We start from the raw sequence: 144,179 nt of genomic DNA, 5'->3' as shown, positions 1-144,179 counted from the left end.
TGAAAAAGCTAGTACTAAAATCCCCTGCCTTCGTGGATTTTAAAGTGGAGAAGAAAATTAATGAGTAAACAAACAAAACCTGGAGATGACAAGTAGTTTGTAGGGGATAAAGCTAGGGTAACACTGTCCAATAGAACATTTTGTAGCAATTGAAATATTCTGCTTGCCATCAAATATGGCAGTCCCATGTGGGTATTGGGCATTTGAAATTAGGCTGGTGCTACTGAAGAATTAGATTTTTAGTTTTATTTAATTTTAACTAATTTAATTTTAACTAGACATGCATGACTATTGGCTTTTGTACTGGGCATCCCAGAGTTTAGACAGTTCCTCGGAGTGTGGGCGGTATTTTAGATATACTGGCCATTGAAGATCTCTTTGAGGAGATGGCATTTCAACAGCAATTATGAATGAAGTAAAAGAGTTATACCTATAGAGATCTATTAGGGGTGGCATGAGACACAATCCTGGAAGGGAGAACAGCATATTCCAGAGGAAGAAACAGGTTGTTATGTTTTAGGAAATGAGTCAACACACCTGGAATGTAGAAAGCAAGAGGAAAATGTTTCTGAAATGTGCTAATCCCATTCTGGCCTCAATGTTGCCAAAGCTCTTACCTTTGCAAAATTGTTCTTATCCAGGCTCTTCACTTGCTTGGCTTCTATGCATCATTCTTGGCTCAGTCCCAACCCAAACAGACATTCCACCAGCCCATCTCTGCATTGGCTTAATAATACTTATCACTATCTGAAATTACCTTGTCTTTTACTTTCTCACGTGTTTATTACTTTTCTCCCCAAGTAAATTGTGAGCTTTCTGAGGGGCCTTATCTATCTTGTTCAGTATCATCCGTTAGTTTCCAGGATGGTTTCAGAAATACATTAGGTATTGAAACAATATTTGTTAACTACTGAATAAAATTTACCACTTATCCTTTATATCATAGGGGAGGACTTCCCTGATACCCTGGACGAAAAAGAATTTCAATATGTTTCTAAATTAATATATATATATATATCCTTACACTATTATGACCTTATTTATATATACAATCTCTGATAGCATGTACCACAATTATAATTTTTAACAGCTTTATTGAGATATAATTGATATATAAAGAACTGCACGTATTTAATGTGTATCATTTGATGAGTTTGTATATGTGCAAACGCCCAATCAAGGTAAAAGGTAATAACCTCCCAGAGTTTCCTTGTGTGTCCCATTGTTGGTGTTGGTGGTGGTGGGTTTTTTCTTTTAGTTTTTTGCTGTTGTTGTTTTGTAAGGACACTTAACATGAGATTTACCATCTTAAATTTTGAGTGCACAGTACCATGTGGTTAACTATAGGCACTGTCATGTAGAACAGATCTCTAGAACTTATTTATCTAGCGTAACTGAAACTTTGTACCCATTGAATAACAACTCCTGTTTCCCCCACCTCCCAGCTCCTGGCAACCACTATTCTATTCCCTGCTTCTATATTTGACTATTTTAAATATTTCACATAAGTGAAACCAGGCAGTATTTGTCCTCTGTAACTGGCTTATTTCACTTAGCGTAATGTCCTCCAGGTTCACCCATGTTGCACAAATGACAGTATTTCCTTCTTTTTCAAGACTGAATGATATGCTACTGTGTGCCTATGCCACATTTTCTTTACTCGTTCTTCTATGATGCACTCTAGGGTTGGTTCCACACCTTGGCTATTGTGAATAGTACTGCAGTGAACATGGGAACACAGATATCTCTTTGAAATCCCCATTTCAATTCTTTTTGATATACACCCAGAAGGCGGATTGCTGGATCATATGGTAGGTCAATTTTTAGTGTTTTGAGGAACCTCCATACTGTTCACCATAGTGGCAGCACTGCTTTGCATTTCCACAAACAGTGCACAAGGGTTCCAGTTATGTTGACTTGGGAGAAATGCTGTAGTCCTTTCAGCCTCACTCTCCTCATTTGTGGAATGGGGATAATGAACATAACTGTCTCATGGAGTTTTTGTGAGGATTAAATAAGTTAAAGTATGTAAATCATTTGGCATGGTGCCTAGTACACATTAAATCCTGAAAAATATTTCTTATTACTGTGGTAGCAGTGCATAGCATGATAAATGGCTTATTAAAGTTAAGTCAAGTTGAATCAATTAGTAATGTTCAGTAAAGTACCTATTCCTGGTGCTTTATTATCTATTCCAGGAAAATGTGAAAGAAATAGAATACAGCTTTCAATTTCATGATGCTAATAAAGCAGTGAATGGAAAAGGTCACCTGTGAAGTTACTCATTGAGTGTCTGCCAGGCTTCTATGCTGAAACAAAGATTCCTACTCTGGTAGAGTTTACATTCCAGCTTGGGGAGATTATCAATAATCAATAGTTTGAATAAAGAAGTTATTTGTGGAGCATGAGGGAATTAGCTTTTTGAAAGAGTAGGTTGGATGAGTGCAGTTTGAAATAGAGAAGTCAGGTAGGCCTCCATGGGAAGATGGTATTTGGAAAAACCTTGAAAGTAGTGAAGTAGTTAGTCAAGCAATCATAGAATTGGAGGTTCATTGTGTAGATCAACAAATCTGCTTATTATGAACGCTGGAATAAGTAGAGCTCAAAGGAGAAGGGGGATAAGACATTTCAGGGGGCGGGGAGGGGAGTGATAGAGTCCTTGGTTCATCTACAGATTCATTAAACAACTACATATTGATTATTGAGTGCCAGATAATCGAGAAGTCTTTAAGGAGAAAGAAGTATCCAGAACGAAAGTTGATAATGTGGCTCATGGGTCACTGTGCCTTCTTCCCCTTTCTACAACTACAAAGAAAATTATTAATAGATTATATCAAGCATACAAACAGCCTCAGAATCCCCCTCAACGTATTACTCCAGGAAAGCTAACTCTGCATATCATAATTGACTCATGAGATGACGTCTATTTTCAAGCTCATGATACGTGCTATGATACTGCAAGACTTCGTTCACGTTTAGGGAAAATCTGCTGTCAAGCATATTGTGACTTTCTGGCCCACCTTAGGTATTTTTTCTTATTTCCTTAATATTTATTCCTGTTGGATTTCCCAAATTATCTCCCATCATCCACTCTCCACAGCTATTTTAGACAAGGAGGCATTTTTGTTCACTGCAAATTAGAACCTTGTGCATAAAGGTAGTGAGTAATGGCCTGCATGATGTGATGAAGAATACCCATATCAAATGATCTGTACCATGGATTTTTTTATTATAACCAACAATTCCACAATTATAATTCTGTTTATTTGTGTTGATACATTTTAACACAGTCCGGTGCCTGTGTGGTTTCGTATTGTGATTTGACCTCGTGATATTATATTTTTTCTCCATATGCTCCAAACCTAGAAGTTCTGTCTGGTTCCTAAAGCAATGATGTTTAGAATACTGGTACCTTACGAGCTGATTTTTTCCTTGTCCACAATGACTTCCTTCATCCCCATTCTATCTAGTTAAAAGGCAAGAAGCTCAACTCCTGTACTGCCTAAGTGGCATGTTAAATTACAAGTGTTCCCACGCTCTGTAAATAATTGTTTAGGACAGTAAATGCAGTCCTGTATTATTGATTCAGGAGCTTGGGCTTTTTAAGTATGATATGAAAAATCAGAAGTGAATCAGAGCCAATTGCTTTGGAAAGGAAAAAAAAAAGAGTGAGTTGCTTCATCATTAGAGAACATTTTGAAGGAATTGAAAAGGCTTTTTTTCAGGCGGAGATAAGGTATTTGGTTCAAGAGAGAAAAAAATGTTTACCACCAAAAAGCAAATGTCATTAAATGAACTTCAAATTTGTTGGGGGGAACTGTGTCTCTATTGGAGCTGTCATCCTGCTTCCTGCAAATTGAACAATGGTGCTCTCACTCTGAAAGCAGTTGCTTATGGCTTATATTTCCAGTGTCCCACATAGCATCTTTATGTCGTAATAAAGTCTTTGTGGGGTTTGGGCCATGGTAGGGAGCAGGGCATTGAAAGAATTTTGGAAAAGGCTGCACAATCTCACTTGAATCAAGCTTATATGATGATGTCACTGGAGACCTAATCGTATCTATGTGGTGGTCGTGGTGCTCCTGTGTTCAGGGTATGCAAAGCTATAAATATGAATTAATCTAAAATAATGCACACACAAATACATATGCAGGTTGAGAGAAAGGGAGGGTGGGAGAGGGAAGGATTCTATAGGTAGAACACAAAAGAGAGGAGGAGCGGTTTCATTTAAGAGAAATCTGAAAAACAGAGGAAGTCTACGTTTGGCAAAGCAGAACAATCAGTTTTAAGAAGACTAACTTGAATGGATATCAAGATGTGAGTGTGTATGCATACGTGAGGATGTGGTTTTCCAGATAGGCTTCAACCCATCACTGGTATTTAGGAGGGTGTTTGGTTTATGTCACAAGCTCTGGAGGAAAGGCCTCCAGTTCAGTGGAGAGCTCACTGTACTGGGAATTAGAAGACCTTGGACCAGCTCTGTTTCTACCTCCATCAGGTTGTACTATCTTGGGCCATGGTCTTCTTCACTGTGAGCCTAAGTTTAACCTTTAGTAAACGGAGAGCTTATGGTTTTCACTATTCTCTATAGTTCTAATATTAGGTCCTAATTCAAAAACACGCACACACATACACATTTTTATATAAGCAAGCACTTAGGGAGAACTTCATATTTCTGGCAAAAGTCCATTCTAGCATTTTCTCATGTAATTCTCACAACAACCCTTTGGAGGAGGTCCTATTATCATTCTCATTCTACAGGCTAGGAATCAGGCTTGGGCAGGCCATGTTACCTTGCTCATTGTTAATCTGTTACCAGGGAGTGGACAGGAATTTTAAACCCAGGCTCCTAACATAGGAGCAGTCCTTTCAACCACTACATATTTCTGCCCATGCAGCATTATGCTGCCATGAAGATGACTATTTTTATATGGCCCAAGAATATTTTCTGCAGTACGTTGAGGTATATAATTTGAGGTAGACTGGGCTTATGTAGCTGAGGTGAAACAGATAACACACATATTCAGTACTGCTGGTTTGAATCTCTTAATTAATGGGAAGGGTCAGGAAGCAATGCCATTCTGTGGTGGTGAGAATTAGGGGAAGGAAGGTCTTAATGATCAGAGAAGATTGATTTTCAATCATCAAGCCACATCAAAAACAACTGACTCCATCCAGATATACTGCTAATGCCTCTAAACAAGTGTTTTAAAAGGAAATTCCTCCACAAGGTTAATGATGCTTTGCATATATGAACACAATAAGTTTTTTGGGGTTTTTTTGCAATTACATTGGCAACACAAGAAAAGTCTGAATAAAGACTCAGAGGAAGAGATGTGTGTTTTGAAGACAGTGTCTTCCACTATTGCTAATGAATTCTTAATGCTCAAACATTTTCATGTCACTTACATCCTGTCACTATCACCATCACTCCTATCACCCTCATCTTCATGGCTGGCTGTTTCCATAGTCTGTGTCGCATACTGGTTCTGATTTAGAACTGCCGTTAGCCTAAATTCAACAAACAGCTATAAAGTACCAATTAAGTGCAGCTTTTTATGAAACATTAAAAGATAAGAAAATGTTAATTTCCGTAGAGGTGTTGTATTGATTGCAGGTATTTTTGTGGTGATGGAAACCCAATTCTTACTGGCTTAAGCACAAAAGGGGAATAATTGGCTCATGTACTTAGGGGGATCCTTGAGTATAGTTGCCTTTAGGCCCTGCTGAATCTAGAAGTCCAAAAACTGTGGTCTTGGCTCTTTCTCTTTTTTTCTATCACTCGTCTCTGGGTCCCTCTGTGGGTATTGGCTTTACTGAGCTTTGTTCTCTGGCAATATCTCCCCATGTTGTGGGAAAGACACCACCAGAAGCCTGTACCAGTCCAGTTCATGATTCAAAAGAGAGACTTTCCTCCAGTGATTCTGCATATGTCAACTAACCCTTGGGTTAATCTCTTTGCCAGGACTGTGGAGTACTAATTAACTAGTAGAGTCACGTGTTCCTTCTTGTGGCTGGAAGTTGATCCAGCATCTGTGATTGACAGCCTTACTGAGAGTGTGGTATAGGGAAGTTTAGTCCTCCAAATAAAAGTTGGTTGGCCAGACAAACAGCATATGGCCACTACACATATGCAGTTATTTATGAATAATTTACCTATTCCACCAAAATGTTTGAAGCGCCTGGGAATAGCCATGAGGATAAGTAAATTAAGGTGAAGAAATCACCCTAAAACAAAGCACAAAGATAATGAAAGAATGGTCTTATTTGCAGAAAATGAGTGTAAAGACAATAGAACCTGCAAAGATGAAACAAAGCTATTCACGGGTTCAGCTGTTGAGTCAACTGAATGCAGACTATTAACTATTTACAGAGGGATATTATCAAATTCACTTGACTCAATCAAGTAGTAAAAAGTTATACTTTCTCTCTTTAGAGTAAACTAATTCTCTCTCTTACTTTGTCTCTCCCCTTTCTCCCCGTCTCAATTATTTTTTTCAAACGTATGTGAATATTTGCATGGAAATACCTATTATAGGTAAAAACTAGTTTGAGGTCTTGTATAAACCATAAGGAAGCACAGAACTCAATAGTTATGTGTTAGGGTCACAGTTATGATTTCAATATTGTCACAGCTTTGCTGTTCTGATAGCAACCAACCAGTTACTGCAGAACTAATTTCCTCCTAGATGATGAGGAGGGGAGCTGTGGTTTGAGGTGATGAAGATCTGGATGCTTATGAAATCTGAATACCAAGTGAGTGCAAATAGTTCCGGGTTCAGTCAGTCTCATTTAAAAATGAGCTTTAAAAGCCCTATTACTTAAACAAGTTGCCATTGTTAATGCTATTATGTTCTTTTTAGAAATGTTGTTGCTCCTAATTTGAAACAAGTTCTTCCTTTAGGGCTAATTAAGCAGATGAATGACATTTCCGAAGACCACATGGTTAACATGTTCAGTCTACAGCAAAGACAAGGATGCTGGATTTGATGACTTAGAATTTGCATTTCCAGAAATAACGACTCTCTTTATTCTGGGAAGACACTGATTGGGTTAGAAAAGAAAACTACTTCATTAATATTTTTATTTTGTTTTTATCATTTACCCTTTTCCTACCAAAAGAAAAAAATGAAGATGGATTTCTGGAGAGCATTTGTTTGTTACATGACTGGCATCCATTCATTGTTTTCTGCCAAACAGTACTTTGTTTCTCTCTTAAGAAATTTACCTTTCTCTTAGCAATATAGTTTGTGTGAAGTGACCCCATTCTAAGCTTCAGGGATGGGTCTTGATTGGTTTAAGGGTATCCAAGGGTCCCAAAGCCACTGTGATTAAATCAGGGATGGACACATGACCGAACCAGTGCCAATGAGCTAACCAGAAAAGCAGGCTTCCAGGAAAATGAAAGCCGACTTCTTTAGAAGAAACTACAGCAGCACTCCTCTTCCTCCCCAGGCACAGTGCCAGACAGGCATCTTTTCAGCGTGAGCTGAGATTGTACTTGTGAGTGAAGCAGAAGAAGCAGAGCCACTGAATGCAAAGTCACAAAAAAGAAAAAGAAAAAGCCAAAAACACAAACCTGGTTCTGGTCACAGTGACCCTGAATCATTTTGGCCTGAAGAGGGACTACTCCTGAACTGACCAGATGCATGAACCTGTAAACTCCCTTTCTTGATTAGACGGTTTAGATGGACTTAAGCGGTAGAAGAGTGCTAACGTAGTTAAGCCACGAAGGTCTGAAGAAGAAAGTGAAAAGTTACCCATAACCCAGCCACCCAGATATATTCATCAGTTTCAATCTTGATGGGATATTAGGTTGTTCTGGATTTTTCCAGATGGATTAGAGAAAAAGGTAATTATTTCTGTACTCTTGAGATGCAGGAGATACAGGAGAGCTTGTTAAGTATTTCACCAAAGCTAGAAACTACAATGAAAAAGACCAATCTCACCTCATCAAAGTTTAAACCTTTTACAGAGAAAAATAGTAACAAAGTTAAAAGATATGACAAACTGGAAGAAAGATATGCAACAGTATGTTGGATGAAGAATGAATGCTACTAATTTATAAACAACTTCTACAAATTAGCAATCAAAAGTTGAATAACTCAGGGGCTGGCCTAGAGGCATAGTGGTTAGGTTCATGCACTCTGCTTTGGTGGCTTGGGTTCGTGGGTTTGGATCCTGGGCATGGACCTACACAGTGTTCATCAAGTCATGCTGTGGCAGCATCCCACATACGAAATAGAGGAAGACTGGCACAGATGTTAGCTCAGGGCCAATCTTCCTCACTAAAAAAGAAAAAAAAAGTTGAGTAACTCAGTAAAAATTGAGCATTGATAATGAATAGGCAATTCACATAAGAAATGCATATATATATAACCAAACAATCAGCTCTACTTCTGGCTAACGCTGGGATTCAGAGCAATTAACTTTACTTCTCTACTTTGCAGTCTTCTCCTTGGTTAAACAGGCATAATGACACCTACTTTACAGCATTTTTATAAATTCAAAATGAAGAAAGATCAGGTAGAATATTTTATGAATATAAGAAATTAGATTTAGGAAATAACCTCCAACTTTGCTCAAATGGTTGTCTCACCTCTCTCATTTTGCTTATGGAGAAAGAAAAACAGCAAGAAAAAAGCACCCGTGATTCAGAAAGTTCAATTGCAACTTTTGAAGGCTAGTTATTGATCACATAACGCTCCCCCACTTAGGTCAATGGATTCGACGACCAAAACCATTGAACTATAACTACAACAATGTGTTTAATGTGAAAGTTGTTGATACTTGGCCATAAAGCACTCACGGCTAAGACTAGGGAGGAAAATTATTACAATTTTCAAGGGTTTAGTCTAGGTAGTATTTTAACTACTTGGCAAGCATTATCTTATTTAATCTCCACAATGACCCTGTAAGAGTATTATTTGGAAATAATACTAGGAGTATTCCTATTTTTTGGAAAATGAGACTTGCAAAGATTAAATAACTTGCTCAGCTCATAAAGAGCAGAGCCAAAATGTGAGTTCAGGCCAAAGTCACATGCTCACACTGCTCATTCTTTTAACCTTTAGGTTCTAGTCAGATAGCCCTTTTGAATTTTTTAGAAATACTAGAATAATGTGAGGATCATATACTCAACACTTTTCTTTTATTTTCTCTAAGTATGTACCAGTGCCCTAGTCCCAATTCAAGACTGAATGCTGAACAAATATTTTAGTAGCCAGTGAGTGCCCAGTGTAATATTCGAGGTTGAGGAGCTTAAAAAATGAAGTTATGCAGGATTTCTTCCCACAAGAGGACATTATTTCTTTTTCTCTCAGCTCATAGCACATGCTGTTTTATTGTTAGCTACTTATTGAACACATTAATATTTGCATTTGCATTATCAACCTTTCTAAAACTCAGGGCTATGAAATTTAACACTCAGGTTCAAATCTTCACTTCACTACTTGCTAATTGCATAACTTTGTGCAAGTTTCCTCCTCATCAAATTGGGAAAATAAAAGTATTTGATAGCAGTGATATGAAAATTGAGACCCTTTATATAAGAGACTTCTCAGAGCGCCTAGAACGCAATGAGCACTCACCAAATGACCAATTTGATAATAACCGTTATGGCTGATTCCTATATTGAAGTCTGAAAGCACCACATTTGGATGGAAAACCTTTGCCTACTTTGGTTTCATCGAAAGTAACCATGTGTTGAACCAGTGTAGTTCTGTACAGGAAGAGAGAATTTTTAGTTTGAGGACACCAGGACCTTTAAAGAATTTCAGTTTTCATTACATTTCCAAAAAGAAGAGCCATATATTTAGCTGAGACCTTTCATCACCGAACTGGAAATTTTTAGGGATTCTTGCTGGGACTAAAGTGCCCATGGATTTCTTCATCTCAAGGCCAAGTCAGCAGCAGAGAGCACCCGCAATTGGAATACTCCTGGTTGTTGGCGTTTAAAGGATGCCTCATGGTTCATTATATTCCAAATCATACACATTTTTATTTTAATATCGAGTCCTCTGACAACCCAAGTGGTTCCCAGAGGATCCTATCAAGGATAGAATAGCATCACATTGCATCTCTCCCCAAAATGAAAATGCCGTCTGTTATTATATCAACATGACATTGTGTGTATTAGCATATTTCAAATACACGCCAATTTACATAATGCTTAGAAAATCATCTTTCCATGACACATAAAACTTTCCATCCATCCCCCTTATTTATTGCTGTTACTGGAGGCTGACACGCCTCATACAGAGCGAACAAGTTGAATGTGGCTGTTCAGCAACAGGAATCCTTACTGTGGGCTTTAGCTCTGTCTGGACAGAAGCAGCTAGATGCTCTATTCTGCTTGAGAGGACGTTAGGAGACCCTTCATTTATTATAACTGTTTCATTCTGTGTGTTTCCTATTTATTTTCATGATTCTGTAAACCCTATAAATTCTTCTGGGAGGATTTACCAGTATTTAAAAGTTATTTTATATTGTTTTTATTGGTGGTAGATTTTCCTTTAGTCTTTTAAGAACTTTGGCTTAGATATCTGTTTTTTCTGTTCCAGGTTGTTCTCATTCCAGATTGAAGCTGTTTCCAGATACGTCATTGAGACTCCTGGGAAACAAACTCTGAGACAGTGTTAGGATGGTAAAAAATTTGTTGGGGAGAAAGACTTGTGAAAGGAAAGGGGACAAGATAAGTTTGGGAAGGGAGACCTGTCAGACCACAATGCAGATCCGACAAAGTCGCTAGCAGTGCGGTGGAGTTCTTCAGAGCAAAGATTACCCATCAGAAGATTTCTGAGTTGGACAGAAATGACTTGGCCCTTATACTGGGGCCTTGCGCAGTCACACGCTTGGGCCATGCATGGCTGAAAAGCTGAGGCAGACCCAAAGGAACTAACAGCTGGAGGCCATCAGCTAACCAGAGTTCTGGCAGCTAGGCAGCAAGTCCTTTCTTGAAGTGGGACTCAGATCTGAGTGGCACCTTTCAGTTGGTCTCTTGGCTGCTATCCTACTAGTGCAAGGCAATATTTAATTGCTTTTCTTTAAAGCTGGAGGTTTGGAAGACATGCGAAAATATAGGGAAACATATGACTCTTCTTGCTCTAAAATACCCTTATAACTGCAAAATCCTGACTGCTTAATTGCTGCTGTTGGGAAAAAGACTGATTGTCACTGTCAACTTGCAAGTCTTCTGGAGATACCTTATGGCATAAACATAAGGTAATTTTCCTTTTAGTCTTTAACCCTAAAAGCCAAGTGGAGGCAAAAGTGGATATCTCTTACTATTCCAAATGAGATGATCGCCAAACTATTTCCACAGTTCATTGAGAATTCACTGCACAGTAATGCTTGTAACTTGTCAAAGATATTGAAACTACTACCATTGGTCATGAATTTCAGGAAACCAGTTATCCACACGATTAGTTAATCAAGCAGTAGAATTGAATGCAAGGAAAATGTCACAGTTATTCAGAGGATAAATGTGCATGTTTCTATGAATGCTTATAAGTTATGACACTTTCCCACAACCCATCTTTTTCCCTTCTCAATCCCTTGCTTTAGACAAGAAGTTGGTTGAGTGTGTGTTTATTACTCAGTGGATCACACCATAGGCCCAGCATTCTGCACTTTCAGGTGGCATTTTGCATCTGTCAGTTACATTGTCTGCTTATTGATGCTTCCTATAATATTCATTAGGTAAGTTGAGCTGACTCACTGATGGTTCCATTACAAATTAAAATGTTTTATTGCTTAACTATAGGCATAATTAGGGATGTCTAAAATCCTGACTTTGAACTAAGAGTAGTTTTAATCATAAAGCCCTTGTCTCCTGGGCCATCCTCTTCTCTTCTCTTTATCTGAAAGAGCTCTGCTAAGACCCTTGGAAAAACATATACTTCCATAGAAAAGCTCTTTTCCACCCAGGAGACTCATTTCTCATCTGTAAAATGATGGGTTTGGACTAAGGGATCTTTAATGTCTCATTTAGGTCTGTGCTCATGTGTTTCAGAGGAAATGTCTTACCTCCCTGAAGACTAATAAGCAATAATGACAGGACTGCTTCTCCTGGACTCATTCGCACTCACTGAAGCAGGTGGAATATGGTACCAGGCTCTAGGAGGGAAAGAGAGTGCCCTTAAATCCACAGGCCTCAAGAGAGGTTTGACAACGTGACCTATATAAAGGAGCCTGGAAGTACGAGCAGTTACTCCTCACTTAGTGCTTGCAATGTGTCCCTAACCATGACAAGCATTTTACACTTATGACAGCCCTATGAGAATGGTATCACTGGCCCCATTTTATAGATGATGAGAATGAGTCTAACAAAGAATAAGCAACATGGCCATCGTCACTAGACTTTTAGGGGGCTGAGCAAGGTACAGACCTGATTCCACCTGACTACCATTCTTAATCACCACACTCTACTTGTCTGATCTTTTTACTGGTTCATTCATTCCATGCCTACATATCAAGAGTCTGCTCCATACAAAGTTTGATCAAAGAGAGGTTTAATGTTTGCTGGGAGTGGGTCTGTGCTGGAGATGAAGAAGTTCTCTGTGTGCCTTCTGGTTTTGACCATTTGGTATTTGCACTGGGGCTCTTCCCTGATGGTGACACTATGAAGTTTGCCTTCTGATAGCCCTGAAGCCAGGGCCTCATCAAAAGGAGCCCTGGTGCCCCAGGTTGCCAGTATCTTAGTCACAGCTTTTAATTCTCTAATTCGTTTGCTGGAAGGAGGTGTTGGGGATTGCTAGCAGGCATAGTGAGAGTGACAGTTTCTCTTCCTATAACATCCTAAAGACTATGCATGTGCAGTGCAGGGTGAGAGAGGGCTCTTTAAGGGAACACAAAAGGGGGAAAGGTGGTAAGTATGTGGGAAAAAATCATGGATGACATTTTCCCCCAATTTTAAAACATTACTTTGAAGTCATTATTTCAAAAAGCACAGAACTTCCATGTGATTATCTCTATCTTTGAACATATCATACAATAATTTGTTTACTTTTTAATCTTCACCACAAAACTAGCCTCATGTGTGTTGTTTACTTTGAGTCATCAGCACCTAATGTCTTCTGGACAAGATTTCTTTGCATTTATTAAACAAATATTTAATGGGCACTACTATGTGCCGGGCACTGTTTTAGGCACTGGAAATGCAATGGTGAACAAAACAAATTCCTCCCAGCATGAGCTCACAGTTAAGTGAAGAGCCAGAGAGTAAATAGGCAGAGAGCCAGGCAAAGATGTTTGTATAATGCAGTTTCATGCAGTGATAAGGTGTAAACATAGAAATAGAGCCCGCTAAGTGGTTAGATATTCTCTTTAGACAGCATGTCCAGGAAATCCTTTCTAGAAATATAAAAATTACAAAAGAGTCAGCTCTGGAGGTAAGAATATCCATGTAGTAAAAAAAGCAAATAAAGGCTCAGGACAAGGATGAACTTGACCTGTTTGTAGAATATGAAGCTAGTGAAATGGCATAAATGAAAAGAAAATGTTTGATGAGAATTCACAGTGGTGAGGTAAGTAGAACTAAGTTTATAGAGGGCCTTGGATCTATACTAAGAAGTTGGAACAAATCCTTGTTCAACAACTATTTATTGAATATTGACTATGCAAAAGGCACTGTTCTAGGTGCTGGAAGGACAGTTATAAATAAATGAGAAGCATTTTCCAGTCCTTGGGGGACTTATATTAATGGGATGGAGACAAACAATAAGTCATGTAAATTACATATACACACACACATACATATAAAAAATATTAATTAGTGGTAAGTGGTAACAAGAAAAAAATTGAAGCAAGAATGAGTGATATGAAGATCGGGACAGAGTAAAGGAGGCTTTGAAAAATGGAGAGAAATGGAAGGAAGTGAGAAAGCAAGCCTTGTAATTCTTCACTGGGGAAAGATCATTCCAGAGGCAGCAGAAATGAAATTCAGCGATGAGCCAAAAGACCAGTGTTGCTGGCATGGCGAAAACCAGAAGGGAAGTAGTAGGAGATGAGATCACTGAGGAAATGAGAGTCGTATTATATGGAGCCCTGCAGGTCACGGTTTAAGGACTTCGTCTTTTATTCTAAGTAAGATGGAAATCCATCTTCAAGCATAGGCATGCCACAATTTGAATAACATTTCAACAGGTTGCTGGTTTGCAAACAGAATAAAAGAAAGCACGGATGGAAGCAGGCAGAACATTCCAACAGAAATATAATGCAAACCACAAAAGTAAGCCAAGTATACAATTTTTAATTTTCTAGTGTCCAGGCAAAAAGTCAAAAGAGCTACATGAAATTAACATAAGTGATATATTTTATTTAACCCAGTGAGATATTTTACATTATTCTCACATTAAGTCTGAAATCCAGTGTGTATTTTACACTTGCTGCATATCTCACTTTGGACTAGCTACATTGCAAGTGCTCAATAACCGCATGTGGCGAGTGGCTCCTATACAGGTTGTCACACTTAGAAGGCTGTTGCAGTAATTTAGGTGATAGAAGATGGCAGTGCAATGAAGTTGATGAGAAGGGATCAAATTCTGGACATGTTTTAAAGGTAGAGCCTATAGAGTTTGCTGAAAGAATGAATGTATGAATGGATGACAGAAGGAATTAATTGAAATAAAGGAATATCTAAAAAGGAAATTAAATTTTAGGCAATTTAGGATATTTAATAAATTTCAAATCTATCTGAAAGCCATCTTACACTTAAGCTACTGATACTTATTACCATCAGTTGCCCCACCCTAGGTTACAGAAGCCTGTTAAGAGCACATTTCAGATTGTTAAAGTATGTGGACATAGGAGTCAGTGAATGACTTTGCCATAGAAAAGGCAAAGTGTGGAGTGCAGCAGATGACCATGATCTGGTTCTCATGGTGGCTTTCTTCTCTGACTTAGAGAAGAATACCCATAGCACTACACACCTTCTAAGATGTTGGTTTACTGGGCCAGATCAGGTAGCATTGATCCTCCTCTGGGGATTTCCAAATAACCATCTAACATAACTGAGCCCCATCTAATCCCAGGGAGAGTTCCTTTTACTAATTTATCCATCCAAAATGGGTATATGTTTGTAATTCATACAAATGTACAGATTTACTCTCCTTTTCAAATGAAGGCATGATATGTGCTAGGATAACCCAGAATTTGACCTCAATTTTATTTCAGTTGGCCATCCAGTGTTGGAAACCTTTTAATTTGAACAGTCTTAGTTAGAACATGCAATCTCTCTCAAGTGTCCCCCAGTCCCCACCATCTCCTATGGCGTTAGGCCTGGTCATTTGGTATACTGGGAATATTTTCCCAATGCTCCTAGAACAAGCTGTGAGGTTTATCCAGATTGGACTAGTCCAATCCTGGATTGATAACTGTAGCCATTGGGTTAGCCTGGATTATTGGTTCGCTACTGAAGCACAAAATTGTGACAGGGTACTCAAGATCATATTAATTTCCAAGTAATTCGAAGTGAAAAACATGACCTATATGGAAAGACACAATGGATGTCAAAGAGCACAATAAAAAAATTCATATGTATGTGCATGTATGTGTGTGTATATGCACACACACATATATGCAAGGTATCACCATGTATATATTTGCTAATATCTATAATGATAGATTCCATTTATAGAGTGCTATTTTGCTCTTTAAATCCACACAACAACCCTATGAAGTAGGTATGATTATTCTCACTGTAAAAATAAGAAACTAAAGATAAACTAAGCCTCAAGAAGTCAAATAACTTCCCCAATTCCACATATTTGATAACAGAAATAGCTGGGGTTCTGACTCTGAAGCCTTGTTCTTACCCACTGCACTGTAACTACATTGACACAGTAGTTGGTGTTGCCCATAAAACCTATAGGTAGAATGGGTCTCATTTGTACTGTAGAAACTACTTTGAGTTACCAACCAGTGTTCTTCAAACTGCTCTTTAACTTGGCTCTTAAGAATGTGTTAGTATTCTTGCCAAACATTTTGAGAGAGCATTCCTTTTGTTTGATGCCAATGCTACTGATGGGCTGGCTCTTCCTGCAGGATGCACCAGAGAGTCAGTTCCCAATCAAGGACTATCAGTAGATGCTGAACAGGAAGATGGAAAGACTGTAGCTCTCAAAGAAAATTTAGAGAAGCAGAAATGAAAAGGAAAAGATAAAAAACAAAGCAAGTTGAGAGCTAGCTTATCAAAGCAACAGCGAAGCACTGGAAAAAATATCAAACTCCTCTTATCACTCACACAAAACCAGACATTAAGAAGAAAGGAAAAGAGACGTACCAGTTCAAACCAAATCAATGACTGAAAGTCTGAAAAAAATTCATGAAGGGAAAGAAAAGCCAAAGATAAAAAGACACTGTGCTCTGAAAAGACACCAAGGCACGTGAGTCGCTTCTTGATCTGATAGGGCCATACTTTTCTTGTTTTGGCAGCGTCTCCCATTCTATTATGTGCATGAGTTCCTGAACCATAATTAATTTGGTCCCGAGGATGGAATCCAAAGTCCTTGGTAAACTGTGTAGAAGCTAAATGGTGAAAGGGTTTGTGCGGGATCGTGGGACGGGCAAAATAATCACTGGGCATTGCAGGCTTGTTATTTGAAAAATCAGCGCATCTAAGGAAAGAAAAGAACAACAACAAGAAAAGGAATGACGAAAAAAAATAGTGCATTTACTTGAAAACTATAATGTCTGAAATAAGAGAACATAGTACCAGTCAAGAAGTCAGCAATCTCTCTTGCTGTAGAGCGTGCTTTCTCAGTGGGAGTGATAGCTCTCCCGAGGGGCTGAAAATTAGTTTGGGGGAAAATCTTACTCTTTTAATGTACAAAGCACAGGTGTGCTTACAATACATAAGCAAATATACATCGATATATCTGTGATATTAAAATGTCATGAGGAACTAGAAAAAGATGTCTAAAAAGTTTCCTTAGTGAGTAATAATGAAAAAAGTTACAGTTATTCATTTGCAGTGGGAAAAAGAGAAGACACCAAGGATGGGTTGACATGTAGAGAAATTGGATCCTGTACATGGTGTTAAAATTGTTCTCTGTACAAATATAAACAATTTCATCTCTGGGTCAGAGTCCCTATTCTCTGAAGACTTTAATTTATCAACCCCAGCTCTTGTTTCTCTTTTCTTCTCTTAATCCCACAAGGCTTTTATAATCCAAATTATCCAATTTACCTCTTAAAGATATTACCCTTTATTGAATTCATTCAACAAGTACTGTTGAGCAAGGACTGTGTACTGTGTGCTAGGCACTCTTGTCTAGGCAGTGGTGAACAGACAGACAAAAAAATAATCAAATAACTAAGTGAACAAGATGATTACAAAGAGTAATAATTGCTGTTAGGAAATTCTATAGTTGCGATAGAATGACTGGGCATTAGGAGTAGGAGAAGGTTGGCTCATTTAGAGGTAGTGGTCAGGAATCCCACCCCAAACAGGGCACACCTGAATAATTTCTACTTCATAAATAATTCTTTTTCTCCTTAAATAGATTATAATTAGATCTGAGGGAGAAGGAATGGGCTAGGAATCAAATCATGCCCTGCCGTTATTTCATTCTTTGATTCACTCATTTACCCCAAATTTTTAATTTTATTGAAATCCAAATTTTGTACTATTGCTATGCAAGGCAGAAGGCATTTATTCATTCATTCATTCATTCAGACAAGACGTAATTATTGAACACCTGCTCCATGCTCCATCCTAAGTGTTTGTGACGATCAGTGAATCAAAGAAAGCTCATGATGGATGGTGGCCATGGGTGTGGTTTGGATTATATTAAGTTGCAACGTTTCTTAGACATCCAGCTGCAGAGGGTGAATAGGTAGTTGGATTTGCCAGTCTACAATCTGTGAGAGAGATATAGCCAGGAAACCAAAATTTGGGACTCATCAGCAGAGAAATGAGGCATGAAGTCATTAGATTGGTTGGGTTCAACAAGGGAGTGAGCATAAAGAAGTGAAAAGGATCAGTGACCAAACTCTGGGACATTTCAATATTATGAAATTAGGGAGAAGAGAAGCAACCAGCAAATGAATCTATGAAGGAGGGATCAGTAGAATAAATGGAAAACCAAGGAACTGTGATGTTCTGGAATCCAAAGGAAAAAATGAATCAAGGACATTGAATACCCAACTGTGTAAAATGCTACTGCTAGGTCAAGTAAGATGAGGGCTGAGAATAGACTATAAAAGCTAGCAACATAGAGATATCTTGTGACCTTGATATAAGCTGTTTTAATAAAGCCCTACTGGAGTAGTTTTCAGAGAGAATGGGAGACAGCAATCAGAGACAACGAATATACACATGTTTTTAGAAAAGCTTTGCAACAGAGGACAGCAAAGAAGTGGGCTGGAAGCTAGCAAGAGAAACAGGTAAAAAGGAAGGTTACTAAGATTGGAGAAATAATAGGATGTTTGCATACTGTTGAGAATTATGCAGTAGTGAGTGAAAAATTGATGATGTAAGGAGGGTCAGTTTCTGGAGAGTTGTTCTTAATCAGGTTAGAGGAAGTGGGATTTAGTACTCAAATGGAAGGATTAGCATTCGAGGCGGGTGCAGACATTTTGTCTATGGTTATAGTCAGGAAGACAGAGTGCGTGGATTCAGATCCTGGGAGGTGGGGAGACATGGTGAAAGGCGTCTGTGGAAGTTTTCTTACTGCTGTTTCAATTTTTCCAGTGACCTAGTACACAAGATGAAAAGCTCAATTCCCATACCACTTATAAGCTATATGATTTCAAGTAAACAATTCAATGTGTTTGAGTCTCAGTTTCTTCATCTGTGAAATTGGAATAAAAATATTTATCTCTAAGTGCAGTAATAATGATTAAATATGACATTATATTGAAAAAATACTAGCCTGCTACCTGCACCATCAATTGATGTTGGCCAAAATTGACCTCAGTGTGAGCAAAACAGAATTAACTTCTTAAATAGTGTACGTCACTTAGATTTCACTCAAGGGGACTTACTTCACTACAGGGAGGCAGCCAATGGCTAACGATAGCATAAATGAAGATGGGATTGGCTTAAGAAGTACATTTATAAAAGACTTACTATATTTGTCATCTGGCGCTTGACCAAGGAGAACTGACTACAATGTTTTAGCCATAATTCTCTGCACACCTGTTGGTACCCACCAGCCTGGAGTGATAGTGATCCACTGAATATGGGGAGAAAACAAATGTCAATGTTCAGTCTCCTGTCCTAGGCTAAGTGTTCCAGGCATGTGAGATATCACCCTGATTAAAGTGTCAAATGGCTCCTAATCACATTAAAATGAAATGTGACCAGAGCATACCAAGAAATGGGACATCCCTGTCACCTTTTCTCTTTTCCCCATAATAGCAATATATATCTGCTGTATTCCAGATAATGTGAATGTCTATTCATATTGTGGGGACAGTGAGATGACTTTCATTTGACAGATCTTATTATGCTAGAAATCAACTGCTCTAAAATTAACATAGGCTCTTATTAAAAGCAATTATGCAAAACTTCTCTGGTGCCTGGGATTTTCACTAGGCAAATTCCTTCCTCATATCCTTTCTTACTCCCTTTCTTCTTTATGATATTTAAAAAGTGGGATCATACTCCAGGGATGTAGTACATCCATAACCAATGCCAGGAAGGCTAAAATGTTTATCCACTACAGATATTTATCATCACATATCAGATGCCCATGATATTAGAGGAGTCAACATTGACACTATAGCTTGGGCCTGTGGTTCTTTATGAAAAAAACATTTTCCCTTATTTTTGAGCCTATAAAGTCAACACCATGAGAGTATACATTGTTCAGAGGTTCTTTTTCACTCACCCAGAACAATACCTGGTATTATGACATAGTAAGTACCCAATAAATATCTGTTGGATGAATTAATGTTAATTAATAGTTCTCTGGTGAAATTAAGCCTGCCATTGAGTATTTTTAAATTAAAAATCTTGGGAAAATAATAGCCCCGTAGAGCAGAATTTTTTTTCAGAATCCATCTCTAATGAACATCCCAAAATTGAAATAAATGGCCTAGACTCTGTATGACAAATATCTCTTTCTCCCTATTGAAACCATAATTTCGGAAAAGTTTCCCTCATTTTTCAATTGATTGAACTCTGAAGAAAGTAAATGTGAAAAGGATGAAATGTATCCAAGACACACCTAAAACCATGACTATGTTTTAAAGTGTTTGTGACCTGGTCAACTGCTTACATATGAACCTTGAATTTTTTACTCTGGAAAAATAGGTTCATCCCAAGTTGAAACATAGGATAAGTTTGAAATAGTCGAAGTGAAATAAGGAAACCAAATATTATCTAATGACTTCAATTTTGATGCTTCAAATTGCCAGTTCTCAGCTTATGTCAAGCAAGACTCTCAGATCATTGCCAAAAGAATAATCAGATGTATGATTTAGACTAGACGTAATAAAATCAAATGTCTATAGAGAATTGACAGATGAACATTTGTGTGAGTCTGTCAGGGTAGGAAAATAGTTGAGTTGAAAATGTGGTGAATTGGCACATGCCTTATCTAAAAGCGTTCAAATCAATTTGTTTTTAAAAGTATATTATACCATGCACTAAATACATGCACAGTTAAATTCAGCTTCTTAATTATTAATATTATTGTATCATGAAGAATGGGTAAGCCAGAAGTAATCCAAGTAAGACTATATAAGAAGCAGTTATTTGCTCTGGGATGGAGCAAAAGGAGGCCATGCTCTTGTCCACTTAACTGTGTCCTTTAAAAGTCAAAGTCTTCACTTTTAACAATGGAGAGAGTTTAAATAAAAACCTCTTGAGTAGAGAGCTTAATTGTTTTTTTTTTTTCCTATATAGCATGCCATGCCCCAAGAACAGAGTTCCATATCAGGCAGACAGCATGAGTTTTTAACAGATAAGAAGTAAAGATAAGTAAAGTAAAAATAAAAGATAAGTAAGTAGGGGGATAAAAACTTGCTAATAGTAAGGTACTGTTTAACATAAGTAGGTTTGACAAAGCATGAAATTGACATTCAGAAATGGAAGCATACGTAGCAAAGGTTCACATTATAGAGATTTGTTCTCTAAGATTCAACCACTTCTAGAGAAGAAATGGGAAGAAAGCAATGAAATCTTCAATAGCATGACATGGGCAGTAGTATGCAGACCTTACAGAATCACATTGCAGGTTATAAAAATGACATACTCCTCACCTTCCTCCATACACACACACATACACACACATTTCAACACTCCCCTCCTGAGATTTCGGTCTGCTAGGTCTGTAGTGGAATCTCTATTTTGAAAACACTCCCCAGGGAATTCTACTGCAAGTGGTATATAGCCTATTATATAGAAGACTTTGTCGGAAGGCATATAGTCCTTTCAGATGCTCAAAATTCATCTGCAACGAAGGAATTTGGAAGTAAAAGATAAAGAAACATTCAAGGTAGAGGGAAGGATAATTGCAGCAGCAATAATGGTATGTTCAAGGAAGAAAACTCGCTTTTTCACTCAAAGTTTAATAACTAACAGCATTTTAGGAAGAAATACAGTCTGCAAACATCTGGAGAGGGAAGGATTTTGGATTTATGTATTCATTAAACAAACATATATTTAGTGTTTAATCAGATTGACTATTAAAGGATTTAGAATGTCTGCACTACGTGGTGTTTGGAAAAATTACAGTCTCAATGCAAGGATGGGAAATAGGTTTCATCTCAAGTGCTAACACTGTTTAATTGGCAGTGGTTGCCTGGAGTGCTCTGTTGACAGATTGAAAGTAGGCTCCACCTGGGCTTGGAAGTAAAGTGCACAGTAATCAATTAGTGATGTCTGACCTGGAAATGGAGATGAATGTATTTGCACTAATGACATAGGTTCTCTTTTCCTAACATAGTCTTATTGTTGTATTTGAAAAATATATCAAGAAGATTTTTTTAATGTTTCCCTTCTATCTCTCAAGTAGACACATAAATTGCACCAGCACCCAGAACAATTCTAGGCATCCTTGATGCTGAAAAATTCGTGTATGCTTGAATCGATGTCTTCCGTTTAATTCTTAATGGCAATCAAACAAATTCTACAATCTCACATCGCCTTGGAGAGAGCCATAGTTCCTTATTTCTTTCTGTCCTAGCAAATATATAGTTGAGAGTGCTGGTTAAGCAGTAAATATTTTCAAGTTGGAGAAGTTCGAATTGTTAAATGGCTACCTGAACATCATTGAGCAGCATGGTAATTTGGGGAAGGATGGCTGAGGCAGGTGTTCCTGTTAGACACCTGTCTTTTAAAACAATCACAAAGTGATGACTGAGAAATGCCAACTGAATGCAGAGAGAAAGAGAGAGTAAATTTGCGCTGTAGTAAGACAGCTTCTCCTGAGAGTGAGAGATTCAAACTAGACCCAAGATTGAGACCTCAAAACAAAGGAAAAGAACCTTGCTGGCTTGTGGTATTATTTATCTTCTCTCTTGCCTGACAACAAAAGCCTCAGAGCCTAGGATGCCTGAAGTTTTCTCAGATATTTTTGGCCTCTAATTTTCTTTCCAATGCACATTTTAACACTCAGACTTAAGTGTATGTCTGATTTTAAAACACCAATTTTGTTGCTTGGGGAAAGCCAGGGAAATACTATTCCAATGTAAAAAGATATTTCACCCTTGACTAGATTTTAATGCTGTAGTTTTTTAGCTCCAGGGAGGAGATGGTGCCATTCATCTACATGTACCGTCTCATGTGTCTATTGACTTGTTCTTGGCAATATTGTGATAATTACATGTATATGTCTATATACCTGATTAAATTGTGTCTTACTGAATAACATGTTAAATGGGATTTGATAATTCTCCCTAGGCTTTAGAAAGTGGTTTAGCTGGTTAAAACTTGATTGCCTCCCCATCGTACCCCCTCCCATCTTTTTCTCTCATGTTTACATTGTTGTTTCAAGTTAGCAATAAAGTTGAATTACTGAGGAACACCCTGATCGCATTTTCCAAAGGACAGAAAAATAAAACATAATAAGGAAGGGATGATTTCAAGCAGGAAATGCCTAGTGCAGCTCTATTCAGAGCAGCTTCTATGATGGATGGTCTCTGCTAGTCCAGCCCAGGGTGGGCTAGTTCTAGGCTTAATTGAGGATAATGTAAAACTAGACTGCCCAGTATGGCTTTTCTAGCTAAAGAGAGCTTCACTTACAGATGTAGGAATAGAAGACTGTGAGAAGTAAGCCAGGAGAACAATGTTTCTAGAGGGGAACAGGTTTGCAGTGAGATAGTGGCAGTCCATTTCCACCAGATGGTGGCCATGCTCTGAAAGCCCCTCTTGAACTTGAGAGTCAGTGGTTGAAGACAGGATAGGACACTTCATGTCTGTTAGCAAGTAGGTAGTGTCTTTTATTGATCAGGGGCCCAGAGTCCAAAGATAGAATCCAAGGATTACAAAAATTAGAGAATTTATAAAGATATCTCATTGGAAGCAGAGAAATATAAAGAATCAAATTCTGATCTGTAGTAGATGCCAAAGAAATCAAACTGCTATTCTGGATGGTCAAAGAATCTGAAACTTTCAGTGAAAATATGAGTGGACCGGGGCAAACAATGAAGAGCTAGAGGGAAAGATTGTAAGTGGATCAGTGATGTGACATCTGCAAAATTGCCTTGACCAGAGGCCACTAAATACAACAGGGTTTGGTGTTATTTCCAGACTGGTCCTCGGGGTACCCCAGGGACCACCTGTCATCAGAGGAACTGATTTAGAGAGACAGTGAAAGCAACCACCTTTCTGACTCTGAGAGCTCATAAAGGGAAGTTGAAGAGTGATGGAAGGACTAGTAAATTTAGTTAGTAGACCTGAATTATACGACACTGGGAAAGTCAGTTAACCTCTGGGATGTCATCTATGAATTAGAAGTTATAATGCTTGCTCTGTAATCTTCTCATATTGTTTATGAGAAACGAGTTGGAAAACATAAATATATGATAAAATGCTCTTCAAATGTCCAGTATTATCTTTTGCAATATTGTAATTATTGAAACTTATTTTTGGATGCTACATTATTCTTTCTTTTGCTTGGCTGTCTCTTCTAATACTTGAGAAATTCTATGAGCTTTGGATTTGAGCAATAATATGCCTTGTCTTTTGAACATTTGTAAGATAGCCTTTACTCTCCTCTTCTCCTATAAATCCATCAAATGTTTGAAAAAATATTAGGATTAGAACAGTCTGCTAACAATTAGTTCTAATTAATGCATAAATCTAGAATCAGAAAGTAATATATATTTCATATAGAAACAAGAGGGATGGAAACCCCTCTTTTTTGGATTTCAAAACCCATCACAGTCTAGCTAAATGGTCTGGATGCCCACTATTCCCACAGACAACCTCACTGACACCTCCTGGCTCTGCCTGTTCAGGAGGTCAATCCTCAAATTTGACCATGTTTACAGACTTTTTGCCTATTATTTCTCATTTATTTATTTACCTCACATTGTTGCCATGAAGTTCAAATGAGAAATTTATGTGGGCATGCATTGTAAGTCAGAAAATGCTATACAAATGTAAAGAGGAAGTTAAATTTAATGTTAGAAGATACAAGTTTAAGATTCACTCGTGCCACGTGCTAACTGTGTGACTTTAGGGAGGTCTCCTTACCTCTGTAGATCTCTCTTTCTTTTTCGGGAAGATGGAGCTCGTAATTTCTCTCCTGCCAATGACGTAAATGTAAAAGGTGATTTTTTTCATTAGTATTGTATTCATTTTCCTTACCGTTAGGAGATACATGTTTACTGTGAGTGTTGTTTATGTACTTATTGTTCTGATTGCACTCATTCACTCATTCATTTATTTATTCATCGAGAAACATTTCTTATTTAAAAATACTAATATAAGTGAATGAAATGGATTTATTCAAAATCACCCATTAAAATAATTAATATTCTATTATATAAAATGTAATTTTCAGTAAAATAAACTTTATAGTATATTATTCAAAACATATTTAGTTGATAATCTAAAGAAACCTTTCCCATATTTTAATCCTGTCAGACAATTCCATGGGATATGGCACCAGATTACAGCTCTACAAATTTTACCTTTATTTTGAATAGAAACACTCTTATTCAATTTTTTCCAGTGGATATTTCATTCTTAAGGACATTTGCATAAATATTTATGGCATTTTATATTTTACTATGGTACCTACTTCACATATAGTTACTAATATTAGGATTCTACTGTGAATAAATTGCTATTCTTTTTTCAAAAGCATTTGAAGTTTCTTTCATTTTCTCTGTCTTCTTCTAAAATAGTTTTCATCTTACCCATGATTGTTGGCTATAACCTGACTGTGACAGTCAAATATAATATCTTATTAATTAATATTTGATATATCCTTTGTGTGAGGTTCATAGTCTCCTCTGATAGAATTGGTTTATCATTTTTTCTGTCTCTAACACCTACAGCCATTTACGATTTTGTGATATATGCAAATTAGTGGAATGATATATTAGTTTTTGGAAAAAAAAGCTTAATTCATTGTATAATCAGAATTGATTATACAATGTCTTTTGGTTCATATAATCTTAGTAAAAAAATGGTAGATAGACTCATGCCTTTCATTATTCAAAAATAGTTAACACCGAAATGTTTTAGATTAGTTAACATTAAAAATATTTTCATTGAGAGTGACATCAGCATCATGGTGAAGTGAGCCCTTCCCTTACACTCTCCCCACATATACCAACAGAAGACATTCACACAACACAAAATATATCTGAGAGATACACACAGCCATACGTCTGAAAGTGGAGGTGCTGAACCACTCGGAAGAAGTGGAAGGAGGTAAGGGGATCTCCTTTCACTCTCCCAATGGCAGGAACCCAGGGCACAGGACCATGCAGAGCTCTGAGAGGTGGGGGAAAGGGCAGCCTTCCTTGGGAACACCTTTGCACTCCAAGTTTCCTCACAGCCTATGACAAAGCCTCACACAGAGGTGACTAAGCTATTGCAGGAGTATCTTCATCAAGCACTCCAGGAGAGCAGATAGTGAGGGCAGAGAAAAAATGCCCCTGGGATCATGCAGGCAAAAGAAAGTGCCCCTCGCCCCACCCAGCACTCCAGCTGAGCCAGTCCACCAGAAAGCCCATGAATATGATAGAAAAGCAGCAGCTGTGAGAAAGTGAGCTGGGGTCATGGTAGGCTCAAGGCCAAGGCTCTTGACCCTCACCTAGTAGCAGCAACTGGAATCTGCAATCAGATACTATCACTACGTGGAGGCACAAGTCCATGCCATCAAACAGTATGAAAAAATATATTAATACCCCTGACCAGAAGGAAAATGGTAAGCACCCAGAAATCAATCCTGAAGGCACAGAAATTTATAATCTAAATTATAACCTAAATGATGGAGAATAGCTATCCTAAAAAAACTCAATGGTTACAAGAAAATACAGATAGACAGTTCAATGAAATCAGAAACTTCTTCACAAAAGAGATTGAAACTATAAAGAAAAGCCAATCAGAAATGTTGGAAATAAAAAATACAATGGATGAGATAAAGAAAAATCTGGACTTCCTGAATAACAGAACTGATACTATGAAGGAGAGAATCAGCAGTCTGGAGGTCAGAAATATAGAAATACTTCAAATGGAGGAAGAGAGAGACCTATAGACTAGAAAGAAATTAAAAAATTCTCCAAGAAATATCTGACTAAATTAGGAAATGCAACATAAGGGTTACAAGTATTCAAGAGGGAGAAGAGAAGAAGAATGGAGCAGAAAGCTAGCTCAAAGAAATAATAGCTTCGGTTTGGGGTAAGAAGCTGGAAATACAAGTGAAAGAAGCCAATATAACTCCTAATTATATAAATATAAAAAGACCTCCTCCAAGGCATATAATCATAAAGCTGGCAAAAGTCAATGGCAAAGAGACAATATTAAGGGCAGCAAGGCAGAAGAGAATACGTTACAAAGGAACCCCTATCAGGCTTTCAGTGGACTACTCAGCAGAAATCTTAGGTTAGGAGAGTGGAATGAAATATTCAAAATTCTCAAAGACAACAATTTTCAACCAAGAATACTCTACCCAGTGAAAATATCCTTCAGATATCATGGAGAAATAAAACTTTTCCAGAAAAATAAAAGCTAAGGGAGTTCATCACCACAAGTGCCCACCTACAAGAAATGCTTGAGAAGGCCCTCAAACCTGAAAAGAAAAAAGAGGGGTTTACAAAACTTTGAACAAGGAGATAAATAGATAGACAAAATCAGAAAATTGCAGCTCTCTATCAGAACAGGTTAGCGAACACTTAATTATGATATTAAAGAGAAAGGGAAAGAAAATCCAAACAGCAAAAATAAATATAATCTCATCATTTTAACCACAAACTGAAAATACAAGGTGGAATAAGTTGTGACAATGACAACTTAGAAGGGGAAGAAGAATGTCATAGAATCAGCTTAGTCTATGGAAATAAGAGGCTATCAGAAAAATGAAATATCTCATCTATGAGTTTTTTTACAAACCTCATGGTAATCACTAAACAAATAACAGAGACACAAATGATAAATAAGGAGAAGACTAAGAAACCCATCATAGAGAACTATCAAACTGAATTTGTAGTATGAAATACATGAGATGAGAAATAAAGGAAATGCAGAAGAACCAGAAAATGAGTGATAAACAGGCTGCATTAAGCCCTCATATATCAATAGTCACTCTAAATGTAAATGGATTGAATTCTCCAATCAAAAGACACAGAGTGGCTGGATGGATTAAGAAACAAGACCCAACAATATGTTGCCTCCAGGAAACACATCTCAGCTCTAAAAACAAACACTGGCTCAGAGTGAAGGGATGGAAGACAATACTCAAAGCTAATGGTGAATGAAAGAACGATATGCCATGCTCATATCAGACAAAGTAGACTTCAAGACAAAAAAGGTAATGAGAAGGGCTGGCCCAGTGACGTAGTAGTTAAGTTTGTGTGCTCTGCTTTGGGAGCCCAAAGTTCACAGGTTTGGATTCCAGGTGTGGACCTACACAACAGTCATCAAGCCATGGTGTGGTGGCATCCCACATAGAAAAATAGAGGAAGATTGACACAGATGTTAGATCAAGGACAATCTTCCTCAAGCGAAAAGAGGGAGACTGGCAACAGATGTTAGCCCAGGGCAAATCTTACCAAAAAAAAAAAAAGGTAATGAGTGACAAAGAGGGGAAGTATATAATGATAAAAGGGACACTCCACCAAGAAGAAATAATAATTATAAATATAAATGCACCCAACACTGAAGTACATAAAGCAACTATTAACAAACCTAAAAGAAAATATTAACAACAGCACAATAATAGTAGGGGACCTTAACATCCCACTTACATCATGGGTAGATCATCCAGATAAAATGTCAAAAAGGAAATAGTGGATTTAAATGAAAAACTAGACGAGATGGACTTAATAGACATGTATAGAACACTCTATCCAAAAACAACAGAATATGCATTCTTCTCAAGTGCATCTTGAACATTCTTAAGGATAGACCATATGTTGGGAAACAAGGCAAGCCTCAATAAATTGAAGAAGGTTGAAATCATGTCAAGTACCTTTCCGACCATGATGCTGTGAATCTAGAAATCAAGTACAAGAAAAGAGCCAGGAAAGTGACAAACATGTGGAGACTAAATAACATGCTAACAACCAATGGATCAGTGAAGAAATTAAATGAGAAATCAAAAAATATCTGGAGACAAATGAGAATGAAAATACACCATACTAACTCATATGAGATGCAGCAAAACAGTCCTAAGAGGAAAGTTCATAGCAATACAGGTCCATCTTAACAAACAAGAAAAACCTCAAATAAGCAATCTTAAACTACACCTAACAGAGTTATAAAAAGAAAAAACAAAGCCCAGAGTCAGCAGAAGGAGGGAAATAATAAAATTAGAGTAGAAATAAATGAAATTGAAACAAACAAAAAAACAGTAGAAAGGACCAATGAAACAAAGAGCTATTCTTTGAGAACATAATGAAATTGACAAACCCTTAGCCAGACTCACTAATAAAAAAAAAGAGAGAAGTCTCAAATAAATAAAATTAGAAATGAAAGAAGAGAAATTACTACAGATACCACAGAAATACAAAAGATTATAAGAGAATACTATGAAAAACTATATGCCAAAAAATTGGACAACATAGAAGAAATGGATAAATTCCTAGACTTATACAACCTCCCAAAATTGAACCAAGAAAAGATAGAGCATCTGAATAGACCAATCACAAGTAAAGAGATTGAAATAGTCATTGAAAACCTCCCCCAAAACAAAAGTCCAAGAACAGATGGATTTTCTAGAGAATTCTACCAAATATTCAAAGAAGATTTAATACCTATTCTTCTCAAACTATTCAAAAAGATTGAGGAAAATGGAACGATACCTAATACATTGTACAAAGCCAACATCACCCTGATCCCAAAGCCAGACAAGGACAACATAAAGAAGGAAAATTACAGGACAGTATCACTGATGAATATAGATGCAAAAATTGACAACATATTGGCAAACCAAATACAGCAATACTTTAAAATGATGATACACCATAGTCAAGTGAGATTTATACCAGAGACACAGGGATGGTTCAACATCTGCAAATCAATAAATGTTATACACTACATTAACAGAATAAAAACCACATGATCATCCCAACAGATGCAGAGAAAACATCTGACAAGATCCAACATCCATTTATGATAAAAACTCTCAATAAGATGAGTATAGAAGGAAAGTACCTCAATATAATAAACACCATATACGACAAACCCACAGCCAACATCACACTCAATGGTCAAAAACTGAAAGCCATCCCTCTGAGAACAGGAACAAGACAAGGGTGCCCACTCTTGTTACTCTTATTCAACATAGTACTAAAGGTTTTGGCCAGAGCAATTAGGCAAGAAAAAGAAATAAAAAGAGTCCAAACAGGCAATGAAAAAGTTAAACTCTTGCTGTTTGCAAACGATATGATTTTATATAATAGAAAACCCCAAAGAATCTATTGGAAAACAGTTAGAAATAAACAACAACTACAGCAAAGTTGCAGGGTACAAAATCACCTTACAAAAATCAATTGCATTTCTATAGTCTAATAATGAATGAACAGAAAGAGAACTCAAGAATACAATCCCATTTATGATTGCAACGAAAAGAATAAAATATCTGGGAATAAATTTAATGAAGGAGGTAAAAGACATATACCATGAAAACTATAAGACTTTATTGAAAGAAATTGATGATGACATAAAGAAATGGAAAGGTATTCCATGCACACGGATGGGAAGAATGAGTATAGTTAAATTGTTTATACTACCTAAAGCAATCTACAGGTTCAATGCAATCCCAATCAGAATCCCAATGTTATTCTTCATGGAAATAGAATAAAGAATCCTAAAATTCATATGGGGCAACAAAAGACCCCAAATAGCTAAAGCAATCCTGAGAAAAAAGAACAAAGCTGGAGGCATCACAATCCATGACTTCAAAATATAGTATAAAGCTATGGTAATCAAAAGAACATGGTGCTTGTACAAAAACAGGCACACAGATCAATGGAACAGAATTAAAAGCCCAGAAACGAAACCACACATCTATGGACAGCTAATCTTGGACAAATGAGCTAAGAACATACAATAAAGGAGGGTCTCTTCAATAAATGGTGTTGGGGAAACTGGACAGCCACATGCAAAAGAATGAAAGTAGACCATTTTCTTTTGCCATACACAAAAATTAACTCAAAACGGGTCAAAGACTTGAAGATAAGACCTGAAACCATAAAACTCCCAGAAGAAAATATAGGCAATACATTCTTTGACATAAGCCTCAGAAGGATCTTTTTGAATATTATGTCTATTTGGACAAGGAAAACAAGAAAAAATAAACAAGTGGGACTACATCAGACTAAAGAACTTCTGCAAGGCAAAGGAAACTAGGAAGAAAACGAAAAGACAACCCACCAACTGGCAGAAAATATTTGCAAATCATATATCCAACAAGGGCTTATTCTCCAAAATATATAAAGAACTCATATAACTAAACAACAAAAAAAGCAAATAACCCGATCAAAAAATGGGCAGAGGATATGAACAGACATTTTTCCAAAGAAGATATATGAATGGCCAATGGCACATAAAAGATGTTCAACATCACTAATCATCAGGGAAATGCAAATCAAAACTACACTAAGATATCACATTACACTCGTTAGAATAGCTATAATCTCCAAGACAAAAAAGTAGTGAATGTTGGAGAGGATATGGAGAGAAGGGAACCCTCATACACTGCTCGTGGGAAGGCAAACTGGTGCAGTCACTATGGAAAACAGTATGGAGATTTCTCAAAAAAAATTAAAAATAGAAATACAGTATGACCCAGCTATCCTACTACTGGATATTTATCCAAAGAACTTGAAATCAACAACTAAGAGACTTATGCATGCCCATATTCCTTGCAGCATTATTCACTATAGCCAAGAATTGGAAGCAACTGAAGTGCCCATTAACTGATGACTGGATAAAGAAGATGTGGTATATAAATACAATGGAATACTACTCAGCCATAAAAAAGAAACAGTTGTCCCATTTGCAACAATATGGGTGGACCTCGAGGATATTATGTTGAGCAAAATAAGCCAGACAGAGAAAGACAAACACCATACGATTTCACTAATATGTGGAAGATAAACTAATACATGGATAAAGAGAACAGTTTAGTGATTACCAGTGGCGAAGGGGGTTGGGCAGTGGTGAAGCGATACATTTATATGGTGACTGACAAATAATAATGTACAACTGAAATTTCACAATGTTATGAACTATTATGACCTCAATAAAAAAATATTTTCATTAAGCAATATATCCTTTTCCTGTATGTGAATATGATACCATCTCATGTATTCCTGATAGAATATCTCAAGTAGCCGTAATCTGCCTTACTTTCTTACTTGATTACTCATGGATTTATTATTTGAACTCTGAATATTAAGAAAAGCTTCAGCCCCATCTACTAAAGGATAATGTCTGTTGCTCAAATAGGAGACATAAATAGTATGTAGTAATAGACAGTCTACTGGTACTGCCTTCTAAATCTCTAGCCACTACGTGGTGATAAATCATCCAAACCCAGACTAATCTGTTCATCCACATACAACATATGACATAAAGATTTATTTGAAGTAGCTTTGATTTATAGAACGGCAAGCTAACACACACACACACAAGTACAACTGATCCTTCCCTTCTTTACTGCTCTGCAGCTATTTTTTAATGCATTGGGAAAAGAGTGCCTTTCCTCTTCCTTGAGTTTTTATTCAAAAGCTATGCCTAATTAATAACTGAAACAAAGCAAAACAAAGCAAAAAATCTCCTTCATCCTCTTTTTGGTAAAGCTTGAAGTGTTTCATTTTATATAGAAACCCAGAAGAATGATTACCTAAGTTCATGCTACTTTTATTCCTGTGAAAACCCCAACTGGCATAGAGAATTGATAGAGACCTTTAATACTGAAATCAACTAACCCCTAAGTCTTTATTGATGTCAATGGCTGCTAAGTGATATGTGGGATCCTTAAGAAAAACAAGGTATCATCTGTGACATTTAGCTACTGGAGAACTAAGACCAGAACGTGTGAAACAAATTAGAGAGATATTTTTCTTTGATCATCTTCCTGAATCTGAAAAATTTTCACCTTAGTTTTTTGTCCATCTTGATGAGTCATGAAGATACTTAAATATACAAATTTTATGTCTTTATCTCTACTTATGTTATTTATGTATCTATCATCTATTGATGTAGCTATCTATCTACCCATCTATCTATATCTATTTGTCTGTCTATCTATCTATAATGTTGGATGAGCAACCAGGTGGGTTATGGAGGTGACCCTTCCATAATTTCACTCTTAGTTATCCCTTAGATTTTCACATCTCACTCCAGCCATACCAAAATTTGTTCATATTCTGGCGATTCACTGTGATCTCTCAGGACTTTGAACTTTCATATAACATCTTTCTAAAATATACTGTCTTTTCAAAGTTTCCTGGAAAATTCCAACTATTTATTCATTAGGTCTCCAAATTTAAACATCCCCTATTCTAGGAGGCTTTCCCTGACACCATGTCCCCAGACCCCTAGGTTGGTAGACCAATAATGAATCTTAGTCCACAAATAAGATATACTAGAAATATGCATTTCTTCAAATAACTCAGTTTATTTTCTATTTTTAATCCCCAGTCTGAAGTGGAAGTGAAAATTTAATTTGTCAATTTGACCCCTCCACCTTTCTTTGAAGCCTCGACATTATCATCATCATCACCATTGAGCACATCTTTAATCCTAATAACAACCCTGGAGGTAAACATTAGTATTTTCTATATGTTACAGATGAGAAATATACATTACAGAGAGTTAAACAATTTTCCTTTAGTTAGGTTGCAAACAGACACTCTGAATTTAGAGATGCATGTAATCACTCTGTTATACTGCATATTGCCGAGGCACCAAGGTGGCAGGGTAGTGTGCAACTGATATTTAATGTTATCTATCTACACAGATATTCATGGAATAATCCATCATGCCTTCTGGTCCTGATCAATCGTCTTCATAGGACACCAAGGAGATTTCTCTCATTATCATCTAAATGTTCACTTTAGATTCAGCAGTTCTCTCTATTTTCATGATATTCTTGGGCACACAGGAGTATATCTGCTTCAGCATCACAGTGGAGTGAGGAACTCAGTGTGAATATAACCTGTCTAGAACCAATGAAGAGTCATGTCCTCTCTCTTAGATCTAGTTGGGCTCTACCTTGGGAGCAAAGAGCTGCTCCTGGATCCCACACATTCACTTGGGATTTTGTCCTATGAACTAGTTTACAGGGTATCTTTCTCTGGGACTCAGCAATGTCAACCTGTTTATGAATTCCCCTGCACTCTTCTCTTTCTCTACATCTAAAGAATCATTTTCTTGTCTGGCAGAAGGAGGCCTTATTCTTTCTCATCATGCTTTCTTTTGAATCTTTTTTATGGGCTAAGAATCCTTTCTGTTTCCTCAAGGGCTGGATATATGACACTCAAAAGACAGGAGAATGTGCCTTTTCCTCTGCTTTCTGCAGCAGCATCCTATCTTTAAGGGAATCAGAACAGACCCGCCCAGTTGCCTGCATGTGAGGAAGAGCACTGTGGGGAAGCGTACTCTGCCACATGGAAGATATCAACCTCCACTGAGTTGTACTTCTCTTCTATTGGATTCCAAAGCAGCCGCACCTCACGTTTCATGGTTTATTTTAGGTAACACGCTGCTTGTCTTCCTTAATGTATTTCAAGCTCAGTTAAGGCTGACACTGTTGCTTTATTTTCACTACTTGGAATGTGGTAAACTCTTAATACTAATAAATAAATAAATAAACAAGCTAATCAGACCACCATTGAAGACTTTTGCCTAGCTTAATATAATATCATCACACTATTTGAAAAAACAAAGTGCCTATTTTGAATTGGATGCACTAATTCAACTTGTGACAATTGTAGCCTTGGTCTCTGGCTTTGGTCCCTGTCTTTATTTGGATCTGGGATGATTTCTTTTCACCCTAAATGCCATCCAATGGGATGGAGTGAGAAGCCCTATGCACCGTTGTTGTGAAAAATGCAAAAAGTCTTGGCATGAACGCTCTGTTCAAAGTCCTATGTTAACAGACATGCTGAGACTTAATACGGATTTTAACAGTCTAAGATCAAGTTGCTGGAACAAGCCAGCCTCCTTTTGAGTTTCTCTGTCTTGAAAAGCTCATGGCTGGCAAAAAATTTTACAATTTGTTCCTTCTCTTTCCCTTTGAGACATATATGTATCCCCTATGACCCAAGGGTGTCTTTCTCAAAGACCTGAAAGCCATTCTTGTGAAATGTAATCCTCAGGAAGGATGTGTCCTCTGTCTCCCTATCTCTGTGGGAGGATAGAATCCTAACTGCCATAATTGCCAGCAAGCTGACCCACTGGACTAATCCCATAGACACTGACTAATCCTTTGTAATTTTTCACTTGAGTCCCCACTGGCTCCTCCTCCCTACATCTTCATTCTCCCTTTAAAATGCCCAGTCACCTCTGTGCAAATCAAATCAAATCAAATGGAGCTCAGCTCTTTCCCTTGCTGTCAGTAGTTATTGAATAAAATTTGCCTTCACTGCTTTAACTAATGTCTGGCTTTGTTTATCTCTGACAGTTGTCATATCCATACCTATCTGTTATGTAGGTGAGTAGATGGTCTTGATTTTTAAGAGGACTGCAGAGAAGTCAGAAGAAAGGTTCACAGAGTGATAGAAGCTGAGCATCAATTTTAAAGGTTAGTTGGGAAACCCAACATATTGGAAATATTCCTGTAGCTCCTGCCCCATGTGCCTATGTGATGTATGTGCCCCATGAAGCACAGAATATACACAGATAAATAATTTGCTGAGCACATGCTAGAATGACTGCTTTTACTTAAACTCCTGATTTCACAGTACTGCCAATAATAGCTAACATTCATTGGTTATTTATGCTGTATATCCCAGGCACTGTGCTAAAACACTTTACATGCATGATCTGTCTTAATCCTCCTAAAAACCTTACAGTGCAGGTGCTGTTGTCATCCCCACTTTACAAGAAGAAAACTGGAGATCAGGAAAGAAAAGTGATTTTTCCCAAAGTCGTAAAGTTAGTAAGAGACTAAACCAGTAATCAAATCAACTCTTTGACCTCAGACCCCATATACTTACTCACCAAGCCTTGTTGTCTCCACTATATTACTGAGAAATAGAAAAGTACACACATAACAATAAATCAACGTAGTATATGGTGCATATCATAGATGTAGGAGGAAAAGACAGCACCTGCTTAGGGAACTTTTTAATAATTATAATAAGATTAATGAAGGGGGATTAATTAACACTGTTTTTACTAACCTTCTCATAAATCTAGAAAAATTTACCATTTTTCTGGAGAACTTGAACTTTCAGTTTAGGAATACACTTAATTGCTCCTAAATTCTATCAGTTATTGGCTGACATTCGGTATACATAATTTCCCCTCTTTTCTTTCCCTTCACCATTGCTTCCCCTGAATTGTTTTCATAGACTTGAGTAAATCTGCAAGCTGACTCAGCAAAACCCACCACTTCACATGAGAAACAAAGGTAGATAACAAAGTAACCTTGAGTTGATGTAGCCGGCCTCAGATGTGGCTTTGGTTGGCTGGATTCATCACTTTGAGTGAGCCCTGAGCACGGGGAATCATTATCTTTATTCTCTCTTGACATTAACTGAAGAAAAATCCAAGTCAGACACTGTCTCTTAATCAGTCAGTGTCGAGAAGTGTCACACTCACTAAACACTCCTTTGATTGTCAGTCTTATTGCAAAAGCTCGGGGAGACTGAGTCGCTTCTTCACATCTGGCACATTTGAAAAGAGTGATTTTCAAAAGGACTTTTCAAGTCACATGGCCTCCAGACCTGGACAAAGATGTGACAGGCACTATCTCCTTACAGATTCAGTGGCTTTTTCTCTGGAACTAAATCCATTAACTAGTCCATCTTGCTTCAAAAATCATAAAAATGTTCAACTTAGCATTCACTAAAATCAGCATCAGCAAACTGAGTAGGTCTGGAATTTGAGCTGGATTCCCCATATGGGGCATGCATTTGTAAAGACGCTTATAGCCCTGATGAGCCGATAGGGTAAGTACTTGCCAAAGTAAGAATGAAGAGACTGTTTGCTGTAAACTCATTTCTGCGGTAGTTGTCAAAGATGACATCGTGTTACAACTGGAAAGGCCCTTATGAAATTCTCCAGTCAGTAAGGAGGGATGAAAAAGAGCAGAGTGCTTCCATCAGATGCATTCTAACTGCAGGACACAAGGAAAGGTGCTTCACTGTTAGGAGCCTTAGTTCTCCTATCTATGAAATGGCAATGTGTTTTTATTTTATAATATTCTTGCATTAAATTAGATAATATTCAGCACTATACCTGGCATATGGTAAATGCTCAAAAAGTTTTAACAACCTGCTACTGTATCATCATCATCCTTGTCACTATCATCTACTTTAGGGCTCACCAAACTATAACCAGAAGGTCAAGTCTGGTCCTTGACCTGTTTTTGTAAAAAACTTTTATTGGAACACAGTCACATCCAATTGATAACATATTGTCTGTGGCTCTTTTTGCCCTATGATAGCAGAGATGAGTAGCTGTAGTAGAGATCTTTACAGAAAAAGTCTGCTCACCCTGATGAGTGTTTCCAAAACACCTGGGAAATGATGGAAAGGCCAAGAAGAAAATTCTGTTTTCTACCCCTACCCTTGTCATATATTAGAGTTTTACATATAATTTTATTATAGAAAAATTGAGGAAAAGGAAAGTAGAAGGACTAAAGGTAAGCAAACTAGGCTGGTGATGATTTTTTTTTTTTCTAAAAGGGAAAGACTAACCGCTTTGAGCTGGTAGGTAGGGGGTAGGAAGAAAGATATATTAGGCAGGTAGGACTGCCCCAATAAAGATGTATTAGCAAGAAATCATATGGAGTGTGGAGTGTCTGTGGAACTATAAGGAGTTCCCAGTTGATGAATCATAGAGTATGAGTTGGGAGCACGGAGTTGGAAGATGGACTTAGGCAGCTGGATGGCAGCCAAATCCTGCTTCCTACTGGGTGTTATCTTAAGGAAGTCGGACTTTATCTTAGAAGAGATGCAGAATTTTGGAGGGTAGAAGACAAAAGTGATATTCCAAGTTTTTCCTCTGGGTTGGTTCACCATGACAGAGGTAATTAAAAAATAATTTGCAGATAATGAAATGAAGGCAGGGAGAACAGCTGGGAAGTGGTGTTGGTGGTACGTGTAATGTACATTTTTCAAATTGTCACATGTCTGTTGGTCAAGTATTGCCAGGACTAGAAAACTTCGGAAAATTTAGTCTGGCTAGAAAGTCAATATAAATTTTTTCCTGGATTTTGAATTAAATTCTTTTAAATTTATGCAGATCCAAATTAAGACAGCAACCATGTTTTAGGAAGAAAGGATTAGAGGAGAAATAGGACATGCTCCTTTACAGTGGGAAAGGGTGTATCCTCATACGATTCCATGAATGTCAGCCCCATGATGGTAGAAGTAATAACCATTAGCACTCATTTATTGAACGCTAAACTGTGAACCAGTAATTTTATAGATATTAGTTCCTACAATACAATAATCTTTGAGGTAGCCATTGTTACCATTTCTGTTGTACAGGTAAGGACACATGCTTAGAGAGGTGGAGTGATATGCCCAAAGTTACAGGGGCAGTAAATGGCATAGCTCAGATTTGGACACAAATCTCATCTCTCTTCCATAGAATGCATGATTTATGAGTGCAGAATACCTTACTTTCTTCTGTTCTTGGAAGAATGACTGGCATGAGGTAGACACTCAATAAATATTCGCTAAACCATGAATGAAAATTTTAATGAATAGCTTGAAATTCCACTCCCATAACCTTCTATGATGTCGCAATTCCTCAGTACTAGAAAATTTTGGTAGCACACATTAATTGCTTAAAAAGGATCCAAATATCTTTCCTATGCCTATAACTGTATCAGAGGCCATTCAATTCATCTAAAAAAAATTTCTTGAGTGCCTTTTGCCTCTACTGGCACAATATATTCGTACTACATTTTATAGTCTGCCAAGAACTTTACTATGCATCACCTCATTTAATCTTCACCCTTGTAAAGTATTTACTCTATTTTACAGATGAAAAACTGAGTTTCAGAGGAATTACCTGCCCAAAGTTACACAGTCAAAAATTCAGGTCTCCTGAACCCAAGTTCATGCACTTTCCACTGTATCAGAATTGCTTCTTATGTAGATGACAAAAACTTGGAGCTTTAAGGGATGCAAACATTTTTTTTCATTTTTTATTGAAGTGTAATATATATGTATGTGTATGTGTATCTTCTATACATATATGTATATGCATATACATATGCTTTATATATGCATATATAAAGTAGTACACAAACTATAACTGTAGAGATCAATGAATTTTTATACACCCATATAACCAGCGCCTGGATCAAGAAGTAGAATACCATTAGTGCCACGGAATCTCTCTTGTGCTCCATTCAAACCACTAATCTCTCTCTTGAGGGTAAAATATCCTGTCTTCTAGTAGGATAGATTGGCTTTGCCTGTTTTGTACTTTATATAAATGGAAGCAAATAGTATGTATTGTTTTGTATCTGAGTACTTTTGCTCAATATTATCTTTAGAAATATTTAGAAATAGAAACATAGAATATTGTCTTTAGAAAGTTTATTAATATTGTGTGTAGTTTGTTTATTCTCATGGCTTTAGCATATTTTAGTATTTGAATGTAGCGTCATTATTTAAAAACACCTATTCCACTGTTGAATGTCATTTGAGTAGTTTTCAGTTTGAAATTTGAAAATTATTGGATTCCAATAGTGCTGCTATGAAGATGCTTGTACAGCATCTTTTGGTGAGCATACATATGCATTTCTATTGAGTGTGTAATTAGCAATAGAATTTGTGGGTCAAAAGATAAGGTTTTGTCACAGAGATTTATGTGGTTGTTCTTGTTTTTCTATTTGTTGTTTTTCTATATTCTTACTGATTAGTTTGGAGTTGATCATGTATGGTAGAATTGGGAATGATGTAAACGTGTTTGTTTTGAGGAAGGCCGGGGCCGGTTAATTGTTAGAAACTCTAAGCAGTGGTCAGGATGCACTGCTGCTAGTCTGTTGGACCCCAGAACAGTGGCGAATCTGCCTCCTGAGACCATGTACTTCATTTTACTTTGGTCCTCCACACATAGGTCAACCCCAGTTCTTGCACTTGGACTGTTGAAAGGCTGTTGCTCTAGAGGATTACAGCAACTCTTGAGGAATCATGTAATCAGTGATTCAGCATCTTAACATTAATCACTGAGTTTTCTTCTCTTTATATCAGTGAAACATAAAGGGAAGAGACTTCAGAGAAACAGAAGAAATTGTTTGCCCTTCCCCCATTATGGAGCATTATCTCCTCTTCTGTGTGGATAGATATTTTCATAATGGTTTTTCATTTCTATCTTCTCAGTTGTGTTAGATATTAGAATAATTTTATTAAGGGCTGGTGCAATCTTAGCTGAAGACTAGCCTTGGGCCGATATAGATATGCATATAGATGGGGAAATAGAGAATTTCCATTAGTATTTTGTACCTAAACATTTAGATAAGTTAGGATTTTTAAGGTATGCTATGGGTTATCAAGTGTCTGGTCCTAGCTTATTTGGAAATCTAAAATGAGACAAGACACTTGGACAACAGCAAGTTTGCACCTTTGCCCCGTACATTAATGTGGAGAAAGCTGAAATGTCAGAGACTAGGAGAGATTTGTGTAAAATACTGAAGCATTGGCATTTATAAAACTTGGTGACAATTTTCCTAGCTGAGTAAGAGCTGGGCAAAGATCCTATCTCACTCCAGTATTCTGGACATATTGTGTACCCAGTAAAATCACCTAAGATTTATCCAGTCAAATATTATTTGTGATAATGTTTTCAAAAGAGGTAGAAAACAGGTAAGCTATCTTGTCTGATGATGGCAGATGGAGGCAGGGCTGTCTTCTCTCTCTTTATTACATGAGCCTTTGAGGCCATGGCTACAAAATCAGGCTTCTTTCTTTCTTTCTTTATGGTGAGAAAGATTGACCCTGAGCTAAAATCGGTTGCCCATCTTCCTCTCTTTTGTATGGGGAATGCCACCAAAGCATGGCTTAGTAAGTGGTATGTAGGTCTGTGCCTGAGATCCGAACCTGGGTACCCAGGCAATGGAAGCGGAGCCGTGAACTTTATCACTATGCCACCAGGCCAGCCCTAGTGAGGCTTCTTTTAAAAAGAGAAAATGATGGAAAAAAGCCAAATTGCTATCTGATCTCTGCAGTGAGTCAATGTGATTAAAAATGAAGAAAAAAGGATTGTAGTTGATTGGAAGAGTGGGGACATAACAACCAGATCAAGGTATGGTCTTGGATTAGATACTGGTATAGATAACAAGTTATAAAAAATATTTGGGGTCAATAGGGAAAAATAGAATGTGATCTAGATGTCAAAGAGATAAAATTTTACTAAAATGGAAAAGTTGAAATTAATTCATGATAGAGGAGATTGGAAAATAGTATGTACAATATGAACTCACTTTAGTAAAACAAACAAAAAAATACATATACGCGAGCATGCTCACATAGAGAAAATCCAGAAAGATCTGAGCTGAAGATATTAGCAGTGACCTTAGGGTGGTGGAAATGAAAAGTTTTATTATTATTTTTATTGTTCTTAACACTTTTGTTTTGTCTTTATTTTCAACCTTTCTACAGTGTACAAGTTTTGATTGTGTTAATTAAAAGCGTTATGTTAAGTATAAGGAAATACATAAGTAAATATTTAAGGCATTCAGCACCACAAATTACCTGACAGCTGATTAATGCAAATGGCAAATCTAATAACAGTAGTGAGTAAAAATATTAATTAACATTGATTAAGTGTGCCAAGCACTATGATAATTTTTTTGCAAACATTGGTTCTCATTAAATTCTCATCAATTGCTTCTCATTAAAACCCTATGAAGTAGGTACAGTTATTATTTACATTTTGTAGATGAGGAAACTGAAGATCAAAGAGATTTACCAATTTGCCTTGGGACACAGCTAGTAAGTGACAGGAGGTAAAATTTAAGCCCAGATCTGTCTGAATACAAATTATCACTTAATTATCATATACATTGCCTCCTGTCATCCTCTTATTAACATCATCATCTCATTGCCAGTCCCAATGATGGTTTCTCTATTCTACTAGCTATAGAGATTACTCCACGAATTACCAAATAGTGTATGTTACATTAAAAAACTGCTAGGTCCTTGAGGGGCTGGCCCCGTGGCCGAGTGGTTGAGTTCGCGCGCTCCGCTGCAGGCGACCCAGTGTTTCGTCGGTTCGAGTCCTGGGCGCGGACATGGCGCTGCTTGTCGGGCCACGCTGAGGCAGCGTCCCACATGCCACAACTAGAGGAACCCACAACGAAGAACATACAACTATGTACCGGGGGGCTTTGGGGAGAAAAAGGAAAAAATAAAAACCTTTAAAAAAAAACCTGCTAGGTCCTTGAATATAGAAATTTGGAAAGCTGGAACAAAAATTTAATAAGAAGTGGTTGACCCCTGCATTCAAAGAGCTCATAATCCAGTGAGATTGTTATGACTGTAGAGAAAGAATTTGAATGTATTTACTTTTTTTAAAGTCAATTTTAGTGCAGAGAAAAAATAGAAATAAATTGAAAACATTTTTCTATAGTATTTCAATACCTTAATGAGTTAAAGTAAAGCACTTAACATCTTTTTACATAGATGTTTATATAAATACTGATAGATACTTATTGAAGAATGGATATGTAGATAGAAAGTTATTAATGTTTCTAGTAGATAGGAAAAGGTATGAACAGAATCTTAATTAAGTACCTTCATAAATATGCATTAAATATGCTTAAGAAGACTTCAGATATTCCCTTCCGGTTAAAAAGAATTGTTCTGGGAAACACGTTTTGCAGAATCACATATATTTCATGTACGTGCTTAATTTCATTTTAAAGTTCACTGGAATTTATGTTGCAATTAAACTAAATTGAACAATGTAAAAGTATACAGAAAAATCAGCAGATGTAAAAAGCTAAGAAGAAAACAATTCATATTAATTTTTCTTCTTTTTTTGCTCTAAAATGTCACGTTTTTCCAGTAATATAAGGGGAATTTACTAATGTGATTGAAATTTTTGTTGTAAGAACAGTTCAGAACTAACAGGGAAGAAAAGCATTTCAAGAGTGTGGTAGAACGACTCAGGAGATGGCTGCCTTGCCTGGAGGTTTTAGGTAGGCACAGAACATTCTGGAAATCCTTGGACCTATTTTGAAGCACTGACACTTGGGATCCAGGGACGTTTATTGATTTCACAGAGACAGGAAGAAAAAGACAGAAAGGTTTTCACTTATTAAATGCTATTACTACTTTAACCTCTTCCCACGGTCCCTTTAAAGAAAATCCTACTTCTAATTAAAATGAAAAATATGGTTTCAAACATTTTCCGTTAGATTCTTTGGTAGTTGTACTGTGACTTGACTGTGTTATAGTGATTTTCTGGAAGGATAAGGACAATTCCAGCAAAGAAAACAGCTCACTGTCTCTTCAGAATTTTGTGTATTCAACAAAGGAAAGGGAGTTGGAAAAACTTAGATGCCAGAGATTTTCTTGAAACAAACCAAACATTTGTCTTCCTGTTAGCAGAAATATCCTTCCCCACTCGGTCCCTTGCAGACTGAATCAATTCACCAAGGAAGTTTCTACTAACGTTGTGAAAAAATAGTAGGCATTTAAGAGTTACGGTTATCTTAAAGCACATCTGTGCCCTAGGAGTGAGGAGTGGAGATAACCTACTCATTTCTCATATGTAGATAACACTCCAGAAGCTAATCTTGCCCTTAGCTCTCACCCATAAGGAGGAAAATATTAGAATATCTCCACTATATTTGGATTCTACCTTCTAGGCAATGTAAATTTTAAAAAAAATATTTAAGAGCATTCCCTATTTTATATAAAACCATTTTCACAGTAAAGCAAAAGACTTAATCTTGCTCATTTGCTTCGAAAGTTTCTTAGAAATAGTCCTTCTGCAGCCATGATGGTCAGGCAGTCCATGCATATCCTGAACAAATGCAATACTCTGGTTTGTATTACATCACAGATATTTTCTGTGATAAAATGTGAACGGTGAGGAGAATATAAGAGTGCAAACTCAAGAGTCATATTCTCTGGGTTCAGGACCTGGTTCCATCCATTTACGTACTGTGGGATTGTGGGCAAGTTCCTTAATCTCTCCTTCAGTATCCTCACCCATAAAGTTGGGATAAAAATACTATCTTATATTGGGGCTGGCCCCGTGGCCGAGTGGTTAAGTCTGTGCGCTCCGCTGCAGGCGGCCCAGTGTTTCGTTAGTTCCAATCCTGGGCACGGACATGGCACTGCTCATCAAACCACACTGAGGCAGCGTCCCACATGCTACAACTAGAAGGACCCACAACGAAGAATATACAACTATGTACTGGGGGGCTTTGGGGAGAAAAAGGAAAAAATAAAATCTTTAAAAAAAAATACTATCTTATAGGGCTGTTAAGAATTGAATGAGTTTAAAAGTATGTAGAACAGTAAATGGCATATAGTATGTTTGTTTAAAACATTAGATATTATTTCTTGATGATTCATATCCAATGATACATAATATTCTAACAAGTAAATATGCTATCATTGGCTTTTCCATCAATATCCCTATTCAATGGATTTGTTCATAATTGATTTAGTCCAATGTAGTTTATTTTATTAGCCTTGTGGTGTATCAGAATTAACCAGAAAAAAATACACAAATTGCAAAACGTTCATACTTTTTAGACCTTTTCTCAATTATGTATGAAGAGCCTTGGTTATTTCAGAAATAAAGTAATAAAGGTAGCCATCTAGACAATCTATCTGAAACATATTCCTGTTGTCCAGAATCAACAGGTAGTACCTTGATAATAAAATATTACCATGATAGCAATAAATAATCAAGGTAATATTTTCAGCGAGTCACTTTAAGCTTATGGAATGATACAAACTCCAATTACAGAAAATCAAAAGTTTCCCCTGTTGAAAGCAGAGAACTTTCCTAAAATATGACCCTTAAAAAAGCATTGATTAGACATATGCTACAGGATATATGTGGATTAACTTGACCTATTTGGAGCATGGATATCTGAACAGGCACATCACTTTAGTAAATAATTGTGAGAAGTTAATTTACAGACAAAGCTGCAGAATTAGTAATTTGTCTATATTTTAACAATTTATTAGCTTTCCAACCCCATATTTTAGAAAAGTCTTGCTTCTTTTCTCAGAACATGCCAAATAATGTAGACTTTTAAGAAGAAAGTCTCAATAGAGTTTTTGAGCTAAAATACTCTGAGTCACTGAAAAGACATGCTTTGTCTGTAACGCAGTTCTATACGGAGGGAATATGAAGTGGAGGACTAGGCAGTCTGCAATAAGTTTGATAAATGTAGATGTCAAATAATATCAGGTTTTCTTTAACAGGAAGCTTTGTCTGTGAATTATTAAAGCCATTCCCTTCAATATTTGGATCCCTCTGTCTTCACCGACCCAGTCGATATGAATTTCATTAAATGGATTGGCATAGACACAGCTAGGTCCCACCAGCCATATTGGACAGTAATCGGTACCAACAAACACACTGACCTGCACCAGATATTTGAAATGGGTCATGCGCTGGTATGCTAACCTAGAATAAAAGTAGTAAGAGCCAGAGGCATTAGAGAGTGTTCTCCTTTCCCACATATGCTGTTAAAAAGAGAAAGCATGAGGAAATATTTTTAGCAAATCACAGTCATCATAGGCAGCCATGATATTTGGGGGACACATAGAACAAGTCCCTAAATAGAATCTAAGACTTTCATGTGATGATGTTGCCCTCTCCCAGGATGAGATGGTACTAACAGATTGTGTCTATTGTTCTTAAGGTATATATGATAGGCACCTATGCCTCATCCAAAAGATAGACTGTTTTTCTGCCCAATGGAGGAGAAAATATACTATAAGGAAATGCTGAAAGCTTCTTTGATGAGAAATTATACTTTCTTACTCTTTCTGCTTTGTAGACATTCCTATATACAAATTCCTATATATATATAAGAAAAATGAGACCCTCATATACTAAAAAAGATTGAAAGAAAACAGTGAATATATAGAACAAAGGGCCAGCAAATTCTGCCCTGGGGAAGTAAGGCAAAGGGTAAGAACATTCCTCCACTTTCCTTGAACATCAGTCCATACAAGGAGTTTGGTTAGTGCCGGTGCTAAATACCCCTTAAATGGCCATCCCCACTCACCATGTGTAGAGCCCAGAATTGTTCATATGATTTAAAATTCCCTCCTTCAGGCAGACAACTAAGAGTGATTCTGTTATCTTGGTATTGCTTGGTCTGAATTTAATAAGTGCTTGTAACAAAGTATTTTCTACGGGCCAGCCTGGTGGCATAGTGGTTAAGTTTGCACATTCTGCTTCAGTGGCCCTGGGTTCACAAGCTCAGATCCTGGGGGTGGAGCTACACACTACTCATCAAGCCATGCTGTGGTGGCATCCCACATAGAAAATAGAGGAAGATTGACATAGATGTTAGCTCAGGGACAATATTCCTCAAGCAAAAGAGAAAGATTGGCAACAGATGTTAGCTCAGGGCCAATCTTCCTCACCAAAAAAAAAAAAAAAAAGGTATTTTCTAACCTGGAGCATTTGGAAGAATTATAATTAAGTTTTACTTTAGAATGTGAATGGGAAATGCCTATGTAACACAGTAAAACTCTTCATTTACCATCAAAGACATGTGAAATCAATGTCTACACCCACTGCCATAGTTATGTTATATACTTGCTGAGGCCAACCCATACTGAGGAACTTAAACCAAGCTCATCAAAAGGTAAATTAAAAGAAGAAAATAGAACTAGTTGCTAAGAGACTTTTGGGTCATCTGGAGCAGCCACTCGCTCATGTTTAGCTGGAATAAATCCAAATCCTGTTACATACCAAGGAGCTCACACATAAACTTGGAACCCAGACAGATGGAGGAGGAGGTTGCCCTTAATTCCTAAGAAATGGGTACTAACAACTCATAATGATGGGATGCTTACCAATGACCTCTGAAGACTTCTCCAATCACTAATTCTAACTAGCCAGAGTTCTTTGACTACAAGCGACAGAAAAGAAGTCAGCACTACATAAGAAAATTGTTTTTTTGGCGTAAAAACAGGCATGTAGATCAATGGAACAGAAAAGAGATACCAGAAATAAACTCATGCATATATGGTGAATTAATTTACAACAAGGGAATCAAGAATATGCAATGGAGAAAGTATAGTCTCTTCAATAGATGATATTGGGAAAACTGGACAGCCACATGCAAAAGAATGAAATTGGACCATTATCTTACACCCTACAAAAAATTAACTCAAAATGGATTAAAGACTTGAGCGTAAGATCTGTAACTTAAAGCTAAACTCCTAGAATAAAACATAGGTGGTAGGCTCCTTGACATAAGTCTTGATGATGATTTTTTTGAATCTGACACCAAAAGTAAAAGCAACAAAAGGAAAAACAAACATGTGGGGCTATTTCAAATTAAAAAGCTTCTGCACAGCAAAGGAAACCATCAACAAAATAAAATGGCAACCTACTGAATGGGATACAATATTTGCAAATTATATATCTGAGGAGGGGTTAATATCCAAAATATATAAAGCACTCATATAACTCAATAGCAAAATCCCGAATAATTCAATTTAAAAATCCAATTTATTAGGAGGTCTGAATAGACATTTTTCCAAAGAAGACATACAAATGGCCACTGGGTACATGAAAAGATGCTCTACATCATTAATCATCAGGGGGATGCAAATGAAAACCACAAGGAGGTATCACCTCACACCTGTTAGAATGGCTATTATCAAAAAGACAAGAAAGAACAAGTGTCATTGAGGATGTGGAGAAAAGGGAACCGTGTGCACTGTTGGTGGGAATGTAAATTGGTGCAGCCACTATGGAAAACAGTATGGAAGTTCCTCAAAAAATTAAAAATAGAAATACCATATGATCTAGCAATTCTACTTCTGGGTATTTATCTGAAAACAAAAATACTAACTCAAAAAGATATATGCACCCCTATGTTCATTGCAGCACTATTCACAATAGCCAAGATATAGAAACAACATAAGTGCCCATCAATGGATAAATGGATAAAGAAAATGTGGTGTGTATATATATTATTCGTGGAATAATGGAATATTATCCCAATGGAATATTATTCATCCATAAAGAAGAATGAACTCTTGCCATTTGCAATAACATGGATGGTCCTCGAGGACATTACACTAAGTGAAATAAGTCAGAGAAAGACAAATACTCTAAGATTTCACTTACATGTGAAATCTAAAAACAGACAATAAAACAAGTTCACAGATACAGAGAATGGATTTGTGGTTGCCAGAGACAGGGGGTAGAGGGCAGGGAAATGGTTGAAGGGTGTCAAAAGTTTAAAAACAAAACTGCGCCTGTTAAATGAATGAACATATTGGCTGAATGCAATCTGAGTCATCTTTTATAAAAAACAAGAGTACAGACTTGAAACAAAAAGAAAAGTGTTTTTGTTTAAATGAACACAAACTTATTGTAAAGATTTAGTGTACCTTAAGAAGAAACAAAAAATTAAAGAATCACACTCAGAAAGAACAAAAGAAGGGGTAATTATGTCAATTTTGAGGGCATATGCTGTAGGAATTAATGGACTGTTTTGTTGGGGCATCAACGTTGGCATGAATTAGCTGTGATTGTTTTCTGTACTTACATAGCTTCACCTAGGTTTCAAGGTCTTAGGCAATAGAGAATCTAACTAAGCTCTATCTCTAAGCAACTAAGAAAATCCAGCTTAGGTGAGATGCCAATCACTTATCCAAGGTTGGGAGGATATCTTGATTGGTAATCTCATTAAAACTGTAGTTGACAATTTTGAATTGATTCAAAAGGACATTGGGTTGCTGCTACTGGAACAATGCTAATGGATAATGGAAAATAAGGCAACAAATATCCATTATACCAACCATCTACTCAATGTATCCTCAGATTAACCAATGTATCTATAAAGGGATACTAAGATCACCATATATTTTGTATACTCCAATTATCTTGCAAGTATTTTATATATATGAAATATTTAAATGTCCTGATGGTCCAAGGTTATCTACCAGATGCCTCAAACTTGGCAAGATTCAACTCCAAACTCTGTCTCTCATGCCATTCTTATTGAGGCTTGGTTTTGGTCTGTGTTAGTACAGGTCTAGAGTACACCTTCCTCTAAGGTATGGTCCTGAGTCCTAATGTGTGGGCTGTTTGGTGTGTTAGCTAAATAGCTGGGGTATTAACAAGGTCGTTTCACTCTGGTTGGTCCAGAACTGCAATCACTTCCAGCATTCTTTTATTTCCTTTACCTCCATTCTGCCCTTACCCCATAGCAGTTATTCCCGGTAAACCTCGAAAAGTCTGGTCCTGTACATATGCAGCCCAGGTCTCAGCCAAATAATTTCCTGGAAAACCCTCCACCCAAACTTCTAGGTTCTTTCCTCTGTGCAACTCTCTCCTACGTGCCCTGTCCCACAGTTTCTACACATTGCAGAGGCCTGGAACTCTGCTCTCGGCCCTGGCAGCTCAGTGGGTCTGCCATGCTCTGCTTGTGATCCAACTCTCTCTGTGACATTCAGGAAATTGTCCCTGGACAGAAAGCTGGAACAAGACAGAAACTTGCCTTATGAGTTTCTCTTCTCTCAGGGCTTGCCATCATGTGATACTCTGGTCCAATGCCTGAAAACAGGTACCTCAAATATTTTGACCAGTTTTAGATATTTATAGCAAAAGGGCTGGTCCAATACCAGTTATTACATCATGGCCAGAAGTAGAAGTCCATGAAAATAATATTTAATGAAACTGTAAGTTCTGGAACATAAATACACTGTGAACATTTTTGTAAAAATTTAGGAAAGGCTTGTTAAAAACATACTTTTGGAGCCCATACATAGATGAAATTGGATGAAAAGGTAATCAAGGTGGAAAACACAGAGTTTAAGATACTAGTTAGCTTGGATAAGGAAGGCAGGGTTTCAGTCTTCCTGGGGTAAGACTTAAAGGTTGATGTAAATCATTGCCAATATTCTACCTTTTGTGTTGTATAATAGTTTCATAAGTACTTACTATACTATTAAAAAAGAGAGCTTAGAAAAATAAATTTAAAATGGCCTTGTATTGATCAGTGATGAGATTGTGTCGTGAGCAAAACAGTATGATTTCTCCAATTCTCTCCTCGTGAGACCAAATTTCTTTAATTACTTGCAAACTGGACCACAGGGATTGTCTGGGTTTTTTTTTGATTGACAAATTGGAAAATAATGCCAACAGCAACTCCTTTGTGGGAAGCTATATGGCGTTTCTGAGGGACACTGAGATGCTCCCTCCCTCGCTAAGAGGAAACTCTTGTATTCTTCTGCAAAATACGACTTTACATAACTTAAAATATTTTCAGCTGGGCTCAGCATTCAAGCACTAAATTTTATAACTGTTTAGGACAGGGACTGTAATAGCCCCGAATTAGAAACAACCTGTCTTCCTATTAACACTAAAGTAGATAAATAATATGTAATATGTTTACACAATGGAATACTTACTGCAATTAAAACAGGAACTACTATTAAATGAAACAACATAGATAAATCCTACCAACATAACATTGAGCAAAGAAGTCAAACACAAAAGAACACATACTATATGGTTCCACTTATAGCCAAACTAATCTGTAATATTAGAAGTAAAGATAATAGTTACATTTAAGGGTGTTGGCGCGTAGTGGATGGGAAGAAGGATGAGGGAAGCTTTCGGATGCTTGTAACATTTTATGTTTTGATTTGGATGTTGGTTGAATGGATGGTTCATTTTGTGATAATTCAACACTCTGTAAACTTATGTTTATTCTACTTTTGTATATACATTATATCTGTATATTTGTGTGTGTGTGTGTGTGCTTGAGGAAGCTTGGCCCTGAGCTAAATATGTTGCCAATTTTCCTCTTTTTGCTTGAGGAAGATTGTCACTGAGCTAACATTTGTGCCAATCTTCCTTTACTTTTATTTGGGATGCTGCCACAACATGGCTTGACGAGCAATGCTAGGTACTCTCCCTAGATCCGAACCTGAAAACCCCAGGCCACTGAAGCAGAGCACGCGAACTTAACCACTATGCCACTGGGCCAGCCTCTATACATTATATTTTTAAGACCAAGTTTATTTGTTTTAATATTAAGTAGCATTCCAAAACTAAGCATATGGTTTTCTTAACTGGTAAGGCCCCTTTCCTTAAATTGTTACAAAAATGTGAGCAATGGCATTCTGTCTATCTTAGGAGGGATGGACAAAAATAATTGTATTTCCTGCTAAGCTCCATGACATGATCTGCTCATTATTTTCTACTGTGAAGAATGCCCTTTTCATTTTTTTTTAAACTCAAGATAACTTAATAATGACATTCAAATTCAAATTTCCTTTTCTAGTTTGGGGTACTCAGAAACAGGCTATCTTCATTTTATAATAATATTAATAAGTGGCAGTAGTATTACTAACAGTTGAAAAAAAATTTCAAGAGGGGCCGACCTAGTGGCGCAGCGGTTAAGTGTGCACGTTCTGCTTCAGCGGCCCGGGGTTCTCTGGTTTGGATCCGGGTTTGCAGACATGGCACCACTTGGCACACCATGCTGTGGCAGGCGTCCCACATATAATGTAGAGGAAGATGGGCACGGACGTAAGCTCAGGGCCAGTCTTCCTCAGCAAAAAGACAAGGAGTGGCAGCAGGTGTTAGCTCAGGGCTAATCTTCCTCAAAAAACCCAGAAAAAATATTTCAAGATATAAAGATACCTCATATCTTCTTCCCATATTCTTGTTGTAGCTTATTTAAATTATTGTGTGGCAATAGAATAGTGCAACTGTTGCTGTATCCTGCCCTCCAAGTGACAACACATCGAGACCACCTGTAAGTAGAGGTGTTACTTGATTGTGACAAATATCAAAGGCCTTCCCTGCTGAGGAGGGACTTTCCAAGGGCGCTAGATATATTTGACCCATTGGAGATATGCTTTCCAGCTCTGAGCTCTCCCCCACTGAGTCAACTTGTCTTGAAAAAAATAAATGAGCACAAACTTTTCCCATACTCCAAAGTGATTTATCACAGAACAGAAACTTCAATTTGATAAATCTTTAGCCATCACTCAAAGTGTCTGTTTTCTCTGTAGATGACATTCCATTATACAAAAAAATCACATGTACAAAAATCGTATTGTCAGAAAGTGTATTGAAGTCAAATCATGACTTTCTTTAATTATTTGACCTCTAAAAGAAAAGAAAATCTCTTGTTAGTTCATGGTTTGGTGTCTTATTGAATAAAGTAAGAATGTTCATAGCGCAGATTTAAGGCAAGATGCATTTACTCACAAACATGAGACTTGGAAATAGTAAAAGTTCACTGCTGTAGCATCTACTATGCTTTACATACTGCATCACTCTGAACTTGATCAGCAAAAAGGGCTCGTACAAGCATTCTGTGACTAAGGGGTTTAATATGTGAATTGAGACTCACATGAATGTGGAAAAGGCTAGGGGAACGAAAACATGGAAGACTGCATTCAGAGGATTGGAGAAAATTTCATTACGCAGCCCAAAGCACTGGATTTGGGGAACGCAGTCACCAATCGTGAATAAACTTGCATAGCACCATGATCACAGAGGGGAGCTTGTAAAGAGATCTGGAAGCTGACCGCTTCTGACTGCCCCAGCCTTCCAGAGAACGCTAGCTTGGCTTCACTTTGCCGTCTAAAGAACACATGGATTCCTCTCATTGGAAAATTCTAAACTGGGACTGCATGGCAAAGGGGATTCTGGGAAACATAATTTCTAGTCTTAGAAAGGGTTAGTGGTGATGATGCCACATTGGCAGCTACCATTCTGGCACAGTGCCCTTTGTCAGCTCAGCGTCTATATCCATTCCCTTTTACTCCTATTTAGGATCCAAATAAAAATAACATCCTGCTTCTGCTTAATATGATGCCGCTATTCCGTATGCAACTGTATGTATTCAATACAAAATTGAAGACATACGAATCTCTCCCTAAATGAGGAGACACAGGTTCCATGGACTCAATCTACCTCTGGCAATACTTAGTCCTCTCCCACCTAAGTTCCACTCCTGCTTTGATATTCTATTACTTAGATACTGAGATATGGGGTGTAATATTATTAATACACTTACATTAGATAGAATGGGAATGAGAGAGAGGAAAGTGAAAAAGAATTGATAAGTATATGTTACTGTAGTCTGAATGTTTGTGTCCTCCTAAAATTCACATGTTGAAATCCTAGTGCCCAATGTGATGGTATTAGCAGGTGGAGTCTGGGAGGTGATTAGGTCATGAAGGTAGAACCCTCATGTATGGGATTAGTGCCCTTATAAAAGAGGCTCCAGAGAAATCCCTTGCCTCTCTGCCAACCCCTTGGTCAAGTGGTTAAAGTTCCACGCCCTCCACTTCGGCGGCCTCAGTTTGCGGTTTTGGGTCCTGGGTGTGTACCTACACCACTCTTCAGTCATGCTCTGGAGGCATCCCACATACAAAGTGGAGGAAGATTGGCACAGATGTTACTCAGGGCTAATCTTCCTCAAGCCAAAAAAGAGGAAGATTGGCAACAGATGTTAGCTCAGGGCAACTTTTCCTCACAAAATAAATGAATAATAAAAAAAAAATAAAACAGCATGCATTTGTCATGTCACAATTTCCAGGGATCAGGAGTCCCAGCAGGGCTTAGCTGGGTCCTCTGTGCAGGATCTCGCAAGGCTGACATCAACGTGTCAGCAGGATGCATTCTCATCTGGAGGCTCAAATAGGGAAGAATCTGCTTCCCAGCTCCTCCGGTTGGCAGATTTCTTTTCCTTTAGGCTGTAGAATTCATAGCAGCTTGCTGCTTCAAAGCCACAACATATGCGAGAGAGAGAAATTGCTGCTTTCATGCTCCTAGTCTTGACTGCAGGGAACGCTTGGGCTTTTTTCTAAGGCTCCCTTGATTAGGTCAGACCAACCCAGGGTAATCTCTCTTCTCATTAACTCAAAGTTGACCAATTAGGAACCTTAATTACATTTGAAAAATCCTTTCACCTTTGCCTTTTAACATAATACAATCATGTGGGTGGTATCCCACTGCCATTGCCAAATTATATTGGTTAGAAGCAGATCATAGGTGCTGCTCACACTTGAGGGGAGTGGATTACACAAAGGCGAGGATATTAGGAGGCGGAAATCAGGGGCATCATCCTAGGGTGTTGTATTAGAATGCTCCAGAGAAACAGAACCAATAGCATTCACTCATTCATTTATTTATTATAAAGAATTGGCTCATGTAAAATTTGGGGGTCTGACAAGTTCAAAATCTGCAGTGTGATGGACCCGCGTGCTGGAGATTCAGGAAAGCTGATGGTGCAATGAAGTCTGAAAACAGTCTGCTGGAGAATTCCCTCTTTCTTGGGGAAACTGGTCTTTTTGGTCTATTCAGGCCTTCAGCTGATTGGATGAGGCCCACCTACATTATGGGGGGCAATCTGCTTTACTCAGAGTTCCCTGGTTTAAATCTTAATCTCATCCAAAAATGCTCTCCAAGTTGACAGATACAATTAACGATCACCTGTGTGTACACTACTCCTAAAAAAAATCTTAAGAGACAAATACTATTTTATCCTTCCTTTACAAATGAGGAACTAAGATACAGAGAAATTAAATAATTTGACCAAGGTCACCCTATGAGTAAAAAATGGACCCAGGATTTGAATTCAGCTACTCTGATTCCAGAGTCTGTGTTACATACTACACTCTTTTGATAGAAATGTAATGCCCACCTGGGGCAACATTTTCCTATTTGTTGAAGAGAAATACCCTCAGGCAGTAACAAAGGAAAAGTGGAAGAAGTTAATAGACACAACACAGAAATTTAGAATAACAGTTAAAGATAGATGTGTGACACCAAATTCCTGCTGATTTTACTGAGAATGTTTTGAAGATCATCTCCACGCCAGGCATCAGGAAGGCTTTTTTTTTTTTTAAGATTTTATTTTTTTCCTTTTTCTCCCCAAAGCCCCCTGGTACATAGTTGTATATTCTTCGTTGTGGGTCCTTCTAGTTGTGGCATGTGGGACGCTGCCTCAGCGTGGTTTGATGAGCAGTGCCATGTCAGTGCCCAGGATTCAAACCAACGAAACACTGGGCCGCCTGCAGCGGAGGGCGCGGACTTAACCACTTGGCCACGGGCCCAGTCCCATGAAGGCTTTCTATCTATGTGTTCACATTTTAATCCTCTTGACCACCTAGTAGGACAGCAATTATTATTTGTAATGTTCTTGTGAGGAAAAAGACTGAAAAAGCGACTTGTGAAAAGTCATGCAGTTGGAAAGTGGCCAAGCCAGAACTCAAAGTCAGCCTGGTCTCCCCAGGGGCTTAGAGGGAGCCATCTGTGCCATTTCATTGATCAACGGCTCATTTACACACACTCTAGTATATATGGAAGGAAATAACTCGTAAGTAAATAAGCACAATGCAGATAAAGATATTGAATGATGGTGTAGTTATTTTTTATCATGTATTTTATTCAAAATATTTTCTATCCTCTCTATAATTTTCGTCACTCATGATATGTCTATTTGCAAATATTATGTTTGCTTTTGTTGTTAAAATTTTGTTTCAAATATATACTTAGCAAGTAACTGTCTTGAAGGTGGCTAAGGATTAGACTTAAGCCATTAAAAGTATCTTTTTGCCTATGTAAGACACAGCTTGATATGTTGTTTTAAATTACAGGATATTTTTGACAAAAACAGTAAAATTCTTAAATCCGCAAATCAAAGAGTACTTCCAGTGTAAATGGTTACGGAAACACTCAATTTCAATCTCATTTATCAAGGAAAAACCATTTTAATGTGTGCTTTTATTGTCATTGTTGGTATAGCAAGTTACATTATTTTGTAAACAAGTCAGGTGAGAGTCTTTCTGAACTCAGTTTGGTCTTTATGACTACTCAGGATTTTGTGGTCAGTTTCCCACAGGCATGGTCTGGGTGTCAAAGGGATCCAGTTCACAGGACTCCACATATTGCAGTCATGGCTCCCAAAGCTGACCTTGGAGTCTGTCTCTGTAGATAAAGCCCCAGGACAGAGGAGTGTTGAAATGTTTACTATTGTCCTGAACATGCTGCTACAAATCAGAACACTGTCTTTATTTCATTTAAGTAGAATTGTGATGTATTTAATTCAGTGCTTTTGAAATAAAAAAACTCAAACAGAATGAATGTTGATGACACTTTCACAATCAACTTGCCTCATTTTTCAGGACCTCTGCATTTCTCTGTGTGAATGCAGCAGTCAGGTTTGGTTGCCCAACCCAACATCCATTCCTGAAGCCGTTTCTCTTGACCATCTCCAACATAGAACTAGGAAAGCTACAAAGTCGCTTTCCCAGCCTACCTAGGAGGCCATGTGATGTAGTTTTGTCAAGGAAACACAAGCAGATGTCTTGTGGGAGTGCAGGGGTGGCCACTGAGCAAAGTCCACTTTTCTGATGAAAGGGAGAGGCATCGCTTGCACTCCCCCTGTGGCCACTGCCTCTCCTTTCTCCCTGAATTGATGTAAATGTGAATCCTGGATCTCTAGCTCATTCTGAGGCTGTGAGAATAAAAGAGCAACATACTAAGCATAGTGGAGTAAAAAGAAAGAACTTTGGTCTTTGTGAGTATTAATGGGCCACAGAACCAAAGCCAGGAGCTGCCCATATCCAGGCCTCTTATTACATGAGAAAAAACTGTATCACTATTTGTGTAAGTCACTTCCAGTTGGAACTCTGTCACTCATAACTAAGCATTCCTTTAATGCTTTCAGTTGGGTGGTATGGTTCCTGCCTAGAAATGAACCTGGGCTGCGGTGGTGAGAGCACTAAATATTAACCACTAGACACCAGGGTGGGCTCTCTTAACTCCACAGAACAGTTACTAGTTATCACGATGCCCAATGCGCATTTTACATCTGAGAAAACAGAAGTTAAGTATGCTCAAGGTTGCATGGTTAGCATTTGGCAATAAAATATGCTTACCTCAAGCAAAGGTGCCAGGATACAAGGCAACCACCTAGAATGAGGATTTTTCTTCTTATTATGAAAGATTCACTCATTCCCCCAGTACTAGGGCCATGGTGTCAATATGACCAATCAATCAAGAACATGGATTGCAAAGTCAGAAAGATAATGGTTTAAATCTGAGCTCTGTTACTTATTAGATATCTGATCTTGGGTAATATAGTAAATATCCGCAAGTCTCAGTTTATATGTAGGCTGAGTGTATAACTTCTTATTTAGGATAGAGAAAATATAAAAATATCCTCTACAATTCACCCATGCATTTCTGTGCCAAGGCAGCTCTTCATCATTGCCCTCATTCTCATCTTCATCATCATGGCTAACCCCTTATGGGCAGTAACTATGCGTCAGGTGTAGGGTTACACATTTTTTTCCCCCTGCTTTTTTCTCCCCAAATCCCCCCAGCACATAGTTGTATATTCTTAATTGTGGGTCCCTCTAGTTGTGGCATGTGGGACACCACCTCAACGTGGCCTAATGAGTGGTGCAATGTCCGTGCCCAGGATCCCAACCAGCGAAAACCTGGGCGGCCAAAGCAAAGCGCGTGAACTTAACCACTCAGCCGCAGGGCCGGCCCCTATACATTTTTTACGTAGAGTGTCATTTGATCCTAATTTCACCCCTAAAAGTAGGCACTATTATTTTTCCTCTTGCGCATGTGGAAAATTGCAATCATATGCCTATTCTGCAGTATAGCCAGGGCTCATATCCAAGTGTGTCTGATTCAAAGTTCATATTTTTAATCACGATGCCATTCTGGCCCCAGGAGGCACTAGCAACACAAGTAACAACCAGACAAAGTTTCTATTCCCTAAGGAGAGTTTATAGAGGGAGGCCAATATTTTCAACACTACAGTAGGACAATGCAGGATTAAAGGTACTGCCATTTTGATGTCTAATTTGTGTTCTGATCTCACATTTGCCGAAAGGATATTGTAAAATTAAAATTGTACAGAGTGCGTGCACGTGTGTGTGTGTGTGTGTGTGTGTGTGAGACACAGAGTGCACGAGCTGTTTCTCTGTAGTTGCTTCTCATAGTGTGCTGTTCTATGATTTTCCTAGATCACATTTGTCATAGACTACTGGGTGCTACTTTTCGGAAAAGGCAGGCTGGTGTGGGGAGCAAGAGGGTGAAGTCCTCCTCTTCAGTTTGGTCCCTTCCTACCCTTTGAGTTCAGGAGTCACACTGGTTTTGTCCTTGAAGAAAACAAAGAATTGAATCCATTAATATTAAAGATTTTACTAGGGGCATATGCTACCCTTTCTAGAAACTCTGGATTGAGTATTGTTTAAGTGATTTAAATTCCCTAAAAGATCATTCTACTGTGTTACTTCAAGACTAATGAGCTGAATATGAACAGTAGGGCAATGGAAAGAAGAAAAAAATACATTTGAAGTCTTCTTCCTGGATTTCAGTCCCAACTCCTTCAACTGATAAATGACAAGTATCATCTATATCTTACTATGCCATCCTAACTTATATCACGATGTTTTCACATATTTTGACTGTGCAATTCAGTCATAGAATAACAGGTCTACTTGCAAAATTTAGCAATTACTTTAAAAATCACTTGGCAATTTGGAACATTTTAGACAAATGAAAGTGAACATTATGCCCAGGCAAAATATTAATAGGAGACTGTGGAACAATCAGTCTTTGCACAGCAATTTGGGAACATATGGTGATACATTCAAACAAAAGGCCACGTTCAAGGTTGAAACAGCCTTTGTGCAATGGGGCCAGGCAGTAACTTATGGCATTGATTACATAAAATGCAGCCCCAGACTTCTTTTCTGGCTCTCTGTTTTGTAGGACCACATTGGAAAGGTAATAAGGAAAACTGGGTATGTGCTTGAGATTTACAAGGCAATCATCCATCTCTTGGTCATTTATTTTCTCCTTTTTTATGATCTTATCCTATAAGAGGTAACATGTGGTGACTTAATGGCCCACTTAGGTATGAGAGTTGGAAACAATCTCCTCTGTCATAGACAGAATTCACTCATTTCTAAAGGAAGAGTAACATAGATTTGACGTCATTATATCCTTCTAGTGTTGAGAGTAATAGTTGTTTCTGTGTAGGTCCTTAAACTTACTGTTTAAGAAAAAAATTATCATGGAACTGTGTCTCTTTATAAACACATGTCCCATAGTTTAATCATAAAGCAAGACTTAAGGAAGTCCACCAGCAAAGATATAACTGAACCACGACCCCTACACCAAGGACTGTCAAAATTAGCTACAAAATATAGACCTGAACCATAAGAATCTCACAGTTTAATTAGCCAGAAATCTTTTTTCTGTTATCATCTTTGGTTGTTGGAAACTTTCCAAAATAATCTAGTTTACTCTCAATTTTAACAGGTAGAATATACTGAAAATTTCTTTGTTCTTGGACCTTGCACTGACTTACATTTATTATTCGTATTTGATCATTTATTTATTCATAAATCCAGCAAATATTTGCTGAGTATCAACCGTGTTTCAGGCACTGTAATAGAGACAAGGGCTGAAATAATGAATGAGTTAGGTACGACTGCTGCTCTCATGTAGCATACAGCTCTAGTGAGTAACTTAGAATATACTGAGAGCTATGTTAATGAGACTATAGGATGCCATGGGAGCCTGTGGGAGAGATGTCAGTTCCCATCCCTGGAAATATATTTGCAGAGGTAAGACGATCACTGATAAAGGGATGTTAGAGAAGAGGTTACCGTATTGTCAGAAGGTTGGACAAATTTGAATGGTGAGGGAAGGCTTTCCGAGAGATGTTTGATATGAGACCAAAATTAGTTATGCAGAGCAAGAGATATGAAAGAATGTTTTTAACAAAGAGAACAATGAGAATCTCAGGAGGTGAGAGCAAAAGAGAGAGAAAGCATGCTGGTTTCAAAGTACTGAAATGCATTTAGTGTAAACGGATTGTTGATTTCAAGGTAGGCACACGATTTGAGACGGCTAGAGAGGCAGCCTGCAGCCAGAGCATGTAGGCCTTATAAACCACGTAAAGAAGTTTAGACGTTATCCTAAAAGAAGATAAAATCCTCTGAAGGATTTTAAAGAGAGGAGTAACGTGATTAAGTTTGTGTTTATCACTTCTGCTGCGGGTATACAAGGGTGAGGATTTGAGAGGAAATACGAACATATCACAGAATATAGCCAAGGATGTTGATTACTTAGTTTAAAAATGGATTTCTGGGTTTTTTTTATGACTTGCTTCTTTCCACTCTCATCACCTCAGTCTGAAACTAGAGTGTCATATTAATTTAAGAAAGAGAAGACATTGTTTGTCATTTTAGAATGAAAACCTATAGCCAAGTTAGAAGAGGAAAGAGTTCAGCTTAATCTTGATAAATAGTGATCAAATGATTATGACTGTTTGGGAATGGAATAGACAATCTGGAGATGTCAGTTCCCATCCCTGGAAATATATTTGCAGAGGTAAGACGATCACTGATAAAGGGATGTTAGAGAAGAGGTTACCGTATTGTCAGAAGGTTGGACTAAAGGATCCCTAGAGTTTCTTCTGTCTTCCAGCTTATTTTAGGGTTCTACTTGCTTGAATCATGGTTAACCAGGGTTCTACTATAATTTTAGATTACTGCAGTGTCTTAAATTATTGAATAATTTCTACTCTTCTTTTCTAGGCAGACAGGGTAAGTTTTTTCAGGTGTTAAGACTCTGCATTTCTTATTACATGACAAGCAATGAAATGAGTTAGGAAATGAATTGTCTGTATGCTGCCCTGAATTTTTATAGACCCTCATGCCTGGAACAAGGATTATTTTCTTGGCTGCAAGTAGTTACAACTTTTGAAATTGCTGCTCCATTTTGAAAACATCTTGGAGAAGTAAAGCGAGCAGCATTACTCAAAGACATAATCCAGGGCATAACATTTCCAAAGGCCTTATTATACACATTTGGGCACAGTAAAACTTATGCAATTAACCACATTTACAGCCAGGACACTCTCCTCTTCTCTTCTCTCACTCTTTCAAATGCATTCACATATGAATAAATGAACAAATGTATTTGAGATTCATGGTTGATGTAGCAGAAAATTTTGGAGGATTTCCATGAGGTAAAAGGAAGATATAGGGAACTAAAGCTTAGCACTCTCTGAATTGTCAGTGGTATTTAGGACTTTAGTCTTATTTTATTTCTGTGCCTTTTCAGTAGTTTCAAATTCACTGCATACCAGAGGTGCTTCTTCCCATAAATCAGACTCAAGGTAAAGTGAGTTAGGGTAACTTCACTTTTATCTATATCATGCTGCATAATTTTATTTTCAAAGGTCTTTATATCCTCAAGAAGTATTAAGCATAGTTTGCTATTAAATACCTCCTTTTGGGCTGAGAACAATAAACAGAGGTTATTAATGAACTTGATAAAGATTTTAGGATAAGACTTTTAGGATCAAATACACAATTACGTGTTCCCTGTGTAAGTCATTCTAATGTTGAAATTTGGGATGAGTTAACTCACATGTGATGCTCAGAGGACCAAGTAATTCTTTGATACTTTTTATTCTAGAAAAAGTTTTTGATTTTAAAGTGACCTTTTGTGTGTAGGGACTATGTTTTGTTTTGCTTGTTAGGAAATATCTGGGAGGATGACCATATGAGACAAATTATCATTAAAAATGTGTAAATGGTACCTGCAGAGACTACCCTCATCACTTGCTGATATTCTGCACTAAAGATACTACTAGTGAGTCCTATGAAGACAATTGGACTTTCTCAGTTACTTGGATTTTATTATATGGATATTTCTTGCCTCTGCTGTATATAGATTAAAAAAAGTGAATTAACTAAAAGCATATACATAAAAAGTGAATATACCATTTCTCCTCTGTCCTCTCTAGCCTATCTCTTGTTCCAAAAGATGGAGGAGGTGGAATCATATAAATATATTGCTTGTGACGGGGATTTTCTGAATGGTCCAGCTCAGATTACGAGAAAGGTGCAGATAAAGGTTTTCACTGACTACTCTTAAAAAGGCACCTTACAACACACCCTTTTAAACCCAGTGAAGGAAAAAAATTTCATTGACTTGTGGATGGAAATTTCCTTGATCTTAAGTAACAAAATCTTGTTTTATTCGGAATTTCATATACTGCTATATACATCCCATGAAACTTAAGGGAATTTGAATTCAGGATCTAAGATCCAGGGGTTGGTCTTAGGACAAGATCATTTGGTCTTAGGGCAATGATGTCCGTTGATAATGATTGACTAGTAATGGGAATTCACATTACTGAGTTATAAAGAGAGGATTTCAGGGGATTCATATTAAGGTCTTCCTTGATTTTCCTGGGAGACCATTCAGAAATGGCTTTCTCTAGAACTGGGCTGGATAGATTGGCTGTAAGTGGGTTACAGTAACAAAGGTTTATGTACTTTTCACATTAATTTCCATCGCAAGTGGGATGGGGGTTCTCCTCTGCATTATCCTTTCCCCAGGACATGGGCTGGCAGAGAAGCCACTATCTGGAACATTGTTCATCAGGGCAGCAGAGGAAAATGGCCTTTAGAGCTCACACCCAGAAATGACCTCTATACCTTCCACTCACATTTCACCAGCAAAGGTGAGTCATATGACCATATCTAACTTCAAGGGAGCAGGGATATGCAAATCTACTTGTACCAGGAAAGAAAACAAAGATATTTGTTGGCCAATACTCATGAATACCACATTTTTCCTCTGGGCATCATCCTTTGTCTTGCTAATAGACGGAGTAGGACACTGTCACACAGAAGAGGGCATTGCCAAGAGACTAGCAGGAAAACTGATCCAGAGACCATAGATTAAGTTAGTCTTGAAGCCCATTCTAACTCTGGGTTTCCAGTCTTTTGAACTGATCAGCTTATACAGATTTTAAGCCAGTCTCAGTTGAGTTTTCTGTAATTTGCAGCCAAAATTACCTAACTGATAAATATTTATTATCAAATACTTTTTGAGTCAACATCATCTGTCAGGTCCCATTCTAAAGAGAGGAGATCCAGCAGTTTATTATTCAGGCCAAGTCCCCCTTTCGGGATCTTACATTCCAGTGAGATTTACGTTGGAAACTCTGAGTAGTGAAGAGTAAACTGAAGCTCTGCACACGTGTAGGGTACTACTCAGTTATGCTTCGGCAGACCATTTTTTCCTTTACGTCATATACAACTCCCTAGAAATAAGCAAAGAAGAACTTGCTATATTTCATTGCAGAAATCGCCTAGAAAGGTAGATGCCTGCTATTTATTTCCTGGCTTTGGACTCTAGCATGATTGGCAATTGGACATTGGGGACCTGGCTTTCTCATCAAATTCTACCATTTTTGAATGTCACAAAGAAGCAACAAAGTTTTGGCGGGAGCTTGTGCAATATTATCAGCTTTATCTAGGGTATATTTTTGATCCATTCTGAATTATGTCTTACGACGGTAAAGGCCAAATAAAACCTGAATTAGAGGTTGTTTTCTTTCTTTCTTTCTTTTTTTTGTAAGGACGTAGAAATTCAGTACTGTTAGTTGTGGAGGGAGTAAGAAGAGAGGGAGTCAGGAAGGAGACCTGGTGGAGAACAAATGAGTCATGTGCGTTCTCCAGGGTCTACCTCGCCAACGTCGATAGATTCTCCCTCTGCTTCATCTGCTTTAGGAGTACCATCCTGCCCTCAACTTTCCCTGAAGATGTCAGCATGCTCCCAAACAGAAAATATTAATCCATCTATACATAAAGCCTGACTAGCCCTAGACTTATCAGAGTGTGACCCATTAATTACTTTTATCTGTTTTATCCGTTTTGAGTTGGGGTTTCTTTTTTTTTGAGGGAGATTAGCCCTGACCTAACATCTGCCACCAATCCTCCTCTTTTTGCTGAGGAAGACTGGCCTTGAGCTAACATTGGTGCCCATCTTTCTCTGCTTTATATGTGGGACACCTGCCACAGAATGGCTTGATAAGTGATGCATAGGTCTGCACCTGGGATCTGAATTGACGAACCCTGGGCCACTGAAGCAGAAGGTGTGAACTTAGCTGCTGTGCCACTAGGCCAGCCCCATTAAAATGGGTTTTTCTGCCATTTAAAACTAAAACATCCCAGGACTGGCCTGGTGGTGTAGTAGTTAACATTGTGTTCCCCACTTCAGTGGCCTGGGGTTCACGGGTTCAGATCCTGGGCACTGACCTAGCACTGGCAAGCCACGCCATGGCAGCATCCCACATAAAATAGAGGAAGAGTGGCACGAATGTTAGCTTGGCAGCAATCTTCCTCACACGCACACACACAGACAAACAAAACCTAAAACATCCCTAGCAGTGACTTCTAAAATCACCTCACTGGTTTGCATGTATTATACCTTCAGAAACACTGCTTTGATACAAAGACATAACTTGATTGATGCCATGTTTAGACCCTGCAGTAGGCTATTCAACCTACCACTAGTAATGAAGCTCTTTTCACCAACCTTTTTAACACCTGCTTGCCCATCTAGACTCACATCATTCACGTCATTCACTCCTTCACCAAACTTCCTCTAACTCCACCCTATCAAATAAAAGAGGGTTTTATGTCTCTCCTAACACCCATATTATTTCCTGATGCTTTATTTTATCATAGAAATTTTCGTACTTTGAGTAATATTCCTGTTCACATATCTCAGTCCCCAAAATATTGGGAGCTTCTCAAGGGTATAGAATATGTGTCTTTTGATTGATTTGCACAATATTCATCTAGATGGAATTTAAAGTGATTTGTAAATGTGAATATATGAAAGAAACAGAAGTCCAAAGGGTAATAACATATAAAAGGAGAAAGAAATGGGAAAACATATAATATTGCCAGAAATGAGGCTTAATACTAAGAATGCCAAGTGGCTTTCATCTCTTGTTCCAACTCTCATAGATCAGTAGTGGTTGCATGACAAGCTTTGTTGAGAAGGGTTCTGAGTCCACGTTATGTCGGCAATAGTGCTGTGTCTGATTACTGGTGTCTACAATGGGGACAGAAAGGAGGATTTATACATAATTTGTGGTTCATGATCTATATATTTGCTTATGTGTGAATGAAAAATTTGAATCTAAGCTTTCAGCAGAAGAGTTACACAAATTGCAGGGCCCACAATATAAAAAACACAATATGTATTGTTTAGGGTGTGGCACATTTTTTCATGGTAGTCAGTGAGATGGCATCTTTCCTGAAAATCGTTATAAAGTGGACACTTGGGTATAATGGGCATCATATACAACAGTGTTCTAAAAGGGGATACAATGATGTGATTTATAATGTTATTTCTTTTATTGACTCTAAATAAAGGTAAGGGAAATTATGTCTAGTACAATTCATCAAAAAATAACCCTTGGTATGACCAGTAGGATGATGCAGCCTAAGTATGCTGTTCTCCATCCATCTCGGTAGATTCAAAAAACGTAGGGAAGAATCATCAAACTGAATGTATTTCAAACAGTCTTCCGTGAAAATTCTTTCTTTTGACACATAGGCTTAATATTTTGATACTCAAAATTTAATCTTATATTTGTGACAAGAGAATAAGTGCCTAAAGTTTAGATTTTCTATGTGGCCAGGTAATTATGGTATACTTTATATATATATATACACACACATATAGTATCTGACATCTGTTGAGCTACTCTACACTATGAACTCTACTTAGCTCTTTACCTACATTATATCTCATTTAATTTTTCCAAAAAAATCATCTTGATGAGTAGTAGTTTGTTTCAAACGAGGAAATTGATGGTTGGGAAGCTTAAGGAATGTATACCGTCTCATGTGCTGAATGGGATGAGTAGAACCGCAGCTTCAAACAGATTGAAAGTCCAGGGTCCATAATCTTAACATGAATGATACTACCATAAATAAGTTTCAGCAGAGGGGCTGGCCCGGTGACGCAGTGGTGAAGTGCGCATGTTCTGCTTCTGGGCAGCCTTGGGTTCGCTGGTTTGGATCCCGGGTGTTGACATGGTGCCGCTTGGCAAGCCATGCTGTGGCAGGCATCCCACACATAAAGTGGAGGAAGATGGGCATGGATGTTAGCTCAGGGCCAGTCTTCCTCAGCAAAAAGTGGAGGATTGGCAGTAGTTAGCTCAGGGCTAGTCTTCAAAAGAAAAAAAAAAAAGGAAAAGAAAAGAAGTTTCAGCAGAATATTGAACTGAAAATACACTACCACTATCTTGAGAAATAGTGGTTACCTAATAAGTTAGAATTATTTTAAAAGACAGTCATCCCAGTTCCAGTGGAGGGTGAGAGTCTTTACTATTTCAGCTCTATATTCCCGCCACTGGGTACAACAAAGCACTCAAAAACAGTGTGGAAATTAATTAATTAATGAGTGAGTGAGTCAGTGAGTGAATGAAGCAGTATAAGATGGCGAATTTTTGAGGCCCACTCTTCCTCAGATCGACACATTTGCCTACATATTTTTCAGGCATAACGAATTAGTTCTGTATCATTTCTGCCCAAGTTTCAAGAGCTTCGCCTATAGGGGTGATATATTTGGTTCCATTAGGTTCAAAACTATTGTCTAAACATGCTTATATTTAGTTTCAAACACTTCAGGTAAGTAAATACCTCCTCCATCAGATTATTAGGGGACTAGTTAAGAGCAAAGGAAGGTTTATACAAGGGGTATTTTCATGGACAAATATCAGCTATCTGATTTTCCTCTTCACTTGATGCTGAGGCACACACCCAGAATCAGGGATTTTTTTTTTTTCACGTAGTCATCTGATTCAGGCAATTCCACGTGATTCAAAATGAGTTCATTTTTATCTGATCACTAGGCTTCTACCCAGAGTCTAGTAAAGATTCTAGAAACAGGAAATTTATATTTTATTTCAAATAGGCTCGTTGGTAAGAAACTGCTTACGTGTAGTTGAGCTCAAGCAAAAGTTCAGTAACTGATGAAAAGTTGATTAAAGTGAGGTTAGTGGACCACCCTTGATTTGTGAGGATGACATTGTAACTAGCAGCCACTTGTCCCAACTCTGTCCCTTTGTGCCATCTTCAGAGACAAAACCTTGGTTTTCCCCACTATGGATTAACCCAGGGCGATAGTTTTTATTTCCTCATATCTGGCCTATTTTTCCCATAAGTATTTCAATGGGCATTTGATGTTTGCCTCTTTAATATTCATTTTCTCTTTCCTTCTTCTTAGCAATAGTCCAAATTTCCCAGCCATGTAAATGAATGGAATTGATCTGACTCCCAGTTCTGTGATTTGGTCTTAATTTTCTTGAGTCGATCAACATATGTTATCTTCCTGGCCACAGCAATAGCCGCAGACGTGGGCTCAACACCAAAAATAGGTCAGTAAGTGTCAATGAGACTCAGTTCAAGGCATTTAGTTAAGCTATGGGAATGCAGGCTGTTTCTCCTCCAGGTGGACATGAACAAGGAAGTGTGGTACAGCCGCAAGGAAGACGCTGGTAGCCATCTGGAGATTGCGTAGAAAGAGCCTTAGAGTAAGGAGCCAATTCTGAGAAAGTGTTGCTCAGAAATGGGAATGGAGGGTAGGGATGAGAGAGACAGAGACAGACAGACAGGGTTAACCTGAGAAGGTAGGAAGTCTGGCTAAGAAAAGGAGATTGAAAAAGAAAATGCATCTGAGGTCACATCACTGCAGTATTGGCGAAGCCACATTGAAATCATCAGTAACTTACGCCAGTTGCATGTATGTGCATGTGTATGTTGTGTGTGTCCAGTCTGGAAACTTCAAGCCTAAAACCCTATTTAAAAGGAGTTTATAGGTTTTACTTTAAACTCATATTTTGCATCAGAAAAAAAGTCAATATAGGAGACAGAGTTTTAATCCAGTTTATACTTTAATATAAAACTGAAATAACCATTTCTTTATTTTGAACTGTATCTTCACAATGCTGCAATCTGTTGCCTGATTTTTCTAGTTTTTCCAAAAAATCATTTGAAGCCTTATTAATATTCATTCATAACTCAGAAATAGAACTTCAGGGTGTTTGAAGAGTCAACTGTATTAAATTCTCCCCAAAATGTTCTACCAAGTAAGGTGATAAAAATGAGGCTTTTAACGGTCTCATTCTCTTTCTTCTGCGAACCCTTCAGAAAGACACTCATAAAGGATAAATCGGAACTGTATGTACAAATCCACAAATTAGTCCCATTTGAAACAAATTGCTAGGGCCCAGGACAGAACGGTGTGAGGGAGATTCTGGACAGTTGGCCACCACAGCCACCGTTCACTCAGGACTTTGCAGTCATTTGGCCTTCATCTGCACATGAAAAACAAATTCTGTAGATTAATTTAATGTATTAAATAGATTCTTATCTCAATTTCACAAATTTTTGCTTAAACGGCAAGAACAAAGCTTGTCAATAACCAAAGTAAAAACAAGTAAACAAAGGCCATGGCCTGGTGGAGTTCATTATTTGTACATTTTGAACACCAGCCAGCTGTGCAAAATGGGGCACATCTGGAAAAGTGGAGACTAAAATAGTCACTAGTGGTAAATTATATACATGGATCAGGAATTTGAGCCGTGAATAGGCAGCAACACGAAGAAAACTAATTTTTGGTTTTTTAAAAGGTAATATCTGGTGGTGCTTAGAAACACTCATTTTGGAGACAGATGAAGCCGGGCTTGAATCCTGGCTCTTGTGTTTCGCATCTGTGTGACTTCTCCAGTCATTTACCATCTGTAAGTTGGGAATAAAAATGATATTTCCCACATATGTTTGCTGTGAGAATTAAAAGAGACAATTCATTCAAAGTGTTTAACTATGTGAAACACTGAACTGAGAAGTGGAAGCATATCTCGGAGACTGTGAACCAGCAGGTTCAAACTCATTCTTACCACAAAAGGAAAACAAGAATAAAAACCAAGGGGCACAAGGAACTCTGGGAGGTGTGGATCTATTACCTTGATTGTGGCGATGGGATCACAGGTGTTTGCATATGTCCAAACTCATCAAATTGTACGCATTACATTTGTGTGTGCAGTTCTTGTATATCAGTTATACCTCGGTAAAGCTGTTTAAAAAAGGCATAAAGAGATGGCCCAGCGGTGCAGAGGTTAAGGTCTCACACTCCACTTTGGTGGCCCAGGGTGTGCTGGTTCAAATACTGGGCATGGACCTACACACCGCTCATCAAGCCATGCTGTGGCAGGCATACCATATATAAAGTAGAGGAAGATAGGCACAGATGTTAGCTCAGGGCCAATCTTCCTCAAAAACAAAAAAGCAAAGAAAACAACAACAACAAAAGGCATAAAGAGAACCAAAAGATAGCTTTGAAAGGAAAGCAAATGTGAGCAAGGAATTCCATTCATTTACTAATTCAGTATATATTTATTGATTAAGACCATGGGCTCTAGAGTAATTCTCCCTGGATATGAATCTTAATTCTTCTGCCAAATTCTCTTTTACCATAAATGTATCAGACGTACAAATAATGTATAAAATATATTATACATGTGTATGTATATATTTGTGTGTATATATATGTATATATGTATATGAATATTAATAAGATGAGCAATTGTGATCCATCACCAAAGTTAATAAATACAGCATATCAGGATATAATTTCTCTCTGTGTCTCTCTCTAATAGTACAGCTCTTTTTCCCCCTCAGGGGTAATGAATACCCTGAATTTCATACATTTCCTTGCTTTCTTTTATAGATTTCCCTCTGATATGTAGTGATTATATATTAGTATGCCTAATTATTATTCATTTTTTCTATTTTTGAACTTTATAAAAAGTAACAGTGTATGTAGTTCAAAACTTTCCATTGCTTTTGTTTTTGAGTTTTATTCTTGTAGATCTACGAATGAAGTTACTCTTTACTCGTTTTCACTGCTCTAGAATATTTATCTTAATAAAACCACATTTTGTCTATTGTACTGCTGATAGACATTGCATTTTTCTTGTTTTGGGCTGTTATAAGCAATTGCAAACAATCTGCTGTGAATATTCATACACATGTCTCTAGGTCTTATGGGAGATAGTTTCTCTAAGGTATACTTAGTGGTAGATTTACTAAGTCAAGTTTACTACTTAAGGCCAAAACTGTTGCTAAAGTACTCGTAACAAATGACTTTCCCCACTTGCAGTATTTGAGAATCTTAATTTCCCTAGCCTCACCAACACCTGATATTACTGGATTTGAATTTGGTTTTGGTGGGGTGGACTAATGGGGGAGGGGACAATGAAATGAGTGTGAAATAATACCACACTGCATTTTTTTTTTTAAGTCATCAACAGAGTACTTCCTTAATTCTGGGGAGTTTTCTTTTCTTTTCTTTTTTTTTAATACCATGTTTTGTTTTTTTTTTAAAGATTGGCCCTGAGCTAACTTCTATTGCCAATCTTTCTTTTTTCTTCTTCTTCTCCCCAAAGCCCCCTAGTACATAGTTGTATATTCTAGCTGTAGGTCCTTTTAGTTCTGCTATGTGGGACACCACCTCGTCATGGCCTGATGAGCAGTGCCATGTCCGTGCCCAGGATCTGAACTAGCAAAACCCCTGGGCCACTGAAGCAGAGCACACAAACTTAACAACTTGGTCACGGGGCTGGTCCCCCACATTGCATTTTTTTCCTGGCTTTATAGATGTGTAATTGACAATTAAAAACAGTATATATTTAAGGAATACAACTTGATAGATTGATACACATATACATTATGAAATAATCATCATAACTAATGTAATTAATATATCCATTATCTCACATAGTCTTTCTGTCTTCTCTCTCTCTCTCTTTCTTCTTTTCTTTCTTTCTTTTGTGGGATGAGAACACTTAAGATCTACCTTCCTGGCAAATTTCAATTATACAATACAATATTGTTAACTATGGTCATATTGTTGCTCATTAGCTCTCAAGAACTTATTCATCTTGCATAACTGAAACCTTGTATCCCTCAATCAACATCTCTGCATCCCCCCCCATCCCCCGCAAACCCTTGGCATCCACCACTCTACTCACTCTTTCTGTGAGTTTGATTATTTTGGATTCCACATATAAGTGAAATCATGCAATATTTGTCTTTTTGTGTCTGGCTTATTTTACTTAGCATAATGCCCTCCCAGATCCACCATACTGCTGCAAATGGCGGGATTTCCTTCTTTCTCTTGGCTGAATACTATACCATCGTGTGTGTGTGTGTGTGTGTGTAGATGTGTCACATTTTATTTATGCATTCATCGGGGATGTTCTTTAGGTTGTTTCCATATCTTGACTATTGTGAATAATGCTGAAATGAACATGGAAGTGCAGATATCTCTTCAAGATCCTGATTTAATTTTCTTTGGACATGTACCCAAAAGTGGGATTGCTGGATCATAAAGTAGTCTATGGCCACATCACCCTGAACACGTCTGATCCATCTGATTTTGGAAACTAAGGAGGGTGTACTGCACTTTGTCCTGAGTTATGATTTTCTTACTGGGTCTTGCCATAAAATTTATACATTTATTTTCTACCTCTGATATCTTCAACACCATAGGGTCTGCTGGATATTATAGATCAGGAAGCCAGACTATTTGACTGCAGCCTGGACTGCTACACAGCTTTTTCCTGATCTGGGTCCCATTCCCATTTCATAGTCATTCACATTGTCTGATATATTGGCCCAGGAAGCATGCTCAGATGTGGTTAGAATATGCTACCTACAGAATCTGAAGACACCTACCAGGCAAAGTGCTTTCTTCACAGCAAGAAATGAAAGATGCAATGTTCTATCATTTATTTACGAGAGTGTCCTGCCCCCCAAGACCACTTGAACCCTAAGTATTATAGATATGGTTGGCCTCTGAACCAGAACAGGGTTTATCTTCCACTCTCTGGACAACATGTTTTTTACCAAGGCCTTCAGCATACTACCAGTTTTTGCTCCTCCAGTCCTATCAACTTTCTCTTATTGAGGTAATAGATCTGTCTTTTGAAAATACTTTCTCCCCATCTGTAGTTTATCTTCTCATTATCTTGACACTGTCTTTCACAGAGCAGAAGTTTTTAATTTTAATGAAGTCCCACTTATCAATTATTTCTTTCATCAGTCATACTTTTTTTTTAAATCTTTTTTCTTTTTTTGAGGAAGATTAGCCCTGAGCTAACTACTGCCAATCCTCCTCTTTTTGCTGAGGAAGACTGGCTCTGAGCTAACATCCATGCCCATCTTCCTCTACTTTATACATGGGACACCTACCACAGCATGGCTTTTGCCAAGCAGTGCCATGTCACACCCGGGACCCAAACCAGCGAACCCTGGGCCACTGAGAAGCGGAACATGCGAACTTAACCACTGCGCCACTGGGCCGGCCCCATCATTAGTCATACTTTTAGTGTTGTATATAAAATGTCATCGTTATACCCAGGGTCATATAGATTTTCTCCTTTGTTATCCTCTAGGAGTTTAATGGTTTTGCGTTTTATGTGTGGGTCTATGATTCATTTCGAATTAATTTTTGTGAACAATCTAGGATCTGTATCTAGATTCTTTTTTTTGCCTATGCATGTGGATGTTCAATTGTTCCAGCATTCCAGCGCCATTTGTTGAAGAGATGATCTTTGCTCCATTTTATTGCTTTTGCTCCTTTGTCAAAGACCAGTCAACTATATTTATGAGGGTATATTTCTGGCCTCTCTGTTTTGTTCCATTGATCTAGTTTCTCTTCTTTCACCAATATAACTCTTCTTGATTACCATAGCTTTATAGTAAGTCTTGAATCAAATAGTGTTAGTCTTCCAATTTGTTCTTATCTTTTAATATTGAATTGATTTTTTCAGGTCTGATTCCTATCCTCATAAACTTTAGGATCAGTTTGTCAATATCTACAAAATAATTTGCTGAGATTTTGCTTGAGATTGAATTGACTCCATAGATCAAATTGGGAAGAAATGACATCCTGACAATATTGATGTCAATGTTGACATCATGGATGACAATATCCATGAACATGGAATATCTCTCCATTTATTTAGTTCTTTTCTGATGTCTTTTACCAGAGTTTTGTAGTTTTCCTCATATATGTCTTGTACATATTTCAGTAGATTTGTATCTAAGAATTTCATTTTTAGGGAGCAAATGTAAATTGTACTGTTTTATTTCAGATTCCACTTGTTCATTGGTGACATGATGGATTACATTAATTGATTTTTGAATGTTGAACCAGTTTTGCATGCCTGGGATAAATCCCACTTGGTCTGGTGTATAATTTCTTTCATAAATTGATGGATTTCATTTGCTAATATTTTTTGAGGATTTTTACAGCTATCTTCATGAGAGATGTTGGTCTATAGTTTTCTTTCTTGCAATGTCTTTGTCTGGTTTTGGTCTTAGAGTATGCTGCCCTCATAGAATACATTAGGAAGTGTTTCCTCTGTTTATATCCTCTGCAAAAGATTGTAGAGAATTGGTATAATTTATTCCTTTAATATTTGGTAGAATTCACCAGTGAACCCATCTGGGCCTGGTTCTTTCTGTGTTGGAAGATTATTAATTATTGATTCAATTTCTTTAATAGATATAGGACTAGTCAGCTCATTTATGTCAGTCTGTGTGAGTTTTGGTAGATTGTTTCTTTCAAGGAATTGGTCCATTTAATCTACGTATCAAATTTGTAGGTATAGAGTTGTTCTGTTTTTGTTCTATTTCTGTCTGTCTTTTTTTCTCTTTGCTTTTCAGTTTGGGAAGCTTCAATTGTCATAGTCTCAAGCTTAGAGATTCTTTCCCTAGCTATGTGTATTGTATTAATGAGCTCATCAAAAGCATTCTTCATTTCTGATATAGAGTTTTTGATCTCTAGCATTTCTTTTTTATTTTTTCTTATAATTTCTAACTCTGCTTATACTATCCATCTGTTCTTACATGTTGTCTACTTTTTCCACTAAAGCCCTTAGCATATTAATCAACTTTTTAAATTCCTCATCTGATGATTCTAACATATCTGAATCTGCTTCTGATGCTTCTTCATTATCTTCAAACTGTCTTTTTTGCCTTGAAATTTTCTATTGAAAGGTGGACATGGTGTACTGGGCAAAATGTACTATACATGATGTATAGTATTTACACAATAGTATTAGGCCTTTTGGAATGCAGCGGTAATGTGAGGGGGGAGGGGAAGCACTCTCTGATCCTATGATTAGGTCTCAGTCTTTTCGTGATACTGGGACCCTGGACTGTGAACTTCACCAGTGTTTCTCAGTTTTGTGTTTTTTTGTCTTAGGTGGGACAGGATGGCTAGAAGAGGCTGAAGTTGGGTATTTCCCTTCCCCCAGGTAGCTTAGGCTCTGATAAAACTCCAGATAAAACTCTGGTAAACTAGTTTCTCCTAAAGGCAGGCCTTGTGTAGAAGAACAGAGTGCTCTAATGTGTTTCAAAATGGTTCCTTTTTCCTCCCCTTGCTGGAAGCCGGAGGGAATTTTTCTCCAATCACTGAGAACCTGGTAGAGCTCCCTGAGGAAAAACTTATAAAAGTGTGGCTGGGTCCTCCTGAAGTTTTTCTCTCTCAGACTTGCCCACACTGAGTGTAGCAATTCATCAATTACTGGTCAAGGTTTCCTACCCTGGCACTGAGTCTCATGGAGGTTTCTGCTCATGGTTTTCTGCACTGGAAATTTGTGGTTCTCTGTATCTGTCTGTCTGTCTCTCCAATTTGGGAGGCAGCACTTTGCCCTGTGACATCACTTCTTAGAGGGATCTAAGACGAGATGGTGATTTTCTAGTTTATTTAGCTTTTTACTTTCTTGTCCATGATTACTTCTCTTGCACTTATCTTATTGTCTTACAGAGTGTAGGCACTTGATAAATATCTGTTAAATGAATATATGAGCATAAGAGAATCACTTCATGTGACCTTGATTTACTTTCCTTCCATGCGATGCACTGTAGCACTTAGCTATCAGAGGACACAGATTGATTCCATGCTGTGGCCACAGACTCCTTGTCTGGAATACTGACTGGAGAGGCCCCGCTGGCATTGTGCTCTTCGCAGTGACACAACTCCAAGGGTTAGGGCATATGAGGATGGACAGAAATCTCTGTCCCTAATCTTCCTTAATCTTTCCCCCTTCTGGAAGGGAGTGATTCATTTATTATAAAAGAATGAGAGGCAATCATTTCCTGCAAGGGAAGAATTTGTGTGTCTTGGAGATGCTCCCCTCTGAAGAATGAGAGGACTCAATGTTAATGGTATTTTGAGGCCTCAGGCACAAGGGTCAGTAGGAAGATTAAAATAAGTCCCTGGGGGAAATGGCAGAGAGGTCAAAACTTAGGTTGAAGAGAAGACCCAGGGGCAGGGAATCCCCCATAAGTCATCGAATGTGAACTTTGCTTACACCGACATATGATCCAGTGGGAAGAGTCACCTTTTGATATCACTCAAGAGACACATAGTATGTGTTTTCTTAACGATGAGTGCAACTGGGCTATCTCTAGGGAGGGACTCTCTTTCTAGATCCTTTCAGACATTATAAGCCATAATGACAGGGTTACAAAGGCGAAGCATCCATACCTTTTTTGGGATCTCTGGCTATTGAAGGGATAACACACTTATGCATTGAGAGGACGCTGCCTGCTGCTCCATTGCTATCCACACCTGGGATTTGGTAGCCCTGAAGGAAGCTACAGGATGCTTTTGATCATGACTCTTGTTTGAGATCCTTTTGGGAAAGCAAAACATGTTTTGCTTCTTGGCCAAATAAGACAATTAAAGCATTAAAAATAAAAGGTTCCTCAAATGCTGGCGTGTCAAACTGCAATGCCTGCAACTGAAGAACAGGTTCTTCCCTGCCACCTGTGCCCATTGGAAACAGATAGAAAAAAACAGAAAAGTGCAGTTGAGATCAATGACTTTGTCAGTGGGGCATTTAAAACAGCACTGTAATATTAAAGTTGTATTTTTTCTTTCTTACATTCCCAGTAACATATGCTGCACTTTATTCTTATAGGCAACTTTGAGATGAACATTATACAATATTGAGTGCAGATACAAACTTTAGTGTATTCAGACTAACCTCCATGCCTCCTCTTCCTCCCATGTGATGGCCCGCAGGAGGTACTAGGCAGAGGGCTTATAGTGGAGACCAGCATCATCTGGAGCCATTCAATTAGGGTTAGGCTGGTGTCAAAGACCCCCTTGCCTGTATCTCCCTGCTATTTACCCTTGAGTGACTATTATCTGCTTTCACCTCTACTTGGCAACCTGCCCCATGTCCAGAATACTCCCAGGGTGGAGTAGTGTAGTGTGTGTATTTTCACCTTGGGCTGTATTCCACTTTGACTCACTCTGCTCACGCTACTCAACCAGAAACTCTTGAGCTTCACACTTTAAAAGGCCTGGGGCACAGCCTTCATTTTGTTGACTACTAAGCATCTTGATGAATGGATTGCTCTATAATGTCGTTGAAAAGGCCACCTATTTTGTAATCAAACAAACTGTTAATTTCTGGAGTGTCAGTTTCCTCATTTTCAAATGGAAAGGAGAACAAGAACCGTACCATGGGGTATCTTGTATAATGCCTGGCATATAGTAAGTGCCCAATGTAGCTTTGAAAAGTAAATTCAGATTGAAAGCCAAATGTTTCCATAGGCTCAGGGTATGGGGGAAGCATGACTGAACTCTAGAGTTGATGTTTTAAGCATATAATTGGCTAGCAGACTGTGTGTATCTGAATCAGAATTTTAGCACACAGTCTAGTGTATCCAATTGTTCAGAATAGATTAAATATCATGCTGATTGCTGATACTTCAATTCTGTGCCAGATTTTTGGAATACTGTTTATGTCAACATAGGTCCAACATAACACTTTTAAAACTACGCATGAAACTCTTTTCTATTTTGGGAGCTGCAAGAGATTTTCTTGGCTACTTTAAATGGAATAGGTTGGTCTGATCAACAATTTGGTAAAATAATGCTACAGAAGAACCATTGGATTGACTTTTTTTTTTTTCAAACTGGTATTTTTCTCTGAATAAACACAGTCACAGAGTTTTGTTTTGTTGATGTTATTTCTTCTTCTTTTCCTCTTTTCCTTTTTGCCCAGAGAGCCCACCTTTCTCCTAGAACATCATCTGCTACTCTCTGCACTGTTTATTTATATCTCTTTCCATTTGTACTGGAGCTAATGAAATTGGAATATTGACTCTCCCCTGGTGGGTTGGCAGAGGGACGCTGTGACAATTTTCGGCTTAAGAAATCCATTTGGAGGGGACTCTTCATAGTCAGCCCAATCTTCTGAGGCTGAAAAAGAACACCATATTGCTAAAACTTTTTGAATATCACCTACAAAGGGAGCCCACTGCTAAATTTTCCAACTGATGTGAAAATGCCCCATCAGATCCCATGGCTGTCGATGATAAATTCCAAGGAAGACCTCGTTCTGCACGTGTGTGTCTGTGCGTGAGATGCTGCCTGGGGCAGTTTGCTCTTGGATGTGTTTCTGGATTGGAAATTGATTTTCAGGCTGTTTTCAGAATTCGGGCAAGTTTTTTTTTTTTGCACTTGCACCAGGCCTATCATCAGAGACTCAATCACAACCAACCTGTGAAGACAACCACATTGTTCCTAAGCAACCTCATGAATAAAAAAAGCAACGATATTTGCCTGTGATTGTGGGGGCGAAATTTGATAAGGAAACATGGCACTTTGTAGCTTCCAGGAATTTTCAGTAAACAAGCTGATATTGAAAGAGGTTTGCAAAAAACAGAAAAAAGAAAAAAATCAAATAACACTTTAGTAGTGTATTGTTTTGAAATTGCGTACACACTTTGAGTGCTGAATACTGTCAATGTCAAAGCTTCCAACCTCAGAACGTACTCATTCTGGACACAGGCTCTAACTCATGCACGGCTCATCATGAATATCAGCCTTCCCTTGCATTGATGCACCACCTTTCCCAAGTTGGAGGCCTGAACACCACATTAGTTCCATAACAGGTGGCAAAACTCCTACTACCCAGTGAGTCAAGAGTGAAACACATTTTAAGCAAATATTGTGGAGGCTGCCTCCTCTTGAAGAGGTATGCTTCAGGGGGATGCCAGTATTTTCAAATGGGAGTACATTAAACATAAGTATTTTGAGTCTTCAGAAGACATGCAGTAAGTAAATACAGTAGAGTCTCATCGTGCAAGCATTTAACATACGTTAAATCATATGCTCTCAGGCTTCTGTCTAATGGTAAGAAAATATTAGAAAATGATATTTTATATAAATGTTTTATTGTATTTCATATGTTACTCAATACACATGTGATTCTATAGGGTTGAATATGGTTAACCCTTTATATGTATTTGTGGAAAATTTTTAGGAATTTACAAAGATAAAATTGACCCCCAGTGATTTTTGTCTATCCACTGAGTTTAGAACCCAAACACTATTGTATAACGTTTTTCAACTTTACATTCATCACTATCATCTACAAACATCTGCCTTCTCATGGTTCTTGTTGGTCCAGGCCCTGCTTTCCCCTGGTCCTCTTTTCCTGGCTCAGACTCTGCCTCTCGCTCGGGTCTCTGCTACTTCAATCTCTTCTTCCGTGATCACTGACAATTTCAGCTGTTTGAACTTTCTCCTCAGTTTGTCCTCCCACATGTATAATTTGCTTTTGGAGTTTGTTCTTATTATTTCTATGCTTTTCAGCCTCCTTCCTCCTTTCTTTCTCATTCCTCCTTCTTCTTTCCCAGGCTGTGATGAGCAAAATCTAAAATATCCTCATGGAGGCAATTCTGGCTACAGCTGTCCCCTGATCCTGAAGGCACTGGCTTCTTTCCATGCGGCCGGGGTATCTGGCCACCACCATGCCAGCTTCCATTCTCTGAGGGTGATGTTGTCAGGAAGCTGTGGAAGCTGTTGTGGGACACCTACTCCTGTCACCATAGACCCATCCTCTCTGCTGAAGAAGAAGTGGGCCTCTTTTAGATATGAACCTATTCTTCATTCATCATGTGGGCCACATCAAATATTTTTGGAAGTGTTTAAGATTGTGGACTTCGGAGGAGAACTGCCTTGGTTCAAATTCCAGTTCTACTATATATGAACTGTGTTACCTGAGTGAATTAAGTTGCTTAAACTCTGCAAATTTCCTAGTCTGCAATAGCACTTGATTTAAGGTTCTGAGGATTTAAAGGAGCCAATGCATGGACATTGCTTAGGGCACCTCCTGCTATGTACAACAAACTCTCCAAGAGTTAGCTTTTATAACATATAGAGTAACAGTGATGTTATTCTGCCATGCGTTAATCCTTCCAACAGCCCTTTATCAAGTGCTTTCTGAGTGCCATACCCTATGCCGATCCCTGGGGAAATAGAACAAATTAGACAAAGCCCTTGCCATCAAGAACCATAGAGTCAAGACCTAGAGACAAATAGGCAAACAAATGAAGCCAAAGCGTCACCAAGGTCACTGCTCCCCTCCTCCTGCACTGGGCCTGCCTGGCTTTCCCTGGGGATACAGTTTCAGGGGACGATTGCAGACTGACCAGGAAATCAGTAGAAGAAATCTCAGAGGGGAGAGTACAGAGAGTAGTGTCATTGTGATTTTAGCCTCTGCAGATCTGGATGTTTTTACTCACGAGTTAGAGGCCAGCAGAGAGGTGGGCTCCACTCTCTGGCCTCAAGTTAAGAGGTTTGTGAGAGAAGGAGCAGCTGCTTCTGGGAAGGTCTCAGGAGATAGTACGTACACTGCCTCCTGGGAAGTCAGGGTTTGGTTATGGCGGGAGGTAGAAGGAAAGCTCTGTGAACAGATATGAATGAAGAGGAGTTTTTATTTTTGCCATGTGTGTGAGATTTCAGAGAGTCCCAAATAAAAAGTTACAGAGAAGGGAGCCGTGGCAGATTGTGGCAGCAGAAAGCAAGCACTGCCAGGTATGGACGTAAGGATATCAGGTTGCAGAGACAGCCGATAATGCTTATACATTTGAATGTGACCAGGGCTGACAGAGATGTGACATGCGGTAGGATTAATTACCTATAAATTTTGACACAGGGCTCTCCACTTATATTTTTTAAGTCTCATTTTCTAATAATACTTCATGAATGCAGTGTATTTTCTGTTGAGGTCAATGGCAAGTCTTTCAGACAAAAGAGCAAATTCTCTCAGCTCTCATAAGGCCAAAGAAATTTTTGTACAAGTTACCCATGCGAAAGCAAAGAACAGATTTTTATATTATTAAAGGAAACACGTTGAAGCTTAAAAACAATGTACTTACTGATTCACACAATGGTGTTGGAACATTGACAAATGATCAGGCTATCTACACTGTCCTTAATTAAAACGGCTTATTTTCCACCATGAGCTCTACATTTCACTCATTTCAAAATACTTCCTGGAAACAGATAATTTTATTTTATCAGGTAAAATGTTAGTTCTATTGTGATATTACGATCTGGTAATGTATGTGCCCTTAAAGCCACTTGAAATGTAAAGAACTATTCTCATTGATAGTTGTTCCTGTAAAATGGACCAAATTATATTATACTAATAGTTTGTCAGCTTACCATTGTTTATTTTAGAATCTTGTGAATAGTAGAATATCAGGAAAAGTATGCTTACTGCTCCTGGAATCCCAACAAATCAGATAAATGTAATTGTCAGAATCAGTCAAAATAGTCAAGCCTTGGAATTATTGTCTAAGTGTTGCCAGAGACATCAGGCTATGACAATGGGAAACAAGGGACAACTTTTCCAGCTCACAGAGGGAGCTGTTGAAAAATCTCAGGGTAGAAGCTATCATCCTCATTTGTTGCAATAAATGTATCTCAGCTCATGCTCTATGGAAAAAAAATAAATCCCCAAAGCCAAAATGCCAGGCAGGTTTGGTTATCCCAGACAATAGAGATAGGAAGTCATTCAGATGTTGTTTTGGTATAGCCAAGTGTCACATTTCTATTTCTGAGATGCATCAAGTGTAAAGGTGGGTTTAAGTAAGTCAAATTGCTCCTTAGGACAGTTACCCTATGCAGATGGTAGACCCTGGTTAAGGTAGATGCAATTTAAAATATTTAAATGTAGATAATCACCAGTAAAACACACGACATACTCATTTGGAAATTATTTATTGAAAACTATAGCTAAGCACTAAAGGCAGAGCCACTGGATATTGGATTCATTAATAAAAGTGCTGTTGGTAGTGGTGGTCAGCGTGAGGGAAAGCAGGGTTATAATATCTCCAGAGTGTGATCTCCCTCAACAGTGGCACATTCAGAACTTAGACTTGATAAATTCATCAAAAAGTGATCAGGTTCTGGGGAAATACATTAACTAAATTCACAAGGTAACGATTTATTAGCTGAAAGAATTTTCTAGGAGTTGTTTGTCTAGCAAAGTTGATATTATTATTCATTTGAATGGGAGACCTACTTCTGGTGTACTCTGGAGAGAAAATGAAGATCAGGAGGTGAATTGGTGTGCTTAAAATTGAAAGCAAAAAAGTTTAATTTTAAAAATCAAGGTGCTGTGTCCTAAAATACTTTCCTTTTCTATTCTCATACTATTTCTGACAAGATAACTTAGTACCAGCTATTATAACAAGACAACCAGCACCTAGAACAAGTGAAGGAGAGGGTTTCTGGTTCTGCATGTAAGGAGCTTAGAAGTTGCCACTCAGTCCCCACAATAATAAAATGCTGAACAGACAGAAGCATTGACAACTCTTCCTGAGTTCATAAGAGAAGGGAGGAGACAGAGCAAACTGCTGCCCCAAAGATTGAAGAGACGGGGCTGGCCCAGTGGCATAGTGGTTAAGTTCGTGTACTCTACTTCAGTGGCCTGGAGTTCAGTGGTTCAGATCCTGGGCATGGACCTACACACAGCTCGTCAAGCCATGCTGAGGCAGCATCTCACTTAGAAGATCTAGAAGGACTTACAACTATGATATACAACTATGTTCTAGGGCTTTTGGGAGAAAAAAAATGAGGAAGATTGGCAACAGATGTTAACTTAGGGCCAATCTTCCTCACCAAAAAAAAGATCAGAGAAACGGGCAAATACAAGGAGTCATGGCTTATTAGAGGAGAGAATTATGAACAGAAACCACCACAGGACCTACTTCATCCAACAACAGCTTCACAGATATAGTGAAACATCTATAGACTACTTCATCAGTAAAGATATAGTTGAACTCAACATCTCCATCAATCAACCAGAGGCAATGAACATCTATAGACTACTTCATCCAACAACAGCAGTATGCACATTTCTCTCAAGCCCACATGGAATATTCACCAACTTAGACCACATTCTGAGACATAAAACAAACTTTAACTAATTTAAAAGAATAGATGTCCACTTAGATGCCAAGAGATGGCAACTCTTATGCCACAATGGAATTAAATTAAAAATCAATGACAGAAAGATAACTAGAAAATCACAAAATAGGTGGAGAATAAACAACACACTTCTAAATAACGCATGGATCAAAGCAGAAACCTCAAGAGAAACTTTAAAATATTTTGAACTAAATGAAAATGAAAGCACAACTTATCAAAACTTGTGGAATGCACTGGAAGCAGTGCTTAGAGGGAAATTTATGCCATTGAATGCATATATTAGAAAAGAAGAAAGATGTAAAATCAATAATATAAGTTTACAATTTAGAAAATTCAAAAACTAAGAGCAAACTAAATCCAAAGAAAGCATAAGAAAAGAAATAATAAGAGTGGGAGCATAAATCAATGAAATTGAAAACAAGAAATTAATAGAGAAATCAATGAAACTAAATGCTGGCTCTTTGAAAAGATCGATAAAGTCAATAAGCCTCTAGCCAAGCTAACTAAGAAAAAGAGAGAAGACACAAATTACTAATATCAGAAATGAAACAGAGGACATCCTGTAGATCCCAGGAATATTAAAAGGATTATAAAAGAATACAGATACCACAAATTTGATACCTAGATTAAATGGACCAATTCCTTGAAAGAAACAATCTGCCAAAATTCACACAAGAAAGCATAGATGATCCAAATAGGCTTAAAGAAATTGAATCAATGGTTAATAATCTTCCAAGACAGAAAGCACCAGGCCCAAATGGGTTCACTGGTGAATTCTATAAAACATTAAAGGAACAAATTACACTAATTCTGCACAATCTCTTTCAGATTATAGAAGCAAGGAAACACTGCCTAACTCATTCTATGACACCAGCATTACCCTAATACCAAAATCAGACAAAGACATTACACGAAAACTACAAACTAACATCTCTCATGAATGTAGGTACAAAAATCATCAATAAAATATTAGCAAATAAAATCCAACAATGTATAAAAAGAACTGTACTACACAACAAATTGGGATTTATCCTAGGTATGCAAGGCTGGTTCAAGATTTTTTTTTTCTTGAGGAAGATTAGCCCTGAGCTAACATCTGCTGCCCATCCTCCTCTTTTTTTTGCTGAGGAAGACTGGCCCTGAGCTAACATCTCTGCCCATCTTCCTCTACTTTATATGTGGGACGCCTACTGCAGCATGGTTTGCCAAGTGATGCCATGTCCGCACTCGGGATCTGAACCAGCGAACTCCTGGCCACTGAAGCAGAATGTGTGAACTTAACTGCTGTGCCACTGGGCTGTCCCCTGGTTCAACATTTGAAAATCAATTAATGTAATTCATCACATCAACAGACTAAAAAAGAAAAATCACATGATCATGTCAGAAAAACCATTTGACAAAATCCAAGCTCATTCATGATAAAATCTCTCAGCAAATCGGAATAGAGGATAACTTTCTCAACTTGATAAGGACTATCTACAAAACACCTGCAGCTAACGGCATACTTAATGATAAGAAAATCGAAACTTTTCTGCTAAGATCAAGTACAAGGCAAGGATGTCTCTTCTCACCATTCCTTTTCAACAACATAATGGAAGCTCTTGCTAATGTAATGAAGCAAGAAAAGGAAATATACACATAGGGAAAGAAGACAAAAATCTGTGTTCATTGCAGATGACATGATCATCTACGTAGAAAATCCAAATATTTCAACAGAAAACCTCCTGGAACCAATAAGCAACTCTAACAAGGCGCAAGATACAATGTTAATATACAAAAGTAAATTTCTTCCCTATATACCAATAGTAAACAAGCAAAACTTGGAATTAAAAATACAATACCATTTACATTAGTACCCCCCAAAATTAAATTCTTAGGTATAAAATTAATAAGATATGTACAAGATCTATATAAGGAAAACTATAAAACTACAATAAAAGAAGTCAAAGAAGAACTAAATAATTGGAGAGATATTCCATGTTCATGAATAGGAACACTCAATATTTTCAAGTCGTCAATTCTTCCTAAGTGGATTTATAGAGTCAATATAATCTCAATCAAAATCCCAGAAATAAACTGGTTCTAAAATTTAACAAAGTTTGTTGTAAACCTAAAACTACTCTAAGAATATAATTTCCTTAAAATAATTAAAAGACGAAGGGGATTCCTGGCATGTTGTTCTTCTAGATGACTTGTGGTAACAAAGTCTTGATATGTCATAATTATATCACCTCCTTTATCAGAAAAATGCTACCCTATTTTCTCAGGTGAGATATAAAAGATACTCTCATCTTCAGGAGCCAAGTGCTGAAGAGCCAGGAGCCAAGTGGGAGTTTGACAAGTGCTGGGATAAAGTTCTACTTAAGAGCTTCTCAGAGCCTTTGTCATGATAGTGCTGTGTGAATCTCTAAGACAGAGAATGTAAAACATGTAAGTTTCTCAATTTATTTTAAAATCTAATCCAAAGAACTTTTTGCCTCTTATTTTTGTCTTCTTCCTCCCCAAGTTCTTTTGAAGTGGATACTCTTCTTCAGAATAGACATGGAGAAATTTAACCCTAGATTCTTAATAATAATTAAAACAGTTTCTGAGTTATGCTCCTGTGGTTCACTAAGCTTACTTTATTCACATTGATTTTAATTAGTAGTAATTTTAGATGGCACTATTGTCCTTTGATCACTTCCCAAAGGAGGTGATGTTTGAGCTTAAAATGGAGTTTTCTTATCTTGTCCATAATACCTTGAGAGTCTCTTTGGAGCCTCATATGCAGGGACTGCTCATTGGTGCTGAGAGTCAAGGAGACTTGCCCTTTTTAAAATTTTTTGAAATAATTATAGAATCATAGAAAGTTGACAAAAAATGTGCGGGGAGATCTTGTGTAGCCTTCATTCAGTTTTCTGCAGTGGTAACATGCTGCGTAACTACAGTATAATATCATAACCAGGAAATTAACAGTGGTACAATCCATACACTTTATTCAGATTTATTTTTTTGGGTGTGTTGTATGTGTAGTTCTCTACTACCTTCGTGTTTTAAGAATTTGAACTTAGAAAGTTCTGATAAGACAGTAATGGGACAAATGTATGGAGCTTAATAACTAGGACAGATTTTCTTTTTTAAGTGTAATTTCAGAAGTGCTCAGAAGACCCTACATTTCCCCTGAATAACTTCCTCAGACTGCTTTCTGATGCCTGACATGCTCGTAGTCACTGGATAAAGTATGCTGCAACAAAAATGCAATAATGATTTTAACAAATAGCTATTTAGGTTCTATCATATGCCAGACGCTGTTCTAGGTGTTAGGGAAATTACAGTGAATAAAATTCTGAGTCTTTGCTCTGATGAATTTTCTGCCTTAGTAGGGGAAAATCAAAACATAAGCAACCAAGTATAAAACCCATTAGGAGGCCATAAATGCTCTGAAGAGAATTAAAGTGGGGTTAAGTGGAAACGGGGGCTGTTTTATATAACGTGGTAAGAGAAGGCCTCTCTAGTAAGCATTTAGGGTGTGGCTTGAAAGGAAACTGTGAAGAGCAATGTCAAAAGCATTCCAGGTGGAGGCAACAGTAAGTACAAAAGTCCTAAGTCAAGAGCATGCCTGCTGTGTTTTCAGAACTGTAAGGAGGCCAGTGTGACTAGAGCATAGTGAGGGGGGACTCTTGTAGGATTTGAGGTCAGAGAAGTGACAGGGGCCAGGTTATGTGGAGTTTTGTAAGCCATAGTAAATTGGGGTTTTACTCTGAGTGATCTGAGAAGCCATTGGGTGGATTTAAGCAAGAAAGTCATGCAATTTAACTCATGTATTAGAAATATCACATTGCTTTCCCTGTGGAGAATTGGCTAGAGAGGACAAGGGTGAAAACAGCAGACATATTAAAAGACCCCTAGTAATAACACAAGGGAAATTTGACGGAGGCTTGTCCAAAAGTTGTAGCAGTGGACGTGCAGAAGAATAGTCAGATTCTGGATGTATTTCAGAGGAAGAATCAACAGATTTGCCTGTGGAGTGTACATGGAAAGTGAGATAAAGAGGAATCAAGGGTGAATGCAAAGTTTTTGACCTGAGCAATTAAAAAGGTGAAATTTCCATACTGAGTTGAGGAGGGCTGTGAAGGTTGTTAACACAGGAAAAAAAGAGTGAGGAGTCAATAGCTCAGTTTGAATGTGTTGCGTCTGAGATGGCTATCAGGGGCCATAGCAGCTGAGCATACAAATCTGGAGTTCAGGAGAAAGGTCTGGCATCAACAGCCCAGAGCTGATGTTCAGGGCAATGGGACTAGATGGGAACAGCCTGGGAGAGGATTTAGACAGAGATGAGCATTTCCTGCGAACCAAGCGATGTTCTAAATTCTTCGTGTTTGGTTACTCATTTAGTCCTCACAACAGCCCTGTAAGTTAGGAACTACTCTTTCTCCCCATTTTACAGGTGTGAAGACTGAAATGTATAGAACTTATATAACTTGCCCAAAGTAATACAGCCAAGATTGACTCCACAGATGTTCTGGCTGTAAAAGGCTCACTTCTAACCACTGTACTTTACTGATCAAGCTTAAATTCAAACCCTGGAAGAGATAAGGCACTGACTTAAATGGCTGGTAGCAGCTATTTCAAGGACAGCTTTGCCAGGGCAAGAGAATAGAAGAGTTTATCTCTCCCGAGAAGAAAACCCTACAATATGCACTCGTGAGCCTCTTGCTATTGTTAGCCGCCCTCAGTGAGGCAGAGCAGAGGTTACTTGGGCTGCCCTCACCCATGCTCCTTGCTCAACAGTGGAGCCTTCTCTTTGTGGTGGTGCCCCTTTGTGCCAACCCTTCATACAGAGGATAGTTTTGCATTGGGACCTATTAAGGGGACTCAGACCCTATCTTCTACAAGGCTTATTGTCTGATCTCAGTTCCCCGTTTTGACTGGGATGGGTTTTTCATTTATTAGCCACATATTTCTGGTGTGCCTATTATGAGACAAGTATTGGAATTAGAATGATGAATAAAGTAGAAATGGTCTCTGCTCTACTGGATGAGATTTCATTCTAGTAGAAAGTAAGAGATTCTGGGCAAGTATGCAGACAGATAGAATATAAATTATGACAAATTCTATAAAGAAAACAATTAGGCAATGAAAGCAGACAATAAGAGGAAGATCTAGTTAGAATAGATAAGAAAATTCTTTCAAAAGAGAAGATATGAGACAATACCTGAGGGATGAGCAGAAAAAACACCCATGAAAAAGCAGGGGGAGGAAATTCCCTACCGTTAGGTCAGCAAGAGGTCAGAGGCTCTAAGATTTCAGCAAACTTTGGTATTCCAGAATAGCTAGGTCAATGTGTTTGGAGGAGAGTTAATGAATAGCGATTGTGATGTGTTTTTTTTACACTAGAGGATAAGAATATGAAAGGAACTAATCTAAAATGACTTGGATATTGCTTTGCTTCTATAATCCCATTTAGACAGAAAAGATTATTGCTAATTCAACAAATCTAATATTTTTATGACAGAGCAAAATATATTAGTTTTGAAAAGGCCACCAAGACCCTGACTATGTGGTCACTTGAAGTTAATATTTATTCAGTCTAATTGTTTTGGGAAATGTTCTTCTGGCAATCTCAATAATCAGTTGCTGCCTAATAAGGTGAATTTAGCCTGTAGTTATTGGCCGGGATGAGCAGACTAGAGCTAATCTTCCATTCCTCATCATACAAAAAAAACTCAGGGCTGGGCATTTCTATACTACTTTGGCTAAGTCCTTTCTAATCAAGTGCAATAATAATTTCTATAAATTACTTGCCAAGATGTGTAAGGACCCCAAGGAATTTTCCCATGTAAGAAGGAACAAGTTCAGGTATCTTCATCCTAAAATGTTTGTATGGCTAGGCAATTGTGTCAGTCTTAACTCTTTCTGTTGTAAGAGGTAGGAATCCAGTTCAAACTAAATCATGTCTTTTCATTTGTTTACTTTTTCACTGGTTTACATGGCCAAATTATGGAAAGGGGAAGAAGAGAAAAGGTCTTGGGTAGGATGGATTCAAGAGCTTGAACACCATCAAGTTCCTGTCTTACTCTCTTTCTGCAAGTAGCCCTAATTCTTTTTGCTGCATTTGGGTTTGTCCCACAGTGGTTTCTGTAATTAATCCATAAGAATGTAGTGGGTACTTACATGTGTGTAAGACACATTAAGCTCTAGGCATACAGTAACACTCAAGTCAGATCAGCTCTGCATGTGAGTATTCAGAGCTCCATCCCCTGAACACCCTTTTATACAGAATAAAGACAAAATTTAAATTAAAAATAAATTCATACATGATCTAATTTCAAATAGTAATACACTCTGTAGAAAGAATCAATGCAGGATAAAGTCATGGCCTATGGCTGGGGGAAGAGAGTGGTTCACTCTTTAAATCGGACGGTCAAGGGAGGGTTCTCTGAAGAGGTCATATTTGAGTTGAGACCTTGGAGATTAAATAGAAGCTATCATTCAGAGCTCTAGGGCAAGGAAATTCCAGGAAGAAGGCTCAGCAAATATAAAGATTGTAAAGTGAAAACGATCTTAGAGTGTGTAAATGGTGGAGATGAGGTTGATACGAGTCGAGCAAGGAGATCTGTGGGGAAGGTAGGTAGATGGACAGACAGAGACCTATTATCTAAGGCCTAAAAGTCCATGGTAAGGGGTATAGATTTTATTTTAGCTTCAGCAAGAAGTCATTGGATGATTTTAAGCAGAAACTGAAAGAATCAGATTTAATCTTTAAAATTTCTTTCTAGTAGAGGACAGGCTGTAAGAGTTCTAGAGTGGAAGCACAGAAACCAGCAGAGAAACTCCATTCCTAGTGAGAAGTTATGGTGGTCTGGACTAAGGTGAAACCTGTAAAGTTGGCAAGAAATTACTCAATTCAGCATATATTTTGAAAGTAGAGTTAAAAGGATTTGCTGACGGATTGGATGTGGGAGCTCAGAGAGAAATAAACAATGCAATCCACAAGATCTTTCCTGAGCAGGTTGTTGATTAGAAGGGTGGTTAGTTGTGCCATTTACTGGGATGGGAAAAACTGAGAGAGGGGCAGGTTTTAGGAATGTGGTTGGGAGAAATGAACAATACAGTTTTGGATGTGTTAAATTCAAGATCTCCGTCAACCATAAAGGGAGAGATGATGAGGGACTGTAGCCTAGAGCCTAATGTTCCCCGAAGGAGTCTCCACTGGAGACAGAGATTTGGGAGCATCAACATTATGATAAAACCTCCTAACAAGGAGCATGGCTGGGGGCAATTCTTAACTCACAGCCCTTTAGCTCGGAAAATCAGTGAAGAAAGAGAGCTTTACATTCCAGTTTCCATTGGAAGAATCCTAGGCAGGGACTCTTATTAGTCTGGCTGGGATCCTTTGCCCTCTATTTAGCTGTGATAGTTAAGAGAAGATGGAGCAGCACAGACATGGCAGCTGCATCTATACTCCAGTGCAGAATGTGAAAATAATCTAGAAGGTAAAGTATGCTTTGCCTCACCTTTTATTTCTATTGCCATAAGAACACCCCCACCAAAAATATTGTATTTCCTGTGTTTTAAAATAATGAGTTCTTTATTAAATTACAATCTGCAGTTGTAACACAGGCCAAGCAATTTGAGAGATTATCTAGTTAGAGGTTCTCAAACTTGAGCTCACGTTAGAATTGCATGGAGGACTTAGTGACACAGATTGCTGGGCCCAGGCCCAGAGTTTCTGGCTCAGGAGGTCTGAGGGAGTCCAAGAATTTGCTTTCCTAACAGGCTCCAGGTGATGCTGCTGCTCCAGGGGCGGGTACCATACTTTGAGAATGACTGAGCTAGATAATATAAACCAAAGAACATTAGTAATCAAATAACAGAGGCAAAGGTTCTGTCTTTTGTCCTGAAATTTATTTCCTGTTTTTACCTCATGCTGTACATGTCTTCAATACCAAATTTCCAGATAATAGAAAAGTGCACACTCCAGACTGTTATTAATATTTTTTCTACATGATTTGGAAGAGCTGAATGATTAAGCCAAGTGTCCATTTCTTTTTGTCCTGCATTGTGTACGTGTTGTTACTGTATTAGTCAGGATTCGCCAGAGAAACAGAACCAACAGCATGCACTAAGATATATTCTCTCTCTCTATATATACTATATATATAGTTATGTTTTAATATAATTAAAACATTTTATATATATTTTTTCTATATCTATAGTCTATGTAAAGAATATACATATGTTCTATATGAATGTAGATATAACTACATATATATAGCTATATATATTCTATATTACATGGCTATATATATTCTGTGTATGTATATGCTAAGATCTCTCTCCATATATATCTCTATTATAGATATAATGTATCTCTAGATATCTGCTATAGATATATATCTATAGATCTGTTATAGATACATAATATCTGTCTACATCTAATATCTATTTCTCTATATTATATATGTGTATGTATTTAGATATATATATAGAGAGAGAGATTTATTACGAGGAACTAGCTTACATGATTCTGGAGGCTGGGTCCCATGATCTCCAGCCGTTTGCAAGCTGGAAACCCAGGAAAACCAGTGGTATCATTCTAGTTCAAGTCTGAGAACCAGGGGGACCCATCATGTAAATCCCAGTCAAGGGCAGGAGCAGATCTGTGTCCCAGGTCAAGCAGGCAGGCAGGAAGAAAAAGCGGCAAATCCTTCCTTCCTCTGCCTTTTGTTCTCTTCAGGCCCTCAATGGATTGGATGGGGCCCCCTCACACTGGGGAGGGCAACCCGCTTTACTGAATTCACTGATTCAAATGCTCATCTCATCTGGACACACCCTCACAGACACCTCCAGAATTGCTCTTTAATCTGGGCAGCCAATGGCCAGTCAAGTTGACACATGAAATTAACCATCACAGTGACTACCGCCTAATTTTTTGAACTTGTTATTCTGCTCATCAGAAATTCAGCTTATGCCACAAGCCAAATCTATGCAGCTGACCAACTCTGCTATAAGAATGAAAAAAATACAGTGTTGGGATCCTGGATCCAGAAGCAAGAATAAAAGTATCATCACTGAATGCTCTCAGAGAGTCGATACCATTGTCTTTCATTTTTCATCAAACAATTATCCATGAGTGCCAGGCCTTGTGCCAGGCCCTGAGGAGACATAGCTGAACTGCATATTTTGTCTGATTTAAAATTTTTTTCTTATAACAAGTTTTATTGACATAATTACAGTATAGCCAGAATAATAAGTTTAGGTATAAGACATCAAAGAAAGTGACTGAAAATAAAATATTTCACTCTTTCCTTTTTTTGGCTGAGGAAGGATTTTCAGAGCTGAATAATTCCTGTGTTCTCTCTTCATTTCATGTATAGCCATGGGCAAGGAACACCCAATAAAGCGTTTCTATTCCCATAACAGGTTGTAACTTCCTCTGGCATGGCATAGAACTTCATTTCGTGTGTGCCAGGCAACACTATTTTCCAAAGCTCAAACTAATTATATGAGATTTATCTATGTGGAAACACAGGGATTAAGCAAGCAGGAAAAATAAGGAAAATTTACTTAGTGGCTGTGTTTTACAAAGGATAATAAAAACAAGGGTTCTACAAAACCTTTCCTGAAATAGATACCTACCCAGTGAAGGGAATCATGAGCCTTCCATTGGTGCTTCTTTCCTGGCCTAACAAAAACTGCTACCAATAATACAGAAATACAAAACAGACATCGTTGCCTTTAAGCCAGCACTGGAACCTCATTAACCTTATCTCTTTGACATACTGGTTACTAAGCTTCCTGGTTCTTATTTTCAGATTATTCCTTAATAGAACTGTTGCTAAAATATCTTATCATTGTGGTATGCTAGTTTTTCATGCAAAGTGCATTACTTTAAAAAATGCTTTGAACTTGCAAATAATTACTTACAATTAATTGTTTTGTCTGTAAGCCTTAGTTTTACTTGTCCTGCTTCCCCTCCCCTACTCCAGCCCAGAATTAGTTGTTTTACTCTTATTGCCTAATTGCACATTATATTCTGCCCCAATTTTCACATTACACAATTACTTTATCTGGGAGGAAAAAGAGACTCCAGTGTTTTATTTCCTTTAATATAGAGTTTTAATTTCCTCAATTTGCAATCTTAATATTTATCTTTTTCTTCACAGGCTTATTTGTAATATTTATTATCTGTGATGACCCTAATCTTTCAAACATGAAAAGAGAATCTTGAAAGTGCCACATCATAGTCATCTATTATTTATTTAGATGACAGGCCTTCTGTAATAAATCAGGATAAGAAATGTCTGTTATTTGTTTGGGTTAAAGCAAATTTAGCATATTTTCAGAATTTAATTAGCATCAACCTCTTCATCTTTATTTACCATTCTTCTCCCAGAACAGCCAATATTTCAAAGTAGAGACACTCTTTCTGCTTTGAAAGTTAGTTCCATGGTGGAAATTGGTATCATCCACAGTGGATCCCGGTGCTCTGAGTTCTACTTGAGAGGTAGGGTCAAATCCGACTGTACAGACCCCAGAGCAGTTTCCGTCCCTTCTAAGGCTCTGAATTGCCAGTTACGGTGCAGTAGAAATACTATTGCGTGTTTGGGGTCTGAAGACCTGGGGTAGGTTTGTGGCCCCAAGATTGATGTGTGTGGCCTTTCCAAGTCACTTAACCTCTTTAGTTTCCTATAAATCTCCTCAGTAGCCTCTCCTCTCTTACGGTTTCCCCATATGTAAAATATAAAGGAAAAAAAAAATCAAAGAGGGTCGATTGCTAGAAGACTAAACGAGATAAGAAGGAAGAATGCAAAGAGAAGAATGTGAGAAGAAGCAAGAATGCAAAATATACTTTTATGACACTGTAATATAAAAATTGCCTAAACAAATTCTCAGTGTTGAATGTTGGGACTACCAACAGTGCTGAATAGAATCTCTATATAGACTGATGCTCAATGAATGGAATCTGACTGGAAGGAGAACAAGACGTGGTCTTGAGTTGCATTTGTATGATAAACAGTTTGTCCTTGCATTGTGAAGTTTGTGGAGGGCATACCTCTGTGCACCTCCAGACATCTCTCCACTCTCCTCCACCCTGCCTTCTACCTTTGAGGCTGAGGCTGGTCTGTGTAGATGACATCAACAAGCTCCTTTGTGTTCCAGCTTTCTATCAGGTTTGACAATGGTGGGCACTGGCAGCATATTAGAGGGACGGAGAAGAGTGAAACTGGGGTCTTCTCCTAGATCCTTCTTATGGAGCCCGCCTAGCTTGCCTCACCTCTTAGCCAAAGTAACAACTCCAGACAGGCAACCTCTCCACTCAACCCTTCCTCTTTCTCTGTGTTCCATTACACTTCCTCTTCTTCCCTCTTCAGGACTAAGGGAGGTTATTGTCCCCAGATGTTGCTAGCCCTGAGATACTGCATATCATTGTGGTTTCCTTATACCCAGTCAATAGGCACCGCATTAGATTCATCAAATTACCCTCTTGTATTTGAGGGGGAAGTGTTGCTTTTCTTTTTTCTGCCTGTACAGGGAGGATAAATGAAGGTAATTGGAGAGCGTTGTTTAATGTTATAAACTAGATTCAGAGATAGTTCAGAGGTTTTTCTGTTTTCTAGACATTCATTTTACTGGGGGAAAACAGATATACACATAAATATTCCAAAAGGTGGTGAAAGACTCCAAATCTGGGGCTGCACAGAGGCCTTAGCAGCCTGTAACCCCCTCTCCCCCAACATAAGCAGTGGCAGTGACCAGTGTGATTGTTGCAGCCCTCCTTGGGTCAGACTCCTGTGGTCTGTCACTTTCACCACTGCAACAACCTCCCATTTACTCTCTCTGCTGCCCATCTGGTAAAAACCGCTCCTCTGTTTGCATCATGCAGTGATGTTTCCTGTTGGCCTTGGGATAAAATGCTATCTTCCTAGCATGATAAATATGGTGTTCTCCTACATTTGGCTCTTGCTTACTGCCTGGGTCTCACCTTAAACCCTCACCTGTATTTGACAATTCTGCAAATTAAAAGCCTAGTGATTTCCCAGGAATGCTTTCTGCTGATGATCATTTGTGTGTCTGCTGCTGCTATTTCCTCTGCCTGGAACTGAACTCCAGCCTGTCTGATGAATTGTTCCTCATCATCTAAACATAGCTCACAAAACATCTACTTTAGAAAGACTTTTCTGAAAATTCCTTCCACTACCCTCCTACCTCACCTAACATAAACATCCCTCTACTCTGACCCATAACATCCAGCGTACTTATCATTCTTTACGTCTGACACATTGCATGTGTTCTTCCTTTTAGGTCTGTCTTAAATTGCATGTCATTAAGCATAAGCACCAGCCTGATACCTTAAGACATCATCAAGACCTAGTCATTAATTAGTTTTTAATTAAATCCATTGATTAATTGAATTATTTAATGGACCACTTGTTATAGATAATAGAGAAATTAACTGATTGATTAATTGAATTAATTAATTGAACTCATTGCCTTTAACCTCTATTCTCACCAAACAAAACACAGCCTGAATTTGGGGCAAAAAGTCAGGCACCAAAATGGAAAGCACTGCTCTATAGCTCTATTGTGAGGCAGAGAGCTTCACTTTTTGATATTCTTTCAGTCCATACTCAGCCTCTCCATCCTTTGTTGTAGAAATCCTGGCCCACACACACGTGTTATTCCATTGTGTATGGGCCCGGGAACCAGGCTTCCTGAGTTCACATCCTGGCCCTTCTGTGGACTAGCTCTGGGACACTGGTCAGCTCCCAAACCTTTGAGTTTGTTTCTGAATTGATTAATTTGGAATCATGTTAGGATGTGCTGCATCAGTTTGCTTTGAGGATAGTAGTGTGTAAACTGGTGGTTTACCAATTTAAGACCCATGTGGAAATAAATACAACAGGATTCCTAACCCACATCATATCCAGAAATAAATTCTATGTGGATTAAAGACCTAAGTAGGGAGATCAAACTTTAGAATTTTTAGAAAAAAAACCATAGGTAACAATCTTTATAACCTCTAGACAGGAAATGACTATAAAATAGACACAATAAGCACAGACCATAGCATAAAGATTCATAAATTTGAGTATTATCAAAAAAATTATTCACAAACTATTTTTTTTAAAAAAGCCCAAAGACTGAGAGAAGATATTAACAATACAAATAACTAACAAAAGATCAACATCCAGAATGAAAGCAACCCTGACATATTAATAAGAAAAGCATGATAGCCTGATTACAAGAAGAGCAAATGTAAGAACAGAAATGTAGAGGAGGAACAAACCTGAATACCCAGTAAACATGGGAAAGTGTACTCCATCCCAAGAGTAATAAGTGAAATGGCATTTAAACACAATTAAATTCTAATATACACCTATCACATTTGCGAAAATGTCAAAATTTGATGATATCAACTGTTGAAGAGTACGTGGAGTAGAGCTCATCACGCATTACTGTACCTACTTTGGAGAATAATTTGGTAATACCTAGGAAAGCTGAAGAAGTGACACATTTGGCCATAACCAGTATGGTTGAAAATATTCATTGCCTACATAGCATTTCAATTCCTCGGTATATGTTCTGGAGAATGTCCTGCACATTTACACATAGGCTTTGCATAATATATAGAGAAATGATATGTGTTGTAGCAGGGGAAAAGAAGCCTCACCAAGGAGAACAAAAGTTTAAATAAACAGTGATGTTTTCTTAAAAATGAATAGATAAATAAAATGTGATGTTTTATTAAATTTGAATAATTTATAATAGTGAAATTGAATCGAGTTACACACTCAAAATGGATGAATATCACAGTATAGATTTGAGTGAAGTTTTCTGAAGAATGTATAAAGTACAATGCTATATACGGAAGTTAACATACAATAAATTTTGCTTCATATTATATGAGATAAACACATATAGTAAACATACTAAAAATGTTGGAGATATTAAGCATTGAATCTTGAATATTAGTTACTTGTGACGATGGGGTGAGAAAAGAGAGTGCATTCATGGAGTTTTCAGCAGATTTTAATTCTGTTGTTAACACGTTCTTTCTTGAGGTAGATGTTTTTAAAAAATTATTCTTAATATTTTCTGCATATTTAACACTATCATAATTAAAAATAGGTGTTATAATTAAGGATTTTAGTGAGAATTAAATGGATCGTGCATGTCACACAATTAACACAGTGTTAAACGTGCAGAATCGACATTCAAAAAGATTCAGCTCCCTCTGTTTCTTGTTTATCTTATAGGTAGGAATCACTTTCTTCTGCATTCTTTTGTCTGTATTTTGATACGTAGGGAATCTGAGGGTGAATGTATGGGATCTAACTTATAGCCTAGATTCAAGCTTTGATGTCAGTCAAACTGATCTGTCATTTAGGGTCAATCGCTTAACCTCTTTGAACTTTGATTTTCCTCCATCTGAACAGTAATAAGAGAAATTGGGTTTATATTCCAAATTTAACTTTTTATTGAGGTATAATTGATATATAATGATACACTTAATGGTATGTTAATTTAATCCACATAAAGTTTTTAGTGTAGACTCTGGCCCAAAATAAAATTCATTATTAATCTGTTGTTATCAGCCAACAAAAATCACATTACTGGTTAATGACATAGTTAAGTCCACTAAGATTAACGGCTGTCATTTATGAGTTTTGGCACATGCACTGTGCCAAATTACATTTTTCTTATATTAAATCACTTAATACTCACAACTGAAGCGTTAGATACTATCATTATCCAATTTACAGATACAGAAATGGAAGCCTAGGGCCTAAATGAGCCCAGAGATAAAGTAGAAGAATCTCTATACAAATCCATAGGGTTGGCTCCAAAGCCCAGTATTTTAAGCATTAAATTCTTCTGTCTGCTAGCACCATGTTCTTTCTCGGATGCCATCCTGCTGGCTTCCTAACATAGAGTAATGGTGGAAACAGGAAATGTTGCCTCTATTCACTGACCAATTAACTCATCCTCTTGTGACAAAAGTGAAGCCTTTATTATTTTTTTTCCTTCTTCCTATGGATTAATGCTCATTTGGTCCCAAATTAGTACTACACTTAGAGGTGATTACTAACATAGTTTTTGTCCACTGGAGGTTGAGTTCACCAGTTAGTTCCAGCGGTGCTTCTACATAGGGGTCTGTTTCTTACAAAAATCTGATGGAAGTCCATCCAAAAAGTGTAGGTTATTTGGAGAATTAAATCTGTTGCAAATGATCTAACTGGAAATTTATTTGGAGTTAACTGTGTTTGCTTTTTTATAAAATATTGTTTGGGCTTTGTATAAATAGCTCAGTGGAAAAAAAAATCAATGAAACCAGTTGTTTGGCATTGTATCAGTAAATGACCGGCTGATTTCTTGAACTTTCAACCAGAATTTGTTCCATATAAACTATATTTTTATTCTATGAAAAGAGCAAATTACACAGTTTGAAAAACACAACAAAATTTTCCAGACATGTGTTTGTGTACTGGGAGGAGGATATATGATGACTACTGCATTCATGCAGAATTGCTACCGTCAGCATTTCCAAAGTCTTATTTCATCAGAGTTTACAGAGACACTTGAAGCCACTGTCTGGAAGGTGAGCAGACTATCAATCTCCCCATCACCCCAAATCACATGCATCCTATATCAGGAAGAACAAAACCATTCTATATTTGGTTGCTTAGATCTGCTTTGAAATTCTGTAGGTCAGACTTACATAATGCCATGAATATTAATAGAAAGAAACTGTATCTATTAATCATCTCTTTTTTTTTTCAAGGTGCAAAGGACTAATATGCAGACCACAGTAACTATGAGCTTAGGGCAAGGTGACTAGTTATGTCCAAATTATTACCAGTCTTTAACTATGTGTAGTGTGAAGTCTTCTAGGCTTCACTAGAGTGTTTTTTTTCCCTTGAGTGTTCAAAGATATGTCATGTGACTTATTCTCTTGATTATTTTTTCACGTTAGACTGAAACACACTGAGTTGTTCTGGTCATCAATACCTATTTTATAGTAGCAGTCATTCTCCAATGATATATGCCCATGGCATGAGTACAGTTCCGCCAGCACATAACTCCCTACCCCATCCTTGCACCATGTGGAGGTTTAAACATTTCATGATATGATACATTACCATGCATCTTACTTATCTTCTTATATTTATACTGTCATAGTCTCTGAATAATATGTTTTTATTCTATCCACAGATATAAATCTTTGAGAATATGTATTTTTAATGGTGTTCTTCTTTAGAAGCATTTTAGTTATACAAAATGGTCTCACTGAATTTATGAATTAAGAGCCGAATAGATTGTTGGTTATGTAGAATTTATGAGCTTTTGCTGAACTTTAGTTTGAATGAAGCTGACTACACCAGCCTCATCAATTTTCAAACTCCCATTACCGGCTTTCTTATGAACAAATCTTAACAACTTGTTTGTTGTGGTGGTGGTTGCTGTTGTTGTCTGTTGTTGTGCTTAATAATGAGAATTTTGCTGGAGAGGCACCACATGAATCATTTATTCAACAGCCCATATGTTCCAGACTATTGGCTGAGCAATGAAAGTACAACAACAAACAAGACAAAGTCCTCACTCTAGTGGAGCTTACGTGTTTGTGGTGAAAGGAGACATCTAACAAGTAATGTCATTTATTTTCCCTTAGCTCCCTTAAATGAAGCAGTGAGCCCATTGCTTTCCAAACAACAAAATTTGTACTGCCTTTAACTACATGAATATGGAGTTTCCTTTCAGTGTATCCAAAGAGAGATGCCAAGTCTTACAGTTTTGCAGCTAGTTAGTAGCATGCCAAAGTCCTAATTGAGAAGGGCTGGACTGTTTGTTGTCCATGGTCCTGAAGGCATCCAATGGCTACAGAATAGATGGGAACATTGCTATTTATTCAACAGTTGGGCAAAATGTTTAGAAACTTTACAAATCATTAACTGGATTCCAAAAATGTAAAAGCAAACACTGCACAGTCATGGCCCTCAAAATTTTCACAGTCTGGGTAAGAAAACTGACCTATATCATTATGTATTAATTTTTCAAACAATTGCTTCAATTCTGATCTAAGAATGTGCTACACAAGTAGCTCAAATGATAGAATAAAATTAGCTGTTGATTATGGACAAGAACCATACTGATTAATATTCTTCATCTAACATTTCTACTATTAGTGTATTTTTGTTACAAGTGATAAAGGAATAAATGTTTTAATGATGGGTAAGCTTACTTTCTTAACCGGTTAATTGCAGTGGTGTTGGATACCTATATTACTTCAGGACTTCATGGGAAGGTAAGCTATAATTTCACAGTGATGTAAATTTTGTTCACTACCATGGAATCAAGTATTAAATACATTAGGAATATGAACTATAATAATTTTAAAGAGATACTTTATAAATCTAACTTTTAAATTGTTATTTTTAATGCAGTCACTACTTAATATATGACACATCACAAGTTATTAAGATAGTCAAAACTTGTGTAGTGAGCACATAAAATTATATAAGACAGGGAATAATGTAGAAATAATGAACACATATGCAAGTCCTGGGTGAAATTTTCACATGGGACGAGAGTTCCAAAAGTCCCTGGGTCACAAAAGCTTGACATGAATCCTGAATATTAGTAGGGACAATTATAAGATTTCTTTAAAAGGAAGCATATGGGACCATATACAGGTTAATTTCTTGAATATTTATAGATTTCTGATAGAATATGAATGTTGATGAAATATTCAAGTAAATATTGATGAAAGAGAAAGCCAAAACATGCTTCCCTTACGTTAGCACAATGTGAGCAATATGTGAATAGCTTGTTCAACGGGAGACTATATTTTTAACGTAGGAAATTGAAAGGAGTATGGCTGTTCATTGGGTTGGTTTTTATCATATGACAAAAAGCATCCCAGAGAATATTAATACTCTTTATTGCAACACTCTCACAGTGGAAACATCAGGACCATAATTCCACAAACCTAATGATTGTTGTCCTTATTATTACTTATCTAAATGGACAAAAGTGAGTTTGAACATCTGTACTGGAAAGATGTACATTGCGCCTTTCTGTTTCTTTATTGGAAAAAGAGAAAACTGAAGTGGCATATTTCTCATCCTTTCTGTCCTCTTTTCCAGGGGAGATAAAATCCTTTCCCCTTTCCATTCATGCTTCAAGCATGAGTTCTTCCAAATCATTGGATTGGAAGAAAAGAGAATTTAAGCCAATAGTGTTTCCTCTGAGATATATTTGGTGAGATTTTATTCCCCAGATTCTTTATCTGTGCCTGTCTCTCTCAACCAAAATCACTAGCATTGTGCTCATAAAAACTTCGCTTCCAAGGAATATCACTATATTAACAATATATTTATTATATAGATCAGAAATCATCAAAATGCTCAATGTCGACTTTCAACTAAATAGATAATGTGATTTAAAACATATGGTATAATATATGTGTAAAACTTCTCAATTTACTCTTCCACTTTTTATATAACAATAGTTTTTAATTTCATGGCAACTTAGATACCATTTTAATGGTTATAAAATATTCTATTATACAAATTTATCATAATTTATCTAACCACTTTTTTTTGGAAAAAAGTATTTTTTTCCAATACTTTGTTAACATAAATTATCCTGTGGTAAAACACAGTACATAGTTAAGTGCACATTTTCACTCCTTGGCTGATTCGTTTTTTTCCTCTGATATCATAGAAATCTCAAACACTACGTGATGGAAGGATTATATGCCCAGGTCTCAGAATAATAGAATTAAAATTTAGATTTCTTTTCACGCCTACCCAAGTTTAATTACCCTTATACTTCTAATAGGAAAGTTTACTCTTGCATCCATTCATTCATTTAAAAAAAATCATTCGATGCTTATTATCTTACCACATTTTTTCAGACACTTGAGATATATCAATGAAGAAAAACAGATAAAAGTTCTTGCTGTCACGGGGGTCTCTTCTTTTCAGAGACTCTGGTCTTATAGACTTTCTTGACTGGTAAATATGGCATGTGACCTCTGGGCACACCCTGGTCACGTCATGTATTTGTGTCAGGAGATGGTATAATTCTGTTGCATTAGGTTGTGGTGGGAAGCAGGCACCAAGAGATCTTCTTTGGCAGGTCACCAAAACCTTGGGGAGGGAGAACAGCAGTTTAAAGTCTCTGAATACTCCATATTTTAAAAGTACCCCATACCCAGGATTGCAACTAAATATAGTCCACATATTTGCAAGATGCCAGTGGGAATTTACCTTTAAATGTAAGAATTTGAGCTTTTGCCCTGGAATGGCCATATAATACAAATTTAGAATACAAATTCAAAGGAAAAACTTGATCTACAAAGGTGAATTCTTTTTTTTAGTGCTAGATCCTAACTATAAAACCAGTATTGTTGCACTTGTTTTCTTAATTTTTTAAATAATCCTAAACATGCAAAATAATTGTAATGATTAAGCAATGTTTTGCAAATATTCTCCTTTAGATTCATTAGACACCATTTTAAATTGTGGCTGATGTAATATTTATGTCTTGGGCGCAATCCCAATAAAAATCAGAAGCCTGTTGTTTCAGGAATGGCAATGTGTTAGTTATATAGAGAGCAAATATAATCTATAGGTATTTTATTTGACACCTAAGTACCAGATAGCTGGGAAGATACACAGAAATATTAGCTCCTGCCCTCAAAAACAAATTCACAGTGAATTCGCAAGATATAATAAAATGATATAAGAATTACATAAAAATATGAAGAATAGATAATTATCTAACAGTTTCCAAAAATAATTAGAGATACCTCATAAGTATATTCTCAGAGTGCTCACCAACAGCTTTTCAGTTGCTAAGGAGATAAATCATATGAAAATTGGCTCACAGGCCAAGGAAATCCAGAGATGCATCCACCTTCAAGTATGGATGGACCCAGAGGCTCAATCGATGTGTTCAAGGAACCGTGTCTCTCCATTTTTTGTCTCTATTTTCCTCTATGTTTTATTCAACGTCAACGTCAACTCTTTCCACATGGTGGTAAATTGCTACCAGTAGATTATGGTCACATTCCACCACATTTAGGGTAACAATTAGCAACTCCACGGGAAAGATACCTCCTCTTTCCCAATAGTTCCAGCCAAAGTCCTGAGGTGTCACTTACTGCTCCATTTTGGGTGATATATTTAACCTTGACCCAAATAATATGACTGACTTGCCAAGTTTGGATCAGAGGCCAATCATTATAACTGAAGGCTTAATCACTCTCAAGTGAACCACAGTTGGATGCTGGGGGAGGAGTGTTCCCTATGGAACAAATTACTCAACACAAGAAAGAGGGAACGGATATTGAGCATGGAAATACAGAAGCCTACTACCATATATTTTCCCATTTAATCCTTGCAACCACCCTCTAAGCTAGAAATTATTTTCTCCACTTAAAAATAAAGAAACTGAAGATAAAAGATGGTAAGTAATTTTCACAAAGCCATCATGCCTATAGGTGATGAATATGAGATTCAAATTCTGTCTGACTTCATAGTCCATGCCTTAACTGCTATACAACATTGCTTCCAGTAAATTTATTTCTACTTATTTTTTAGCACAGTATTAGATTCACAGCAAAATTGAGCAAAAGTACAGAGATTTTATATATACCGCCTGTTCCCACATACACACAATTCCCCCCCATTATCAACATTCTCTAATACAGTGGTATATTTGTTACAATTGATGAACCTACATTGACGTGTTATTATCACTCAAAGTCCATAGTTTCCGTTAGGATTCATTTTTGGTGTTGTGCATTCTATGGGTTTTGACAAATGTGTAATGACATTTATCCACCACTATAGCATCATACAGGGTAGTTTCAGTGTTCTAAAAATCTTCTGTGTTCCACCTAGTCATCTTTCCCTCCTTCCAACTCTTGGCAACCACTGATATTTTTACTGTCTCCATGGTTTTATCTTTTCTAGCATGCCATATACAGTCATGTGTCACACAGCAATGTTTTGGTCAATGATGGACCACATGTACAATGATGGTGCCATAAGATTAGTACTGTATAGCCTAGGTGTGTAGCAGGCTATACCATCAAGGTTTGTGTAAGTACATTCGATGATGTTCACACAATGAAGAAATCGCTTAAGAATGCATTTTTCACAATGTATGCCCATTGTTAAGCCACATATGACTGTAGTTGGAATCATACAGCATGTAGCTTTTTTAGATTGGCTTCTTTCACTGAGTAATAAGCATTGAAGTTTCCTCCACATCTTTTCATGACTTAATAGCACATTTCTTTCTAGCATTGAATAACGTCCATTGTCTGGAGGTACCACAATTTGTTTTTCCATTCACCTACTGAAGGACAGCTTGGTTACTTTCAAGTTTTTGCAATTATGAATAAAGCTGCTGTAAACATCTGTGTGCAAGTTTTTGTGTAGACGTGTTTTTGACTCCTTTGGATACATACTAAGGAGTATGATTGCTGGATCATGGGTTAAGAGTATGTTTAGTTTTGTAAGAAACCATCAAACTGTCTTCCAAAGTTTGCATTGCATTCCCCCAGCAATGAATAGGAGTTCCTATTGCTCTACATCTTCGCAGCATTGAGTGCTGTTAATGTTTAGGATTTTGACCACTTTAATAGGTGTGTAGTGGTATCTCATTGTCGTTATACTTTTTACCTCAGTAACTGGTAAACAGATGGGCAACTAAATGTTCCAGATCTCCCATTCAGCCTCAATTTTTCTGCAAAGGTTCAGATCAGAACACCTTTCCCTTATATTCCTTTTTCCTGTTAATTTTATACTGCTGTAGGACTTTTCAGATTCTGTTTAGAATTTTGATGTCCTGCAGTAAGATCCAAGGTAATAGCATTGCAATATCAAGCAGCTTATCTTTTTGTTTGGTTCTCAAAGAGAGCTCTTTAACTGTGAACGTCCTGAGCACAGAAGTTTTGCTTTGTTTGACTCGGTTTCCCTAAAGCCTCGGACAGTCCCTGGCACATGGTAGGCATTCCTCAATATGCTTGGGAAAAATAAAATTAAAACATTTCTGATTCCATGAGGGCAAATGTTATCATGAATTTCAAACCTGTGCACATCACACACAGATAGACCTAATATAAGTCTCAGATCTGCCTTTTGTTTCAATATGTCCTTGGTCAGGTGGCTAAAACTCTTTTGGGCTTTAATTCCCTTATCTGTAACAGGGAGATAATAGTATCTACTTTTGAGGATTATTTCAGAGAAAGTGAGATGATGTGTGTAGAGTCAAAGCAGGGTTTCTGGCACATAGAAAGCATGTAATCAATACAGACTATTATTAGTATAAATTATTCCATGGCCCATGGAATAGTGCTAGAAAAAATATTTATAAATACTTCACAAAAAATTAGTTATTTAATACTGTAGATACATATGCATGCAACACACATGCAGGATTCACGTGTATGTATGTCTGAATGCTGAAGTCAGCCAAATTTCCCCACAGTTCAGCCAATCTGTATCTATAACACGAATCGATTTGATAAGAGTAAAATGCTGAATCTATTTTGTGAATAAATCTTGTGTGCCAGTTGCCCTACAAAAAAATTTACTTGACTAAAAACTTTATATTTTAAAACCCATTGCCTTGTATAGATGACTCATATAATTCTTGCTATCACATTAAGAAAAGCTGCTTTTGGTTCACAAATCAGCTTTCATCTTTACTATTAACTTCCTTCTCAAAAGTATTTCTCCATCATTTATTAACATACGATTATTTAAAAAGTTGACAAGTTGCTATGGTAAATAATTTTATCAGAATTTTATTTAACTATTGTGTTAGTTGGAAGATTTTCAGTTACAACTGGTTGAAACCGGCTTAGGTGAGAGAGAGAGAGAGAGAGATTTATTGGATTATGTAATTGAAAAGTTCAGGCCTTTGAGGCAAGCCTGCATCAAGGGATAGAATCAATGCCGCCTCTCGATCTCTCAGTTTAGTTTCTTTCATTTTGGCTTATTCTCAGGCAGGCTTTCCTTTTGGGATGGTAAAATAAATAGCATCATCTCCAGGTTTGCATGATACCAGCTCAGTAACTCCACCGGAAAGTGAGCTTCCCTGGAAGTTCTATAAGAAGTCCTGGCATTGAACGCCTTTGACCTGCCTGGATCACACACTCTCCCCAAAGCTGGTCATGGGGCTGAGGTAGGAATAGTGCTCTGATGTGCCACACTTGGATCATTTTTCTCTTTTAGGAACAGGAGACAGAGTCAACCTGAATTGAACCACGTGGACCCAGAGTGAAGAAATGGTGGTCCCCAAAATGACAACGTGAGTGCCTTTAGCTTAAGAAAACTGAATGGATTTTGGATTGGCAAAATATATAAGATGGCTATTCTACACATTCTTAAATTTTTTTCTCTACCTTTATGTAAAAAGAAAAATGAAGATAATGTTTTGATATGATAATGGCAAGAAGATTAGAAATCATTGTCATTTCTGATATAATCCAGAACCAGATGCTTATGTTATACCTCTTTTTTCTTTACCTGAGAACCTAGAAAGGAACTTAAAGAAGAATCTTATATTCAAAATTCAAATTCAAATACCATTGTAAAGTAATTCAAAGGGAAAAATTCAAACTTTTATGACTTAAATACACATAGACAACAAATATGTAGCAATTTACTACAGATGATCGATCATCATTCTGAGTCTTTTGCAAAGGGGTCAGATTGGTGATGTTCCCCGCTGAGATTAATATAACCTCTTCCTGACATAAAGTCAACCAAACTCCCCCCAAACCACATTGTTCTACAACAGATGACAGGAGGTCACAAACCAGAGACATTAAAACAGATTTATTTAATGTGTAACGTGGAGGAGACTGGAGATGACAGATGGCAGGAAGGTTTTTATATCCTGTTCACCTGAAAAGAATGTAGACTGTGATAGATTTTCTTCCTTTTCACTGAGAGGCAAGAGACTTTGAAGTTATTGTCAGGCCACAGGCTACCCGGGGAGCTCAGCTCTGGCCCCAAACTACACTGTGTAACATGAACACGCGGGCAGCGGGGGTGACTTGAGATCACAGAACCCAGATATTAATAAATGATAAGAGATAAAGTTAGATCCAGGCTGCTCACAGAGCTGGAGTTCAACTGATTTAACCAGCCAGAGGAGGAATGTATTTTTAGTTTCAGAGCTAATTCATTTATTTCTTAACAACAGCTGTAGTGTTGAGACATGGCTAGGAATCAAAGTGGCTTCTAATACAAAGGGCAGTATGAATAACCCCCTGACCAGGGTTACACAGGAAAGAATTAAACTGTCATGATAGAAGACACACAAGGAAGGTCTGTACCAATTTCCATCTGCTGGGAAAGAGAGAAGCTTTCTCCCTTTTCCCAGCTCCTAAGAATTAAGACCTAAACTTAGTTTTTTCTCAGTTGAATCTCAGACAATAAATGCATCTTTCATACTCCTGGTCTTCAGGACATCATCATAACACTCTCTTCAAGTTTGAAAGAAATAGAAGGTATGTAATTATGCACTTGTTTTTAATGCAACAGAAACCGATTTACTAATAAAATATGACCAAAACTCCTGTATATGGATCAAATAAAAGAACAGTGCTTTGGGGCTGGCCCCGTGGCCGAGTGGTTAAGTTCGCGCGCTCCGCCGCAGGAGGCCCAGTGTTTCGTTGGTTGGACTCCTGGGCGCAGACATGGCACTGCTCATCAAACCATGCTGAGGCAGCGTCCCACATGCCACAATTAGAAGGACCCACAACGAAGAATATACAACTATGTACCGGGGGACTTTGGGGAGGAAAAGGAAAAAAATGAAATCTTAAAAAAAAAAAAAAATTAATCAATATGCACTAAGTAATTTAAAAAAAAAAAAAAAAAAGAACAGTGCTTTGAGTGAAGGTATCACTGGATTTAGAGCCAGAAGATTTGGATTTGAATCCAGACTGTGGCTCTTGACAGCTAAGTGAATTACAGCAGGCCACCTGTCTTTCTCAATATCAATTTCAGCTGTAGTACAGTGCTAATGTCAAGGTACCTACCGACATTGAAAAACAAATAAGGTAATATGAGTGATGGTATCTAAAATAATGTCTGCTATAGAATTATAGGAAGTTATTCTTACTGGGAATTGTCTTAATAATCAGTTCATGTTCAGTGAACAAAGATAGGCAAGCATTGCTCACTTTTAAGTCTATCTTGTTATACATTGTATAACAGAGGAAAGATCCAAAATTAATTAAAATACTGGATGGCCCCATTGATTTATTGGAAAAACTCATTTTGATCATGGAAAAAGAGAATCATCTCATATGTCTGGATGGAAGCAAGTAAGTGATAAAGAGGTGGGCCAACTATGGCCAACTAGGTAAGAGAAGATACTGATGCCTTTCATGATAAGAATCCAAAAGACATCCATTTTAATCATTAAGGAGAATGTTTTGGACTATATGACAACAAATGGACAGATATTTGACACATTCTTCTAAACGGCTGTTTTTAAAATTATCTTTCAGATGTTTAGGGTGTTATAGAAATAAAATATGTGTGTGTGTGTGTAGACAGATAGGTAGATATCAGAAACTGTTGATATTGTAAGGAAAAACAAAACAATATGATTGAAAATCCTAAATACAGTCGTGTACCACATAATGACATTTCAGTAAACAATGCACTGCATGTATGATGGTGGTACCATAAGATTTGTACCATATATCCTGGGTGTGTAGTAGGCTATACCATCTAGGTTTATGTAATTACACTCTATAATATTCACACAACACGTTTCTCAGAACGTGTTCCTATCGTTAAGTGATGCATGACTGTACATATTCTAGTTCAAAGGCACATGGAGATTAACCAGGAATTTTTCAGTTATAAAAGACTAACTCAAACTTCCTTATGCAGAAAGGGACAAAGGCAGGGAGGTGGGGGAACTAATGGACATTCTAACAGGGCAATCAAGGCAGTAGTTCCGGCTTAAGGCAGTGTAGGACATGGAGGTTCAAATGATGCCGTCAGTCTCTCTTTCGCTCCCTCGTCTACTTCCTCCTAAATTATTTCTATTCTTTGGATCTCTCCTCACCATTGCATAGACATTATAAGCTGCCTCAGATTTATATTCTTACATGTCATAATCCCAAGAACCCTCTCCTTCTCAGTGGCAGCATCAATTATTTTTAATTGGTCCTGCTTGGAGCGCTTATTCTTTTTTATTGAATCTTCTGCATTGGGTACTCTAATTGGCCCGTTTAGATTAGATGGCCATCCCTGTGGCTGGAAAGTAGGACCCTGGATTGACAGCCTTGTCAATAGTACATGAAATGGAGGAAGGGTGATTCTTAAAAGGAAGAGAGAGAGCACTGGATGTCCACTACAGGTTCTTTAACCAGTTTATAACAGATATATTTTTATAGGTATAAAAATTGAGAGAGAAAACAACTCTTCATTGGTGGTTTTGGGAAATTTGCAGTCCTTAGTGAGGTTGGCCACTCTCGAACTGTAATATTCCAGTTGGGATATCAGAGTATGCTGACAGCAGCCCTTGAACTGAGGGGATGTGGGCTTCTGCTGGGATTTTGTAACAAGGTCAAAGCTGAAACAAACTTATGGTTTTGAAGTTAGGGAAATCAAACAATCCCTTTGACCCAGAAAGGGATTCATGGAGAGAACTAAAGTATTGACTCCTCTTGCATTGTGTAGCAGAGCTCTGACCCTACCCTGAATAGCAGGACTCACACACCAGGAATGCAGAGTTGCTCACCCCCTCATACACAGAGCCCATGGTGAGAGATCAGCGCAACCTGAAGTAACCTTTAAAATAGATTTGAAACAAACAAATGTGCATTTGGATCCTAACAGCAATATCCTCTTGGAAGAGTAGAAAGCAGATGGAGACTGTGGAAAAAGAGTGTTAAGATTCACTGATGTCAAGAAACAAAGACTGATTCCAGATATCTTAATCAAAAAGTCAACTTATTAGGAGGGTACAGTGCAGTCATATAAAGGAAGGCTATCTGAAGAAAAGTTAAAACCAGGTGGCCCCAGGGATTCAGGTAGCAGCAAGGAATGAACCATTACATCAGGAAATTGCTGCTGGGGTGAACCACCGCTAACCAGTATTTTTGTTCTTGAGTCTCTATATGCCAAGAAGCAGTAGGAGCCTAACACTGAAGAGTATCTGCTCTCACATCAGGTAGATCTGGGTTTGAATTCCATGTCACCACTTAACTACTGGCTCCTGGGTCTTAGAATATTTGCTTCAATTGTAAGCTGAGGATGATAATAGCATCTAGTTTATTGGGTTGTTGTGGGTCATCTAAAGGGCTTTGATAGATGCCAATACACACTCAAGTGTATTAAGTATTATTATTATCTGTAAAATTCGAAGTCTCAGAAGGTAAAGTCCAAGTAGTCAAGCATGGCATCTCGAGTAATGAAACTTTGAAGACCACACTGAAAGGAGATATAATTTCCCAAGGAGCATTAGAATACATTAACAGAAGAAGGGGTAATGGCAGCTAGGAGGCAAAGCACAACACAGGTCCACTAGAGTTACCAACCCAGGACTTTGCAATTCCATTTGACTTCCTCATGTATTTTACCACATGTGGGTTGCATAAGGGCGGTGACTGGGTTTCGTAAATGAGATACTGAAAGTTTGGTGACCTGATGGCAAGAATATATTGACATGGAAAAGGTCAACCTGGTATTCACCTCTACAAAAATACCAATTTGCACAAATCTACTCTGATGCATGTAAGAAAAGCAAATGGTATTCATAGAGTGGTACAAGAGAGCTTTTGTTAATTCATTCAAATCCCATTCTATCTATCAAAGATGGAGCCTTGTTCAGCACTGGTCTCTGGGCCCACCCAATACAGAAAAAGCCAAAAAGCACTCTGGGCTAAATTGCTTTGTGTCTGAACTTTACGTGTTCCTTGCTGATGTTTTTTACTTTTTTGACGTGTTATTGAATGAAAAATAAATATACAGTTAATTCTTCAGGGCTTACAAAGTTTGATAAATGCTTATTTAAGTTTTGGGCAGTTATGAGTAATAAATAAAGGAGAACCCTGAAGTAAGGTTTATACAAAACTTGCTTTGGTTTTGCTTACACAAAATCCCTAGTAACCAGGTATTTAAATTGGTTTCTCTACCTGAATATTTTTCTTCTAGTGCTGAGCGCATTCATTTACACTTTTAGTCTAGGGCTGTTCTGGACTGTTAGGTTGCTACTTTGATTTATTTTAGTTTTCATTTCACAGTGGAAGGAAAAATGAGCCATTAAGCACTTGGCTTTGGACAAAAGACCTCCCATGATGCTGTGAATGACATGCCTTTCCTAAACAGACTTGAGAAAGAACATTTAGCAGGTTAGGTTTCAACTGTATTCTACTTTGGGCTGCACACTTTCAAGATATTGTAGAGCCATGAATTCTTGGAGATGAGTAAGGAGAAAGATCTATTCTTGTCCTTTTTTCCATTCTATCTAAAAGAAGAAAACGTGAATCAGTGTCATGCATTGCTCTAACAGTTTAGCGTGCATTATTTCATTTGGTCGTTCACTCATTAGACAAGTAATTTATGGGGGTCTTTTCTGTAAGGTGCTATTCTAAAGGCTAGACAACAGTAACAAAGAAAAAAGAGAAATATTCCTGCCCTCATGGAGCTTACTGAGGGCACAGATAATAAATAAGAGCAGCAAGTAAAATACAACGTTCGTTAAATAATGATGAGTTTAGCAGAAAAACCAGGCAGAGAAGTGGAATATGAACTGTTGGGTGCGGAGGTTGATATTTTAGAAGGATTGCTAAGGAAGGCTTCTCAGAGGAGGTGTTTTTTGAGTAAAAACCTGAATGAAGGAGAGGGATAATTTAGATAATTTAGGCAATGTAGGATAATTTGGGAAATGTAGATAAGTTAGGGAAGAGTGTTCAGTGAAAATGTCAAGAACAGAGGCACTGCCATGGCTGCAGGCTAAGTGCATGGGAACAGCCGGGGAGCCAGTGAGCCTGGGGCAGGTGAGCGAATGGAAGAGCAGCGGGGGATGAAGGCAGAGAAGCGAGGTCGGGGCAGAGACGGAGACTATGTTGGCCTTTATAGGTCATCATAAGGCATTTAATTTTTACTGTAAGATAAGATTCCAGTGGAGTTTTTCCAAGGGAGGATTGACATATCCAAGTTGTGTTTTATCAAGGTCACTCAGGCTCGTCTGTTTAGAACAGACAGATAAGGTACAAGACCAGAGCAGGAATAATAAATGGATATCACAACAATCCAGATGAAAGATGATCATGGTCTGAACCAGCATGGAAGAGACAGTGGTGACGAAAGTGGCTGAATTCTGAATATGCTTTGGAAGTAGAGCAGACAAGATTCGCTGATTGTCTAACAGATTAATAAAAAAAGATTGAGGAAGTCAGTATCTTTCCATCTTCTTTCTCAGAATGGGAATTCTTGCTTGATAATATATCTATTGATCAATGTAGTTATCATCTATCTATAACTATTATCTATCCACATCTATCTGTTCATCCATCCTTATCTATTGATCTATCTGTCTATTTAACTATCTACCTATCCATTCATCACTTCTTTTGTTAATACAGCTAGGGATTGGAGAAGGGGGAAGGCAAGGTATTTACTATTGGCATCTATTTATAAATAGGCAATACTAATTAGAAGGGAAATTCAGAAGGGGAGTTGAATGTCAAGGAGGAGGAAATATCATCAAAGATAGCCAGAAATGAAAAGGAGTTAATACATCTGAGAAAAAATAAGGAGGTTGATCTGACTTGTTTAGGAAAGAGAGAGAAAAAGAGAAGGAGGACAAAGAAAGAAAGGCAGAATCATGGAGTGACTTGCTTTCTTTTGACACAAAAGTAAGGACAGCCAAGGAGATAAAAATAATCTAACCAAATAGAGTTAAAGTTTTAAAAGGTCTGTCAAAACTGCCTCTAGGTAATTCCATTATAATGAGAAAAATTGATACACGCAAAACCAATACTAATGACAGGTCTAGCTAGAGGGTGGGTTACATCTAGGGAAGAGTTTGGGCCTTAGACAATAAATTAATTCCTAATGATTGCAATGTATGTACAAAATGTATGAAATAGTTAACTTAAACTTCCATGATTAAGAGCCCCTAGGTTCCGCTGCCCTGTTCCTTATTCTGATAGATAACATCAAGCAGTCAAGTTAATGTAGGTAGAACATCATGTGTTTGCAAATCCACATTGTCTTACCTGCTTTACTCCTGGCATTACTGCTGTAAGGAAGCATGGACTGAGAAAATAAGAACACTCATTGCCCTGGTGCCTTGTGTATACTCTGTCGGATGAGAGAACCCAGGCATCCCATCCTTAGATTGCGCTCCCTGAGTGCCATTGCACCCAGGACAGTTGGACCTCCCCACGCAATGGATTAGAACACGAAGGCAACAGTGTCCTTGGGGTGGTGCCTTTTAAATATTTCTGTGTGACCCAGAATTAATGCATATCATCAGAGATTATATAGGGAAACATATGGACGCTTAATCAACAAATGAAATAATGCTAATTATCGCTCCTGTTATTGAAAAGCAAATGATGCCTATGGTGTGTCTGATTTATTATTCATTCAGTATACATAAAATTAAAATGATTCTTCTATTAGGTTAACAAAATAATATACATTGCATACCTTGCATATCCTTAAGCGAGCCAGAAAAGGGACATACAATAGAGGCCAAGCTGATGATGCAAATGGGTGAAGCAGTAGAGTGTGATAGGGGCTGCAGACACATGTCTAGTTGAAAGAGACAATGACTGTAAGTTTTAGACAATTGTCTCCAAGCAGAAATGTAACCCAAAGGTGCTAGATGTTTTGATTTTTTCCTAAGTTTTCAATGTGAGATCATTAAAAAAAAATCATAATCCTTATCAGACCAACCAAAACACATCCATGGGCTATCAGATTGACACATGCATCTAAACTTTCAAACTAATAAATAAAGGTAATATAGGGTAATGATTAGGAGCTCAACCTTTTCATACAACCTAGTTTAAATATTCCCTTAAGTGCCTATTAACTGAGTGATGTCAGGAAGTTACTAAAACTCTCTGAGCCTCAATTACCTCAATCGTGAAAAGAATACAATATCTAATTTTCAGATTTGTTGTGAAAATTGAGGTAATGTGTGTAAAGTGACAGGGATGCTAATAGTGATGATTAACAAAAGTAATTCGCAAACTGCTTATACCTCTTTTTCCTAGAGCTCTATCACATGTCAACCCCATTAGACTGTTTTAGCCTTTTTAAAAAATACTACTGAACATTGCTCCACGAAGAGCATTGTGTAAAATCTTTTTATATGCCTTTTGTGTGTGTAATGTAATCCTCCTAAGCTTGTGAATCGGTACTATTATTACAGTATCATTTCACAAGTGAGGAAACTGAGGCAAGACTAAGCCATTGGCACAAGGTCACAAGGTAAAGGGAGGAACTGGAATTCAAACCAGACCTGTCAGACTGCAAAGCAGAAGTCCTCACCACAACCTTGTACATAAAGCAGCCACATATTTCAGTCTGTGACAAGCGTACACAAGAAGGAGAAGTGTGAAATTAGACAATTCATAAATGGGAGGATGAAAGAGAGAGCAGCAGGCAGTAGCTACCAAAGTTAAGAACTTTCTGTTAAGTTCTTATTATTTCTGAACTTGCTGTTAAGTACGTCTGGCAAGCACAATACAAATGAGTTAGCTATTTTCAATATCCAAACTAAAAGGATTAACTTCTTTTTCAGGGTGTATTTTTTTAATCCTTCTGGAAACTTATCTTTGCCTGTATTATAAAACTGGAAATTTTTTTTTTACAAAGAAATCACTCTATAGCCAGCTTATCCAGCAGAAATATTTAGCAAACAACGAAATATGTACATGAACTAAAACCACAGGTCAGAGCATCCTTGTGGTGCTGGAGGATGGCAAAGCAATTGAAGAAGAGCAATCAGATGGAATGTACTCTAAGACTGTGCACACTGCATCTGGTTGCACGTAGAATTCTGGTGTGTAGAGATTAGAGAGCTCAACTCATGGAGCCCTGAATTCCTTGAAGAACTTGGCAGGATTAGGTTTAGCTGTGTGTGTAAGTTAATTCACCAGAACAGTGAACAGACCTTGGAGACAGCAACAGTCACTGAAAAGAAATTTTGATGGATGTCTCAGCCCTGGGTGCGTGATGCCCAGGGGCGCCCATGCGCCTCAGAAACAAAGTCAGGCCAGAAACTGAGCACGTTGCGGGCACTACGTGGGTGTTCCTTGAGGAGAATATTTATTAGGAGCAGAGAAAGAACCAGAACTTGGAAGAGCTGAAGGGAGAATTTAAGAAAAATGTTTGTGTTTTTTCTTCTAACTGCTGGAGGAGGAAGACACGACACACTGATGGTTTCCTGTAGCAGAGCTAATCCCTGTTCCAAGAATGGCCACCACATTGACGGGACTTGGGTAACCCAAGAACACTTCCCGCCCTCATCTCCTCCTTGAGCCTGCTGTGATACCGAAACATTTGACTATTATTTTTAGCATTATTATTAGTTAATATTTAGCAAGAATTCTTAATGTGGCAAATGCTGTTGTCAGGATGTTATATTCTTTATTTCAAATTTTTACAGAAGTCCCGTGAGGTACACGTGATTACCCAGAAATTCAGGTGAGAAAAGGGAGGGTTAGAAAGGTGTTGTATTGTTCAGGGCACCCAACCAACAAGTGGCAAACATCAGAGTCAAATCCAGAGTGATCTGACTTCAAAGCTCATGTTCTTTCTAATCCTTTATGTTGTACTTAGTTTTCTTAAGAGAAATGTCTCCTTCCATTCTGTGTTGTTTCCAGAGGTAGCTTGTGTTGTAGAAAGACCCCTGGGCTGGGAGGTAGGCAATGAGGGTGTGCATTTTCTTCCCTCAATTAGCTCTTTATTTAGCTGTGGGACTTCAAGCCTTAATTTTCTCCTCTATAAAAGGAGAGGCTTAAAGCAAATAGCTTCTTAATTCATCCCACCTCTGACTTCTCCGTATCCAGTCCTCTCTATAGTGTACAAGGGTTAATAGATGGCAGGAGACACCAAGATGTGGAAATACATTAATGAAAAATTTATTCTTTATTATTACTTAGTATTAAAGATACTAAGTACCATTCTAGGCCTGGCAAAACATTATCTCTTTTTATCTCATAAATTTTCTGTGCAAGAAGTATTTTAGCCTCACATTACCAATGAGGAAATTGAATCAGAGAGAGTTTACTTTTCCTCAAGGTCACACTGGATAAAACTGGAGCTCAGGTCTTGGTCTTTCTGATTCCAAACTTCATCGTTTTCAACACCAAAAGACAGCCTTCAGTGACTGCCATTAGGCATAATCAGTGACGACCCTTGCAACTGATGTTTTATTCTGGCAAAAGTACAAAATACGTGCTGATGGGTGTCCTCAATAATGGGAAAAAAGCACATTTGTTTCAGAACTTCAAGAACAAATCCAAATAAAGAGAAGACTCAGTATGGAATAATAGCGCAGACTTTTCTTCAGATTTGTGATTATTTTGATTTTGTTGATTCCATTTTGGGGACCAGACAAGCAAAATGATCACCAATCATTGGGAAATCAATAGCTTCACAGCATGGTTGGTAAGTTGCTCCAAAATTAGCTCATAATCAACCAGACCAGTCAGTTTGATTGGTAAAGTGACAGCCAAAACTTGATTATGGCCTTCTCTCTGTGGCGAAATAAACAGAGTCAGGCCATAGATTCAGTGTTGGAAGCTCTTCACAGCATCTGGTTGGACCAACTGCTCATTACTAGTTATTCCTAAATTGTTACTTACCTTACTCTCTCCACAGTCTCAAATTGTTCTTCACTGGTATTTGATAAATTTGATGGCAGAGACTATACTAACGCATGAAGCAGCTCATTCCATTTTTGGATAGATAATTCTGATGAAAGTAGTGTTTTCCTGAGATTGAACTGAAAGCTATTTCTCAGTATTTACCTCTGAAGGGCACCATATGGAATCTTTACTTTATCCCTTCTTCTTCAGAGATGACTTACAATTTTTCAGTGATTTTTAAAAAATTATGTTTGAAATTGAGGATATGCTGTTTTATAATTTCTTAGATTACTGTGAATTCTTATTATTTCTTTTAGACCCAGGACCTACACCAATGGAAATTAGGAAAATGATTAGTTAACTTGCTCAGCTAAAATATATCTGTGTTTTTATTTTCAGCCAGGCATTCCCAAGCACATTACAGGAATTTTCTTATATAATCCTAAGAACCTTATGATTTATCATTATTATTTGCTTTCTACAGGCGAGTAAACTAAGATAGGGAAAGATTAACCGGCCCAAGTCACACAGCTAATAATCTGATGCTATGGCAACCGAATGCGAGTCCGTAGGATTCTCTAATGTGAGCCTTACTCACTGCACTGTTCTGCTTCCTCCTAGACCGTGAGCCTCTCAAAGGCAAGGGTCTATGTTTATTGATCACAATGCCCCAAGTGTTAATCAAGTACCTGCTACGTCATTGGCACAAATGTCTTTTTAATTAAATTGGACTATAAATTTCAAAAAACTATCCATTTGAATCCTACCCTATATCAAAAATGTTTGTCAGTGAATTCAATTTAACCCTTCAGCGTTATCCATGTTCAGTTTACAAATCTTTCTATTAATTCTTTAATCTCCATTTGCCTTTTTTGTTTTATGTGGAATATTTTGGGATACTTTGGAATGTTTGGAAAACACATTTATTTTGCAATATTTTGGAATAAATAAGTACTTTGCAATATTTGGAATATTTTTGCAAACCTCAGATCAAGGTTATAGATTTTTTTCACATGTCCTCTTCATATAGTCATTCTTGCTTAGTCCCTTTCTAGAATTAGAATAAGTGGCAGTTAAAACCTGAGAAAGGAAATAAATTTACCAAAGAGTTTCCCTAAAAGGATTTTAAGCATTGGCGTTTTTCACCTAGAATCATTGCCATTTCACTAAAAGGCATCATAGGTGATAAAAAAAAGTTACTATAAAAAATAACTTCATTAAAATGAAAAACAAAAATCCATAGTCTCAAGGTAGGCAAAGTAAAAAGAAATTATTTATTTTGTTAAAGAATAATTTTGTGCTATGTAAGTATCATAAGAATTATGATGGTGTTTTCTGCTTTCTAAGATGGATATTTTTTTAACCATGTGATTTCCCTAGCCAGAAAGCATAGGATATGATGGTAGGCAGGTCCATTTGGAGTAACCACAATCTGATCTCTTATCGATGCTTCAGCATCATGGACATAAATTCATTTGTATTAATATTGATGATTCCTGTTGGAAACCATTACAGCATTTTTTTTCTTTTAATTAAGGCAAGTGTCACTTAGTAAATTTTGTTTTCCTTCATTCATCAAATTGTTAATCAATTCCTACCCTGTGTTCGGCAGGCTTCTAGGTGTTGAAGACACCAGAAAGGAAGAACTTTGTCCTCAAGGAGCTGGCAGCTTCATGGAAAGACGGATTTGTGAAGAAACACATTATGATACAAAATGACAGTTGCTGTAATGTACTTATAGGATGGATGAGAACAAAAAGAAGATATCCCTAAATTTGGACAAGCTAAAAGAAGTCTTCACAGACACAGTAGGTTTTGAGTTAAGACACAAAGGTTAAGAAAACACAATCAATTGCTTGAAGGCATAAAGGAGCCCAAGGCCTTTGAAGATCAATGAAAGAATTTGGTAATATCGGAATGTAAGAAAAAGCAGTGAGGTTAGAAAACTGGACAGGAGTTGAATCATGGAGGACCTGAACATCTTTCAAACGAATTTATATTTAATTCAGAGAGCAATAGGAAATAGCTGCCGAATTTTAAGCAGAGGAATGGCATAATTAGATGTGAGTGCTCAATGCCACATTTATTTCAGAGGAATGGCAATTGTGCTATTGACAATAAGTCAATCCTGGCTCAGCTCCAGTGATTTGTGAGGCTTACTGTCCAGTTTTCCCTGATTCCAAATCTTATATGCTGTAACCAGCGCTAGACTGGTGAAAAGTCTTATCTAGATGTAAACGTGACTGCCATTGTAGCTGTTACACAATGTGTGGGAGTTACTGCCTTTGACTTTCCACGAGCACATTCTACTTACATTGTCATGCAGTATAATTCAATTAGACTTTCCCTGAGCCTCAATTCTCAGCTAATGCCTGCAATGGAATCACAGATGCCAATCTATCATATATTCCAGAGCAGACTGCTGACATTTGAAGATAAACAGAGAAGTAGACAGCTAATTCTCATCTTGTCCTGCCCGGAATCCTGATTACAGTTTGCTTTAAAAATGCCTATAACTAATGCCTGAGGGAGATATGTCAGATGTGAAGCATCACTAATAAGTGAAAGCAATATAGCACTTCACATGTCAAAAGAACACAGTGGATAAATTTGAGAATGTCATGACATATGGATAATTTTATTGATACCATGAACTTGAAGTCCCAATTTCAAGCTGAGACCAAGAGGTCATTTTCCAAATGTTCTTTTTTAGAAAAAACTTTTTCTTTGAAATCATTTTAGACTCACAAGTAGTTGAAAAAATAGGATGGAAAGTTCCCGCGAACACTTCTCCCAGGTTTCTCTAATGATAACATCTTCCATAATTATGATACTTTATCAAAACCAGAAAACTGACTTTGGCACAACACTGCACTGTAGATCTTATTTAGATTTCTTTAAGGTTTCAATCACCAATATTCACCTGCTTTTTCTTTCAGTTCTTCAAGAGCTTCTTGATCCTTTTGGCTTTAAACCTTTACACATGCTGTTCCATCTGCCTTGAGCACTTCTGCCTATTTCAACAACTCAGCTTCCATGCATATCGAATGCATTTTCTAATTTAGCTATCTGCCTCCTCTTTCAGCCAGCTCGTATACCATTTCCTAAGGGAAGCTTTCCCAGGGACCCCCAAATAAGGTGTATCTGTCTGCTATGCACCCTCATAGCCCTCTTTCCTTCTCCTTCTTTCCCTTTACTATAATTTAAACTAAACGACTCTCTAATTAGGTTCATGACAATATATGAGGATGCTGATGATTAATTTTATGTGTTAACTTGGCTGGGCTAAGGGATGCCCAAATAGCTGGTAAAATGTTATTTCTGTGTGTGTCTGTGAGGATGTCTCTGGAAGAGATTAGCATTTGGATTGGTAAACTGAGTAAATAAGTCACTCTCACCAATGTGGGTGGGCATCGCTCAACCCAGTGAAAGCCTGAATAGAACAAAAATATTGGAGGAAGGGTGAATTTGCTTTCTCTGTTTGAACTGAGACATCCATCTTCTCCTCCCTTAGACATCGGTGCTTCTGTTTCTCAGACTTTTCGACTAGGACTTACACCATCAGCTCACCTGGTTCTTAGGATTCAGACCCCGAGTGAATTACACCACTGGCTTTCCTGGTTCTTCAGCTTGCAGACAGCAGATCATGGGGTTTCTCAGCTTTCTTAATCATGTAAGCCAATTGCTGTATAAATCTCTTCTTATATGTTTCTATATACATCCTATTGGTTCGGTTTCTTTGGAGAACGCTGACTAATACATAGATGGAGAAACTAACTGGATGTTGGTTTAGGGTCTTTTAGTTTATCAGGAGAGAATGAGATGTATGGTTCCCTTTCTCTCCAAGTAAAGTAGGCAGGGCCTCCATGGTACTTTCTGGTTTCATATCAGTTCTCCCTTGAAAATCCATCAATAACATTGGGACACAATTGGATAAGCTAAAGAGGTTGATGCATAGTGTTTAATGTCTTTAGTAAAGGAAATATTTCATAACTTCTTTGACCTGGGAGTCCCTTATATACAGATGAATTTCTCTTTATCCTATCCAACATTCAGAATTTCTGTAGCATTCCTAGAGAACATGGAATAAATATATATGGAAAGATATGTGTTCTCATTCAATTTTTACTGATGAAGTAAAGAGAAGGCGAGTGAATGAAATTAGTAAATGTGTCATTCATTCTTGTATTCCGCCATCCATCTGTATTCAACAAATCTTGTTATAGCAAAAGTTTTGGTTCAGGTGCTCCAAGGAATAAGTGAATAAAGTTAAACTCATGGCCAAACAGAACTTATAGCAGAGAAGGAATATGAAAAATTTTGTGGGATGATGGGGAGGAGGTGGGTAGAATAGAGATCAATAGGAAGATAAAAGTACACATTAAAAGTTATAACAAAAAAAGTTTGTAACTATGCATGGTGACGTATGTTAACTAGACTTATTGTGATAATTTCACAATATATGCACATATTGAATCACTGTTCTACACGTGTAGGATATTATACACGTGTAGGATATTATATGCCAATTATACCTCAATAAAAACAAAAACAAACAAAAAGATACCAAGCTCGTGGATTCAGAGAACAGATTGGTCGTTGCCAGAGGTGTGGGGTGGAGTGGTGGGGAGTGAAATGGATAAAGAGAGTTCAAAAGTATAAACTTCCAATTATGAGATGAATAAATCATGGGGATGTAATGTACAGCATGGCTGACTGTAGTTAATAATACTGAGTTGTCTATATGAAAGTTGCTGAGAGAGTAGATCTTAAAAGTTTTCAGCACAAGAAAAAAATTTTTGTAACTATGTATGATGATGGATGTTAGCTAGACTTATTATGCTAATAATTTCACAATATATACAAATATCGAACCATTATGTTGTATACCTGAAACTAACATAACGTTATATGTCAGTTTCATCTAAATTTTTCAAAAGGAGAAAAAAAGGGGAAATATCTTGGCTCTGCCTTTGTGATTTTAACCCAAAACCTCTAAGCTTCATTTTCCTCTTCTGCAGAATGGATTCAATAATACACCTTAACTGTGGGGTGGTGAGGATCCAATGAGATCATAAACATCAAGCTATTTCCGTGGTGCCAGGCACAGAGTAAGCACTTAATGTTATCTCTTGTCATTATTTCTTCTGAATCTCATTTCTATCAAACATTTTCTGCAAACAGCCTTACACCACCCATTAATGACTATTTCAATTTTCACTAAAATACTCTTGGTTGTTTCAACAAATATACAAAATTTTGATCTCATACAAATGGCAAACAAGAACAACAGAGCTACATGGAGGGCAGATGCGGGGCGATTGTCCAGGTTATTGCGCTGGCTGAGTCATTCACTTTCTTACACCAGCTCCAAGTGAGTGTGATTTAAATTCATACCACAACAATATGACAAATTATACCAGTTATAGACTCTCCAGGGTCACTTATAAAGAATTGAAACTGGAATTGTTAAATTCACAAGGATGCCAAGGATCTGCTTGTATATAATTATATAAAACTCAAAAAAGCAAGTGATAAATGCCAGTCAAGAGGACTGATTAGGTGCCGCAGGTAGTTAGAGGAGGAAAAGATTGCATTTTAAGAAGCAATTCAAGGCTGTAGCTAGAATGTCCTTCTCACAAAGCACATATTTATCTGTTAGCATTTGATACCTGAACTCAGTTATAATGGAACTGGTTTGTGTCCTCGGAATTGTATGAAATGGAAACTAGGCATGTGAGGGGTGGTTGTCTGTTAACTTCTGGTGGCCCAAGAGAAAAGGGGAAGCTTCTCTAAAAAGCTTATTTGAATAGTAAATAGTCATCACTGGTTACTGGCAAAACAATAATGACCTAGAGTTACCATGTTCTGGATACCCTCTGTAACAGAATGTGATATCCCCAGGTTTTTGGATTACACCAAACTAGTATAACTAAAAATAAATTAATTAATGAGTCTCCCTCAAGGGGCGTTACCAATATTTTAATTTTATCACATAAATGTGTAATTTTTTTAAAGGGACAATTACTATTGCTGTCATTTTTTTTTAATTGTTTTTAATTTTTTTTTAAAGATTTTATTTTTTCCTTTTTCTCCCCAAAGCCCCCCAGTACATAGTTGTATATTCTTCGTTGTGGGTCCTTCTAGTTGTGGCATGTGGGACGCTGCCTCAGCGTGGTTTGATGAGCAGTGCCATGTCCGCGCCCAGGATTCGAACCAACGAAACACTGGGCCGCCTGCAGCGGAGCGCGTGAACTTAACCACTCGGCCACGAGGCCAGCCCCTATTGCTGTCGTTTTTTAAAAGAATATTTTGAAGCCAAAACAAGCAGGAAGAACATAATCTATGTAAGTAAAATTGTTGTTCTTTATATGTTTCTTAATGCATTTCACATAGGTAATCGTATGGATTTTCAGAACATTTAGAGTGTACATCTAGGACAATCTGATTTCAAGTATAGGCTGTGTCACAAGGAAACTCATGTTGGGAAACTTCGGGAGGTCCCTCAGAGCAATAGACACCCTTCCTCCAGAGCAGAGGAAACCGAGTAAAGGAGACATCCTCCTCAAGGCTGACAGGGAGACAAAAGCAATAAATATTGAGATTGTCACATGCCTCTGTTACAAACAGAGGAAACAGCACTGATTTCAAACGGGAGCCCCAGATTGAAGGCAGAAGGGCAGATGTTCTAACTTACAAGCTTTGCTTACAATCTTGCTTCATTTCAGGATATGTAGCCTGCTCCAAGCTGAGTTGTAATGGTATTTTATTTATTTAATGGTGGTTAATGATTTTCTCAAGCAATGCAAGGCAGGACGGCTGCTCTCATAATAAGAATAGTCTTTATGAAAGGACCAAATGTAGATTATGAAAATCCTGCTACTTTGAGTTTATTTTCCTCACTATGTTGAGGACCTGAAACACTTTGCACTGGTCCCTGGAGGGAACTGGGCAAACAGTGAGCTTTTCAGAACTATAGATGCCTGGAACCCAACCCACGAAGAGTCTGATTTAAATAGTCGTAAAAGGTGTCTGTGCTTCCGGATTTTTTAAATGCTCTCCTAATGAATCCACAATGCAAGCAGGCTTGAGAACCATGGGTCTACAACTTGCGGGACATTTTTCTCCCTCTGTCATTGTTTTCCTTTAGAAACTGCTCGCCACTCTAAGCTGTATCTCACATCAGTGCACGTGGTTGCTTCCTTTCACAAGCAGCCTGGATACTTAGTACCAGACCATCTTACGTTTGAAGAATGTAGTACTGAATGAGTTCAGCAAAGTCTCTTTCCTGTTTGCCTGACTGTTTACAGAGGCAAGACAGACTCTAAATGGGGCAGTGGGAGATCCACTTCCTACACCGTACAAGATGTCTCCCCTTTATCTAAAGGGTTAAAATATGTCCCAAATGACTAAAGGCCACTCTTCCTTCAAAAGCGACAGCTGGAAAAGATTTAAAAGGCAGCCAAGGCAGAATGCTTGCAGTAATTTAGAGTTCCCCATTTGAAAATAGAATATCAATGGCTGCAGTGTGAATTTGCTGAAAGAATAACAAAACAAAAAAATTCAACATCTGCCTGTTTTTCAGAAGCCATAAAATGGAAACATCATTACCAGAAAATATGATGGAGCTTGGCAGGTAAAAAGAGCAGAAAAAAAATCTGAAAGGGAGAAAATAGGACAGGAAACGAATCAGTAAATTCTGATTGATGATGATGACTGTGGTGGTAGCGGTGATGATATTAAAATAGCAATAAAGACACCATTTACTGAGTTCCTATTATGTACCAGACATTTCATTTTTACTCGTTCAAAAATTATTTATAAGTACCTAATATGTGTGAGGCAATATTTCTGGATGTGGGAATGTAATGGAGAAGAAAGACAAGCAAAGTACTTGACTTCATGACGCTTATATTCCAATGGGGGAACTTCCTAGTTATATCCAACCCTTATGACAGAGCCGCAAAGCAGGAATTGGTTACCCCAATTTTACAGGAATTAAAACTCAAGAAGGTTAATTAACAACTCTAATTCATGAATACCTGTCATATTGGTGAATCAGGACGTCAGAGGAGTTAAAATAGTAACTTTAGCCAAATATTATGTCCCTCTATTGTAAATGTAAAAGGAAGAGTGGACAGGGACTTCCTCATACTTAAGAGACCACTTGCATGAGCATCAAAAGACCTGGATTCAAATTTTCTCTTGGCTGTTAATCCCACGTTGTGATCTTCAGCAGGTCCTTTCCTTCTCTGAGTTCCGGTTTGACAACTCTGAAGCAAGGCAGATGGACTAGGTCAGTAGTTCACAAAGTGTGGACCTCAGATAGGCAACCTCAGCACCACCTGGGACTTGTTTGAAATGCAGATTATCACGGCGCACACCCTAGCTACTGAATCAGAAACTCTGGTGGGCCCAGCAATTTGTTTTAACAGGCCCTCCAGGTGATTCTGATATGCACCAAACTTTGAGAGCCGTTGGACTAGGTAATCAAATGTAATGATTAAGAGTTGAAGAGTCAAACAGACATGGATTTGACCCAAGCTTCACAACTCACTAGCTCCAGGAATATTGGCAAGTGACTGAACCACTCTGAGACTCAATTTCCTGAACCATCAAAGGGGAGCAGTAACAGCATCTTTCCTATTGGTCTGTTGTGAGTAGTACATGTGAAATACACAGCAAATACTTAGCATTTAAGTGATTACTTATCATTATCATCACTTTCATGACCTAAAACATTTTCACACTGACATTCTGAGATTCTGTCTTATTTGAAGATGACATCAAGAATGCTGACTAGTCAAAAACAATGCCCAGGCAATAAAAAGAAGAGTTTCCTTTTTTTAACAACCTGAATGCGGACTAAAACTGGCAGATTGCAGCAGCAAATCATTCCACTGTGAGAGGCAGTAAGCATTATCACAAACAGATGTTGCATTTTACATCCAGAGTATCAGCAAGCCATGTCCTTCTGTATCAAATCAGCTAGCCCTAATCATGAGATGTGTTGGTCACAAGTTTGCTATCTAACAGAATGGAGCCTTGGGTGTAAATCCAAACATGTATGAGGCTGGTGATGATAAATGAATTGAACAAAAAGAGGAAGAGCATCAATCCAATCAGCAGAAGCTGGGGGATGATGCCATTTGAAATGTGTGGATGTGGCATCCCCTTTTCCTCCCACTGCCATTCACTTGCATCCCCTCCACTCTGCAGGCAACAAGATCCAAAACAAAACTCCAGGTTCCTCATAAAACATGTTAAACCACGAGAAAACAGGAAGAAACAAAGATGAACGGTGACCTGCCAACCATGAGTAATAGAAAGGTGGGTTTAATGTAGAATAAATCCACCTGCCCCCAGTAAAGGAGTCAAGTTGAAGTTTAAGTCCAGAAAAAGAGAATTTCCCAAGGTATTTTATTTTCTGAGCAAGCCTAATTACAGTAGGTCAGTACAACAAAAAAAATTTAGAGATGATATACTGCAGTGATTAAGATCTCAGTCTGTGGAGTTAGGCAGCCAAGGACTGAATCTCCACTCTTCCATTTACAAGCTGGGTGATCTTAGACAAGTTTCTCAATAGTTCTAAGCCTCATTTTTCTTGTAAGTAAAATTGGGATAATAACAGTGCCTACCACAGAAGATGGCTCTGGGGATAAAAGGGTATAGTGCTTAGCATAATTTCTGACACAGTAAGTGTTCCGTAAGTTATAATTAAAAAAATTCCCTGGATTACTATGAGCATGTTGTAAGCCCTAGGAAGGCTGTTTTAAGGCAATTGTAGGAGATCCTCTCTTTAAAATCTGCCATCCAGTGAATTTCATCTGTCCTGTCCCTAAGTTTGGATGAAAAGCATCTGTGTCTCTATGGGATGCAAGTGAAACTGTTTCAAGTCAAAATGTGAATTTGCCAGCTCACAAGACCAGGAAGTCCTGGGGGAGATTGTAGCTTCAGGAATGGCTGGCTTCAGAACTCCAATATCTTCAGGACTTGAATTCTTCCATGTTAGCTTTAATTCCAGCCTCCAAGAAGCAGCAAGCTGTCTGCAGCACCTCCACATCCTTAAGATTCTCACCGTATCAGGAGGCAGACCATTTTTCCCAGTTGCTCTGGAAGTCCTGTGATTTTTCTCTGATTGGACTTGCTTTGAACCAGTCATGGCACAGAGCAGTAATCTGGTGCACTGATCGGCTTGGACATGAATGCCCTGATCACTCTGGAAGTGATGCAGTGCTGCCCAGAACTGTGGACTGAGAGTGAGGGGAGGATGAACGCCCACTAGGAAAGTTGGTGCTGTTGCTGTGGAGGCAAACGATATGCAGATGCTCTGCTCATTTCTTTTTCCTCTATTTTTTTCCGTCCCAGTCAATCCTTTTGTTATGCATGCGTCGGTAGCCCCTGACTTCAAGGAGTTATTGAACTCCAAATCAATTTTTCATAAAATGTGGCTGGTGGACCACGTATATCAGAATTTCCAATAGTGCCTGTTAGAACAGACCTGGACCTCTCCCCAGCACAGAATCCCTAAGGATTAGGCCCAGTAGTCTGTATTTTTCACAAACTTCCCAGGTGATTCTTAGAAACGCTCAAGTTTGAGAACCACTGGAACAGACAATGATTAAATAAAGATAATTTCTCGTTTAATAAACCACTGATTTAACATTTTACATTTCACTGTCACTTCCTTATGCCTGTCTGTAAAACAGAGACAATAATATATGACCTCAGCTACCTCAAAGAGCTCTCCAAGGACCAATAATTCCATTTTAATGTAAAATCTTTTCTGGTTCCTTAGAAATAGTGGTAAAATAAGTTTTATTAATTTGGCATGCTAGTGGTAATAGAGTGATCTCTTAAATGGAGAAGTAATATATATTATATGGGTTATTTTTTTTAAATGATGTTGTGTAAGTTGATAAAACCTCTCTGTGTTTGAATTTACTCATCTGTAGAGGGGAAAACCCCTCTATCAGGTTTTAATGAGAATTAGAATAGTTAATTCACGTAATGTCCTTAGGATTTGGGCTCATAGTAACAGCTGAAATGATAGTTACTCCTACTAGGCACTTACCATGTATTTTCTCACTTAATCCTCATAAACCCTGATAAGTAGTTATTATTGCACCTATTTTGCAAACTTGAAACTCAAGGCTCAGAGAGGTTGATTCACTTTCTCAAGGTCACAGAGCTGGAATGATAATTATGTCAAAATAGAATTGAAATCCATTATTCAGTGGGTACCTTTTACACCCTATCTACTGATAATTCATGATTTCTGAGTCATTTATGGTATTATAATTTAAGTATGTGACAAGGCCAGTTAGTAGAGCATTCCAGTTAGAATGATGACTATAAGAATTTATTACATATGAGCATGTAACGCTATTTTTATTTTTCCAGTCTCCATCCTACAAGATTAAGAAAACAAAACTGAAACTTCTGATATATAATCTTGACAGGGTGTAAGTAGGAATTATTTTGTTAAAGATTTAGGTCTCTGGATTAGGGAGTCAAAGTTACCTAAATTACTCCTAAGGACTAATTTACACAACGGGAGAATTAAGCTCAATATGTTGTTTATTTTTTGCAGGGGAGTTTGTTTATTCTCAATTTTATTTTTTGTCAAGATTTATTTGTGGTCTGTTTCCATTTTTTGTCAAACCAAAATTACTGGCATGTAATATTGTGAAATCCAAGAAATGTAAGTAGTTGTTCAGCTTGAAATAGCATCTTCTCTTCATCGTAGTTGTTTTCTTTTCTTTTTTTTTGCATGCTGCTCCACATTTTGACCGTGTTCTAAAATAATCGTAGATTCCATCTCCCCATAACTTCACTCAACTTTATCCATGCCCATCTGCTCACAATCCTCCACACACGTTCACTTCAAGTATAAACGTGCTCATGCTGTTTCCCCTGGCTGGAATGTGTGTTCTCCTCCATACACATCCTAACCCAGCTCTCATGGCTCAGCTCAATTCTGACCTCCTACAGAATACTTGCCTTAACTGTTCCACCCTAACGTGACCATTCTCCTTTCTGTCATCTTCCACTTTTAGATTTATATAGCTTGTGGTTCTCCTGATCAGTTCCTTGCTGTTAAGCTGGAAGACACGGTGAACTGGGTAAATGAATGAGCTGTTTTCTTTGAATTACACTCTACGAAGCTTCTAACAAATCTCTGGGCCACCCAGAGCAAGGATAAAGACTTCATTTGTCTGAGCCTCATTTCTGGCTTCATTTCATATCCAAATGTTTCCCTTTCTACACACACACACACACACACATAGACACACACTCCTTTTCTTTATCACACAGTTTTAATCTATATTTCATTTTTATTATCTGAATTTTAATAACCCTCTTCCAGTATTTTTTTATAGGTTGGGTACAAATGAGTAACAGGTATATCTGTTAGAAGTCTTTGTGTTGCAAGTGACAAAATGTAACCGACTTTGAAGTGGCTTAACCAACAAAGAAAATTTGTTGACTCATGTAGAAAAAAATCTGGGGGCTTAGGCTGGAGCTTGATCCAAATTCTACCACCCAAAGCCTCCCTACTCTGTAAGTCACTCTTCTCTGCCTTCTGCAGTATGAGCTTTATTCTCAGACCACACAAAAATGGCCCCGGGAGGTTCCAGCCTCTCTCTCCTCATGGTAGCAAAATGGAACCACGCATTCAAAGCACCCAAGCCACTAAATCCACAGGAAGATGAAGATTTTTTATGATTGCTTCTATAGCATAGAGAAAATACTTTTCTCTCCAGAAATAAATGTCTCTTTCATATTGGTTTGAATCAGGTCATGTGTCTTTCCTTGAGCAAATCATTTAGCTGCAAGACTGTGGGAAGTTTTACAACCATTGATTTAAACAAATCTAGTTTAAAATGAGAGAAGAGTGATTTTACAAAGGAAATTTGGGGTACCTTTAGAAAGTTGGAGTCAGAAGCTTAGGGGCCTAAAACTTAGCAATCATTCTCTATCTAAGGTGTTTTTTACGTAATTGTTCTAAATCATTTCTGGGCATCAGTAATTTCTCTGCAAGGAGATAGTAGGCTCTATGAGTGAAGAATTGATTTTCAGCTTCCTGTGTAGGCTTCACGGTAGCCAGAATATACTAGGCTCCCGGCTGGTTTCCATTCTACCTGCTAGTGGCAGTTGCTGTAATTTCTGTGGTAGTTCACTTGTACAGCTGAACTCTACACTACCTCTCATCACCACCAAAGGAGAGTTAGAAGAATTACTCTCAGGGATTAATTTGTGCAGTGGGGGAACAGCCTCCATATACAAGGGACATTTGAGTACTTACTGGCTGAAATCAGATAATCCATGCCATGAGAGCTGAGATGGAAGATAAACAATCCTCTCCTTGTACTTTGTCATAATTGCACTAGAATATTTTCTATGTGCATGTATACCCAGGACCATACAATCAGAGATGGGATGTAGAAAAATTGAAATAGGAACTGCATTGTCTTCTTCATGCTCTCCTAGTAACAATATCCTACACAGCATGAGTAATGGATAGTGTTGCCAGATTTAGCAAATACAAATACAGCACACCTAGTTAAATGTGAATTTCAGATAAAGAACAAATAATGTGTTAATATAAGTGTGGCCCATGCAATATTTGCAGTAATGATATTAGTTGGATTGAGTCAAGCAGTTTAGTCAAGGCTGTCCCTGAGTTTTTACACATCTGAGTTGTGTGATGCCTAACAGCTTTCATAATATTTCAGTCTTCGTGGGAATCAAATGTGGGATGGAATCCTGTTTCCATCGCTTACCAGCCATGTTGCCTTATGTAAATTCCCTATGTTCTTTGAGCTATTGCTTTATTATAAATAGAGAGAATAGTAGCTCCTACCTCATAGGGTGATTGTGAGGATTAAGTGCTATACAATATATAAAAGTTTAATTTAGGGCCTGGCAAATAGTAAGCTCTCAATAAATAATAGGTGTAAAGTATGAAGATAAGTATTTACAGCTATTTATACAAGCCTTAAATTCTGTATAGTAATTCACTTCGCTTTCTCCATGTGGTGTGGAAACAAAAAAATATTAGTGCTTAATGAGGAAACCTTTGACTAGTACATAGTCTTCCTACAAGTATTTACTTAGGGCTCAGTTAGTACACAGCAGGCCTGTGTGCTGTGAGAGGGGCAAAAATGTGTCCCCTGCTTCTGCTCTCATGTAGCTTTGGTTCATGTGGAATACATAAAAATGGAGGGAATGTATGAAAAGACAGCCTATGTCTGTAAAATTTAAAGATTTCAGTCAAGGAATAAGTTCATATAAACCTTCACAGGCAATCTGTCTTGAAATAAAATGAAAACTTCTGAGAGACCATTTTATCTTCAGTGTCTTTCACAGAATATGTATACCCTATGGTATATATTAGGTACTCAATAAATGTTCGCTAAAGTAGAGGGAATATTACAAGAGAATTGTTTCCTATCTCTTGGGTGGGGGATTGTGTGGCTTCCAAAGGAAGTGGAAATCTATAGAATTGGGGTCCATCTCCTATTAATAGGGTGACCACATAATTTTTCGTCCACACTGAGACACTTTTGGAAGAGTAAAGGAGGATGCTAATAATAACCAGACAGGCACGACAGCCTCTGCTGGAGCTTTCACAGGCGAGCAAAAACATCTGTGCACACCACCTACAACCATCACCTGGCAGCCAGTGGCCCAAAGGTGTGAAGGGTTCCAGGTCCAAACATGTATTCTCCCCTTGAACAAATACATAAGTCTGATTTGAGCAGAGAATGAGGGATCACAGGCATAGCTTTCACCATGGTCTGAGCCATGTCCACCATGGCTGGAATTAGTATTTAATTGTTTTAATTTTTTTTCTGGTTGACAGTCACTAAATCATCTTGAGATAATGCTCTGGGACTGTAACATATAATCTTAGACCATCAGTTCTGGAAACAGCCTAATCATATGGTCTCATTTCCTTATTGTTCCTAATGATAAAATACACCAAAGGGAGGCAGCTGGGAGGGAGTGAAAAGAATATTGGACTTCATCAAAAGACTGCACTACATATTTGTCAATTACACCTCAATAAAGCTGGAAAAAAGAAAAAGGACTGCATTCAAATCCTCATTCTCTGATCCAGATGCCGAACTATGGCCCAAGAGACAAAACCAGCCCAACACATGTTTTGTAAATAAAATCTTGCTGGAACACACCTATTCATTTCTGTATTATATATGGCTGCTTTCTAGCTGCAATGGCAGAGTTGATTAGTTGAGACAGAACCTATATCCTACAAAGCCAAAAATACTTACTATCCGACCCTTTACAGTAAAAATTTGTAAACCTCTGCCCTAATCTAGTTATAGTGACCAGTCTTTTCCACTTCTTTTTCTTCTAACTCCTCCTCCCCCCCCCCCCCCCCTCCTCCTACTCTTAGCTACTGGTCATTGAATGCTGCACACGTTGGACTAAGTGCCCCACATGCATGGCTTTCCTAATTCTCATAAGCACCTGGAAGGAGAGTGCTGGAAGGCAGTATGCATGGTGGTTAGAGAGCAGATTCCAGCAGCTGACTGTGTGTTTTGCATCCTCAGTCCATCACCAACCAGCTCCAAGAACTTTATCTAGTTATTTAAACTGTTCACATCTTCATTGATTTTCATCTTAAACATCCCTAAGAAGTAGGTCCTCTAATTAGCCTACACTTCACAGCTGAGAAAATTGAGGCTTACAGAGGTTAAGTTTCAGAGTCAGCACTGGAACTCAAGGCAGTCTGACTTCAGAGCAAAAGCTCTTAAACAATATTATACTGTCAATGTGAAGCTAAAATGATGCATTAGACATTAAAGTCTTTTGAAAAAATGTCAAACACAGTGCCAATATGAGGAGCACACTGTGGTCATTCCCATATAACTACTATTTTTCTATACTGTGTAATCAGGGAAGTCCCATATCTTGGAATGGATTCCAAACCAGTGATCTTGGGTCATTGTTCTTTCTTGCTCAATAGAAAGTATTGATGACAACAATGACAATTAGAGTGACTTGCCTCCAGATTATACTCTTCTTCCTATTGACCTAATTTGCTTATGTAATTTTCAAGTTGGTTTGCCATCTGTATCTCTATTGCTGTTCCCTGAGCCCCTTCCTTGCCTGACTTGGATTTATTTCAGAGTATAAAAAAAAATCTTACTTACATTGCTTTAAATTGCATCTTTGCCCGAGCCTTCGCACAGCGTTTGGATAACACTAATTGGAACAATTATTTATAATAAGGATGGATGTGGAGAAGCCACTGAATGTGTTTACCTGTTGGAGAATAATTATGCCGTCCACATTCCCTTAGACCACAATTTGTGAACAATATGTTTCTGGGTTTTAATGATACCCTCTTTTTACTAAATAAATCATAGTATTTGGGGCAGGGAATTGTAGTTTACACTGGAAGTAAGTCATTTGACACTTTGATCAATCACTTTCCCCCTGGGTGACTAAGAGTAGCTTTCCTTAATTGCAATATGCTAGCACACCTGAGGTGGAGGCCACATATTGCTTGCCTTCTGCCAGCAATCATCACTGAAATTAAAAATGGAAAAAGACCATACCATACCTAATCACTTCATCTATCCACTTGCTAAAACAAGATGTTTCTGGAGGCCAAACTTCTGTTTCTTTCAGAACAAAAAATCCCCACCAATTCAGTAGGAAAACAAACCTACCAGGCATATGAAAATGATCAACAAATTAAATAAATTTTATACTTTTCAACTCATCACTTTGGGCCAAGGAGTCACAACTCAAAATTGAATCACCAATATGTCAGACATTTCATTCAGCAGAGAAGAATGCAGAGTATATCTAAACAAACACATTTTCAGTTGGACTTTAGACTTGCATGTCAGTATTCAGCAAAAAATATAATGATATTCCTATGCAGATTTAGGGAGCTCTTTCTTTACATAGCTACCTACTCCTTGGAGCCTCAGATGCTGAAATTTTACCTCTCTGAAAATTTGCCTTAATTCAGCAAGATACCCCTGCTCTGCTAAGATTCCCCTCGCTACACAAGGGTCAGGAAAGTGCTTCCAAGCAGAAATATGAGCTCAAAGGGCTCACTTTATGTGTTTACTTTCTTTGGGGAAATTCCTGTTGCATAATTTTTTAGAATAGATATTTCATATCTATTGTCCAGTTTTCTAGTTGTTTATGGTAGGAGGATAAAAAAAAAAAACCCTTTGGGGTCAATATCCTCATAAATACAGATGCAAAAATTCTTAGCAAAATATTAGCAAATCAAGTTCATCAGTATGTGCAAAGCGTATTACACCATGGCCAAGAGAAATTATCCTGAGAATGTAAGATTGGCTTACAATACAAGAGCCAATCAATGTAATTAACCATAGTGGAATAATAGGGGAAAAAAGGCTTTTGATAAAATTTAATACCCTCTCATTATTAAAAATATCTCAGCTATTAGGAATAAAAAGAACTTCCTCAATCTGAGAAAGGGCAACTCAAAAAACATCTTTAATATCATGCTTAAAGGTGAAAACAAGCAAGGGTACAAACCCTCACTGCTTCTATCCAAACTTTATTGGATATGCCAGTCAAAACAGTAAGGCAAGGGGAAAATTCTTTATATATATATATATGTGTGTGTGTGTGTGTTTGTACATATATATAAAATTTTGCATTAATATAGTGTACACATACATATTGACATTGGTATTGTGACCATGGCTTATTCTAGAGCTGGTAGTGTAGGATTGACTCACTTAAAGATGGTCAGTGAAGTTGAAGGAGAAAATGTAGAGAGGAACAAAATGAATAATTCCCATAGTTGCAGAATTTGCCCAAAGTAGAAAACTAGGAGTAATTCTTGCCTCTTTCCCTTACGTCAACCGTCCAACTAATTACAATAGCAAAATCTTAACAATAGCAACTTAAAAGATTTCCTAATTTGTCAGCTTTCCTCCATCTCCACCACAATCTCCCCAGTTGGAGTTTCCGTCTTCTTTTGCCTTGAGAACTTCAACAACAGCCTTCAGTATTATGCCATCCCCAGGTTCATACCCATCCTAATCCATTATCTATTTTCTATCATTCACCCCGATCCCTCTTTCTAAAAGGCAAATATAATCATATTTTCCCATTTTTAAACCCTTTAACTGTTTCCATTTCCCTTTAAATAGAGACCAAGCATCCTACGTAATCTTTAGAACTCGTCAGGGCTTGGTTTCATCCTCACACTCAACCCACACATTACCCTCTATTCACTCTAACTTCTTTAAGTTCCCTGAGAGTGCCATGCACTCTACAGAATCCTCTCCCTCAAATCCCACCATCCAGTCTACTTTCCAAATTTATCCTAATCATTGAAGTATCAACTTAATGTCACTTCCTCTGGGACTACATCCCTAATCTCTCCAGAATGGGGCAGGCTCCCCTGTTCTGTGTTCCCACAATCCTCTGTAGACCCCTCTCTGAAAGTACTTTAAACACCATGATTGATTGTTTCATTTCTATTTTCTCCACTCACTTCCTGTGAAGACAGGTATTGTCCTTGTTCAGCACAGTGCTTGGCACAGAGAACATACTAATTAAGTGAATGTTAAATATTGAGAGAATGAACAGGAAGAGAAGTCAGTGAAGGACAGTCTGGGAAAAGAACCTGAATCAGCAAAATAAGAGAAGTTGAACTTTATAAAACTTGCACTTGTAAAATTCTTTAAAAATATATAAATTATTTTTCCATGCTTCTTTTTGGATTTGCAGAGTACTTTCATTCTATGAGGTGGTTAGTGTTTACTATCCCTAATGTACAAATTCTGGAAATAGTTTCCTACCATAAAATATGGAGAGATGTAGCTTACCTCAGATTAGAAACATCTTTTGACTCTAAATTCATGTGTTTTAGTCAGAGTAAGTAACACTAACTGCTGTAACAAATAACTCAAAAGCACTTTACACAATACACATAATAAAGGTGGCTTTGCACAATAAAGGCTTATTTCTTATTAATATTCCAGAGTCCAGGGTGGATGAAGGAGGTTGGGGAGGGCCCTGCTACATACAGTGTTCGGAGACCTATACTCTTTCCAGGCTATGCCTCTTCCATCTTCAGCCAATGGCTTCAAGAAGTTGGCATCATATGGGTGTCATCCATTTGGTGGGGTGAGGGAAAAGAGAGAGAAGAGATCAAAGGGAAGGTAATTGGTCATAGCTGCTTAGACCAACCAGTGAAGTATCTCCTCAACTTACTTCTATCGATCAGAACTAGTCATATGACCCCTATTATGCAAGGTAGTTTGGGAAATGAGGATTCGCTGTGTGCTCAGGAAGAGAAAATGGGTTTTATGAACATCTACTCAGTCTCTGCCAAAACATATACGTTAATTAGTTAGTTCATTTATTTATTCACAATTTGCATATTTTTAGCACTTACTAAAACTAGAAACTCTTCTAACACTATGGAGAAACAATAGTGAATAAAACACAATCTCAAACTTTATGGAGCTTGTATTCCAATGAGGGCATGCAGATTGAAAAAACATAAAATAAAATTTTCTGTAGAGAAAAGAAAAGCAGGATACCAGGAGGGAGGTATTATTTATATAAGATGACCAAGGAAAACATCTCTGGTCAGATGATACTTGCAGAGAAGGTGGAAGGAAGTAAAAGAGCAAGCCATGTGGATGTTAGGAGGTAAGCATCCTGCCAGAGAACAGCAGCTGCAAAGGCCGCACAGTGCTCGATGTTTTTTAAGATCAGCAAGGCGGCTACTCTGGCTGGAGAGAGAGAAAGAGGGAGAAGACCATAGAAGATGAGGCCAACAAAGCCGTGGGTCAGCCATTCAGGTAGGGCTGTGCAGGCCATTATGAGAAGTGAGCTGGGAAGATGTTGGAAGAGTAAAATGATCTGACGTGTTTTCATAACGTCACTCAGAGAGAAGTAGTTACGCAGCTGTAGAACAGCCTAGTAGTTCTTTGAACTGTAGTGGATTATAATGTCTCATCTGTTTTACTTTTTTTAAAAAATATTAAGGCATAATTTAAACAATTTTTTGGAGTAGAGTTCTGTAATTCTAGGCAAGCACATACAGTCACGTAACCATCACCACAATTATGATATAAAACAGAATTCCCTTATACTGCCACTTCAAGTAAATCTCTCCCCCATTCTCTAGCAACCACTGATCTATTTTCCATCTCTATAGTGTTGCTTTTTCCAGAATGTTGTATAAATGGAATCATAGAGTCTGTAGCCTATTGCATCTGACTTCTTCCGCTTAGCATTATGCATTTAAGATTCATCCGTGTTGTTGTGTGTTTCAGTAGTTTGTTCCTTTTAACTGCTGAGTAGAATGCTGTTGAATGGATGTATCACAGTTTAGTTATTTACCAGAATTTGTGCTTTTCTGGTGTACAGCAGTCATGAGTAAAGCCTCTAAAAATATTAGTTTTTTTGTGTGTGTAAATGTAAATTTTCATTTGTCTTGGATAAATATTAAGAATGGGATATTTTACTTTTAAAAATCCAATACAATTAGGTGTTCATTAATTAATTGCACACATATGAAGGCCACACCATGCACAAGGTGTTAAAGCTACACGATAAATACACCAGACAAGATCCCTTCCTCAGTGTAATACGGAGACAGGCAAATGCCTACTGTATTCCAGGCAGGCCCTCCTCTAGGCGCTAGAAATAAAACAAAGGACAAAGTAGAGTCACCTCTTTCTATTATATAAACAAATTAATAATCAAGAAAATATCAAGCCCTGATAAGTGAAAAATAATAATAAAAAATGGGTGTTGTGAAAGAGAGTCACTCTAGAGGCAGTGATGAGAGGAGATTTCTCTGAGAAAGGCACATTGAGGTTTACACTAGAAAGATAAGGAAGAGTCATCAATCCTAAGGTCTGGAACCAGAGCATTTATGGCAGTGGAACAGTTAGGACCAAGGCCTTAGTGTAGGAACTGGCAATGAGTGTTCAATGAGATCAAGAGATTAACAGTCACTGAGCAACTATATGCCCTGCCCGTCATATGCCAAGTTATTCACCTATGTTCCAAGTTACGTATTCTTCATTTGAATAGAACATCTGAATTCCCAGTAAAACTGTTAACTTGTAAAATATGGAGTAACGATTAGACCTTATAAGAACGTCCACGTATGAATTTAAGTATCAAGTCTATCATATCATGGTGATCACCACTACTCTCCTAAGCTAGAAATAAATTAAAGATGAGCCAGTAAGTAGGAGCGAGCTCACTACATGGCTGTCTGCACATACAGTGGGTGTAATTTAATAGTGATGCCTCAGTACCTTTCAAAATGGCATCTCACTTACTCTAAAAAAAAATGGAATAGATAGCAAGCCAGAGGTCTCAGGCAGTACGTCAAGATTCTTTATAGAGCTAAAGAAAGCTATAAAACAAAGCAAACCAACAACCAAAAATTCACTGACAACTAAAACGAATGGGTTGCTTCGAGCTGCATTTTCTCTGGTTCTATGATTCAGCGTCCTTCCTTCCCAAATATATATCTTTCTGAGATATTAAAGCCTCATGGAGAGATGCATGACATTTTCATTTCAGCACCACTTTATACCAGCCTTTGTGATCTTTCATTATGTCTAATTTGTGCTTTACATAGATGTAGCAATTGTGGGTATAACTTTGCAATAGTAGGTTAGAAAACTCTAGACAGAATGAGAGCTTACTTTTGCATCAATCACAGTATCTAAGTGTTTGGAAACATAGGTGACCACAGCTCAAAACACTAATCTAAACATTGTCACGTATTTTCTGCTGTCTTAGCTCCAACATGATCAGAATGCAAATTCTGTTTGATACATAGTGATACTTCAGAGTTGGAACCAACTCAAAAACAGGGTGATCAAATACATATGGGGGTAGGTCGTAGGCCAAGGGATGTGTTCAAATTTATGCATGTTGGTAAGGCTTAGGAGTTGTTATATATACATCTTGAAGGATGGGGAGATTTATTGAAATTGAGAGGTGTGGCTTTAGACTACAAACAGGGATTATAATAGCATGCTTAATATTATGAATTATTAAACATGTAAATAGATGATATAGAAATGCATGAGGTCGAATGAGGTAGATTGAATGTACCTGTTTGTTTATGCTTGTTACACCTCAAAACACCAGTGGGAAAAAAATGACTGTGAAAAACATATAAATATAAGCCTACAAAGAAAGAGAAAGAGTGACAGAGGAGAAGACCCCAGAGAGAGATGTCAACAGCATACAAAGGAAGGAAATGGATGGAAGGATGGCAACAGACTAGCAGAGCAAATGAAGCTGAAATCTACCTGCCTAAAGTGAAGCAGCCAACTTCCCACAAGCCAGTGTTAGCCCCAGAACCTCAGAAGATTTGGAGGACCTCAGGATTTTGGGCTATTGTGTAACTCTAAAGAAAATGGAGAGAAGTAAGACTGAATTGAGAGGGTTGTTTGAAAAACTATATAAGATACAGTTACCCCACTGCCCCCACCCCACACCAGAGCTCCTCCACCACACCTCACACCCATGTGACCACTCCTGCTGCCCCTCAGAAGCTGAAAGTTTCACTCCTGGGGAAATTGAACCAGAGACCCTCTAGACTTGTACCGGACTGTATGACTACAACTTTCTATTACATTTATTTGTATATATTTGTTTGTTTCCATGGCTGCTGATTATAATGCTAAACAGATGAACCGTACATATTTCTTTCAGTGTATGGTTATGAATGTAAATATCCTAAGGTTTGAAATATTTGTTTATAATTTAATACCAGGGGCAAGTTTTCTCTGAAGTAACTATTAGAGATCTTCTCCCTTTTTGCAGCTTTCCCCAACAGAAGATCTTACCTCTTGAAGTTGTCATGAGTATTAAAGGAGAAAATGTGAACAAGTCTAGGTACAGTACACAGCAAATGCTACATAACTGCTTGTCTCCATTCTTCTTTTTTTCAAATTTTCTTCTTTCTCCCCTATAATGGACATCTTTGTGTTATGCACCCAATATCCGTTTCTCCATTTTTATAGTATTAGAACCTTAATTTTCCTATGGGTAACTCTCTACTTAATTGCTAATAACCATGGTGTGCAAAGAGCTGACTTCACCATGCCACTTCCAAGAGCTGGAGATGAGACCTAAATCCAGCTAAACCACTTGCATGGCTATAGTAAATGCCTAGTGACCGATATATAGCACAAGCAAAGCTAATAAGCACTAATACTTCTGGTTTACAGGAACTATTGAGGAAGAAAAGCCCCTTCCACAGGGTTTGCTAGGCAATGAGAGGTAAGGCTGGAGCCATTGGTGACCAACATAACTGAGGAGCTTGCCTGGAAGTGAAACCAACACAGAGGACATCAGAGCTGGGAGATGAAGCTTGACTGAGTTCAGACAATGGCTTGGAGCACCTTGACTCAGCTATGCCTGAACTTTTCAGTTATGTTAGCCAATAAATCTCCCCCACATTTTTCCTAAGTCAGGTTGAATGAGTGTTTGGCATTTCCAAATGTAAGCATATGACCCAATCGCATTCCTGCGTCCATTCCACCCTTCAAGATGTGCCTCTCTATTAAGTGTCTCCAATATTTCTTTGCACATTTTTCACCAACCCTCCCTTTTTTTGTTTTTACTGAATTCTATATTTTAATCCAAAATTATTTATCATTTAAAAAATTTCCATTTCAATAGAACTACATACTGTTTGATGCAGCAGTAAGGATAAGGAAAATTACTTGTTTTTTGACAAATCTTAGATGTGTGATTTGGGAAAAATTCTTAATTATTCATAAATTCTCTCTAATTAGATTTTTGCTTTGATCCTTATAATGAAAATTCTCTTGTCAAGGTCACTGATGTCTTCCAAGTTTCTATTTCAATGTTCAATTCCCAGTCCTCATTTACTTCACTTACAGCAACATTTGACGAATCTGATCACCTCCTCCTCATTGAAAGGTTTTTTTCCCTTGGCATCCAGGAGTCTACAACCACCTGGTTTTCCTCTGGCCTCACTGGCCACTCAATCTTAGGGTTTTTTGCTGGTGACTCCTCATCTTCTGACTCTAAATCTTGGAGGGCTTAGTTCTTAGGCCTTATTCCCATCTTCATTTACTCCCTTGGTGTTTTTTGCTAGTCTCATGGCTGTGTGTGCATCCACAAAGCTGGCCACATCCACATTCTTTATCATCTCTCAGCCTAGACTTGGATAGTCAGCTGTCTACTTGGCATCTCTTCTTGAACATCTAATATATTTCTCAAATTTAACCTGTTAAAACTGAACCCCTGATTGTCCCACGAAACCTGTGTCACCCAGATCTTCCCCATTTGAGATAATAGCCACTCCTCCAGTTGCTAGGCAAAAATACTTAAAGTCATCCCACACTCCTCTCTCTCACTTAAGCATACTCCTGCCTCAGGGTCCTTGCACAAACTGTTCTCTCTGCCTGGAATGCCATTTCCTTAGATATCTGCATGCCTCACTTTTTTACCTTAAGTCTTTGCTCAAATGTCAGTTTCTCAATAGGGTCTCCCTTGACGATAATATTTAAAATGTGCAGTCTCTGGAGCCAGACAGTCCAAATTTGAATCACAGCTCTTTCACCCCTTAGCTACCTCTCACCAGTAAGTTATTTAACACATCTAGTGCTCATTTCCTTCTTCTTTAACGTAAGGCTAATAATCCAACTCATCCCGTAGGGTTTTGTGAGGACGAAATGAGTTAATACATGTATGGTATTTAGAATGCCACTCATTATCATCATCATTATTATTATGCACTTCAAGTTAACAGGAAAATGAGGTTATTATAAAAGGAAACAGTTTTTAGCAACATATCCACCAAAGGGTTTGAGCAGAGGGATATGCATCTTTATGTAATGCAAAAATTCTTCACAAGCCATGAGACTACCACACTCATGAGCTCTGTCTGCCTGTAGGTGAATTTCTGATCAACAGGGTGCCCATGACTTCTTTCCAATTCATGAGCTAGGAGGGCTCCTACAGGAAAGGGACACAATCAAAGTTATCTTACAATGTGATATGCTGCAAGGGTGACAACAGGTTCCTTTTCATCTTCCGGAAATAGTCGCTGTAATTAAGGAAACTTCTGACTTGAAAGTGAGCTACTCAAGATGCTCATGTTATTTATTTAAAGTATAATTTTCTCTGTTTCCCCAGGGCTACATACTACACTGCTTCTACCAACATAGAAACTGTGTCTTTAAAACTCCAAAGCAATCATGGATAAAAGAAACAAAACCACTAGATTTTATTTCAGATTCAAGCAATGGGTTAAAAAATTTCTCTTCATAAAATTGATTAAATAAACTTGGTTATATTCCCTTTTATTTTCATTTTGGGTGTTACAGAAACAAAAGAGGGGAAGGAAGGGGCAAATTTCAAAATAATTCTTAATTTCTGTTTTCTTTGTCTCTCTCTCTCTCTTTCTTTCTTTCTTTCCTCCGTCCCTTTCTCCCTCCCTTCCTCCCTTCATTCCTTCCTTCTTTCCTTCTTTCCTTTGCTGAGGAATATTTGCCCTGAGCTAACATCCATGCCAATATTTCTCTATTTTTTAGTATTTGGGATGCCAGCATAGCATGACCACTAATGGAGTGGTGTAGGTCCTCACCTGGGAGCTGAACACAGGCCGCCGAAGCAGAGCACACTGAACTTAACCAATAGGCAACTGGGGCTGGCCCCTATTTTCTTTATTTTGAAAAATAATTTAAACTGTCAATCACACACACACACATACGCACATGTACACACACACACACATACTCACATACACTCACATACATTTTGGAAAACTGTATGGTAATTCACCATGGATGAAAACTCAATTGTGAAGACTCAATTGCATGGTCATATTATTTTTATTGTTTATTAACTATGTAAAAGGGGTTAGGGACAATTTTGATGAAAAATGGAATTCACACCAGAGCAGAAGCCAATTATGTGATTTTAATGTTGACCACAACAGAAGGGAGCCATGTGGAAAGAGCAGGGAGCAGCTTCAATCTCAAACCTGGATCATTTATAACGTCCATCTATTTGACACGATTTTATTTATTATATTTAGGAGATATATATGACATGCTGCTGAGGAGAAATTAGTGGTTTCCCCAGCTTCTTCCTAAACCAGGTAGGCCATGTCCTGCTGCTGACTTAGTTGTTTACCCAGGATCTCTCCCACCCACAGATTCCAAAGCCATTTACCTCCTTAAAACCATCAGAGAATAATGTCCTCTATGTGCTGAATAGCATCATCTGGAGGAAAATAGAAACTGTCATTTATTTAATGGCTTTGATTTATTATTTAAAATACAGATGAAAAATTTCCTGAATAAGAAGAAAGTAGCACTTCCCAAAAGCTTATTTGTACACGTTTTATTTTAACCTTCTTTGTCCTTTAGTATTTATTTTGATTCTATGAAATATGTGAGCATTGCTATCTCCATCTAGAGATGAAGAAACAGAGGCCCAAGTGATGAAATTGTGATAAATTCTTAAAGTCAACCTATGAGGTGTGTAGTGTTGTCTCAGTTTTTGTCCTGGTGAAAATTTCAATTTAATAATTCTGAGAGGGCTTGAACTACTTTATATAGTTTCTAACAAAAAGCCACTCACATATCCAGCCTTGGTTAATGCTTTTGGCTGTAGTGAGTTTTGATGCCTACTTTTGATTCATTCAGTTGTTTAAGCAACACTGTTTGAACATCAACTTTGCACAAGGCACTGTGCTCAGCAGAGAAAGAGAAGTTGAGGGGGCTTCCTGGTAAAGCAATAGTACAAAAGCCCACATTAGCTGTTCTCCTTTTGGCGATTTGACAATGTATGTATGCTCATGCATGTGTGCATACATGTGTGTGTTAGAAAAGGGAGACTTTATTTGATCCAGGTTAGATTCAAATCCTTTATGATAGTAAGCTGTGACCGTGGGTCCTATGGATTTAGAAGGCAGCTTACACATCATAAATTCATTCACTTAACACATTCTTGTTACCTACCAGTTGCCAGACAGAGTTCTAGACACAGAGTCTTCAGCATAAAGAAACAGGTAAAGCATCTTGCTTTGTGGAGCTCACATTACAGTTCATATTAATTTCTGCTCTAAACAGATCTAACAGGTACATTCTGACCTGGAGTTCACACATGTAGGAGCCTTAGATAAACACTCACAAACCCAGAAGCTGAATAAAGCTCAGCCCCTTTGACTCCAGTTTATGACCCAAAAATGAAATTAAAGAGCAAAGTCTTCAGGCAAAGGCTTTAACAGCTTCAAAAGCAATGGTGAAAAATAATAAAGATCTCAACTAGAACTTAATAAATTAGTTATGCCTAAGTATTGACTTTTAAAACATTTTCTCTTCTGTCTTAAACATCAATTAATATGACATTGTAATGGATTTATTTTCACCATCCAATTTTTTGTCTTATCTCCAGAATTCCTCAAATATTTTGTAAAAGAGATTGTAGCAGCTGGATTTGTGAATGTTAATGTCACTCTTTCATTAGGAACATTTTAATTCCTTTCACTAAACTCACGAACTGGGGTTTGTTTAAGCAGTGAGACGTGGAAGATCAACACGCTCGTATGTGCTGAAACCTCTCCATATGTGCAGAAGGGGACTGGGTAATGTTCAAGCATCGTGGCATTTAGTCATCACAACTGCCCTCTGAGGTGGATTCTATTTAAAAAATAATTTAAAAAGAATGATTAGGTAACATTCTCAATGTCTAACCGACTGTAAAGGGAAAAGCCATATTCAATCTCACATCTTTCTAAAATTAACAAAGCTAAGCAGGTACTGAGCACTTAGGAAGTGCCCAGAACGGAGGTAAGATGCTTTATACAAATTGACTTATTTAGTTATCACTATGATAGCTTAAGAAAATCAACATTACTCTCCCAGTTTTATATTCTTAGAAACTGAAACTCAAAGGTATTAACTAGCTTGCCTAGTCTTGGAGATCTGATAAGGAGTAGTGGGGATTTGAACCCAGGCAGTCAGATGCTGAAGTCCCTGCTTTCAAACGTTGCGATGCGCTGACCCCAGTAGCACCTGAGAAATATATCTGGGCCCAGAACTAAACAGCATATGG

Source organism: Equus caballus, chromosome 14 (genome assembly GCF_041296265.1).
Source record: "Equus caballus isolate H_3958 breed thoroughbred chromosome 14, TB-T2T, whole genome shotgun sequence".
NCBI lineage: Eukaryota > Metazoa > Chordata > Mammalia > Perissodactyla > Equidae > Equus > Equus caballus.
The sequence above is the reverse complement of the archived record's forward strand: the minus strand, read 5'-3'. Positions refer to the sequence as shown.